This window comes from Portunus trituberculatus, chromosome 19, assembly GCF_017591435.1.
Source record: "Portunus trituberculatus isolate SZX2019 chromosome 19, ASM1759143v1, whole genome shotgun sequence".
In the NCBI taxonomy this organism is placed as follows: Eukaryota; Metazoa; Arthropoda; class Malacostraca; order Decapoda; family Portunidae; genus Portunus; species Portunus trituberculatus.
In genome coordinates this window covers 5,942,625-6,084,833 of record NC_059273.1, presented here as the reverse complement: position 1 = coordinate 6,084,833, position 142,209 = coordinate 5,942,625, and the positions used below count along the sequence as shown (strand labels likewise).

The following is a 142,209-nucleotide window of genomic DNA, read 5'->3' as shown; positions in this document are numbered from 1 at the left end:
AGAAACAGGCAGGAAGTTCCAGAGTTTCCCTAAGAAAAGGGTGATTGATTGAGAATACTGTTAACTCTTGCACTAGAGATGTGGACAAAACAGAGATGAGATTAAAAAAAAAGTTGTGCAGCAAGGCTGCAGGAGGAGAGAAGGTACACACTTATCAAGATCAGGTGAGCACTTCTCATGAAAATAGCAGTAGAAGACAGTAAGAGATGCAACTTTGTGTTCATGTCAAAGAGGCTGAAGGCAGTTAACCAGTGGCCTCTTTGAGCTCTTTCTTGACTATGTAAATGACCTGAATGCACATTACAAGTTGGTTACTATCATCTATTGCTCTAAATATACTATTACTCTTATTATTATTACTGCTGCTGCTACTGTTGTTACTACTACTACTACTACTACTACTACTACTATCCACATTAACACCTACATACAGTGACACTGATTCATCCACACTATCTCCCACTTCCTCCCACAGACGGCTTCAGAGTCTGACCTAGATGGCTTGCCGGAATCTGAGGGTCACCTGAAGCGTGGTGGTGGTGTCAGTGGTGGTGGTGCAGCAGCAATAGCAGCAGCAGCAGTGGCAGCAGCAGCAGGAATGAGAGAAGTGTCAAAATCTTCAGGCAACAAGACCACCACAGAGTCCAATGCAGCCAGCGGAGCCGTGCCCAAGAAGGACCTGAAGCATGTCAACACCGATCATAACGGCCGCAGTAAGAGCCCTACAGAACGGTCCTCATCTTCTGCCATGGTCAACACTGCTGCGGCAGTGTCGGCGGTGGCAGCAGCAGTGACGACACTCTCAGCACTCAGTGACGAGTGGGACACCGCCACTGACATTGAGGAGGAGGAGGAGGAGCGGCAGCCCTGTTCCTCCCCTGAGAGCCGCCCAGCCAAGGTAACATTCTCTTGCCCACTCACTTCAGTATTACTTCCAGTAACATTTCCTGCCCACTCACTAAAGTTGTATATTCAACATCACATAACAAAATAAGGAAAACTGAAGGAATTAAGTCAAACCCACACGTGACATTCTTCATATGAAATGTACATATTTACCGTAACTATTTCTACATGTCATTCTCATTTTAAGTTTGTGTAGTCTCCTTTTAGAGCTCCCTAAAGACTCAACACTACAACCTGATTACCAAGTGTATTACATTAATTTGCCACTCTAGTCAAGAACCAATTCCTTCCTGTCCCTTTTTTATTAAATTAAACTTTTCAAGCTCAAACCCATAATGTCTTGTTGAATAGCATTTTCCTGCCCAGTCACTCCTTATTCCTTACATGGTTGAATACTACAGGTACAATGGACAGAAAGACATGGTTTAAAAAGCACCAGATACACAAACATGGTTCAATAGCACTACAAACAGATGGACATCATTGAAAAGCATTACAGTTAGAAACAACCTGATCTAACACTCTCTCTCTCTCTCTCTCTCTCTCTCTCTCTCTCTCTCTCTCTCTCTCTCTCTCTCTCTCTCTCTCTCTCTCTCTCTCTCTCTCTCTCTCTCTCTCTCTCTCTCTCTCTCTCCCTGCAGCATACTGACGCAGCACCAACCCGTGTGCTGGATAACATTCTGGTGACAACTGCAGACGTGGAGGAAGGACGGCCACACGATGAACTGTGTGTGCCGTCCCCAGACTCTGCCATTGGCCTGTCCAAGAGCAATGAGGAGATGGAGGAGACACACAATACCTCCAACAACACATCCCAAGTGGAGGGATCAGAGACACTTCCCAGAGCGCCGTCAGAAAGCAGCAGTAGCGGAGTGACGTCGTCAGGCTGTGATAGTAGTGATAGCGGTGACATGAGTGCAATAGTGGGTGATGCTGCCAAAGAGAGCAGCACACATAGTGACTGTGAGGGGGAGAAGGAGAACACCGGCTGGGAGGACAGGACTACGGTGGAGGAGGTGGTGGAGAATGTGGAGGCTGCAGAAATAGACAATGCAGAGGAGACAACGGGAGAGGATGTGTGTGACAGTGGTAATTGTGTTGGTGGTGCAGGAGAAGAGGAGGAGAGAGTTGGTTCACCACGTGACTTTGAATTGCACTACAGCGAGCCGGCCGAACCGCTGCGCGATGATAACTGTGCCATTGACAGCGACAGCGACAACGACATCTCCGAGTCCGGCCGCACGAGGGGTCGCCGCGTGGCCTTCTCTGGCATGTCCCCCATGGAGCCGCTGTCTGTGGACGTTGGTGACAGCTGCAGCAGTGCCATGGACACCATACCCCCAAACATCACTCTGGCCCCCTCCAGCCTGCCAGAGCCTCTGCTGCCCAGCGACCGGCACCAGGACGGAGCGCCTAACCCCATCCTGCTCAGCCTGCTGGCCCGGCCCTCCCCTGCTCGTGAACACGACCGAGATAGGGACCGGGACCGTGACCGGGACCGTGACCGTGAGCCAGCCTCCCTCTCCTCGTTCCTACATCCGGACCCAGACCTGGATGTGACCAAGACCTCCACACCTATCGAGCCCTTGGAAGCCCTCACCCCTACCCCATCCCTCACCCGCACTCCCACCCCCACCCCCAGTGAGGCCTCCAGCAACAATGGCACCGTGGCAAGCTCAGGCAGCGGCCGCCGCGTGTCAGCAGGATCCACCAGCAGTGAGGTGAGACTGCTACAGCTATCCTGTGCACACACACACACACACACACACACACCCGGTAGCTCAGTGGTTAGAGCGCTGGCTTCACAAGCCAGAGGACCGGGGTTCGATTCCCCGGCCGGGTGGAGATATTTGGGTGTGTCTCCTTTCACGTGTAGCCTCTGTTCACCTAGCAGTGACTAGGCACAGGATGTAAATTGAGGAGTTGTGACCTTGTTGTCCCGGTGTGTGGTGTGTGCCTGGTCTCAGGCCTATCCAAAGATCGGAAATAATGAGCTCTGAGCTCGTTCCGTAGGGTAACGTCTGGCTGTCTCGTCAGAGACTGCAGCAGATCAAACAGTGAAACACACACACACACACACACACACACACACACACACACACACACACACACACACACACACACACACACACACACACACACACACACACCTTCCTTGATGATCACTATTTCACAAATTTGTGTTATTGTAAAGTAATACTTTATATACATTTGACATTTTAATATATAAAACAAGATTGATAAAAACTCATAAGATCTTAAATTGAATAGCTCCCTAACACTCCTTGCACTTTGTGTACCAGATTCTCACACCATTTTGATTATGTACAGTAAAAATTAATAGAAATACTATAATCAGTTATTGATAAGCACCCCAACACACACTAATCCTAACACACCTCCACACTCCAGTCAGCTAACACATTTACACTCCGCTCCCTCACCACACTCCACCTTCCACACCACACACCAGCCAACTAACTACCACACATTCCACCTTAGGTCAACAAGAAGGATGACAGTGATGACTCCTTTGACCACAGTGATGGCCACACGGTTCCCTCTTCGGACATGTCCACGGCCACTTGCAATGAAACAGGCAAGTACTCTCCCCAGCCATTTACTTCTTTTCCTTTCTGTTTCTCTAGAGTCAGAGGCTATTGCCATATAGGAGTCCTCACACCTTCCTCATTGACTCCAGTCACTCCATCTGTTGAGTTTTGTCAGGCCCAACCCTGCCTGGGATTGTCAGTCTGGTATATAGACATATAAGTATTATTTTATTTCCTAGATTAATTAGTTGCCCATCTGTGCAGGAGAAACAATGGAGTGTCGGACAGACTCAGATGAGCGGTTACAGGAGCTGGAAGATGTGCCAGACCACAGCGACTCAGCCCGGGCCAGCGAGTACGGCGAGGCTGAGGCCAAGGCTGGAGGCAAGGGAGGACTCGGCTCTCTCCTCAACCTGGATGACCTTGGAGAAATTAGCATTCAGCTCATCACTCTGGTAGGACATCAGATGGGATAGCAGGGGCAGGGTGTTGAGTAGAGAATGGGAAGAGCTCCAGGATTGTGGGTAAGGTGACAGAAATAGGAGCTCTAGTGGTAGGATACACAAGAGACGAAAGGATTTAGTAAGTTAATTTTCAATAATGTATATGCAGTCTCCCCAATGGTGCTGCATTACATCTTTTTCCACATTGTATTTTGTGCAGCACGTTTTTCTTTTGAGGCTTGAATCCACTTTGTTCCTTTAAATTAACTTCCCCATCCTTTGTCTATTTCTCTTTGTTCTTGCATGTCATCTGTATACAGTTGCAGTGAAACGTGTAAAGAAAAATGTATAAACTTTATTGTAAACTTAACAGAATTTCTTTCTTGTACACAAACAGAGCATGTTGAGTAACTTGTTAGGAACATGCAGTTTCTTCTTGGAGCTCCAGTACAAAATATACAGTCCTCTTCTGTTTCCCTCCAGGCTGACGTGCTCGGGGTCGTCAACAAAGGTTACAGAAGCATTTCTGACGAGGAGATCAAACGCTACACAGACTTCATGGTGTGGTTCTCTAATGTAGCAAAGTCTGCTTGTCCACACTCTAAGGATGGTAAGTCAGGAAAGTCAGTCATGTTTCTCTGTAGCTAAGTGGCTGTGGGTTTGTGAACATCCTATGGAGAGAGAGAGGGAGAGGGGGAGTGAGTGTGCAGGAGGTCATCAGAAGTCATATTCCTTCATCTCTGTAACCACTTCCCCTTCAGTTCCATCAAACCCCAATCATCCTTCTCACACCTACATACAGGCAACCCCCGTTTAACGAAGGTTCACACAACGAAATTTCGCTACAACGAAGGTTTCATTTTACTACCATCTGCTCGTTTAACGAACACCAAACTTGCTTTAACGAAGTTTTATCCAGGTAATTTTTTTTCAAATTTGAAAGCCCCACCATATCACGCAAGCTGACAGGCTTTTGAATACACCAGGAGCTGCTGGTACTAAGGCCTGCCTCAGGAAAAATCCTGGGCACCTATAGAATAAAGATCAAGATCAAGCCTCTCGTGGACAACACGCGCAACACTCACTCCCCAGTCAAAACATAACAGCGTCAGCAGCAGCTTGTCTTCCCTAGCTCAACTTACCACCAAAATGCCCTGCAATTGGCCTAGTGTTCGTAAGAAGACCAGGAAGTCTCTTACTCTCCAAATGAAGCTAGATATTATTCACAGACACGAGAGAGGCCAGAAAACTATAGCAGTGCTGGCCACTATCTTGACTCCATATTATACTGTCTCTATTTTCAAGTCAGCAGACTCTATTAAGAAGGCTGGTGAGACCGTATCTTCCTTGCAAGCTAAAAGAACCACCTGAACTCGTGACTCTACAATGGATAAAATGGAAAGCCTTGTGGAAATGTGGTACATAAGTTTTGTATGCAGTACAAATGATGCGCACTTTGTTTATATTCCACAAGTTGCCGGTTAGTGTCTTTCCCGTTTCACTCTTCCTCCCTTCATAAAGTTAAGATCATCAACATTATAAAGTTACATACATACATACATTAGTGTACATTATAATGACTTAAATTAAACTACCTAAATGTTTAACTTCATAATTTTTACTTTCATTAAACCTTTTACTACTGTACTATGATGCACTCTCGCTTTGCTTACTCTCAATGGAAGTTCAAATCAGGGGTTAAACTTGTTATAATCGGTTCGCTTAACGAAGTTTCGCTTAATGAAGTGTTTTTTAGGAACGTAACCCCTTCGTTAAACGGGGGTTGCCTGTACTTCGTCACATTTGTCATCCCTGCATCTCTATACTTTGTTCCTTCACCCACAGCAACATGCAAGCCTAGATACATGTAACAGTCTTCCTCCAGCAAGTAACCTTCAAAACTAAACACCCTCCTACCATCTACACTAACACTCGCATCTACTAGCATGCACAGTCATACAGCAGTATTTCTATGCTTACTCTAAACAAAACGTGTAGCAGTGACATCTGAAATGGGAGAATAGTGCAAGGATATGTGAAAGAGGATGAGGTGTGGGCATGCAAGGAAAGAAAGCAAGGATAGGGAAAAAGGAAGACCTATTGGAAGGGATTTCTGATGTTCTAGCCTTTGATAATACTTTACATTCATATTTAATTTCCCTTTTCCTATGTGACTTACTTCCCAATGTAAGTGTCTGTTGCCCACCATTATCATACTTACCTATCAATGATATATTAAGTCTTGATTAAAACAGATAATCCTGCCACTCGTGCTCAATACTATAAAATGTAAATAGCCAAGTTACTCCAGCACATGACGTTGATTAATCCTTTTCACTTATCTGTATTTGCTAGAGACTGAGTACCCCTTCCCTCCCCAGGCTCCCATCGCCCCAATGCACCGCACCTGGATGAGATCAGCCTGGACTCCACAGTATTTGATGTACCAAGCATCGTTAAGAAAAGGAAAGGACCACTAAGAAAACTTGGACGCTTCTTACTGAAGGCACTCATGTTCATATTAGACTGAAAAGTTATTGTAACAATGTTTTTGAGCAGTGGAGACAATATGAGGGCAGACACACATGTGGAAAGGACAAACCTAGGTGGCTAGACAAGATGGGATATGCACATGGTAGTCTGTGTGTGTGTGTGTGTGTGTGAGTATCAGCACCCGATGCATTCCCAGCTCCTATGAATGCAGTGCTGTGAGTTGCTGAGAGTACACACCTACCCTGCCAGAATCAAGTCTGATTGTATTGATGGAAGGTCGCATGACAGTAGGGTCACATCGAACTATATCAATACAATGCGCAGTTACAGTCAACAACATAAGAATGAATAATTCACCACCATGTAAACTTTAAAAATCAACTTAAAACAAGTTAAGAGTTACTTTTCACTGCTGAGATGTATCCACTTGATTGTGATTTAGCCAGCTTGATAATCAAAGACAGTGCATACTGTATTTTAATCCATACTGTTTTACACCTGGTAAAATGTAAGTGAACTGTCAGGGAGAGAGATTATCACCAGATTACTATTACCACACTCCATTGTCTTGCTGGGACATTTATTTTGGGACATGAGAAGCAAGATAATTTTTCAAGTGAAATCTATGCTTTTTTAGATGAAGGCCACAAGTGCTTAGCTACAAGGAGGTAGTGGTTGGGTGTTACTTTCATTTATCTCAAGACCACACTACAGTTTGTGGACCAAACCCTTTATCTCTAGACCACACTACAGTTTGTGGACCAAACCCTTAAATAATTGTGTCAAGAAGTTTCCATGGGGTTTCATTGTGGTAATATTTGAAAAGGATTTCTCATTAGGAACACCCTATCATCTTTAAAAAGTCTGCCATGAAGACCTTTTGCATTTTTGCATGCATAAATTCAGTATGATATGTAAAGTATGAAACTGACTAAAGAATACCATTATTACAACAAAATGCCCTCTTTGAAGCTTTACAGAAACAAATCTTTAAAGGTGGGGATGACACCAGGTAATAACCCCATAAAAGGACTCTTCACTGATACAAATGACCTATCCGACAATTATCACAAAGGTCTAAGTGAATGAATTGACAGACTGTCCTACCACTGTACAGTCACCACCACTACACTCCAGAAATATTGAGACCACGTTACTTGTCCCTCAATAAAGACAATTTGATAAAACTGCACCGGTCTTGCTCATTGATGTAAATACTGCTGTGTTCATTGAGACTGACAAGTTTTTGTGCCTGTTTTGGACATGTTCAGTTTATTTTTTGGTACATGTATTCCTACAAATATACAACTCACTTGACAGGGGATTGTGCTTATAAAACTTTACTTTATAAGGCATGAACTTTGAACTTTTTGGTAATTGTTAAAAGCTGAAAGTTATGTATTATAATTATGATGCATTTATGATTTTTTATCATAGTCTCATACACTGTTAAGTCTGAGTGTATGTATGGATGTTGTAAAAGATTATTTAAATATCACTGTTGTATTATACACAATGATGGGTTATGTGGCAAGATGAAAGCTGGAGACTTCACAGAAATGTAGACAAGACTGGATAGAAACAAATGAGCAGAGTGAAGGAATTAGGCAAGGAAGACAAGTTTGTTAGAAAGTGGAGAAAGGGTTTGTCTACATCTTGCTAACTCCCTGTCCACTCAATTCATTTCTGTAATCAACATTCAAAGCTTAATTGATGAATTTAAATATTCAATATGCAAGAGGTTTTATTTTTAGAAAATTAGAAAATCACCATACTCCACATGAATATTAAGAAATTGGGAATGCATTATTATAATGTTATATATGAATGGAATATGTGGCATTAGATATGGCAGCCAGTACCTAACATAGCCTATGTTATCAAGCACAGGACTCACTGGTACTGCAACACTCATGGTCTGAACAGCAACTAGTGCTGCCACACTACACAACCTGGCAAGTCTGAACAGCAACTAGTGCTGCCACACTACACAACCTGGCAAATCCTCACATACCACCAGTTATGTACAATAAACACTCTATATCAAATATTCATATAGATATTTGCAGGACCCTGGATACACATCACTGTCCATCACATTTTTAACTGAATTTTTATAGAAATCTAAAGCAAAGCATTCTAACAACAATTTATCAAGTCTATGCTTTGCTTCCCAAAACAATGTAAGTGAAAATTTTAAGAACTGTACAGTTGTACAGTAAGATTTCTTGAACACTGATGCAATACAGTATTACCAATATCAACAGAGCCATGGTCATGCAGCAAGTTTTTACATTTCAGTTGTCCAAGATCTTTAGACATTTTAGTTGGACTTCCCTCCACTGATCTGATTACAGAGTGTCTACTGCACAGTGCACATACTTATGACATGAGCATTGCTACTCTAAGTCACAACTTTGACAGTGTCACTACACAAATATTGTGTAGACCAAACCAACCCTATATGTTATACTAAGTACTGACTCAGATCAATGTGATGACAAGCTCCTGTAGGGGATGTCCTGCACAACTCACTCAATAACAATGCAGTGAATGAAGCAATAAAAAACTAGAGAAAAGCAATGAAAACGAAGAAAGCAGTAAAAAAAGTAAACAAAAAATTAAAACCCTAAGAGCAACCTAACTGTCATGTTTCAACTGTGCAAGAACAAGAAAACAAAAACCCCTAAATTTCACAGGAACTGCACCAAGATTTTGCTACACTACAGCTGCTACTGCTAGTGCTACTACTACAGCAACTACACTTGCTAAACTACACCATACCATCCAATCTTGGCTCTTAATGTACTAAAGCTCATCCTTAGCTGTCTTGTCTCCTTTGCTTGAGGACTCTTGGCTGACAAACTCCTGCAACAATGAATATAAATGTTAGAATATTCTGGTGATAATGATACAAAAATATTCCTTCAGTTGTCTTACACACACACACACACACACACACACACACACACACACACACACACACACACACACCCTGCATAGTGTAGTGGTTAGCACGCTCGACTCACAATCGAGAGGGCCGGGTTCGAGTCCTAGAGGCAGCGAGGCAAATGGGCAAGCCTCTTAATGTGTGGCCCCTGTTCACCTAGCAGTAAATAGGTACAGGATGTAACTCAAGGGGTTGTGGCCTTGCTTTCCCGGTGTGTGGAGTGTGTTGTGGTCTCAGTCCTACCCGAAGATCGGTCTATGAGCTCTGAGCTCGCTCCATAATGGGGAAGACTACCTGGGTGACCAGCAGGCGACCAAGGTGAATTACACACACACACACACAATCACTTCCCATAATCCTTAACGCAATCACTTCCCATAATCCTTACCTTAAGAGACTTCAGGGAGCGATCACCACTGAATGCAATGGGGTTATCCTTCTGGTCAGCCTTGACAAAGTAAAGGGTGGGGAAACCATCCACCTTGAAGCTTGGATGAACATCATTGGCTGTGGCATCCATCTTGGCCACTACCACATCTGGGTTGGACTTGGCGAGTTGCTTGGCCAATTTCTTGTACACGGGCTCCAGGCTCTTGCAGTGGCCACACCACGGGGCATAGAACTCCACCAAGACATCTTTCTCCGTCTTCATCACCTCATCCTCAAAGTTCCGAGCAACAAGTACCTTCACTGGGCCGTCCTGTCTCTTAGGCACTGGCTGGGATTTCAGATAGGGCTGCACCTTGCCTGGAAATGTTACGCAGAAGTTAAGAAACTACTTACTTGGATTTGCATTAAAGCTTTGTGGTACAAGTATGTGATGGTAAAAGAGGTGAGATTTAGAAGTTTCTCAAATTGAAGCCATGAGGCAAAAGTGGTTATAAAAGAAGCGAGATTAAGAGTATGGTAAAGTGAAAAATGAAGCTGTAAGTGAGAGTAAACATTTGAAAGCATCCTAAAATCAAGCTATATATGTGAGACCAGAAATTTGAAAGCACTTTGAAATGTAGATATGTGGTGTATTAACATGAAGGTATGTGATTGTGCATGAAGTTACAAGGAGAAATTACGAGTATGGTGAAAAGAAGTTATAATATATGTGTGAAGGTAAAAGAGGAAAGATCAGGAATATTCAAGACCAAAACACAAACTCACCTTTCTTGTACTGCTTAACAAACTCCTCCAACACATCAGTACTGAAGTCCTCCTCAGGTTCCATTGGATACCTGCCATAAACAGACTGAATCACAACAGATGAAGGGGATGCCAGGGTACAAAAGATGGCTTGATAGAGTTACCTCCAAGTTGTAAAGATCTAAAATTCTACACCTATTAGGAAATTTATATGGCCAGCTGTGTCATGCCTAAGCTCTTATGGTGCATTAAAATGGTTGAGTAGGCAAAGACAGTGGTGTTTTGTCTAGTACTGCTGGCCTGGTATGACAGACATGTGGAAAATACAGTCAATCCTCGGCTATCGCGACTTCAGCTATCACGTTTTATTGCTATCAAGCACCCATGAAAAGGTAAAATTTCATTATCGCGACCTCAGATGCCTGCTATCGCACGCCCAGCCATGACGTCACGGGATATATGAGCACTCATTGGCCAAAACCACCTTCTCGCCAAGATCAATTCGGCTATCGCGTTTTCAGCTATTTCAGCCCCAATTGGGCACGATAGCCGAGGGTTAAGTGTATACATATATTTAATAGATGGAGGGGCACTCACTTGAATTTGGCAGAGAAAGCACCCACATTAACATTTTCTCCAGAGTCTTCCAATCCTAAGCTCTTGATTTCATCTTCAAACTGTTCCTCATTGGCAATAGCAAAAGTAATGTCTCTGTACTTGTCTGCCACAGGGAGGATCTTGTTACGGATGAACTGTGTATCTGCAACAAATCACACTTTGAAACTGGTTGTAAAGATCAAGATTATAAGAATCTTCCATCTTATGTTTGCAGCAGCCAGTCTCCTATAGAACCTTAAAGAAATCTGTCTATTTCAAAACCTAGTTAATTTCCTAGTTGGGGGTACAAATTACTATTAGTGACTGATGAATCGGTAAAAAAAAAAAAAAATAAATAAAAACCAACTTAAAAGGGATTAGGAGTAGAGAATCATACCAATACAGCCAAGAAATTGATCTCCTAACATTTCAAAGTGGAGTCAATTTCCATTTTGGGCAAGAAACTACTTTAACAGACTGGCTGTAGCAAAAAAAAAAATAAGTCAGAAGTAGAAGTCTCATGAAACTGCCATTTCTTTAAAACCAAGAAACAGCAAAAAATTAGTCTCCATTCTCGAGAGGAAATCCATATTAGGACAGGCTAACTAAAAAATAAAGGAAAAAAATTCAAGAGTCAAAAACTTAATACGTCTTCAATACTAAAACTGAAAAATTAAGGCAAAAATAGCTAGCCAACCAGTGTTTGTGCACTCTTGTCTACAATATAAAGAACACCTTACCACACCAATAACAATTTGCACTCTTCTATAAAGAACAAAAATACACAAAGATTACATCAATAGCATGCATTCAAGTTTAATCCTCACTGGTATTTGGCTCATCTCAATTATTAACCACTAAGGTACATTCTCTTGTTCTGCAGACATCCCTGAACATTGCACAGCCTAGAATTAATCTTTACTAGTTCTACTGCCACCTCTAAACATTGTACTGGCAAGAAATTACAAAATCTATTATAACCCTTCCTTATGTATACTTTCAAGGATCCCATACACTGATTTTAATGCTCTGAATTATTGTATAGTGAAGTGAAATAATCAATGTTCTAGTTAGCACAGTGCAGTGTAGTCAAAAAGCCTCGTCAAGACCTCGAGTTATGGAGTGGTTTGAAATCTACTATGCACAACAGGGAAATATTTGCCAAACCTGTCTTGAGCAACATCAGCATCCTCCCAACACAATCAAAGCACAACACACCAACCTTTGATGTACTGGTGTGAGAAGTTGACATCATAGTATACAACTATGAGTGGTCTCTTCTCATACTTGAAGGCTTGGTTCTCCTTGGTGAGCTGGCCCACTAGAGGAACACTCTTCTTGGTGATCCAGGGAGCCATCTCTTTGTATGTCCCTGTGGCCTGGTAATGGAACAGAGGAAGGTTAGTATCAATTGAGAGTCATCAGGAAAGATTAAAATAAGATTTCAAGATGCTGACAAAGTAAAGCTGAGTATATCTTCATTGAGTTGTTGTGCTCACCTTAGTATACCTGAAGACCTTTTCCTCATATTTAGAGTGATATATCTCTGGCATAATGACAGTGATAGTGTTCTCCTTCAATTTCAGGTGACTGGCAACACCACTATCAAATGTGTGGAAGAATGGCAGCTTTCCTGAAATAGTAAAGAGATCATCACTTCAAACTCAATAGGATACTTTACAACTTAAACTTTAGAAAAATTATCATGGTGGGAGTAGAAAGTTAATAGTAGTAAGATGAAGTTAAAAATATATACATTTAAAAAAAAATGCGTCAAAAGTCTTGATGAAAAGATAAAAAAAAAAAAAAAAGGTATTGAAAATGAAGCGAGAAAAGTTCATCAAGTAATCCATCAACTTCCCCACCAACAGTATTTTCCTTTATAAACAGATCTTAACCATCATTACTACTAAAAACAACACAACTAGTACAACCAGTCTTTAACATTCATGGTTTCATCAAGAGATTGATCTGATTTTTCATGAACTGATGTGTTGGTGCTGAATGTATAGGCAGAGTATTCAGCTCTCAATGCAATATGCAATAATTCAAAGCTCTAGAAGCATTGTGAAATCTCTTAAGCATCTATAATAAAAAGAAAATAGGTTTTGCAATACCTAGCCAAATTAATGACTGGAGCTAGTTGTAGACTAAGAAGTGTCTCAAGAATGGCCAGTGATTAATGAACGATATGCTTTTTTTTTTTTTATGTATGAAAGAGGGCCAGCCAAGGAAAAAAAAAAAAAAAAAAAAAAAAAAGGGCCCACTTGAGTGCTGGTTCTCTACAAAGAAAAGTGTCAGCCAAAATTAGGGAGCAAATGCCTCGACACCTCCCTCTTAAAAGAAGAGGGAAAGGTGGTCATGCTGCCATGGGAGGACTGTACCACGTGAATGAGATCATCCAATACTTCATGGAGGAATCTAGGAAGTAGTAAGAACTAAGAACACAAACTCAAACTATTGGTGGTTGGACTTTTAAGGGAGCACATATCATCCTAGTAGAGAGGCTAGAAGCTTTTAGGAACACTACCTAATTATGTATTTTTTTTGTTGTTACCAGACAAGGAATGTTGATGTCTGGCTGTACTAGCAATGATCAGCCAAACAAGTCAACACCCTACGGATACAACTTAGTTCTCTGTAAATCACAACCAGGGAAGCATAATTAGGTGAACATAACATACACAACTTCCTCACCTCTCAGCTCATTGGCTGTTGCAACATACTCCTCAAACATATCATTCTTCTCGGGGAAGTATCCAATGATGTTGGCATCAGTCCTGGCAAAATTGTTACTCGTTTCCAGCACTGTGGTGACCTCTCTGGATGGCAGCTTGACCTGCTCCTTCATGTACTCTACAATGCCCTCCTGATCACGTCTACCTTTGTACTCGAACTGTCTCCCTTTGCGGAACACCTGAAAATAGAACACATGATTTGTCAGCCAAATAACACTGCCTTGGCCATCTGAATACAAGCATTCCCATATGCAAATAAAACAAGTGAGACAGGTGCAAAACAAGAAAGTTTGAACCACTCCATCCTTCACCTGTTAATGGGAAACTAACTTTGACAGCAAGGTCATAATACTTGCTGGTTTGAATAGGACTAAACCTTCATTAGCTATTTCTTTATTTTTAAACAGAAGCACCAACTAAGGAAGAAAAAAAAAAAGGCTCACTGAGATGCCAGTCCCAAACCAGACTCAAAAGCAGTGGTGAAATTTTTCAGGATAACTGTCTTGAAACCTCCCTCTTGAAAGACCTCAAACCATAGGAAGGTGAAAACATGGAAGCAGACAGGGAGATCCAGAGTATACCAGAGAAAGGAGTGAATGAATGAGAGTAATGCTTAACTCTTGCATTTGAAATGTAGACAGAAGTGTAGTTGGAGAACAGACCTTGTACGATTCCAAGCAAAAATATAAAGTGCATAAGATTCAGGCTATGTTAAACCAAGGTTTTGGAAGGCTTAAGTCAGGAGAAAGAGTGAGGAATGTATGCCTTCATGTCAGACTATCACCTACGTTATAGGCTCAGCACAGAGATGGATCTCTGACATGGAAGCAGTAGTCATTCCAAGGAAAAACTGCACAATACCTCCTCAGACCCCCAATTAGCAGAGGCAAAACACAAGAGGCACCTCCACTTTTGGAGATCCTAAGGAGGGACTGGAGCAATAAGACAAGATACAGAAAGAATTGCATATTGGTGAACACACGCAACTCAAAGATATTCTGTATAGTGGGAGCTGAATATAGTAAATATGCTGAGAGAGAGAGAGAGAGAGAGAGAGAGAGAGAGAGAGAGAGAGAGAGCCTAATAATGCACACTAGTCTCAAGAGATCAAACAACACTGGACTTTACTTTTCTCTTTCCCTTTGTTGCTCTTGGCCATGAAAAAAAAAAAAAATACAAAATACAATAACAACATAAGAAGAACACGCAGGACTCACTATAAGTGTTGGGTATCCTTTGATGTCATATTCCTTGGAGAGATCGCTCTCCACCTGTGCGTTGACCTTGGCCAGAGTGACGCCCTCCTCCTTCAGGTCCCGCGCCGCTCCTTCAAAGTCTGGCTCAAGCTGTGGAACACACGTCACTCAATGCTGGAACACTACATACACATACTAGAAAAAGAATTCAAAATGTGGAATTTGTTTTTTCATATCACTACATAAATGTGAATTTTTATGATACTTCTCTTTTTAACTTTATACTTCATTTGGTTCTGATTAACTTTGATTTTTTACATCATTGCATAGATTTACATGTGGATTTTAAACTTTTAATGATTAGCTTTTACTATTTTTTATCAACTATTTTTTTTTTACTTCACTACATAGATTTATATATGGACTTTACTGCTTCTCTTTTTTTCTACTTTTTATTGCTACTTAAAAATATACAAATGGATTTCAATGATTTAAACCATTTTCTGCTACCTCTTATATCACTACAAACATTTACAAATGAGCTTTGATCTACATTTTTCTCCCAAGCTCAAAGTTTTTCTCACTAATTAATTATTTCACAATTCACTTTCTCAAGCCAAATAATTTTCTCAATATTTAATAACCTTAACTCAAAAAATTAAACACTAACAGTACAAACATCAGACATGGTGATATCACTTGACCTGAACTAGCCCAAGTTCCTGGCCATGCTCCCACCACTCTAGACACAACCACCACCACCACCACAGTACTCACAGCCTGACAGTGGCGGCAACCTGTCACATAGAAATCAACTAGAACGACTTCCTTCGACTCCAGAACTTTGGAAAAGTTTGCAGCAGAAAGGACCACAACTTCGGAGGGTGGGGGAGTGTAGTTAGGGTCAGCGTGCATGCGCATGTACTCAACAAGAGCTGTGGAAAGGATTAGTGGACTTACTGGCAGTGGAAAATGGACAACTGTACAATTACATTACAACAAACTTAATACATTGAAGGTTTGGGTAGAGCCAATATAAAGCTAAAAATTCTCTATTTGATCTATTCCTACAAACTGACTACAGGGATGACCAAATACATTAGCCAATAGAAAACTATTCTCTTTTCATCCCTACATTTCTCTCCCACAATTCTTAAATTTTCTCTTTTTCATTGTTTTCTCTCCTATGCTTCAATACGTACTGTGATACATTTACTTTCTTGACATGCTCCAATATTTGCATCTCTCTCTCTCTCTCTCTCTCTCTCTCTCTCTCTCTCTCTCTCTCTCTCTCTCTCTCTCTCTCTCTCTCGTGTCACTGTACTAATACAGCACCTTTTTCATACAAAACTGGCAATGAGTAATGTCAACAAAGGCAGAAAAAAAATTCAAGCAGCCACTAACTCTACACTGAAGACTACAGCACCATCACTACATACAACCCCAAGTGCTTACCTCCTGCAGTCCTGGCACCTCTGTAGTCCTCCACAAACTGGCCTTTCTTGAAGAGCTTGAGAGTTGGGTAGCCACTCACGTCATACTTCTTAGCCAGTTCTTCCTCCACTGTGGCATCTACCTTAGCTATCCTGATGTCCTCCTCCTTCAGCTCCTTGGCCGCCGCAGCATACTCTGGCTCCAGCCGCTTGCAGTGCCCACACCTGTATCAGGTCGGATTCGCTTCATCACTCATGCTCGAGAGGGAGAGAGAAGGAAACGGCACAAAAAACAAACACACAAATCCACATACAGACACAGAAGGCATCCTCCTGGGTAACACTCACCATGGTGCATAGAACTCCACCAGAATGGCCGTCTTGGGGCCAACCACATGCAGGAAGTTGTCATTGGTGAGCACCAACACGTCACTCTCTTCCTCAATCTTCACCTCGCCGCCAAACCCTTCCACCACTGGGATGTCTGCCCAACATCAATGCACATCCCCGGAAGGTAAAGAAAAAAGATCACTACATGGGATCACATGAATGTCTTTCCTTATACCTTCAACAATACCCTCAAACAATACATGTCTTTTTAGATTTGCTCTGCCTCTAATGCACCAAATTTCTGTAAAAAGGCCTAAAGAAGGTGCAAGTCCCAATAGCATTCATCAATAAAATTGAAGGGATAAGAAGGAATTAGTTCTCGGATGCAATAGTAGACAAGAAGTATCCAGTAATGAGGTTCATACAAAGTCAACAGGGAACAAAAAAAAAAAAAAAAAAAAAAATTAGACTATTAATGTTTGGGGACGACAGGCAACAACATTTTGTAGACAGACACACTCCATACAGGAGTGTTATGTGCAGGTGGGCGAGATGGAAGCTTCTTGAAGTTTCCCTTTGTGTTTATGTTAAGAAGTGTTCTAGTTATCAAAATGAAATGGTAGTCCAGAACTCGAATAGTATTTGGATACCTCCTATTTCAAAATGTAGCCATAGAGTTTTAGTGATATTATGTGTACTAATGATTGTAAACTTATGAATTAGCCCAGTTCTATTTGGTCACTATGTAATGATAGGATCGTCAGGAAAAGCTCAAAGTACCAGTCCTGGCCAATAAAATGTAAGCAATCAAGCTAACAAAACAAGCAGAAATGTTTTTCAGGCCTACAATATTTCTTTTTGTTTTTCCCCTGCTCTGTAGGCTGGTTCTGGGATAACAATGGTGTATGGGGAAACTTTACTATATATAAGTAACATTCCACCAAAGGTTTTCTGACCCATAAACTATTCTTTTAAATATCCCTCCTTTGTATAGAAGTTGCTCCTGTACAGAACTAACAATTCACTATGAAAAATGCTTAGTATTTCACCTCAAGTCCAGAACACACAAAATGCTCCTTATTAAATGTCTCTTCACAACACCCAATTTTCAATAGTAGACAAATCTTCATAATGCCAATTACCTTTTAACAAGTACACAGGTGTCTTGTTTGACAGCAGATGTGCTGGGTGCGTTGAACACATTTTAACATCTGGATGGGAGGGGGTAGTGAAGTAGGGGGGGGGGGACTAGCATACCTGTCAGCTGTTCATTGGCCCAGGCATCACTACACACACTTGTCCTACACCTCAGCTGCACAACAACAATTGTACACTATCACTTGTGCCTCCCTAACAAGATCGCTATGGTAGGTTCAGTGACATACACTATCATGCACCATAAATTTGTCCCTCAAAAAACAATCAACACTAACAACCTGATCATTGAGCAATCCATTCAGCTCTTTTTTAATTAAGAAGGAAAGCCAGCCAAGGGCAACAGAAAACTTTAGAAAAGGTCCACGGTTGCCAGCCCCCTTAGAGGTCTAATAGTTATGCAAAAGACAGGGACAAATGCCTTGAAACCTCTCTTAAAAAGAAGTCAAGTCACAGGAAGTTGGAAACACAGAAGCAGGCATGCAGTTCCAGAGTTTACCAGAGAAAGGTATGAAAGATAGAGAGTACTGGTTAACTCTTGCATCAGAGTTGGACAGAATAGGGATGAGAGGAAGGAGAAAGCCTTCTGCAGTGAGGCCACAGAAGGAAGGGAGGCATGCAGTTAGCAACATCAGAAGAGCAGTTAGCATGAAAAATAGCAGTAGGAGAGCAAGAGATACAACATTCTGGCAGTGAGAAAGAGGCTGAAGACAGTCAGAAGAGGGGAGTTGATGCGAAAAGCTTTTGATTCCATCCTACCAAACACCCCATAACATGTGAAAAGTACTCCATACAAGGACGGATAAGGCCCTTGTACAGAGTTAGCAGTTGGAGCTCATTATTTCCTATCTGGCTTGAACCCATTATTTCTTGTTTTATCATCCTCATTACTGAGAGAGAGAGAGAGAGAGAGAGAGAGAGAGAGAGAGAGAGAGAGAGAGAGAGAGAGAGAGAGAGAGAGAGAGAGAGAGAGAGAGAGAGAGAGAGAGAGAGAGAGAGAGAGAGAGAGATCCGGTGGTGACGGATCTCCCAGCCCACACCGCTAGATTTCGTGGGCACCTCAGATCATGTGGCTGTGCTCACCAAGCTCCACTTCCGCAAACCACGTGAGGAGTGCCACACTCGCACCCTCTGGAAGTGGGAGGCTGCCAATTGGGGAGCACTTCGAGCCGCTCTGAGGGGGTGGGACTGGCAGAGCGTGCTGCAAGGAGACACCGATTTGCAGGCGAGGCGGTTCACCGAGACTCTCCACTCTCTGCAGGCACGCTGGGTGCCGCACTCACAGTACAAATCCAAGGCTTCTGATCAGCCCTGGTTTGGACCCGAGTGTCGCACTGCCTCTAACGCCAAGTACCGGGCATGGCAAGCCTACAAGAGGCACCCCACGGCGCGAAACAGGCGAAGGCATAGAGAGGCGACCCAGCATATGAGGGACACTCAGGAGTGGGCTACTGGACGGTGGCGAGAGAACCTCAAGGGAAAACTGAAAGGCGGCCAAGTGGGGACAAAAAGGTGGTGGAGCATAGTTAAAGAACAAAAAAGGGGACGAACGAGTCACTACCATCCCCTCTCTCGTGCGGGGGGACGGCAGCATGGCTCATACTGCCCAGGACAAGGCAAACGTATTGGCAAAACACTTTGCCGGAAAAATGTGCATCCCCAACCTTGAAAAAGCTCCTCCCACTCTCCCAGAAATAGTGCAGGACAAAATAGTGACAGTGAAAACAAATGAAATAGAGGTGAGGAAGGTACTGCTGAACCTGGACGAAAAAAAGGCTGTGGGGCCGGACAAAATTAGCCCCCGACTGCTTCGCCAGTGTGCTAGTGAACTGGCCCACCCACTCGCCGCACTGTTCAATCAGTGCTTTCAGACCAGTACGTGGCCACAAATATGGAAAACCAGCAGTGTTGTGCCAGTGCATAAAAAATGTGATAAAAGTGTCCCAAAAAAACTATCGCCCTGTTTCCCTGCTGCCTGTACTGAGTAAGGTGATGGAGACCGTCGTGGGCTCGCGAATCGCTGAGCACCTCGAGCGGCACCACCTTATCTGTACAAGGCAGTTCGGCTTCAGGCAGGGTCGGTCAGCGGCTGACCTGCACCTGCTGCTAACAACAGACCTCAGCGCTGCCCTGGATCAAGGCAAGGCCACTGCCGTCGTGGCGCTGGACATTGAGGGCGCTTTTGACCGGGTGTGGCATGCAGCTCTGGTCAACAAACTACGTGCTGCAGGAGTAAACGGGCCCTCTTGTCACTCCTCAGTGACTACCTGAGTGACAGGTACCTGAGAGTGACTGTTGGAGGACAAGAGTCTGAGGTGCAGCCCGTCAAAGCAGGTGTCCCTCAGGGGAGCTGCCTCGGCCCTCTGCTATGGAACCTGTATATAAATGACCTGCTGCACCTCCTCCCAAACACCAGGGCTTACGCAGACGACATCACGCTGACCCATAGCTTCAGCTCCGGGAAGAAGCCGCTGCGATGTCCCGACTCAGCAACACGATGAGACAAATCACAGCCTGGGGCAGTGCATGGCAAGTGAGATTCGCCCGCAAAGACAAAGCTGCTCGTTGCCTCCAGGTCGAGGCCAGCCCTGCAACTCGACTTCAGTGGGGAAACACTAACGCCGCAGGACGAGGTGGAGGTGCTGGGGGTCACCTACGACCGCGAACTGACCTTCAGGACGCACATTGAGCGGCTTGCCAGAGAGGCATCGGGGAAGCTGGCCTCTCTGAGGAGGATATCGTGGCTCCTGGACAGCGAGGGACTAGAGCTGCTGTATAAAGCTCAAGTTAGATCCTCGCTGGAGTACGCTTGCCTAGCGTGGGGAGGCGCGGCCCGCACGCACCTTGCTCTCTTAGACAAAGTGCAGGAGAGGGCGGCGCGACTCATTAAAGGCAATAACACCGGCCAGGAGCCATGCCTCCACAGTCTTCAACACCGGAGGGACGTGGCGGGAATCACCGTTATGTATAAGGTGCACGTGTGTCACGTGAGCCATCTAGAGGCGCTCCGGCAGCCATCCCGACTGGCTGAAGTGCACACCCGAGCTGTCACCGTCGCCCCCAAGGAACTCCTGCAGCCCCGATGCAGAATGTGGCACCACCAGCGACAGTTTGTGTATACTTACGTAGGATGGTGGAACATTATTCTAGCCACACAACTGGATATAAGTGACTGCTCGTTGCAGGATTTTAAGAAAACTATTAATGACTGGTTTTTGTGTTGGCAGGAGAGTTAGAGTTTTAACTTTTAGATAGGGTACACTAAAAATGGCCCTTTAGTTATTTAAAGTTGCTAAATGTATGTAATGTACGATGTAACTTGCTCTTGTATTTACTGTATTATTGTATAAAAAAAAAGAGAGAGAGAGAGAGAGAGAGAGAGAGAGAGAAGAGAGAGAGAGAGAGAGAAGAGAGAAGAGAGAGAGAGAGAGAGAGAGAGAGAGAGAGAGAGAGAGAGAGAGAGAGAGAGAGAGAGAGAGAGAGAGAGAGAGAGAGAGAGAGAGAGAGAGAGAGAGAGAGAGAGAGAGAGAGAGAGAGAGAGAGAGAGAGAGAGAGAGAGAGAGAGAGAGAGAGAGAGAGAGAGAGAGGAGAGAAGAGAGAGAGAGAGAGGAGAGAGAGGAGAGAATGCTGCATGATTTACAAAACTGTGTTCTGATACATCAAACATTTTGATTTGGTAAACACAGATACAGATATAAAAAATTTACTGCAAGACTAATGTCTTGATAATGCTATGGCCCCGAGACACACTTGAGCACCACAGGTTCTTTTAGCTCCAAGTTGACTTGAAGATTGACTTCAAAGTATTTGAAAAGATTACTCCAATATTAGGTATATAACGAGTTACTTGTGAATGTCAAGAACCGTGATATCTTGATAACCCTTAACTAACCACTCGGAACAACTTATCCAAGAAAGGATCTGACGTTATCAATGTGTACACCGAGGATGATCATTGATCGGCTTACAACTCCATCAACGGTACAACGGTAACCATGGACAGAGGCCCTCATCCCTGCTGCATGGCCAACCCCCTCATGTCCTTACCACCCAACTCTAATCCTTTATCATGTTGATTCTCACTAAAATTTCCAAAATTCAAGATCGACACTAAATAATTAGTACCAGGAGAACTTGTCAAGTATTCAATGTCGTCACACTTACGACATTCCAATGTTTACAATAACAGTAATTCAAAAGCCAACATGCCACAGTCCTATCATGCTGTCACCGTTATTACCTGCCTCCCCATCCGTCTGCTCCACCTCGGCCAGACACACGCCCGCCATCGCCGACACCAGCACAGCCACCAGGAGCCTGTACATGGTAACAGTGCCACAAACAATACCAGCAAGTGTTGAGAGAGACAGTACCGGCACCTCAGATCCCACCGTCACTGTCAGGCTGTCTCCCTCCCACCTGTCACTTGTAAACACTGCCGTCGCCCTGCCCCGCCCCGCGCCACGCTGCCTGACCCTTTGTTCTCGTACTGCACTCCTTCAATATTCCTATATCTACCTATATATTGTCCACACATGTCCTCTTAATTATTTTCTTGACCATAAACAGTATCTTCATCATGGGAATACGTGTGTGTTAATAGTTTCTACAACATGGACTGTTTGGCACCTCTCTCCGTCTCTTGTCTTCAAACCTCAATATAATAGTTTTATATCAACTCATCATAATAATTATATACTCAAATACATCACCTATTTTTTTTCAATACTGGTGCAAACGTGGTCATTTATATTCTATACAATATGGATGGCTCAGTAACTCTCAACCCTGTAACTGATCCTATAATCATCTCTTTACCGGTCCGGTCCTGGTACTGTACGTTTCCTGTTCATTTATTGGTTTGATTTTTTTTCCTTATTAATATTTTTGGTATGAGTATGTGTGATATTGCTTGCATATCACACATATGCATATTTTTCGGGTATCATCTCTCATTTTCTCTCTTTTCCTTGTAAAACTCTTAATGACTACCTATATCTCCAGATTTTCTGCATACATGCATTTCCTATATGAACATAATCTTTAACCAGAAAACTCAATGTACTTCAAATGATTTTCAAACTGACTAGTGTTTAGTATTGCTTAGTTTTAAAAGGCGTACTTCTGAGCAATTCCACAAGGGTCTTGCCAAAATACGGCATGTTGATTTCGTTTACTATACAAAAATACTGAATAAAGAAAATAATTATCATAATTATTGGCATTGGTAGAGGCTGTGGGTGTCAAATCCTATTAACCAATGAGCGCTCGCCAAATGTGCTACACTGCGCTGTCAGACGTACAAGTTTCTGTAACACGTGTACCAATAATGCAATGACAGCCTCACGTGAGACTGCTAAACAGGTGCTCTACAATATGAAAAATATTTTAATAGTGTAACTTAATGCAATAATCCACTACAGACAGCTCTTCTCTACTATTAATCTGAGAACATAATCAATCAATCAATCAATATATATATATATATATATATATATATATATATATATATATATATATATATATATATATATATATATATATATATATATATATATATATATATATATATATATATATATATATATATACTATATGTTTAAGTACGTTATCATTGGATCACCAGACGACAAAAGCATAAACTATGAAGCGACATATACGTATTGCACTTCTTTTCCGTCTAGGTACCACAAAGGAATTCTAAGAATGCTATAGGGAGGGTGCAACAAATCATTAATACTCAGAATGATGCTTATTGGTATAGGAAGATCTCAGGTATGTATAGCGGAAATAGTAACAAAACAAGAAGTGGTGAGTGAGTGATTAGAATAAGGCGCTAACAAGAAGTGGTCAATGGTCATATGTCAATCAATAACGTGGTGGGAGAAATATAATATACACTAAATGTCATATAGTCATATAGTCCGTATAAGATGGTAACACAAAGAGTACCTACACAAATACCGTACAGCGATTATTAGGTACTTAAAGCATGATATGTTTAAGTAGCTAATAATAAGCGTTTAACATTGTATATATAATATACGTACATCAATATAAGTTACAAAGGTTTGGGATTAAGGGATACTTTTTGACAAAATATGAATTTCAATGAATAGATTAATGAGGTAAGTATATTAAAATACAATTTAAGAAATGTATAACTTTTATGAGGAAATACCTAGCTGGACGAAGATTAATTCTGTTCAAACACTGGTCCACGGTTGTGTACATCATTCATAAGCTGGGTCGACTGCTATACCTACGGTAGATTACTGAAACTCAGCAGTTTGGTCAATCGCAGTTTCACCCAACCATGGGATCTCTGATATGGTTTATGCTTTTTTTTTTTTTTCTTCTTTTTTCTTTTCCTGTCGAGAAATGTAGTTAATTGATTTATGGTAGACTATCTGTATATAATTTCCGTCGCAAATGTATATACTTTTCGAGATATGACTTTTCAACTCTAACTTACGCTTTTACGGTCTCTCTTTCCTGTAACGATCTTGGGTGTGCGAAATTTGTGTTTTTGGGTGCCGGGCTCGCCTCTCCCAGCAGCAGGGCCCTCACACACACACCCTCCTGTCATGGATGGCAAGAAGGATTTTGTGCCAGCTCTGTCCCACACACGGTTTTTAGAACACTTTTTTTTTTTTTTATCCATTCTGATGATATCCCCGTTTTTACTGATCGTTCCAAATCCGACGCAGGCGTTGGGTTTAGTGTGGTTTTCCCCTCTTTTTATCGGTGTGGCAGCCTTCCTTCAGTGGCGTCCGTTTTTACTGCGAAGCTGTCTGCCATAGTCCTAGCTTTACAGACAATTTTTACTCTTCCTGTTTCGTCTTTTACAGTTTTAGTGACTATCGCAGTGCTCTTACTGCTCTCTCTTGCACTGTCTCCCTTAACCCTTTGGTTTTATCAGCCCTGGAGTGGCTATATCTTCTTACCAAACGAGGATATCGTGTTGGGTTCTGTTGGGTCCCTGTTTGGTCACGTAGGTGTTCCGGGAATGAACACGCAGATCGCCTCGCTAAAGAGGCAGCAAGTCGCGCTCCATCTCCTGCCCCTGTTCCGTTTCGAGACCTATTTAATTTTATTCGTGTGGTGATTGCAGCAATTTGGCAGAGGAGATGGCTAACGGGGGTCGCAACCTCGAAAATGGGAGAGATCACTACTTCCACTATCCCTCAGTGGACATACTCCCATGTCCGGGATCGCCGTGCACAGACTTTATTGGCGCGACTGCGCATAGGTCACACGTACCTTACACAAAGGTACCTGTTGACCAGGGACCCACAACCTTATTGTGATGACTGCTTGGTGCCGCTCACCGTGCGGCACCTTCAGGTAGAGTGCCCTAGTTTAATCGAGTTACGACACCGCTACCTCTACCGGTGTCGCGGTAGCGATAGCGGTGTCTACCTTCTCTCAAAGGTGCTTGGTCCAGCATGTCTGGCCCCCGGCCATGACGTTTACAGGTACCTGGGAGAAGCTGGGCTTCTCCCCAATGTGTGAATTTTATTTCATTTTATTATATGTATTTTTAATGTTTCATTTAACTATTGTAATTTTAGTTTTTTTAGTTACTTTTTTTTCTAATTGTTTTTAATTGTTTTTAATTTCTTATCAATATTGTCTTAATTAATATATTGTAGAGGCGCTACATGATCTTTGTAGTTGCGGCGCCTAAAATTAAAACCATCCATCCATCACGCACACACACACACACACACACACACACACAGTGTGTGTGTGTGTGCGACTGAATGAATGATCAAGATCTAGGGAGAGGCAGTGAATGAATGGACGCATCACCCATGGACGAACCATAGCACGCCACCCTGGACACAGTGGCGTTCCAAGGTTCTTCAGCTCCCATGCAGTGGCCCCAAGCAAGAAATGTAACTAGGGCTCCAGTCCCTTCAGGATATTTCAGAGACTGCCAAATCCATGAGGTCTACAGGTCACAACACGTGCAGCCAGTGACAAATCGCGCTGGACAGCCGTGCACGATCTCGAGCTCGCTTCGCCCTTTCAATGACCGGCGGGACTACAGAGAGAGAGAGAGAGAGAGAGAGAGAGAGAGAGAGAGAGAGAGAGAGAGAGAGAGAATGTATATCCTAGGGATGCAGTGATTGGATGCAACACATGGGTTTATTAGTTACTAAGGGAATGGCAGATCGAGATTTAGACAGCTAATAGCGAATGCCTGGTTGACTGATGCTGTTAACTATAGTCACTGTTCCTCCACAGTGTCATATATACTTGCCGGGCCACGGTAGCATAGCAGTGAAGTTATTAAGGTGGCAAGACGTGGCCAGCATTGCAGTGTTCACGTGCTGTCACTAATCCACAGTGCATGTGTGTTTACTGATTTATCTTACCTGCAGACATGCACTTAATTGCATCATTGTGTACGTTATTTCACTTAATTGCACCATCATTTCGCAGCTCAAACATACCAGATGTGTACAAACTATCAAGACACACATGTACATTTATCTTCATTTCGTCAAAGCTTCTTGATGATCGAAACACGGAGGAGAGATTTGCAAAATAAGTATTCTCGTTAGTAATTCTGCCTTGATCGGTAGGTAATGCTGGGAAGGGACCTTAATTACTACTTGGGGTGGGGGGATAGGAGTGTAGAGCAAATGGGGAGGAGTCGAAGCAGTAGGGGAGAGGGAGAGGAGGATGGGAGGGGGGAAAGACTATAAATGCTTTTCTTCGCTAGAATTATATCTTTGGCATTGATTTCTTAACGATGCAACTTTGTCTACTTGTGTGTTGCACATAACTTGTGTATTTTTTTTTATTGTGTAGTCAATAATGTCTGTCGGTCCCCGGAAAATTTAGTTTCTGCTTAATAAGTGCTATTTTTTTTTTTTTTTATTGCAAAACTGATATTCTGTTGATTTATTGTTGCGTTAATTTTCGACTGTTTGCATCTTTTTAGTTTTTCAATATACAAAAAAATATGGTCCATGTTAGGAAACTTTTTGTAATATAACAATAGAATGAACAAATAAAAAGACACAGGTCTGCCTAAGATATCTATTGAAAGCTACATTCTATCTAGACGACCTCTGAACGTAATTCTTTGACGAAAAATTAGGATTTTGCAGATTCTCGTAATATTTTAATCCAGTATGGTGTGTTTATACAGATGCCAAGTACTATGCCACTGCAGCATGTACAATGAACTATTTGAAACCCACACATATTGTTTATTGTAATGTTTTGCGTGTAATCTGATCAACTTTTACAACAACAATCACTACAAGTTAATATATGTGAACAGAAATACTTGAGTTGAACGAAGCAATAAGAAAAGATACTATTACGAAAACATTCATTTACTGGTGAGAACAGAAATAGACGACAGAAAATCTATGCTGGTCTAGGAGCATCACCACTATGGTATAAGAAACTTTTAATGTACTGTAATTCCTGATCTTTTAATGTAATGTGATTCCAATTCACAGCAATAAAGTTATCAATCAATCATAATTCCAATGCTTTAGTTGATCGTTTATCCAAGATATTCAAATTTTTACTTTTTTGTTTGTTTTATGGGTGTACTTCTTGCACAATGTATTATGTAATGGTAAATAAAAACAAAATAATTATGTCTTGGCACATACGTGCTATATATCGTGAAGAGGTATATATATATATATATATATATATATATATATATATATATATATATATATATATATATATATATATATATATATATATATATATATATATAGAGAGAGAGAGAGAGAGAGAGAGAGAGAGAGAGAGAGAGAGAGAGAGAGAGAGAGAGAGAGAGAGAGAGAATCTCTGTTACTCAATCAAAAGTATCTCAACCTAGTTTATTGGAGCGTTAAACCATCTCTCTCAAGTCTTTAGATAGCTGTGATTATCTCGTCTTTATGTGCGGTATTTTCTTTATATAGACGAATAAATGCATCAAACCCAACAAAAAACAAAAACAAGAGAAAAAATGACATATGAAAATAAAGAGGAGCATTAGCGCGACAAGATTCCCGCAATTCACAACCCTGGAGGCTGGAATCTGCAGCAGTGGTGATAGTGAGTGCAGGGCCCCGAGACACGCGAGACACGTAACACTACGTACCGTACCGTTGCACAAACGACACGACACGATACAACACAACACCACATCTCACGTCACTCCTCACCTGCACCGCCTCTGCTGTGTCGCCAAGGCAGGATTTAGAGGAAGGAACAAGAGACTAGAGAACCCAGGAGAGTGAGGCCAAGAGCAGCGAACAGGTCCCGTCAGCCGTCAGCTCTTATGATTTCCCTCGCCATCCCGGAGTTTACGACATGGGAGGGAAAAATCTTCGTGGGGGTGCTTGGCTTCTCTTGGGCCACGTACATGTGGGAGGAGTACCTGGCGTACAGACAGGTAGGCTGCCCTGCTAGTGACTCGTTCCCAGTGCTGTGTCACCATGGTGGTGTGCTGGTGGCTGTGGCAAGGTGTTAGGTCAAGGTGCTGTAACTTATGACTCTCTCTCTCTCTCTCTCTCTCTCTCTCTCTCTCTCTCTCTCTCTCTCTCTCTCTCTGTGCTAGACATATGATCACTTAGGCGAGGCAGGCATCGTGTCTCACGATTGGCCATAAGTAAATTATGCTCAACGATGTTCTAACATGTCATTAAAAAGACAACTTATTGGCTGAATGGAAGAAATGTAACTGAACATGTACTATTTCATTTCATACTGGGAGTCAGCACAGGTGCAGAGCTCCCTTGGCTTGGATGTTACTTAAGCTGCACTGCACTTTCAGACAGGTGTATCAGACTCACCCCAAAACAGTTTTTACATAGCCTATGTGGTAAGGCAACAGTGTGTCTTACATAATATTTGGGTTTCATTATTACCTGTTACATAAACTATAATGACAGAATGAGGATCATAATTTTGGATACTACTGCTGAAGTTGCAGTACCTGCAAAATAAACAGGTCTCTTGTTTCAATAGTTATGAAATGGTGATTTTTAATGCCACAGCAGTAAGTAAACTTTTTTTTCATTTTGATAACCTTAGAAATCTAAATTGATATGCTGTTGAGAATAATGTAAGCAAAAGTGAGACAAATATTCCCTCTTCTTCAGTGACACTCAACTGTCCCCCTGTGCTAGAATGAAAATCCTTGGTCTGTCCTTTACTTATAATCTGAACTTGAAACTTCATGTCTCTTCTCTTACTAAAGCTGCTTCCATGAAGTTAGGCCATCTGAGTCTTCTCTGCCAGTTTTTCTTAACTGTTAACTGTCTATAGAGGCCTTATCCACTCATGCATGGGGTATTCTTCACATGTTTGTGGGGTTTCCACTCATAGAGTTCTCTTCTGTAGGATGGAATCAAAAGCTTTTTCTCTTATAAACTCCTCTCCTCTGACTACTGACTGTCTTCAGCCTCTTTCTCACAGCAAGAATGTTTAATTTCTTGCTATCTTCTGCTATTTTCATGCTAACTTCTGTGAGTATTGAGTGGTAGGAAAACACAAGTTGAGACAAGGTACTTTATTTTCTTTCTCTAACGTTTCGGTCACAAGACCATCTTCAGAGAGAGTGTACAGGCAAACAGAAAACTTCAGCTTATATATATACTACATTGGCGAGTCAGCCTGCCGGGTGGCTGGGAATGATGGCCCGTGATTGGCGGAAATCCGAGAGGATAAGTTTAGCCGCCACCCTCGGTATCCACACAGAACCTTCCCTGTGGTTGGTAACATTCCCTGTGCTGATGTATGCAGACTCACAGGGAATGTTACCAACCACAGGGAAGGTTCTGTGCGGATACCGAGGGTGGCGGCTCAGCGTCATTCCCAGCCCTCTCGGCTGACTCGCCAATGTAGTATATTGACGCCTGTACAATCACTGAAGATGGTCATCTCCCAGTTTTCACCACTCAGTACTCACATTTATCTTCATCTCAACAACATGCTAACTTCTCTTTTGATTTTGGTTACTGCATGCCTCCCCTTCTCACGTAGCCTTCATACACAAGGCTTTCTTCTTCCTCTTATCTTTATTCTGTCAAACTCTCTAACACAAGAGTTAATCAGTACTCTTAATCATTCATTCCTTTTTCTGGTAAACTCTGGAACTTGCTGCCTGCTTCTGTATTTCCATCTACCTATGACTTGGTTATTTAAAAGGGAGTTTTCAAGACATTTATCCCATTTTCTTTTTGGCTAACTTTTGACCCTGTATGGGGACTGGCATCTCAATGGGCCTTTTTGTTTGATTGTTTTTGTTGGCCTTGGCCAGTTTTCCCCTCACATAAAAAAAAAAAAAAAATTAACCAAGAGATAAAGTAAACATGCAAAATTCAGGTTTGTCCCCTTCCACTTCCTGCAGCGGCGAGTGTACCGGGAGAAGAAGGAGCCGCCGGTGGAGCTGAAGGACATCATGGAGAAGGACTCTTATGACAAAGCTCGAGCGTACAGCATAGACAAGAGTAACTTTGGCCTCATCTCGGGGGCCTTTGATCAGGTGGTGGGCACAGTGAGTTATGGCCAATTACCTCTTGGTTCTATATTATATCCTGCTGTGTTTACTGATATCCTTCAGGGGATAGATCATATCCACATGCACACACACACATACACACACACAGAATACAGCAGGATTTCTAGCCTTCTGTTCCTACTGGAAAAGTGTAGAAATGTTGAAAGAACAGCAAGAAATAAACTCTTCCCTTCAATGTATTGATGGATGAAATTATTTTTATAAGAACAAACTAAATGCTAAGAGAAGTTCCATGTTTAAAGTTGTTAGATACCAACTAGATGGAACAGAGACAAGATTTTTTAATGTACTCTCATTTTATGTAAATATTAGTCAGGTGAATACAAGTTGGACTACTTACTTTCCAGGGAGTGATGGTGTTTGGAGGGTACTCAGTGCTGTGGGCCATGTCCGGTAAAGTGGTGGAGTGGCTGGGCTTCCCTGCCAGCGGTGAGATTCCCCAGACAGTGATGTTTGTGGGACTGCGTTCTGTGTTGTCTACCATCATCAACCTGCCCTGGTCTGTCTACTTCACCTTCTGGGTGGAGCAGAAACATGGTTTCAACAAACAGGTGCGATAATATAGTGAAGGATAGAGAATAGAGGGATATTTTGTCATTGCCTGTCAAGAGGTTAAGAAAGGATTGCATTCCCAAGTGTTTTGACATTTTGTCAATTGCTTTTCAACAGGTTTACATGGTGAATATTTAGGGTTATCAAGAGTGTTTTCATGATTCTAATAATACTGTAGCAAAAGTCTGTATCTTCAACTGCTTTTAAGAAATTAATGCTGTTTTCAAGTGTTTTTATGATTGTAGTGATAGGTTAACACACATTCTAAACCTTAAACAGGCTATAGTAAAAGTTATTGGGTTTTCATGATTGCACTAATAGTTTAACAAGGATTTTGAAAAATTACCATGAAAATACTAAACACTGTCTGATTGTGTTTATTCCTTTAAAAATAGTCTTAACAGTAAAGTGTTTAAAAAAGTAGATCTCAGACCTCTTCACTGTTCTCTGCTGCAGACTCCTGGATTCTTTATAAAGGACAACCTCAAGAAGTTTATTGTAACCCAAGTCATCTCAGCACCTGTTGTTTCTTCCCTAGTGTACATCATAAAGGTGAGGATGTGATGCATGTGTATTTATTGATGCAGTGTTTTGAAGTGTAACTAAAACATATTTTATTTTCTTCATAGCTTAAACTTGTGATTTTGTAGCCATTTTGTTTGCTTAAGAATTGTACTTTGTCATAGAAGCAATGATCTTTTACTGTAATTTGTGTCATGTTTGTCGTGTGCCTCAGTATTACTCCAGCTCTGATCTAACATTCTTCCCACAAAACCTGACTATTGATAGATTTTTAACAGATCAGAAGAGTAAAGATTGAAGGAAGAACATTTAATACAGTGGATGTAGGTGTGGCATGTGTCAGGGCCACTGCCCTTCACTGTACCATTAAAGCATCCAAGGTTCTATTTATCAGCTCATCCTCTAATACTATTAGTCATGTTTAATTTAAATATAAATTCATCCTAAGGGTTCTTTTTACATAAAAACACTCAAAGACAAGAAAAAAGTAACTTGGAGGCATGAATTCATTCTTATTTATCTATTTTGTTTATTTATGTTTTTTTCAAACTCCTAGGTAGGTGGTGACTACTTCTTCATCTACCTGTGGGGCTTCACAACAGCTGTCATGCTCTTCCTGATGACGATATACCCAAGCTGCATTGCTCCTCTGTTTGACAAGTACACTCCACTTCCTGAGGGCAACCTGAGGACAAAGATAGAAGCACTGGCAAAGCAAATAGACTTCCCTTTGACTAAACTCTATGTGGTGGAAGGCTCCAAGCGTTCTGCTCACAGTAATGCTTATTTCTATGGATTTTTCAAGAATAAGCGCATCGTTCTGTATGACACACTACTAGAGGACTACACGCCACTTAATGAGGACAGTGTGGAGAGTGAGAAAGAAGAAGTGAAGGAGAAGAAGACTGGGTGCAGTACTGAGGAAGTGTTGGCAGTGCTTGGACATGAGTTAGGACACTGGAAGCTGAATCACGTTCTGAAGGGTATCATTATATTCCAGGTAAGAATGGATGTGTCTGGTGAGCTGCGCTATCCATAAGCTCCTATGGTGTAGTAGGATGGTGTGCAAGATGATGTTTTTTCACCAGGGTGCCAGTTGGGCTAATAGTGTGAATGTGTGTGAGTTTCTGGACCAGCTCAGTGGAATTGTTGACTTAGTGTATAGATGAATAGAAAGAATAATTAGTGACTGTAGAAGAAATTGTTGAGGAGAAATTATCTGGAGAGAGAGAATAAATCAAGTGATATAATGTGGAAGGAAATAAACTGGTTGGGAAAATATCCAGTAAGTAAGTGAATCAGTAGAAAAGTGCTTTCATAGAGAATATATTGCTGGGAACATTATCTGGGAGGTAAAACATTTGTAAAATTGTTTGTTTTCAATATGAACCAGACTGGTTAGAAGAGAATGAGTTAACAAAACAGATAACCTGTTGTTAGAATAATTAAGTTTGTTATTGTTTTAATATTGAAACTTTCATAAAAAAATTTTAACAGCTAACAGAAAGGTATACGAGGTAATCTTCATGAACCTTTCCTGCACAGGTCAACTTGTTCCTGGTGTTTAGTGTGTTTGGGTCGCTGTACAAATACTCACCCCTGTACCGAGCATTCAGCTTCACTCAGAGTCAGCCGGCCTTCATTGGACTCATCATTGTCATGCAGTATGTCTTTGCACCGTACAATGAGGTGAGTACCACCTTCATAGAACAACAATGCACCTTAACATGTCTCCACAGTATCTTCTGTAATAAGAATTATGAAAAAATAGATAAAAGAATAAAACTGAGCAATAAAGAGTAAAAGCATGAAGACAGGTAATGATGAATATATGCCATACATGAATAACTCCTCACCTAACATTGCAGATTCTTCAGTTCTTGCTCACAATGTTCAGCCGTCACAACGAGTTTCAGGCTGACAAGTTTGCCAGGGAACTTGGGTTCTCTGAGAAGCTTAAGATGGCCTTGATCAAGCTGAATGAGGACAACCTTGGCTTCCCTGTATATGACCCTCTTTACTCTGCCTGGCACCATTCCCACCCACCTATTCTAGAGCGCATTAGGGCCCTAGAGCCCAAAGCAAAAGAGGATTAAAAGGTGACTGCAGCACAATAGTCCATATTTTCAGACACTTCACCTTCTTAACTATTTTCATCTGGCTCTAGTGGAAGTTATTAGAGCTTTCAAGAGTGTTTTCATGGTAAGGCAACATCCACACTATGGGTCGTGCCACACTACACCGCACACGTCAATCCCCATGATGATCACATTTAGGTGAGAGAGGGGTCATGACACACAGTATGGGTAAATCTGGTCATGGGGCATTTTAGGAGGGCAGTGTAGCACAACAGAACCGGTTTAACCTGGATTTATGGTGTGGTCCAGCTGTCCTGCACTGCTTCGCTCATCAGTCATGCCTAGAAACATTAAATGGACATGGGAGGCCATCTTTTAACTCATTGACATGATACAAGACAGTGTGTTATAAGAAAAAGAGTTGACAATTCAGATGTGACTGGCAATGCAGCAGAACACGGGGTTGTCACCTCTGGCAATGCCACACTTCACAATTCATAGTGTGGATACTCACCCCCCATTCCCCTCCCATGAATCTAGGAATGACTCACAATACAACCTCTAGTGTGGATGCCACTAACAGTGATTGTTTCATGAGTTTTCATACAAGTTATTAGGGTGTCGAGGTTGCTTTCATGATTCAAGTGAAAATTCTTTAGGAGAAGATTCCAGCTATTGGGGATCTCAAGGATGCTTTCATGAGTAGTGATAACTTAAGAATTCTGCTTCATTGGAAGAAAAAAAAATACACCTATGACAACTTAACTAATCTATGTGGCCTGGATAACCAATCTTTTCCAAATAAGGCCCGAGACACACCAAGGAAATCTGCATCTAAATGTGTTGTAGTATGTGTATTTTGCAGTGCAGTGATGTTATGTAGGAGAGACTGAGTGAAAAGTTGTAGAATGTTAGTGAGATTAATCAAGGAGGACAGAGAGAGAGAGGGAGATAAGTAGTGAGGGAAAGGGATGTTAGGAATATTGGGTGATACTTGACCATTGTCTAATTCTTTAAGACTTGATGTGTGCAATAATTCCTTCCTTTTTTCCTATTTCTATAACAAAATACATCCTTCATTATTTCTTTATTTCATCTTCCTCCTCTTCATCAGAGTTTTGTTTTATTTATCTACTTGTTTGTGTATCTTTGTACTTCTACCATTCTGAAAAAAAAAAATCTAATCAATCTCTTAATCATTATCTTGTTCCTTTCCTTCCTCTTCCCCAAGCACTCACTCTTATGTCCTTTCCTGGCAGTCTTCTTTTTCAGTCTTGTAATTATAAGTTTCTTGGCACACACACACACACACACACTCTCTCTCTCTCTCTCTTATGTCCTTTCCTGGCAGTCTTCTTTTTCAGTCTTGTAATTATAAGTTTCTTGGCGCGCACACACACACACACACACACGGCCCGGTAGCTCAGTGGTTAGAGTGCTGGCTTCACAAGCCAGATAACCGGGGTTCGATTCCCCGGCCGGGTGGAGATATTTGGTTGTGTCTCCTTTCACGTGTAGCCCCTGTTCACCTAGCAGTGTTGTCCCGGTGTGTGGTGTGTGCCTGGTCTCAGACCTATCCCAAGATCGGAAATAATGAGCTCTGAGCTCGTTCCGTAGGGTAACGTCTGGCTGTCTTGTCAGAGACTGCAGCAGATCAAACAGTGAATTACACACACACACACACACACACACACACACACACACACACACCTGGTAGCTCAGTGGTTAGAGCGCTGGCTTCACAAGCCAGAGGACCGGGGTTCGATTCCCCGGCCAGGTGGAGATATTTGGGTGTGTCTCCTTTCACGTGTAGCCCCTGTTCACCTAGCAGTGAGTAGGTACGGGATGTAAATCGAGGAGTTGTGACCTTGTTGTCCCGGTGTGTGGTGTATGCCTGGTCTCAGGCCTATCCGAAGATCGGAAATAATGAGCTCTGAGCTCGTTCCGTAGGGTAACGTCTGGCTGTCTCATCAGAGACTGCAGCAGATCAAACAGTGAAACACACACACACACACACACCGGTAGCTCAGTAGTTAGAGCGCTGGCTTCACAAGCCAGAGGACCGGGGTTCGATTCCCCGGCCGGGTGGAGATATTTGGGTGTGTCTCCTTTCACGTGTAGCCCCTGTTCACCTAGCAGTGAGTAGGTACGGGATGTAAATCGAGGAGTTGTGACCTCGTTGTCCCGGTGTGTGTTGTGTGCCTGGTCTCAGGCCTATCCGAAGATCGGAAATAATGAGCTCTGAGCTCATTCCGTAGGGTAACGTCTGGCTGTCTCGTCAGAGACTGCAGCAGATCAAACAGTGAAAACACACACACACTTTAACATACAAGCCCAGGCCCTGTAAAACTACAACTAGGTAAATACACACCAGCCTTTAAGGATTAGCACACATGGCACATTGATTTGTAAACTGATTTGAATATATTCAGTACTTGTAGAGAATCATTTGTGATGTATAGATGGAAAATTATTTTCAATTTTCAGATTTTTTTTATTCCTACAACTTTTAGTGAAGTGATAGTGATTTGTATGTGTTTGTAGTTTTGTACATGTGTGTAAGAGCGAGTTTCTTTTTTCTGCTTACCTATTTTTACTCTACAAGTGAGAGCATCCTACTAGACATTACATTTAGGCGATAGAAGAATTGGCCAGCATGAGAGGATACACACATATCCCAACCTTGGGGATTCTGTGCTCAGGGTTTCTTTATTTTTCTTCAAGGGATCTTTTGTACACTTAATGTTCATGCTGCCTTCTGAGGAAGTGGCTGCTTAGAGGCACATTGAACACAGAGACAGCAGACATGTTATAAAAGCAACACACTTGAGAGGCACATTTTGTTGTAAGGGGCAAGATGAACAACATACTCTCTCTCTCTCTCTCTCTCTCAAGCTTTTTAGTGTCATATCTTGACTACTTTTGATCCCCTCTACTAGAGGTTACTGGGAGCTTTTGAGGGTGTTTTCATGATTTTAATGATCATTAAGAAATATAGAGTGAAAGAAAACACACAAGACAGCAAATTACTACAAGTATTTTGTGCATCTTGCCCAAGAGGATAATGATTAAATCTGCCTCTTGGTGAGTAACTTACACCTGGTCTGCCTCTGTTGTACAAGAGATCTTTTCTGTCACACTTGTACATGCAACAAGACAGGAAGTACAAGACTGACTAACAGCACAAGCCATTTTATATGTGTATCTTTACAAAATGCTGTTATTATGGTCAGTTTAATAAATATTTGTAATCTTCATCTTACTATTACTATTACCCTCAAAGTTATTTTTCATACAACACTTAAAAATTTTCTAATCTATTTTCCATAAGGCATTTACAAATATATATATATTCACAAGCATTCCTGAACATCTCAGCCTATCAGTGTCCAGGTTGATGGGGAGAAATGATGCTCACCATACCACACCAAGTTGTGAGCCCAGCAGTCAAGCTTTGCAATATGTGACATCCAAAGACTAAGGTTTAAATCAATAACAACAGGCAGATGGGATGAAATTCAGCATATCATCTCAAACTACTAATTACACACCATGAAAAATATATGATGTAAAGATTATTATCAGTTTTACTACAGGCAGTAGTAACATTAATACCAGTCCCATCCACACTCACAGGTATCACTGCTAACTCATATCCCCAGAGATACAAAGGAGGTCCTTATATGAAGAGATAAGGTTGTTATCAATATCAGTATTACCTTGGGAAGAAGTATCAGCACTCCCATCTATACATCACACAGGTAACACTGCTCACACAAAGAGCCAGATATAAAGGTCACATAAACTCTCTATCCCAATAATACATTGCTGACTGTGATTTAAAAATATTTATCATAATAACCAACAATTATAATTCTGTTCATTTTCCTAAAAAGAGAAACATATAATGCAAAGAACCTTGTTGAGAAATAGCAATATGTGAGAAAAAAAAATGTAATAAGCGTGAAGAAGGGATGAAAATTTTGGAGAATTTGCCAAAATTTTACAAAGTCAAAAGAAAAAGTATGACCACAGTTGTTTATTATTTCTCAAAAAAATAAATGTTAGAAGGAAAAACTTCTCATGAAAAGTATGAAAATTTAGTTATAGATTTTAATTTCTCAAAATCAAAAGCATATTCAAATTGCATCTCCTTCCACATTTACTAACCAATTATAATTGATAAATGGTAATTATTTTTTTTACCTGATAATTTATAAATCCAAAATTTCAATACTAGTGATACTCATACTGATATTTTAAACAAAAAATTGATAAATCCTAATCTTTACTTTATCTTTATCTAAAAAAGTAAGAAAAAAAAAATACAATTCAATGTTTATCCTATCTCTTCACAAATCCAAAATGCAGTTTTAATGAAATAACTATACATGATTTTGAAAGTTTAAAACTTCAACATACTCATAACCTAAAAGCTAAAATGATCAATTTATGCTAGTTTAGAACCAAAAGTATTGGCGATATTGATGAATTGATAATGCAGGAAAAATAACTATTGGATAACAGATAACTTGATGTTGTTATTGCAAATTACGGTGATAACACTCACCTATGCTCATTGGTAACACTGGTGAAGATAGCAATCTGATAGCTGTTCATTTAGCCAACATACACACCACAACACTTTTCTTCACTCTTACAAGTGTTCCTTATAACAACAACTCGGCACAGGGGCAGCAAAGAGCAACACAGATTCTCATACAGTACACTGTACAAAGATATTACAAGTGTCACTGTATAATACTATTCTTCACTTCACTCATCAACTGCCATCTTTGCATCATCTTCCCCACGGCACTTGGAATTAATAAGTTCTCTTCTTACCTGAAAAATCAAGAATAAAATAACTTGAAGACTAAGAATAATGAGACACAAAGGAAAAAGAAATGTTGAGTTTGTAAAAAATTGGTAAGATTATGTTATGTTGAGGTGCAGGTCTGAACAAGGATAAGAACATACGGGAAGAGGGACAAGTGGCACCTATACAACAACTCTTCAGACCTACATACATACACCTGTTGTCTAAGGCCTGCTAGGTCATTTCCTTTTCTTTATGTAATAGGGGCTATGGCCAAAGCCAACAAAAAAGCAGAAGAAAATAACAAGAACTACAACAACACTGAAGGTACCAATCCCCCAAAGAATATATGCAAAATAATTATCCATAATTAGAAGAGGAGCATCTTGAAGCCTCCTACCTGAAAGAGTTCAACTATCAGAAAAGCAAGGGACTACACATGCATCCAATCTGACATCTCTCAGTCAAGGCCAGCATGCTAACCATGACATTACAGGATACCATAAGTGTAAATTGAAATATCTCAATACTCTTTAACCTCTACATCAAATTTTCAACCCAGCACAATAGAAGGAAAAGAATCCTCACATCACACTGCACTCACATGATACCATAAGTATAAATTGAAATATCTGAACACACTTTAAATACAGCATTGAATTCACTCTCTGATATTACAGAGGGAGCAACATCATCACACCATTCTGCTCTCACCTCAGCCGTGATAGTGTAGTGTGTGTGGAAGCGCACCACATCAAGGAGGGACTGCTTCTGGTCTGGGCTGAGGTCCTCCTTATAACGTTGCACAAACGTCAGCAGTGCCTGATGCCACAACACGGGTAAGTCACGGCGGTCGTGTTCAAACCTGGTCAGGACAAATGTGTTAAGTCATCACCAAAATCCTGTTTAACCCAAATATTGGTATCATCATCCTTCACTAGATTCAAATACTGCCTGTAAAATTTATTGTGTCACAGGAGATTAGGTAATTTTGGGGTGTTGGCCTAGACTAAAAATGTACTTTATTTATCTAAGATTTGAGCGCGCGCACACACACACACACACATATGAACCAAGAAATCACATATAAGAAAATCAGGGAAGCTGCAAGAAGCCATCAGGTCTACTACAGCAATATATAATAACGTTAAACAAGATGACCACAGCATTAAGAATGTTAAGTAAATTGACCATAGCAGTAATAATGTTAGGCAACATGACCATAGCAATATACAATAATAGTAATAGTGTTAGGCAAAATTACTATAGCAATACATAATAGCAATAGTAGTATTAAGCAAGATGACCATATCAATATGTATATAATAGCAGTAATAGTGTTAGGCAAGATGACCATAGTAACATAATACAGTAAACATATTGACCAAAGCAGCAAAAAGGCTATATCACACACAGCACACCACATACTTTAGGAAATGGTACACGCAGGCATCCACTACTCTGTAAGGCAGCGCGTATTTCTTGTCAAAGAATATTCGTAGGAAGATGGAGTTGGGACCCGTGTAGTCCATCTCAGCAATCTTGAGGATGGCTGCAGCAGAGTGAAGGATTGGTATGTGATTCTTGGCAATGACTGAGCCCACAATGATGGCCTCTCTCAGGGTGCACGTGCCAGACTGGGAGTGAAGGAAAAATACACAAAGGGTGTTTTAAGCAGCAATAGGTTTTTTACATTCTTAGAGCTCACACTGATACCTTCTCTGAGGGTACTAGTGCTAGATTGAAGACTGTCTCCTCCAAAAAATTATGGTAGCCAAGACCAGAGATTACCTGACTTATAACCACAAGAGAAAGTCAAGTCATTCTAGCAGGTACTCACCATACAGAGAGGCAGCAGAACACCCTTGAAGAATGCTGCCGGCTTGAACATTGCTTTGTACATGGCCTGGTAGAGGTGGTAGTTGAGCCGCTTGTAGAAGGAGATGTCATCCCTCACACGTGGCAGAAGAACTAGATTGAAGAAGCGCTGGGCCATTGCCTCCTTCAGGTTACTCACAAATATTCTGACGGCTTGGTACATGGCAGCGGCTGACCACTTGTCTGGGTCTGTAGGGAGCACAAGAGGCACAGTTACACAAGAAACTATGCAAGCTGTTTAGATTACTTGTTTGGGTCTGTAAAGAGCATGGAGGCACAGTCAAACAAAAATGCATTACTATTAAAATTATGTAGATGATTTAAACACAATACATAAAGAAATATGAAAAATAAATGGTTTGAGTGAAGTATCAATAGCTGTGATTCATGATATGACATGTGTCACATCCTTCATGGCTCTGACAGCCAGGTTTGCCAGCCACACTCTCACTGCTGTACATTTAGTGAGCTTCAGCACTCAAAGACTAAGGTACTTCACTATATGACTGTACAAGACATATTACAAAGTAAGGTTATCATCATTATAGGTACTACTATCCAGACACAAAACAAGGCAGGCACTGAGTTGTTGCACTGCTGCACCAGATTAAATCATGACACTCGGGTGACTTACACTGATAAGCACTTGATTTGTATGAGAAAATCTATATATTGCATTGTGGATTATAAACTAAACACCTTACCATTCAAAGAGCTCCAAGAAACTATGCTACAGCTTCAAATCATATCAAATTCTAAGTTGTTACATGAAGTACCCAAAAAGAGACAACATTTGAAATGTTTAAAGGATACCACTCTCATAAAGTAGCGGCAATATATAAATAACAATGCCTAATCCAGAGCTTAGGCTTACAGAGAAGGGCAGTCAATTCCTTTCTCTGCCACCTTCAACTTTCCCAATCACTGCAGGCCAAATCAATCAAAGAACAGGCAGTCCTAGCAGATCTGGGACTGCCTGCATTGTAGTCACATATTCTACCACCTGATGTGCCACACTCTCAGCATCATGAAGAAAAATGCATTAAATAAATCAAGAAAGGAGATAAATGATAAAGAAAACAAGAATTAAGTAGCTTTAAATGATCCTCACTTGTTAGATAGACAAGCTCCTCCCAATTGCGCATCTTAGGGATAACTTTGAACATCTTTGGCAAGGGACCACTACGGTACTTGGCCAAGACCTTCCCCACCTGGGCACACATGTCCTGCACCTCTGTGGACACACTCACAGTCTGGACACCTGTGAGAGAAAGAATGGATGTCTGTGAGAGTTGATGGAGGATAGGTGCAAGATGGGGACTGCAGAGAAAGGTGTTTGTGAGAATATATGTAGTTGAGAGAGAGAGAGAGAGAGAGAGAGAGAGAGAGAGAGAGAGAGAGAGAGAGAGAGAGAGAGAGAGAGAGAGAGAGAGAGAGAGAGAGAGAGAGAGAGAGAGAGAGAGAGAGAGAGAGAGAGATTAGATTAGATTTGATTTGATTAACTTAATCTAATACAAATAATGGAATCAATCCTGAGTAGTACAGAGAACAAATACAAATAGCAACTACATACATACATAATAGCATTAAAATATATAACAATAGACAAATGAATTAACTGAAGTTGTAATTAGTAGATAAAATTCAAGAACAGATAAAAGGCCATCAATATCCAGCCATCTAAGGGGGAGTAAGGGGACAATGTGTAGGTTGTCAGCTATCAAGAGACAATGGCACACATCAAGACAGCACCCACTTTAGCTCAGGACAGTGGAGACAGTGGTGTTCCAGTGTTTTGCTATTAGGGCATCACACAGACAGGTATGGTACATCTAGCAATCCCACAAATTACACACACATTGCATAGTGTAATATTTAGCACACTCAGCTGAACCGAGAGGCCCAGGTTTGAGTCCTGGGTGTGGCGAGGTAAATGGGCAAGCCTCTCAATATGTAGCCCCTGTTCACCTAGCAACAAGTAGGTACGGGATGTAACTCAAGGGGTTGTGGCCTCGCTTTCCCGGTATGTGTAATGTGTGATGTGTGGTATGGTCTCAGTCCTACCCAAAGATTGGTCAGTACAAGCTCTGAGGACTTTCTGTAATGAGGAGAGCTGGCTGGGTGACCAGCATGCAACTGTGGTGGTGAATTACACACATACACTTAACACCACAGACTGAGTCATTCCTACACACGCATCCCACACTGAGTCAGCCACCCTACTCACTGCTGGCATCCACTTGTGATTGGATCTCTGTTTGTTTTTCTGTGATCTTATCCCTGAAGAGGTCGGCCAGCTTCCTCTGTGGTGCTGCATCCTTGTTCATGAAGTGGTCCAGGATCTGCTGGTCCTCCTTAGCCAGGTGCTAAAATCAGGGAGGTTAATTAAGTTAGGATAGGCTAAGTGTAAGATATGTGAAGAGAAAAGATCAAGGGAAGAACAAGCAAGAGGAGAGGAGAGGAGAGTAGGAAAATACAAAGAAATACAAAGTAATAAAAAGAAAAGAAATGCATAGAGGAAGAGTGGGAGATATGAAAAATAGAAAAGGTAGAATAAGGAAACAGAGTGGGATGGAAGCAAAGCCTGAATCTAGAAAGCATTGTTTGTATGGGAAGTGAGTCAAGCAACAGTGGCGGCTCATCCATAGGAGCTGCAGAGCTGCAGTCCCCCCAAGCCAAAACACTCACTGCCAGGTGTATGACTCCCTCAGTCTCACACTAGAATAATGCACAACTAGCAAATGTCACAACAAAAAATCCTTATATATTACTTTTTTTTCAAAATATTTATAACAAAATTTTGAAATTTCTGCAATAAAACAAGACAAAAAAAGAAGTTTCAAGCTGTACAATAACTTAGATTTTTTTTGCGTTTCACCTACGACTGTTGAGTTGCAGTTGGTGCAGCTCAGCAGTCTCAGCCAGCTTTAAACACTTGGTCCAAGGCTTATGTTTACATTCCATTATATGGTACAACTGTAAATTTGTAAAATCCTTTGTTAAATTATTTCTTTTTTAAGATGTTTCTTCTAATCATTATTATTATACTGTTGAGTACAGGTCATTTAATTTTTCCACGAGCCGCCACTGTTAAGCACCACACCACCAAGCCACTGGGGCTGAAAGAATGACAGGCAAAACACATCCTAACACAAACTTCACCTCCACCACATACTCACCAATTCCTCCTCAAAATCCTTCACCAGTTTATCAGTGTTTTGAGGTACAGCACTCAGTGTCTCATCCACATCCTCCTCTTCCTCACTGCTCTCCTCACCTTTTCCATCGGTTGTTTTGGCAGTCAGACTCACTGTACCCAACCTGAAGGTATCATTCATGTCAGCACACCACTTAACCTGTATCCTTAAATACTTCATCTTTTCATTGGGATAATTTTTGCTTATAGTATTTTTTTCCTTTATTCTGAAGTATCATTAGAATTGTACAAACACTCTTGAAAACTATAACAGACTGTTTTCTTACTGATTATGCAGATTTATTTTAAATCCATCACTAGAATTGCACAAACATCTTTGACAACTATAGCAGCATGCATAGTTTTGCATTTTTTATTACTATGGCTTGAATCAGGTTAGAGTTTTGTCACTAGCACACCTCACCTCTTGTTGTCCCTGGGTACTGGATGGTCAGGTTTCAGGAATTGTTCTTCCTCCATCTCCTCGTCTGCCTCCTGCTGCACCTCCCTCAGCTGTGCCAAACTCTGCTTCAGGATGTTCCTCCCCAGCTGACCCTCCACAAACTGTAGCACCATATTTTTTCTTTATAAGAACATAAGAAAATAAAAGCTGGTGCAGGAAGCCATCAAGCCTACATGTGGCAGTCCCTGTATGAAATATAGCTATGTACATACTTCCACTAATAATTTTTATCCATCAATCAGTCTCTCATGACTCCACTAACAACCTGATAATTGAGTCTTCCAGTCATCTACCATTCTATTCCTTCCTTTAAGTCTATTCCATCTACCATTATATTTGAGAACCAATTAATTGCTATCTCTTTTTTAATCTAGCTTTATCAAGCTTGAACCTTTTTTTTCTTTTTTTTTTTAGCTGTCATTCTTGTTACACCCCTTCTGCAAGCTTCAAGTAATAGTAAGAGAAAATTCAGCATCCCAGACAGGGCTGTACATCACTGGAATGTTGACAGAAAAATTATTACAATTCTAAAGAAGAGAAAAATTTATCTAATCAGTCACATTAAACAAGTTCACCTATTTACTTAAAACCAGTCACCCACCACATGTCTGGTCAAATTCTCTACTGATCCAAACCACTAGTGAACTTACACAACACTAAAGAACACATGCTCTTGTCAGGTTAGACTGACTGTAGCATAGAATTGCTTACCTATCCAGAGACATCTTAATTTACTCTCCACCTGTATCATACATCTGGATTGCCATTCCCTTATGTCTTGGAAAAGGCAATCTTAGGTAGGGCCCAAGGGCAAGAAACAGAAAATGGCACAAGCCGTCACACCAAATTTCTACTGCATACAATATTGCGCAGGAAAGTACTAAGATTGAATGGAGTTGTGTAGCATGTGCAAGACTTTGAGGATACAGCATTCAGTCAACACACCCATACAGAAGTGGCTAGATGCTGGAAAATATATCATTTTTCTCCCCCTTTAGCCATTGCATTGAGTGGAATAGATTATTACAGTGTTCAGTGAAAGAGCAAGTCAGGGTCAAAGAGCTGAGTCCTTTGTATTTTTGAGTTAACTAGTTCAGTGATCATCCCATAGTAGGCAGTGATGGCACTACACAGGCAATGTTGGGAAATTAATTCTCTCCACATCTCAACTTAATCCTTTTACTGTTAAATGATTCTTCTCATTATCACTTACACAACTATTCAAACACACTTGCACACTACTTACTGAAACTGTTCCGTAATCTAAAACAATGACATACTTGTGAAGGGATTCACATAAAGCAAACACACCAGCCTTCACTTATCATAGGTACATCCAATACAAAGTAAATAGTTTATAAATAGAAGAAAAACAAATAACAAATGAATAAATAGATAAATACACACAAAGCAGCACTGTACAGCTTTGAATGACAAGGGTGTGCCAAGCATTTATCTTTTTTATGCAAGAGGGAAATGAACCAAAGGCAAAAAGATATATATATAAAAAAAAAAAAAAAAAAAAAAAAAAAAAAAAAAAGGCCCACTTAAACTGCAAGTTCCCTAAAAGATTGGTAGAGAGTTATCCAGAAGTGAGAGACAAATGTCTTGAAACCTCCCTCTTAAAAGAAGTCAAGTCGTAGGTAGATGGAAATGCAGAAGCAGGCCCAGGGAGTTCCAGAGTTTACCAGAGAAAAGTATGAATGATTGAGAGTATTGGTTAACTCTTGTATTAGAGAGTTGGATAGAAAAGGAATGAGAGGAAGAAGAAAGCCTTGTGCAGCTAGGGTGCACGAGGAGGGGAAGCATGCAGTTAGTACAATCAGTACAGCAATTAGCATGAAAATAGCGATAAAAGATAGAAAGAGATGCAACATTTCAGCGGTGAGAAAGAGGCTAAAGACAGTCAGTCAGAGGAGGAGTTGTTGATAAGATGAAAAGCTTTGATGAAACAAACAGCATGAATCAATCATGTAAAACCTTCTCTTATTCAACATAAGAAACATAAAAGTAACTCAATAATAAAATACATAATTATAAATAGAGATGAAGAAAATTTTGAATCAATAATCAGTCAATAAACAAAGTAATAATCAAAAGCAGAATATTACAGCTCTAAAGGAGTGGATGTACCAAGCTTGAGTCAATCATATAAACCTCAAATTGCTCATCTCTTCATTCCACCAATAATGGAATCCTTTTACCATTTGTTTCACTCTTGGCCTGTCTCCCTGAGACATAATAACAAACCCATGGAAGGTCAATAGTGCACACCTCATCATCACCATCCTTCCTGGCAGGGCGTGCCTTCCTGCGGCCCGAGGGCTGAGCGACCTCATCCCGGGCCAGCTGCTCCCCAAGAGGCCCTGGCCGAGCCACCTTGGAGCCGAGCTTCTTCATTTTGTTGGCCTTCCCCATGTCTAGTAGTGGTGGTTGTGGTGTGTCTGGGTGGGTGATTACAAGGACAAATGAGAGAGAGAGAGAGAGAGAGAGAGAGAGAGAGAGAGAGAGAGAGAGAGAGAGAGAGAGAGAGTTAGAATTTCCTTTTTTAATATTCTTGGACAGATGGCTGGCAGATCACCACAACTGGATACCTTCTTAATCCCCTACTATCCACTCATAGCTAAGTATATGTTAAAAAAAAAGTGACTAAAAAAACAGAATAACACAACTGCCGAGTTTCAACACCACACCTAACTTTTCCTACAGTTTACCATGAGTGCATGTCTTTTATCACCCTCATAGCACTCACAAATCATTCATTACTTTGATCACTCCTCCCCTCCCCTCAACAAGGTTGGCAACCTATCATTGGAGGCATCCTCATCTATCATAACCTGATCTAGTAATTAAAATAAAAGTTATAGGTCTTTTGTAACAATCTAACCTAACCTAACATGACTTAACTAACAAAAGGTAAGCTACCCTAACCTAAACTGACTTGTGAGAGAGGAGGGAGGAAATAGTAGACAAAATAGAGATTTGCGTGAATAATGAAGGTCATAGTGGAATTGTGCAGAGATGGAAATCAGGACAAAAAAGGTAGGCATGGTGTTTCTGGACTCATTCCAAATAGGGCTGGGGATATTACACATCCCTGCATTACTCCCACACTGCTTTCTATCCATCCATCCTGCGTCATTGTTCCTGCAGTACATTTCATCTTATTGTTTCCATAAAGTCCTCTATTACCTCTACCACTTTCTAGTCCAGTCCAGTCCAATGTATTTGAGGAGACTAATAATAATCTATCTACAGAATCGTATGCCTTTTCTCTGTCCGAAAACACCAAATATAGTTCTCTTCCTATTTTCTTGCATTATTCAGTTATGGCTCCCATCACAAATACATTTTCCATGCCTCACCTCACCTCGCCAGTCTGACACACGTGCTGCTGCTCCTCACCAGCTGGCTACTATCTTGCCGCTGTAAACAGTGAACACTCCTGATCTTGACACTTACTGATTTTCTTGTCTTCTCCACTCAGCATATCTAACAACAATAAGCCCGAAAACAACAACAACAACAATAAATCAGTGAATTATTATTAAAAAAAAAAAAACTAATGATTCATTGAACATTGAAATAACAAATCTGCTAATACCTATTATTCTTTTTACAGCTGAGGCTCGCGCACAGCGCACAGCGTACTGTCACACACACACACACACACACACAAAAAAAAAAAAAAAAAAAAAAAGAGAGAGAGAGAGAGAGAGAGAGAGAGAGAGAGAGAGAGAGAGAGATTTGATTTGATTAATTTATTGCGCAATTGCGCCAGGCAACACAATACATTATACATATTAGCAATGCAGCCAGCATGGAGCACACACACACACACACGGCCCGGTAGCTCAGTGGTTAGAGCGCTGGCTTCACAAGCCAGAGGACTGGGGTTCGATTCCCCGGCCGGGTGGAAATATTTGGGTGTGTCCTTTCACGTGTAGCCCCTGTTCACCTAGCAGTGAGTAGGTACGGGATGTAAATCGAGGAGTTGTGACCTTGTTGTCCCGGTGTGTGGTGTGTGCCTGGTCTCAGGCCTATCCGAAGATCGGAAATAATGAGCTCTGAGCTCGTTCCGTAGGGTAACGTCTGGCTGTCTCGTCAGAGACTGCAGCAGATCAAACAGTGAATTGAAGGCGCGTTTTTGATAGTCCACGCTTAAGGCAGCCTTAAGCCTGGCTTAAGGCTGACGTCATTTTGTGTTCTTTCATGTCCCCAGACTTGAGCCAGAGCGTAGCCCGCCTTAAGGCAGGGCCGGCCAAACTCAAGCCAGCTGCAGAGCAGGCTCGACTTTCCGCTAGCCAGTTGTGACGTCACATGTAAATAAACAAATAAGACATGACGAATGAATGTTCCATTAGCTGCTGTTGATAGTTCTGCACCAAACTGAATGCTGTTTCAGTATCTTCTGGTATCTCTGGCAAGTCTGGAAACATGATGGACTGGACTGTTGATGCAGGGAGGAAAGATAGCAACTAGGATGATACCAGCTTTGAAGCGCCTGGAGTATAGAGATAGATTAAAGGCATTAAACATGTTTTCATTTGAGAGGAGATGTATAAGAGGGGATATTTAAAATGTTCTCAGATACAAACTACATAGATGTGAGATCTTTCTTTACCTTAGAGGAGGGAAGTAGGACTACAAATCATGGCAGGAAGATTAGAAAGCAAGGCTGCAGGTTAGATATAAGAAAATATTTCTTTAGTCATAGGGTGGTAGACTTCTGGAATGCATTGCCAGAGACGGTTGTAAATAGCACTAGTTTGACAATGTTTAAAAACAGATTAGATAAGCACTTAAATTTATTAGATTTATAATTATGTATAGCGCTGCATGATAGTTTTTATAAGAAATTTACTATAGTTAAACAAGACATGATCCCCATGTATGGGGACCACAAATTGTAGAGGATTTCGCTGCAGGACTTACCCTGTTAATGGGCCAAATATTTAGAATTAGTATATAATGTATTGTGTACTTGTAAGTGTAACTTTAAGTACTGATGACGAGGTCGCTGTGCGACTGATACAGGATAACCTAGATGGGCCCTGGTGGCCCTTTGCTATCCTATTATTTATGTTATGTTATGTTATGTAGGAAAGATAAGTTACAAAGCTGCAGCATATCTTGCACTTCCTGTTCGTCTGCCATCTTTATTGTTGTCATCTGTCAGCTGGTGACTGGTCACGTGATCGAAGGTCTAGCAGGCCCGTTTTCCATTGTCCCAGGTTTTGCTTAAGCCTGCCTTAAGGCGAGGTCTAGCCGTAGGGGCATTAAAAAACGCAGCTTAATTACACACACAATGCTACGCAGGGCAAAGAGTTTATATTATCAAAACCTTAATAAATGCCACGCTGGGCAAAGGGTTAATATCCACAAAATCCCGGATGTCTTAATATCATTTCCTCCAGAACGTTATGAGCTAGAAGATAGCGGCAAACAGCATGCAGTGACAGTCCTTGGGGCAGGAGATGGCTGACAGCGGGGCATTCCATGCAGTAGTGCTGAATGGTGCAGAGTATACACTCTGTATTATACTCTGGGTACAATATGACTGCCAATCAAAAATGTAAAAAATATCATACAACGTAACTAGAATTTCAATGGTTTTAATTGTTATATAAGACACTAACAATATTAATTCCTCTTCGCAAAATAACAGTAAAAGGTTCTCCCTAGAGCCGATCCAGATATAACAGACAGAAGGGAAGAAATTAGAGACTGAAGATTGAGGGTGAATGGAGATAAAAATGAAACCGTGGGTAATTGACGGAAGATAAGGAAAAAAAAGTGACGTGAACAAAATTACTTCTCTAAAATGTGACCCCTTGAAAAAAATTCCCACGTTGTTTTAAACGCCGAGAAAGAGAGAGAGTACTACGGCGTGGTGTTGTTGTTTCACCGACTGCCGTCAGAGGTGGTGTCTCCAGAAGCGGGAGATATAGGGTAGGTAAGAAGGGTGTTCATTAATATGTATATAGTACGTTAATCCTCAACAGGTGGAAGTGTGTGTGTGTGTGTGTGTGTGTGTGTGTTTGTGTTTGTGTGTGAGAGAGAGAGAGAGAGAGGGAGGAGTGAGTGGTGGTGATTCAAGGAAAGAGGCGAGAGTAGTGGACTCTATAGTGTTGGTGGTGGTGGTAGTGATAATAGTAGTGGTAGCGGCGGTGGTGATGGTAGTTGTAATAGTAGTGGTAGCGGCGGGGGTGATGGTGGTAGCGCTGGTGTTGGTGGTGAATGGTCCACCTTACAGTCATGGTAATCTGGCGGCACTCTCCCCAAGAAACCGTCCCGCGCGCTCGCCTCGATTTCCGGCTTCCATTTCGCAGCTCCCCCCAGCTGATTTGACGTCACGTATACGTACTATGAAGCCACGCTACTGGTCAACGAGAGAGAGAGAGAGAATATGAAAACGAATAAGGAGAGAGAGAGTATGGTAACGAATAAGGCAGCGTTTCTCAATCTTTTTACCCTTGCATAACACTTAAAATACATGACATGTCTCACGTTACCCCTGCTCTAAAACAAAATTATATACCATATATTTCTCATTTTATGTGATTTCAAATCAGCTGGGTGGAGGAGCTGTGAAGGGGGAGTCCGGAATCGAGGCGAGCATGCGGGACAGTTTCTTGGGGACAGTGCCAATCTGGCCATCCTGGTGTGCCTGTCACTTGGCTGGTTGGCTAGTGGGTGGGTGGGTAGTGCAGTGTCGTGCCACGGTATGGTACCTGCCACCTGGGCGTGTACTGCGGCTGGTGCCTGGTGTGTGCAAAAGGAAAGTATTCGCTTGTGCAGAAGTGTGGTAAGTGTACCTTGTGATTCACACCACACTGCTATCTTTGGTCAAACTAGTGTATGAGTAGGTGTTTAGGGCTGATATCACATCTAGACCAAGCTCGGTGATGAGTTGTTATGAGTGTATGTAACGCCTCATGGTAAACTTATACAGTTACATCAACAGCTCATTTCTAGATTAAACATTTTTTTCCGGTAGATGTTGACCTGCTTTGAATAAATCTGCACTTTATTTCCTTTGCAATTTTTATTTATTTATTTATTTTTTTTTTTTACTATCCCTGCATCTTCCTTTACGAATTGCTGCTCATCGCTGGCTACACCACCCTATTTTAACTTATATATTTAGCCAAAATTAACCTAACCTAGCTAATGTAATGTAGTTGAGGCAACACACACCACTGGTATGTCTTTCTCAGAATAATTTAACCATAACTAACACAATTAAGTGGATCTAGCCAAAGCAAACTAGCCTAACTTGACTAGTAATGCTAAGAAATTAATATAAAGTCATTACCTTATTTCTCTTCGTAAAAACTGGTGATACAAGGAAAATAATTGAGGTGACACCCAGCCCGTTCAGACATCATCCGTAAACTGATTCAAATAGAGTTGCTTCTCTCCACAAACTGCTATGATTGGCTAGATTTATTCTGTATGATTTTTATTGGTTAGTCGCTGCATGCTCAAACAAAAGAACCAATCACTGTGATTAATTTCATGCATTCACAAATACCTAATGTGACAATAAACACACACACACACAAAAAAAAAAGAAACAGGTATGGAAATTGGAGAGACTGCAGAGGATGGCAGTGAGGATAGTACCAGAGCAAAGAGGGATGATACATGAGGAGACACTGAGGACTTTGGATCTACCAACACTAGAACAGAGAAGAGAGAGGGGGGGACCTAATACAGGTCTACAAACTAATGAATGGAATGGATGTAGTAGATAACGAGGAGCTGTTACTAAGAGATGAAGTCACCAGTGGAAGCATAAGATGTCATAGTAAAAAAATTGTGGATGGTAAGATGTTGCAAGGATGTGGAAAAATTCAGCTTTCCACAAAGAAGTCATGGAATAGCCTGAGTGAAGATGTTGTGTTATCAAGGAGTGTGCATAGCTTTAAAGAAAAGTTGGACAAGTGTAGATATGGAGATGGGGCCACACAAGTGTTATGCCCAGGCCCTATAAAACTGCAACTAGGTAAATACATGTAACAGCATTCCTCAGTGCAAAGTGGTAAATTTGAAAACAAATTTTTTTATCAATGTTATAAATAGTTTGCAATGGGTATACTGTATATGGGTTCAAATTACTCAGAATATAAAGTTCTATAGTCTATAAGATGAGAAGGGTAACAAAAGCTATGTTGCTATTGGTGTACAAGTATAATTTAATATCTACCTCATCAATACTTTTATAGTATAGTGTCATTTATCAAATACTTGAAACTTGCGAGAAGTACTTCTGACTTGTAAAGTTCCACATGATAAGGACGTATCATCCTCCTGTATGTACTTTAACTTTTTTATTTATTTATTTTATTTTATTTTTTTTTATTTATAAGTAAATACTGCAAAATTCATGTTTCTTTTGCTAGTGTTACAAAGGAAGTGACTCTCACTGTCTGGTAAAATTTCAGTGAGAAATGTTGGTCAGTTTGCAGTGTCACCCAGCCATGAAATCTCTAATGTGACTCATGTTTCTCTGGTGAGAAATGTAGTGGATTTATTAATTGATGATATAGTATATCATTTCCATTGTAAATTAATATTTTTTGAGTACTGTCTCTTCAATCCCAAATTAGGCTACCTTTCATCCCCAGTAATTGAGTAATGTGCATTGCAAAAGAGGTTGTAAATCAACAAAATTACAAAAAATCTCAGAAAATACTTTGCTGGTGGCAGCAGCAGCGAACAATGCTTTATTGTTGTTCAGATACTGTTCCTGAACAGTAACAGCAATTTTTTTTTTCCTTTCAGGTTCTTGACTGAGAAGGCAACTCTAAGGAGGCAGCAATGTCTTTCAATTTTGGAAGTAAGTGCTGATACATTTTGTTTCTTTGTATTATCTGCAGTTTTCATGTTCATTCTCGCATGCTAGTGCAGTATATATATATATATATATATATATATATATATATATATATATATATATATATATATATATATATATGTAATTCAAGTTGTGTTGTTATTTGTTCATATGGTTGTCTTGAGCAAAGATTCATGCAATATCATTAAAGTTTTTGGAAATGAATATTAGTACAAGTACTATAATTTTTCAAATGCTCTACTTGTACTATGTATTTCCTTTTACTTGTATCCACAGTTTTTTTTTTTTTTTTTTTTTTTTTCCAACACAATTTTGAGAAAATTACTTGTGTCTTTGCTGTGCATTACTTATGAGGATGTGTGCCAGTGTTTCCTATCCATCAAGCTGTGTGAGTGGCAGTGACCTTGATATGACTGTTACAGACACAGCGCCCAAGACCACAGGCAGCGGGTTCAGTTTTCCAACCCTCCCCACCACCACAGCAGGTGGCACCAGTGGCTTCAGCTTCAGCACTGCCCTAGCCACCTCACAGCCTTCTGGCACCTCCACATTTAGCTTTGGCACCATGTCTGCCACACCAGCTACCTCCAGCACTGCTGCCACCACCACAGGAGGTGGACTTTTCTCTGCGGCTCCTATAAACCAGCAGCAGCAGCAGACAGCAGCACCAGGAGCAGGGTTTCTCGCACCTCCTGCCTCCTCTGCTTCTTCATCCTTCAATTTCTCTGCTCCTGCTCCAGCCACCACAAGCACAGGGTTCTCCTCAAGTTTCCAGCTGCCCACCACCATCCCAGCTTCGACAGCAACACCTACTCTGCAGTTTGGAGGGACCACCAAGATTGCAGGAGCAGCCCCTGAGGCAGCCAAACCAGCTGCCCCTGCCTTGCAGACCTTTGCTTTTCCCACTAAACCAACCACAGGTATGCATTCACTTATTGTGCTACGCCTTTCTCAAGAGTTGTGAATATCTTCTCATCTTGATATAAGGAAGCTTTCTGGGTCACATTTTAAGATATAATTATCCTGTATGACCTGTACAAATGTTCATTGAGTCAGTACAAGCATTACTTTCTCTGTCCTCAGGTACTGTTGCACCAGGAGGTTCACTCTTCACACCCGCCACTACCATCAATGCCACTGCTGCTGCCACCAGCACCAGCACCAGCACCACCACTGCTTCTGCTACTTTTCCCATCCTTGCAGCAGGCCAGAGCTCAGTTCCCTCCACCACCTCCACCACCACCATCACCACCACCTCCACCTCACTGGGACTTGGTACACAGCCACACTTAATTTGTTATAATCAGTTGTCCATTAACTAATAGGTCTATTTTTGTATCAGGTAATTGAATGTAATAAGATCAAATTGAATAAAAATAAAATTAAATGCCTACTAAGGTGCCAGTCCTTGAAAGAGTTTAAAGGATTCATAATTGTAAGCAGTCTTGAAGTATTTTGATTGCACAGGTAGGTTGGCAGAGGACAGTGATGCATACACCTTTCACAGGGTGCACTCTTACCAACATCCAGTTATGGCAACATTATCGCTTGGCCTTGAGATCAAGTGTGTTTTTATGGCACTTCAGGGAGACATTTTTAGTAGTTCTGTAATTGTATATTGAAAGCAAAAATGGTGGAGGAAGGAAGTCAGATTAGACTTCACTGTGATAAAGGCAATCACTGGAATCTTGAAATGGAGAGTCACAAATAATTTTGAGTGATTGCTTAAGTACTAGTTGAACAACATGTTAATTGTCTTTATTCCCCCACAGTTGCTGCTGCCACCACCACTGCTGTTGCCACTGCAGTAACAATAATGACACCAGCATCCACCACTACAGCCTTTACTTCACTTACCACAGCCACTACGTACGTTACTTTTCGTGTGTGTGGAGGAAACCAGAGATTTAATCCAATGACAACACAATAAGTAATGCATTTTGTTTCATTGATATCACCTCAACACTTGATATTCATTCTTTCCACTGTGGACAGTACAAGCAGTGCTACTGGAGCCCCAGTGGGTGGCAGCAGTGCAGCAGCTGGTGGCCTTAGTGTGGCTGGTCTGGAAGAGAAGGTTAACAAGTGGATGTCCGAGCTAAAGGAGCAGGAGGAAAGGCTGATGAGGCAGGCAGCTCATGTCAATGCATGGGACCAACTGCTGCAACAGGGGCACGATCAAGTGCAGCAGCTGCGGCTCACACTCAATAATGTCAAGGTAGGAGCGCTAGATACAGCATGGTAGACACAGGCAGATGCAGCAGCAGCCTGGGCTAGTCTGGCTGTGTAGTGAGGATAAAGGAATACAGTACTTCCTTGCTTATTTAGTCCTTTCAGTTCTGTCATGAATGTTTTCATTTCTGTTTCCTCAGTCTTGTCATGAATCTTTCCTACTGTGTGCTGTATTGTAGTCAGACTAATCTGGCTCTCTGGTACAGATGGACCAAAACAGGCTGCAGGCTGAACTGGACTTCATTCAGGGACAGCAGCAAGAATTGGAGCAGCTGATTGAGCCCCTGGAGGCTGCAGCAGCATCCACCACCCCAGCACAGCACCAGGGTGACCGCCAGCGGGAGAACATGCACCTTGTGGCTCAGGTGAGTGGCACCACACTAGCATTGCCATTGCATCTGTTACTTAAGGCAACTTGTATTTATTTCTGTAGTAAAATAAATTGTTATAAGGATTAGTCATCCCTGCAGTGGTGCAATTATGTGTGTGTGTGTGTGTGTGTGTAGCTATTCTTCAGTGTATGATTCACCGTTATATGAGATTTCACTTTTACGACATTAGTTTTTGCTACTATAGTTCTGTTACACGATTAATTGTTTTGCTTTTATGATATCCCGAGTACAACTCATTTGCTCTGCACGCAAATACAGTGAACCCTCATTTTTTCACAGTTCGCTCATAATAAACCCATTCATATTTACAGTTTGCCTTTGGAACCTAACTATTTTTACATGATAAAGTGGGAGATTCCATATTGTCATGGAAATACAGTAAAACCTCGCTTGACGAACGTCTCTAAAGACGAACAATTCGGGAGACGACCAAAAAATTTGTCAATATATCGACCCAGGGGATGAACGATATTTTGGGGGATGAACGCAGTTAAACGGCTCGCCGGCAGGCGAGCCGTTTGTGTGATAGCTAACCCGGCTATCACACAACAACAAAACAAAATATAAGCACAAAAGAAAATAGAAACAGGAACATACGAAAAATATTACATAACATAATCTCCGTGCCACCACGATTTTCTCCTGTTTTTCCTGGGCATGGTGATGTTACCGGCGCGCTCTACTGTAGCTTCCTCGGCGTTATCCTCGCTGCTCTGGTGGCTCTCAGCGTTGCTGTCATCATCATCCTGGCCATGTCCAGGTACTGCAGATTGTGGCACATCCATCGCAGCTGTTTCCTCGCTCGCCTGGCAAGGAACACCGCCCTACTGCCCGCTCCTCTCACACTGAGCATCACCTCCGAGGATCAAAGGAACTTCCTGGCCACGTGCCTTTAACTTCCCTTCTTGAAGTCCAAACTTGCTCCCACATGCGTGAGGAAGTCAATCCCCAGCAGGCAAGGGTCTTCCAAGGCAGAGACGAAGACTGGCAATCTTTCCATGTTTCCCACGCCGATGTTCACTATAACGGGCCCCACATAGCGGCACTGACTTGTGACGCTACACAGCTGTTGTGTAGCTCTGGCACGCTGCGCACATCCAAAGTCCTCTCTCATGACTGTCTTCTCGGATCTTGTCTGTCTTCCTCCCCATCCTCCTCTCCTCCATTCCATCATGCCATCAACGTCCAGTCTCTCAAGTAAATAACCTTTTCTTTTTTATTCATTTTATTATCATTTTGATAGCATTTAGGTAAGTAAAACAATTTAGGCTTTCTATAATTATTTCGTTCATGTCATGCATACATTAAAGGTCTATTTTGAATGGGTTTTATGGACAAAAGTATGATTTTTTTTTTTTTTTTTGGTCTGGAACGGATTAATGGTATTTCAATACATTCTTATGGGAAAAATTGATTCAGGGGACGAACAAATCAGGTGACGAACAGGATTTAGGAACGAATTATGGTTGTGAGCTGAGGTTTTACTGTCTGTCTGTCCACATCTTTATTAAAATTATGAAGTTACTGATAACATACTCACAGAACATGATCACTTTTCAGAACCTGGATTCACAGCTGCGGCAGATTACAGACGACCTGTGCAAGGTTATCGAACACCTCAACTCCAGCAACTCTGGCTCTCGTGCCACAGATCCAGTGAACACTGTAGCTCGGGTGTTATCTGCACACATGGACACGCTAAAGTGGGTAGACCAGAACACTGCACTGCTCAGCCAGAAGATGGACGAACTCTCCCGCACTTCAGACAATAAGCGCAGGGACTAGTGGCGGTGCTAGCTGGCCAGTGGCTTAGGATTGTTCACCCAACAATGAAGGGCATTTCGAAGCTGAAACTATCTGTCTAGCTCACTGATGATCAAGGGAGCCCCATGTTTCTTATCCAAACTCTCCCTTGTTGCTTGTTGAGTGTCTCCTATTCAGTAACACTATTTTCTTACATGTATATCCATCTTCTAAGTGGCTGTCCTCTTCCACTAGTACGTACTTTCCCTTTTACTCACATACGAACTCTTTCTTTGCAATCTCTGATGTTTAATCTGAAGCTATTCCATTAATCTCCTAATCTTGTTTGTGTCATTACACTATAGTAGGAGAATATCACTGTGCAATGATATAAGGAAGCTGAGGAAGATAATGAATAGTGATATATATAGTAATAAAAAAAAGATAAAATAAAAAATAAAAATGGATTTTTTATTTTTTATTTTTTTTTTTTTTGTTCATTTTTAGCATAAAGTTATACAGAAAATATTTTGAGTAAATATTTGTATGTGTAGATATATGCTCAGTGCTTTTCTAATATGGATGAAAAAGAAGTGCCACCAAATATGTAGGTGGGCCACAAAAATCTATAGTTTGTGTCTTGTCTACCTGCATTAGACTTTCTTGTGCTAAACTGGACAACCCAAATTGAAGGTTGGAGCTCAATGCTTGAAAATTCTCTCAATTATCAAATGAATGTGGAAAATAGGGGAAAGTATATAGAAGTTGTGATGATCCAAGGTGGTAAACAGTACTTCATGTATCTAGTTGTATGCAAATTGTATCACAGGGAAAACAATGTTGAGTTGCCACAAGTAATGATGTTATCTACATAATGTTGCACTGTATTTTGTGACATCATGTATTATGGCTGCTGTACACAAAAATAGTTTGAGGTTATATTCTGCTTTGTCATTTGAGGGAAGAAGAAATAATGAAGTTTCTAGGTGGAGGAGATTAGCACAAAACAGTTGTACCATTCAGGGAAAGTTAATGAAAACAGATGCTGAACTCCTTTTCTACTACATATTATCAAAATGGTTTGATTCACGCCTCAGTGTATGTAACTGGGAGGAGATGTAAAGTGAAAACTGTGGACTTGCATGGTGTGATTGTTTTGTAAGTGTTCTCAGCTTATGTATTCATGGAGGTTTTGTTTTTAATGATGAAGCCAATAAAGACAATTCTTACATATGTTTTGTTAAGTGAGTAAGATGAATTGTAGTGATCTGAAGGGTGTGCCTGTTTTCAGTAACTGCCATCATGTCTTATGCAGTGTTATTCATCTGTGTATAATGTCATTTAAGTTGGTAAACTGGTTGCTGTTTTATTATGAAAAGTAATAGTAATGAATAGTAGAATAAGCTGCTTTGATTAGAAGAGGGTAGAACTAGGTTTGTCCTCTAGTGTGGATCATCAGAAAAGTATAATTTTTTTTTCTTTTTAATTACTGCACCGAGATACAATATACCTGAAGAAGAAAATTGGTTTCAACAAGACATTTCTTTGTTTTGAGTGCAATGGAATAAGCCAAATTTTCTAGATTATGTTGACCAACTTTTTTTGGATGTTATCTTGATAGGTGGATCTGGCAGCTCTTCTCTGAGTTTATAAGTCATCTCGTATTGTTAGTAATGCTACTAAAATTCATTTTCCGTGTTTTGAAAGACTTACATTGCACTTCCAAAAAAATTCTGTGCACCAAGTTTATTATGTAGGTAGAGTTTTAGATATGAATTTTACTTTGCATGCCTTATTTTTTCATCTACCTGTTCACTTATTTACTTACATATTTTTATGGCACCATCCCCCTTCACTGTGGTTCCCCACTGTCTCTTCGTCCACACGCGGCAGGGCAGGGGAGGCCGGGACGAGCACGAGTAATTTAACACTTCACCTGCGTGAAAGACATGGAAGCCCGACACAAGATTTATCCAGAGTTCCTCGTAGGCTGCCGGCCAAGAAACACTCCCATCGAAGCGCCTGGGTGACATATCGTGCCCCTTGCTTTACTGTATCCTTACAGCGGGTTGGGCAGGCAGCGTGCAGCGCCTTCTGTTGGTGATGCCACTATTTAATTTCAAAAGGCCACCAAAAAAAAAAAAAAAAAAAAATATATATATATATATATATATATATATATATATATATATATATATATATATATATATATATATATATATATATATATATATATATATATATATATATATATATATATATATATATATATATATATATATATATATATATATATATATATATATGTATATATATATATATATATATATATATATATATATATATATATATATATATATATATATATATATATATATATATATATATATATATATATATATATATATATATATATATATATATATATATATATATATATATATATATTCGTAAGAGTGTTTTTGTTATTGGTAAGGTAGAAATTATGTTAATCTGTCACCCAACCATTAAACTTGCCTTAAAAAACAATGTGACTGAAATAACAAACCTTTAAAAATATTGGTAATGTGGCCACTATTTTAAAAGTCCACAGAGATAATATATATATATATATATATATATATATATATATATATATATATATATATATATATATATATATATATATATATATATATATATATATATATATATATATATATATATATATATATATATATATATATATATATATATATATATATATATATATATATATATATATATATATATATATATTTATTTATTTATTTATTTATTATTTATTTATTTATTCGTAAGAGTGTTTTTGCTATTGGTAACCTAGAAATCATGTTAATCTCACCAGAACCATCAAACCTGCCTTAAAAAAACATTGACAGAAACTAGAGAACATTAAAAATATTGGTAATGTAGCTACTATTTTAAAAGGCCAACGAGATGAAAAATTTTATTCCTAAGTTTTTTTTTTCTTTATTGCTATTGGCAATCTAGAAATTATGTTAATCTATCAATAGAACCGTCAAACTTACCTTAAAAGATACTGTGATTGAAACTAGAGAACATTAAATATAATGGTAATGTGGCCACTATTTAAAAAAAGAAAAATCACAAAAGACCTGTTCCTTCTACTATAAACAATGAACGCATTATCTCATTGTCTCCTTGTGTCTGCCAGTGACTAACATCTCCCATGACCGTCATACTGTATGGATTACGTATCGTGGTTCATGTATTGTTTCTTCAAGGTGTGAGGAATATGCAGGCTGTGATGTCACGGTGGTTTTATGAGGTAAAGTTGGAACGGCGCCGTACTAGATATGCCCGTGCTAAGCGTCAGGGTAGTAGTGAATAAGTGATGCCTCAGGAAGCAGGTTTGGGGCTGGTGACGCCCCACGGGGCGGTTCAGGTGGGTTCGCGGTCTTCGGTGGGCTCCGTCACCCCTCGGGATTGGGTCTCCCAAGCATGCCAGGTTCAGCCCTTGGAGGGTCAACTTGCAGCCATGTTTGCTCACGGCTCTCCATTGCAGTCTATGCTTTCTGATATGATTGCTTCTCAGGCAAATTCATGTCATAATAACCTTGCTAAGCTTCCAGAGTGTCTGGCTAGCTCCCCAACCTCCCCAAAGCCCGCGGCGCCTAGCAGAGTGCAAGAGGCACTCCTAGCCGAGGGGAGACGGGGGAGTGCAGTGCCGGGGATAATAATATTAAGTTTTTAGTTAAGCGTCGTACACGTGGATACCAGACATACAGACGTATAGACGGTCTTGAGACGGCACGAGGGAGAGAGACAGTAGCCAGCTCATGAATTAAAAACATTAAATTCACTCGCAATGTAATCTGAAGTTTTAACACGAATTTTTCACTTCAGTCATTAGAGGGAGAACTGAGCTGTTCGGAAAAATTACTTTCAGTAATGTAATTTCATTAGTAATGTCAATCAAATAACTTTTAATGACTCCACACCAGTCATATTGTGGCGACTGACAATGCTATGGGTGGGGGAGGAAACGAGGCCTGCAGGGAGTTAGGTCGTGGGAAAATCTGAAAAGTAGTTCGCACAGTCTGGTTCCACTCTCCGCCCCCGGCATGTTAGTCGCATAGAAGTCGCTCATTAAATTTTAACGTAACTTTTATATATATATATATATATATATATATATATATATATATATATATATATATATATATATATATATATATATATATAAAACATAGTGCTTATACATATATATCATTAGATTGTTTACAGTCTGGTTCCACCCTCCGCCCCAAGCAGCAGCAGATATGGAGACGGCTACCCTCTGTGTGTGATCCACAGTGTTGCCACGCCTTGGTGACTGTGGCTACCTACATCCACGGGAATTTTCCCTACATTCCCCTACACGGAAAAAAAAAAACTTATGCATCATATATATATATATATATATATATATATATATATATATATATATATATATATATATATATATATATATAGAGAGAGAGAGAGAGAGAGAGAGAGAGAGAGAGAGAGAGAGAGAGAGAGAGAGAGAGAGAGAGAGAGAGAGAGAGAGAGAGAAGTAGAGTCTATAGAATTATATATACAATATAATAAACAAAGGTTTAGGATGATACCAGCTTTGAAGCGCCTGGAGTATAGAGATAGATTAAAGGCATTAAACATGTTTTCATTTGAGAGGAGATGTATAAGAGGGATATGATAGAGTTATTTAAAATGTTCTCAGATACAAACTACATAGATGTGAGATCTTTCTTTACCTTAGAGGAGGGAAGTAGGACTACAAATCATGGCAGGAAGATTAGAAAGCAAGGCTGCAGGTTAGATATAAGAAAATATTTCTTTAGTCATAGGGTGGTAGACTTCTGGAATGCATTGCCAGAGACGGTTGTAAATAGCACTAGTTTGACAATGTTTAAAACAGATTAGATAAGCACTTAAATTTATTAGATTTATAATTATGTATAGCGCTGCATGATAGTTTTATAAGAAATTTACTATAGTTAAACAAGACATGATCCCCATGTATGGGGATTACAGATTGTAGAGGAATTCGATGTAGGACTTAGCCCTGTTAATGGGCCAAATATTTAGAATTAGTATATAATGTATTGTGTACTTGTAAGTGTATCTTTAAGTACTGATGACGAGGTCGCTGTGCGACTGATACAGGATAACCTAGATGGGCCCTGGTGGCCCTTTGTTATCCTATTATTTATGTTATGTTATGTTATGTTAAGGTTATTAAATTATACTTACATTCTCGATACTGCCTCTGGACTTTCTAGAAGGATGGTTTAATTGGCTCTAATCAGCAAGAACGTAATTATTTTCATTTTCAGTGTATTTTGCAAAGTATCTAGACCTTGCACATGAATAGTGCTTAACCAAAGACGATGTCATATCAAAGGTTGAGGGAAAGCTTTCAGAAGTTTTGATAATTGATTCCAATGTCTTTACAGACAGTTTATTTCGCAGCTTTGTTTTATTGTTATTGAGTTTTGAAAATGTTCTCTCAACCTCTGCTGTGCTTTGCGGCAAAGCTGTTAGTTTGAGCATGAAAGTTGCTATTTTCTCATATGAAGGTACATCTCTCATATGCTTCCAGAATTCCACAATAGTTTTGTTTTCCCAAGCACTTTTTCTGACTTCTTCATCAACAAGAATAGATCTCCACTGTCTGTCGATGGTTTGCACGTCAACTTCAGGAAGAAGACGCGGTAACTTCCGATACAACACTGCTGCAGAGCCTACGTCAGCTTTGTCCTTTAGAATTCTTTCATGATTTACATCTTTCAGTCCCACAAGCACTGGATCCGACAGATCAATCCTTTTCAGTATTTGGCAGCATGCAATTTTATACCAGTCTCTGCACCGTGAAAGAAAGCTCTCCTTTTCATGCGGCTTCATTTTTGTTAACGTTTCACTAGCAAGTATACCAGGGTATACTTTATCTACTGGCAGCCATTTTGTTTGATCTTCAATAGCTGGAAGCTTGTAGGTAACAAATTCTCTTTTCATGAAATTCAGAATAAACATTCGAAGAACTCTTTCAGTCTCTGGTAGCAGCATATGTAACTTAAAGCTATTAGACTGAAAAAGTTTGTTCAAGCCAACAAGATCGCCAAGAACAAAGCTTGTGAATTCCAGGGTGGCTTTGACATAGGGATTCTTCAAGGTTCGTAGTATTTTGTCCGCCTGCAAGGTTTTCATGTCATGAGCCTCTGCTGTGAAATACAACTCCAGTGCAGACCACTGTGCAAGGATGCGTTCTACGCATTGTGAGATCGACAGCCACCTTGTCTGACAAGGTTTCAACAGTTTATGTGGATCACACTCAGCGAAGTGTTGAAACTCTTCATAACTCTTTTGACGATTAGGTGATAATTTGAAATAGTTATAGATGTCATGTATGAGCTGCTCTGCCGTTGCTGACAAAGCTTCACAAGCATGGCCAGCAACTAAATGGAATGTGTGACAAAAGCATTTCACAACAAATAAATCTGGCACGACATCTTGTAACTTGGTTAGCAGTGAATTTTATCTCCCTGCATCAGATTTTCTCCATCAGAGGCATAACCAATCACTTTGTCCCACCCAATGCCATCTCCTTCTAAGGTTTCTTTCAGCAGCTCAAACAGGCCTTCTGCACTGCCATCATTTACAGGGAGCAGGCGGTAGAAACGTGTAACTGGTTCATAGGTGTCACTTTTCAAAAATCTCATATTGACACAAAATGTTTTGTTCATTGTGAGATCTGTTGCTTTATCACACAGCACTGAAAATCCACCAGACAAAGCAACTTCCTGCATGAGCTTTTCGTGTGCATATGGTGATAAACATTCTGTCAAAAGATATGTTCCCTTGGTTCTGTTACAAGTCATACTGTTGATTGCTTTTGAGTCATCTGCCACAAAATGGAGTGTACTCACCATGTCATCAAGACAGTTGAAAGACAAATTCTTTCGGGCCACCATTGCCACAACATTTAATTCTGCTTTAATCCTTTTTTCATCTTTAGATTCCACAAACATGGTCATCCGTTCATTTGACTTAATTTGCTTAGCAAGTCTTATATGAGTAGACGATTTTGTGTGACCAGTAAGCTCAGATTTCTCTGCCACAAGCTCCTTATCACACACTTTACAATGAGCTTTTCCACCAGTTTTTCCAGCAGTGAGCCATCCTGAGGCCCAACTCTCTTTTTCCCACTCCGCCCTGTATCTTTGAGAGCGATAATTCTTTTCAACTTTAGGCATGATCAGTGATTATTATTCCTTTTGAGGTCAGTAACACAATATCAATGACACAATTCAAGTGGCCGCGCCGCTGTCTGAAGTCAGCGTTAGTGCTGTATAACTGACTTGCCGCAGGCAACTGGTCAACTGTGTAAGACTGTAAGTTAGGCGGCTGTCGGCCCGGCCAGACAGACTACAAACAGAATTCATACGTGTATGCTACGAAGTTTTCACGTACTATAAAACATCATCACTTAGTCTACGTTGTTAATATGTGTTATTTTAATAAAAATACAAATACGTTTAAATGTTAGACTATTCATGACAAAGTTTTTGTTACGAATCAGTCCCATAATTTGGTAAAAATCAAAGGAATCTATAGTAACGGGGTTAACAAATTCACGTCTCGAACAAGAATGACCAACGTATCCCTCTCCCTCCCACCACCTCTCTCTCTCTCTCTCTCTCTCTCTCTCTCTCAGCAACTTGCACGACATTTCATGTGTGCAATATTATATTTGTAAATTTGTCTGTCTGTCTGTCTCTCTGAATTTTTCCCCTACGTTCCCCTACGAAACAACGATTTTCACCGTAGGTGCCCCCTACTCCCTACAAAGCCCTGAAATCCCCTACCGTAGGGATTTTCCCCTACGCGTGGCAACACTGGTGATCCATGAGTGTGTGCGCTTTGGTTTGTATTTATATATATATTTATTTATTTATTATTATTATTGTTATTATTATTATTATTATTATTTTTTTTTTTATTATTATTATTATTTTTTTTTTTTGTGTGTGTGTGGAGGTACGAACAGTCCGCGTCGTACTTGTTGCCACATACTAATTGGAGTAAGGCTATGTAGTGAATTATACTACGTGATTTTTTTTTCTTAGTGTGTACTTTATTTTGTAATGAATGAGATATCCTCTCTTAGGTGAACTGGACTGTAAACGAACGAACGTCATTGTGGGGAGAGTTGATTTAATATTATTCTCAGTTTATGACAAAGTATGTGGATTTGTTCAATGTTAATCCTTCAAAATTTATAACCAGTGCCTTCAGTAACAGCTACTGCTACCATTAGTTAAAAAAGTAAAGCTTCAAAATGAATTTGAAAATCTTTCATAATTATTTTTCAGTTTTATAAAATCCTCCACATTACAGAGGTAGTCTGGGATAAGAGCCATCGAGTGTTCGTTCGGGTAAGCGTGCCGCAATGGCAGACGCCCCGTCGTTTACGAAAATGGTCCCGGGCTCTCTCTCTCTCTCTCTCTCTCTCTCTCTCTCTCTCTCTCTCTCTCTCTCTCTCTCTCTCTCATTGAAGTTAGAAGGTGTTTTAATTTTTTTTATAGTTTCAGTAAGATAACAAGATTTGTACATTATTACCGGTAGAAACAGTCTTGATAACCCGTCTAATCATCTCTGTGGCCTTAGAAGCTTTTGAAAATAATCGTCGTGAGAGCAAACTTTCTAAGTATAGGGATAGGTTTCGCTTGGCTTGCAGTTTCTCTTGTGTTTATCTGTTTCCCTCGTGGCTACAGCAAATTTCGCATAGTTGACAGTTTTCCTTTATCTATTTCTCTGATCACTTAAGTTATTCTCTTCACTACAATTTGGATGTAAGTCAAAGTAGAACCATTTGGAAAGTGTTTATTTACGAGGCATATACAAGAAGACTAATGTGTATGAGGGTTTTACTGTGGTTTAGGCTGCTCTTCACTAACTGCTTGCTCTACAAATCATAATACGAATATAAAGAATGAATTCAATACGAAACTACCCTTCTCAGACCCTCTTTCCTCGAGGTTACTGCACACACACACACACACACACACACACACACGTGCTTATCATGGCTTAAGTATCAGTCTGTCGAAAGAATCCATATGAATGAAAGGGATTACAAGTGACCTTCTTTCATAACTTTATACTTGTCTTATGAATCCACAATGTGAGTCTTACAAATGTATGTTATGTCAAAAGAGTGAAAATGAGTGAGAGACTGCTTCTGGTACTTTACACACACACACACACACACACACACACACACACACACACACACACACACACACACACACACACACACACACAGAGAGAAAGATAGATAATTAATTGACCACAGTTCATGATTTTACAAGATTCTTATGGCAACATACTATTCTGTAGTCCATTATTGCATCAGTTATTTCGTGTAGTGTGTACACATAATTGCAAGCTTAAAAGGAGATATAATACACCAATTTCATTAAAGGAACAATAAGGAATAGCAAAAAAAATAAATAAAAAAAAAATAAATAAATAAATAAACGTAAAAACAAAAATAAGCCATAAATAAAACAGATAAATTGTACATTAAGACTAAAGCAACATATCAAACGAGAAAAATACAACCAATAAAAAAAAAAAACTATAAAAACTAGTAAACATCAATATAAGAAGCTAAAACAGAACAATACACTTGGATAAAGTGGTGAGCATGGGATTGGGCAGACGTCCACGCGTAGGTTCGTATCTCACTACATACCGCTTTGAAGCTGTGCAATTGTCGAGTTGTTTAAAGTTACCTACATGTCACCATGATACCCAGCTAGGTGGTTACACCAAAGATGCGCTTGGGTGGTGATATATGCCCTAATATGGTTACCACTAATGGGCGGAAGCTTAACAGCGCTTCCCTCATATACTCGTACTCTTCAAGTATGCCTACAGGCACTATAGGCCATATCACAAAAAAATAAAAAATAAATAGAATATAAAATGGAATAAGACAATATACTTCTAAAAGTGATATAACATATGTAAAACTTGAAAGAATTATAAAACCATACAAACGATTGACTACACAATACTTTATTAAACGGAAAAAAATAAATTAGCGAGGCACATTCTGGAAGATACAGCCAAAACAAAAACACAAAATCATATACCTTAAGGATATCATGCAAAATTCTACAGGTTACATTATTATTACATTTATCCGAGAAAAGGTCTTCAATTGAATTAAAATGACTTATTCTGAGTGCATGCGTCATGGGACACTCCTGCACGACATGCCTCTCTGTCTGTGTCTGTAGTACACCGCCACACACAAACAGACGCTCCCCTTGCTGTAGGCGGCCACAGCCTCGTCTGTTCCATCGGCCAGTATAGTGGTTGTAGCAAACCCAACCATAAAATTCCTGTGCCAGCATTTTCCGAGGCACCAACAGGCCTCCGAGAGCCGGCCGTGAACAGTGTGTCTTGTGAGGAAGCCTTGACTTGACCACGGGACGGGAGGACACAAGCTGTCTTGCACCCCTCACATTCTTTTGCACCAAAATTCTGTATTTAATTGTGTATATATATATATATATATATATATATATATATATATATATATATATATATATATATATATATATATATATATATAAAGTTACGTTCACCTTTAATATTCATCTGAAAATCACAGAAACACTCCAAAGTGACTTCACCTACAACAAGGAGGTAAGAACTAATTAATATCATCCCTGGATAATTGATAAATCATAACCCCGTCTAGAACACATAGCGGAAAAAAGAAGAAAAAAAAGAAAAGGAAAATGGCAGGACAAGCTTGAAAAAAAAGGACTAAATGGCCAGTATATACAGAATTATGATATGAATAAAGAATGATATTTGCACTTCGGAGCTTGCTCAGTAATGAAAAAAAAAAAAAAAAGGTGGGAGGTAGCTATGAGTGACGACCAAATTTAACCTGCCTTCATGTTCTGTCCCTATTTCTCCTCCTTCACTTACATGTACCAGCACCAACACCTTCCCTCCTCCCGCCCGTCTCCATGTCCCTCGCCTTCCCTTCCTTTCAGTCACGCCGCGTGTCACTCCTGTCCCGCCTTTGTCCGCCATTCTCATGAATATTCCATGCCGTTCTGTTGCGTCCAGCCGCCAGATCCTCCAAGAAAACTATAATGATTAGTGGACTCAGGTGTGTCTCGCCACCGCCCACACCATCACGCCTCATGCACCTGGGGTGCGCTCTTTATCTGTCTCCGTGTAGCAAATTCACGCCTCTGATCAGGCATACAAATGACGTGTCAGGAGACTCGAGCGATGTAACAGTGGCCTCAGGTGACATGAATGTGTGCTCTATTGGCATTTCAGGGCGTTACGGATATGTATGTGTAGTGAAACACACACACACACACACACACACACACACACACACACACACACACACACGGAACAGCACAGCAAAACACTGCACAGCAAAGCACAGCATAGTTTGAATCGAAGATTGAGAGGACGAGATGCGTGACGGCAGCGGACTATACATGCCCTCGTGGAGCGTCTCGGTACAGTCTGGTAATGTTTTGTTGCTCTTCAGAAACATTTAGTCTTTGTCGTCATGAACTCCTGCACTTGCCTCGGCCGGGGCATGAAAAAGAGAGTTTGTTGAGTGACATAGGAGCACATGGCGGCGAAAACAGGAGTAATGAGGATGTGACATCTTGGCATAAGTTTTATTTCTTTAAGCAAGCTCTGTTTCCTAACTTTTCCTTTTACATTGTCTTTTTGAAGGTATAATATAATGTGTTTCATATTCAGATTTAGAAGTTTATTCCGTTATACAATGGTTATTTTGGGCATAGAGTGAATGATAATGCTAACAACAACAGTAATGAAATAATGATAGTAATAATAAGAATCATAGAGGTGGCATCACCAAGCAACAAAGTGTTGTGTGAGGCTCATCATTTGCCTGGTATTGTCTCAGACCTTCCCCATATTTCATGATGAAGAAAGATAAATAAATTTTAACAATCGTTTAACCTAACATTAAATACTGATATATACACTTGCGGCTCCATATTGCTATTTACTCTAGCGGCGTCACGTGACTCCATTGTTACCACTCAGAAAGAAGGAAGAGGAAACAGAGCAATTCGTGGACACGTTCACATTTTGCTGTCCATGTCGTCGGAGACCAGATTTTTAAGGCGCAGCAGTGCAATCTTCTTCACCTCCTCGATGCCCGTGTGCAGCTCCTCCTCCGGCGAGTTGTGCAGGCGACTTCTGAGGCCGTGCAGGATGTCCTCCTCCTTGTTCAGCCAAGTGCAGATCACGAAGGGGAAGCCGAACTTTAGGCTATAACTATTGAGAGAGAGAGAGAGAGAGAGAGAGAGAGAGAGAGAGAGAGAGAGAGTACCTGATTTCGTTTAGAACATACAGCTGCGTGAAATGCGACAAACTGCTGCGCACGTAAAGTGCTGCTAGGGAATGATGACAGTTATGACAGGAGAGCTGCCCAATCACACAGTCAGTAAGGATTACAATATTTATCTTTGTTTAGATCCTATTGGTGGTTCAAATGTGTTACAGTAATAGTATACGGTCATCTCAGGCTGAGAAGCACAGACAACATAAATATTCTACATACAGACAGACAGACGGACAAAGAGACGTACTCACCTTTTATTAAGATTGTTGAACTCTGTGCCGTGACTTTTAACAAGTTCTGGTACTCCTGCAACCTTGCTTTCTCGACGAGATTCCTCCGTTTGCTGCAAGGATGGAAGTCCGAGCATTGAGAAGCCTCGCAAGATGCCCTCTCGTCCTGCAAACAGTGACAGCACCCTCCTCAGCTCCGCCACAGTGTTACTCTCAGACTAACTCATTAGTTATTTTTATACAAGTTTGATATTCAGGTACATTTTATAACTCAAGAGTTTTATTTCCTTTTTTCTCTCTCTCAGCCAAAATGTCGCTTTTCTTAATACTTTGGTTATCTAGAGAAGAGAATATGGATTTGATTTTTTAAATTTAACTTTTTATTTATTTTTTTTTTCAGCATTAATGTTCACATTGTTGTGATCAAATAGTATTGCATTGCTTCCGAGGGTTACTCAGTCAGTGTAAAGGATACTCTGTCATAGTCCAGTTTTCTTTCTGCGTTCCTTAAGTCCAGCTTTACTCCATGCACCATTGAATTTCAGACCTTTTATGGAAACTTTGAAGACCTTAGGTCTTCCATGTTACCCAGAACCTGCATATTAAGGTTTGAAAATTATCAACAAATTTGATGTTTTTTTTTTTTTTTTCCTCCTCACCTTTAAGTGGAAGCTCGTCGATAAAAGAGCAGATCTCAGCATGCAGATGCATGAGACTGTTAAAAGGGCGGCAGCTGACCACACTGGCGGCCACCAGGGGACAGTTTTCGACTAGATTTCCAAATGTTGTGATGAAATCCTCGTCACTCAAGGAGTTGACGTGTGACATTCTGAGGATGGAAAAAGAAATCCAGTGATATTGGGATACCATGACTGGGTACATTCGCATGAACTATACAATCAAGACGACTCCGTGTAGACTGCTAGCTATTTCATGTCAAAAATAGCATATTTATATGATCGCATCCTTATCCCGCGCACAGCCTCGACGCAGTGCCTCCATAGTCCCGCCCACTCGGTGCAGCACTCATGTAAACACCTTGCTCTCGACCTTCTCTGTCTTTTGCTTCCCATCCTTTAGCAACAATTGCTGCCTGTGGAGAAGTCATCCGCATTCACCCATAAGGATAAAGGACTCTCTAAGGAATAAGGAAATAGGGAGAATACCATAAAAAAATAACCAACGCCAAACTTGCCACTCTTCACAATCACCTTCCTCCTCCCCTTCCCAACATACACACACACTCACAAAAACGGAACAGTACAGCACACCAAAACACAGCACAGTTTGGATCGAAGATTGAGAGGACGAGATGCGTGACAGCAGCTTTCCTCCAAGGACGGCAGCGGACTATACATGCCCTCATGGAGCGTCTCGGTACAGTCCGGTAATGTTTTGTTGCTCTTCAGAAACATTTAGTCTTTGTCGTCATGAACTCCTGCACTTGCCTCGGCCGGGGCATGAAAAAGAGAGTTTGTTGAGTGACATAGGAGCACATGGCGGCGAAAACAGGAGTAATGAGGATGTGACATCTTGGCATAAGTTTTATTTCTTTAAGCAAGCTCTGTTTCCTAACTTTTCCTTTTACATTGTCTTTTTGAAGGTATAATATAATGTGTTTCATATTCAGATTTAGAAGTTTATTCCGTTATACAATGGTTATTTTGGGCATAGAGTGAATGATAATGCTAACAACAACAGTAATGAAATAATGATAGTAATAATAAGAATCATAGAGGTGGCATCACCAAGCAACAAAGTGTTGTGTGAGGCTCATCATTTGCCTGGTATTGTCTCAGACCTTCCCCATATTTCATGATGAAGAAAGATAAATAAATTAAAAAATCATGTATTTTAAGCTCATAACTTGTAGTAGTAATTCATGTAATACTGTGTGTGTGTGTGTGTGTGTGTGTGTGTTCACCTCGGTCGCCCAGCCAGTCTTCCCCATTACGGAGCGAACTCAGAGTTCATAGACCGATCCTCGGGTAGGACTGTGCGTGTGTGTGTGTGTGTGTGTGTGTGTGTGTGTGTGTGTTGTAATGCATGTAAGATCTGAAACTTTGTGAGAAGATTAGTTAAATCCAACATTTACCGTTGTCATGCTAGATAAACAACGTAACATTAAATACTGATATATACACTTGCGGCTCCATATTGCTATTTACTCTAGCGGCGTCACGTGACTCCATTGTTACCACTCAGAAAGAAGGAAGAGGGGGAACAGAGCAATTCGTGGACATGTTCACATTTTGCTGCCCATGTCGTCGGAGACCAGAATTTTAAGGCGCAGCAGTGCAATCTTCTTCACCTCCTCGATGCCCGTGTGCAGCTCCTCCTCCGGCGAGTTGTGCAGGCGACTTCTGAGGCCCAGCAGGATGGCTTCCTTCTTGTTCAGCCGGGCGCATATCACGAAGGGGAAGCCGAACTTTTGGCGGTAACTATTGAGAGAGAGAGAGAGAGAGAGAGAGAGAGAGAGAGAGAGAGAGAGAGAGAGAGAGAGGGGGGGGGTTATGAAATAGTTTTAGTTCTAATTAACCAAAAACATATTTCTCCCTTGCTTTTCAGTTCAAGAAAACTCATTCCTTTGACATCGTCTCAGTAAATGCATTAAGTTAAGACTGTCGGGAGAGGTGACTCGTGTGGAACAAATTACAAAAGGTGCAGTGAAGATGCATAATACAGATAGACGCTTACCTCTTATTCATGGTATTTAAATTCGATCTCTCTTCTTCTGTCAGACTGCCGAGACCTGCGCACTCCTGTTCCTGACGAGACTCCTGCGTCAGCTTTCCCGCCATGGCTGCTCGCCCCGCCAGGTCCGGGTGGCTTCGCAGGATGCCCTCACGACCTGCAGGCAGTCAGTAAGATACGTTCTACATCTACAGCATAATGTAGAAGTGTCTTATATGTAGCTAGGTAGTAGTTATATATTTCTTAAATGTAAGTTTTGATTATTTATTGTTATTGTTGCTTATTAATAGCATTATTGAATTGTTTATTGATTTTTGCGTCATTTCTGCTATAAACAAACCCCACTCGCTATGTGTGCATGTAGCGAAAACATTATTCATCGTACACACACACACACACACACACACACACACACACACACACACACACACATTCTGTACGCATTGTGCAAGATATAATGTATATGTTTTATGTAAGGTCTATTTGGGCCGGTATATGTAAGTATGCATGATCTTTATCTCACACATGACATTTAATGCACATTGAGTACTGTAAAAATGGAAATATGCGTTATCTAAACAGTATGATATACATAATTATGTAAGTCATAAGGTACGTAAGAAATGCAAGGATGATTTTTTTTATGCAAGAGGAGAAAGCTGGCCAAGAGCAACAAAAAAAAAAAAAAAAAAAAAAAAAGGCGTATACTTGCTAGTGCCCTTGCAGGTCCGAAAAAGTTATCCAAATGAAAGAGATATGCATATGTCTTGAAACCTCCCTCTTAGATGAAGTCAAGTCATAGGAAGTTGGAAATACAGAAGCAGGGAGTTCCAGAGTTTATCAGAGAAAGGTATGAATGATTGAGAGTACTGGTTAAATATTGCAATTACAGAGCTGGACAGAATAGGGATGAGAGGAAGAAGACAGCCCAGTGCAGCGAGGCCGCTGGAGGAGGGGAGGCATGTAGTTAGCAAGATCAGAAGAGCAGTTAGCATGAAAATAGCGGTTGAAAATAACAAGAGATGCAACATTCCTGCTGTGAGAAAAAGGCTGAAGGCAGTCTGTCGAGGGAGGGCGAAAAGCTTTTGATTCCACTCTATCTAATAAAACTGTGTTCGTTCTTTATTAGATGTCGGAAAGAGAGGAGATACTCTAAATGTATAGACAAGTAGAGACAAGTGAATTAAGTTATTTTGTTTTAAGTAAGGAAATTAAACGTTAATGCCAACCTATCACTCTCCAGTCAACTGTAATTAAATACTGGAGTCCGTAACTCCTTTATTACTAGGACGCATTTTTTCACCTTGAATTTTGGGTATGATTAGACGATTTTATTTACATTAGGAAGGATCTATGGAGATCATAAGTTTAATGCTCGGAATCCCCACTGTTTTAATCCTCACATAAGTTTCTAAAGCTATGTGAAGACAAATAGTAAGCAGAATGAAAATGAAAACGTGTCATAGCATTGAAGCGGTTAGTTGGGAGGAACCTGAGAAGGCATTTAGGCAAGCATACTCTGATGACTGCCTGACAGGATGACTTCACAAAGGCTATAGTTCATGCCTCACACATTTATTGGAAACTGTAGGGAACTTGATGAGACATCAGGCAGCAGAGATGATTATTATGCGTTGTGAGTGGATGTTAGCAAGATGTGTGGTGAGGTGGTGGTCCACTAAAAGGTTCCTACTCATGATGAGGACGCGTGTAATGACTGGCAAGACTCCTCGTTGTATTATGTGTTGCAGTGATTAACCGAGTGTTTCATGGAGATGTATTAAGGTCACTGTCGTCTGAGTATATATCAATAGTTTGAATAATGGAATTGGGAACATTGTTTCTAAATATTCATACGACATGAAGATACAGTAAGTAATGAACTCCGAAGCAGTCTCCCAGCAAACAGCTTGATGAAATTATTATTATTATTATTATTATTATTATTATTATCATTATTATTATTATTATCTTTTTTAGAGAGAGAGAGAGAGAGAGAGAGAGAGAGAGAGAGAGAGAGAGAGAGAGTCCCTGTTCACCTTGCAGCAAGTAGGGATGTAAGAGGTCATATCTTCGCTGTCCTATTGTGTTGCGTGTGAGTGGTCTTACCCTACCCATAGATTAGTCACTATGAGATCTGAGCATTTTCTGTAGGGTAACGACTGGCTGAGTGACCAGCGGACGACCACAACACCACATAGCTGAATAAGAGAGAGAGAGAGAGAGAGAGAGTCGTAGTTTTACTCTACGCTCCGTCAGTTATATATATATATATATATATATATATATATATATATATATATATATATATATATATATATATGAATAAATATCGTCACAAAAATACATTACAAAACACAATGGATGATGGCCAAACACAAGGAACAAGTACTAGACAACAGAGAGAGAGAGAGAGAGAGAGAGAGAGAGAGATGACTGAAACCAAGGTCATCTCCAAGCCAGGGTGCAGCAGCAGCAGCAGCAGCAGCAGTAGTAGTAGTAGTAGTAGTAGTAGTAGTAGTAGTAGTAGTAGTAGTAGTAGTAGTAGTAGTAGTAGTAGTAGTAGTAGTAGTAAATTTACTGCCACTACTATCACTATCATTGTCACCATCATCATCATCAAGTCTATGATCAGACATCAATGTCAGTTACATATAAACGGCGTAGTAAAACTTTCCCGTAGCGGCAAGGCGTGGTAGGTTGCGGGGCGACTGCAACAGTTGTGACTGGTTTATCAAAAGTAGCTTCTCTTCTGTCTCCCTTCTGCCTAGCTTTCTTGCTCTAGTTTATTACGATTTTCTTGCAAGAACAAATCGATATCGGGAAGAATGTAGCTGCTTTACTTTGTGTTTACTACATATTCTTGTAAATCATATATAAATAATAATTCTTCCGTCGTACGTTTGGAAGCGAGACCTTAGCTTCTCATCACGTCTTCATAAGAACATAGAGAAGGAAACTGTATGACTGATACGCATTAATTAGCAAAAAAAAAAAAAAAGAACTGCATTTTTCACCTCACCTTTAACTGGAAGTTCATCGATGAAAGAACAAATTTCAGCATGCAGGTGTTGGAGACTCTGGAAGGGGCGGCTCTTAGCCACGGCGGCGGCCACCAGGGAGCAGTGTTCGATTACATTGCCAAACTTTATGATGAAATCCTCGTCAGTTAAGGAATTGACTTGAGAAATTTTAATGGTAGTGGGCAAGAGTAGAGACGTTTGGCTGGTCATCTCGCACTGGAGTCTGGCCGCTCTGGGCTTCTGGCGGTCAGCAAGTGTTCGCAGTCGTTCTTTTATTTTTATTTTCATGATTGTGAAAGAAAACGTAAAGTTTTGAGCAGATGCTATGGTATTCATCGAGTTTCAATCGATTACTTAATGTCTGTTGAATCACCTTACGCACCAGCCACAGCTGATGCTACGTGGAATGTAGTGAATACCATGCTCTATAACTGATAGTAGGTACTAGGAACTCCCCTCGTCTTCAACACAATCTGAAAGAACTCAATAAAACCATTTTTATTCAGTAATTTTTGTGTCGCGATACAGATGAAACGCGGTGCTAAACTATACACCCTTCAACTCCGCATTTCTGCCACACTCCGACACTAACACATCGTCTTGAAAGTCCAGGGTAGAGCAGTGCAGGAGGCGTGGCGGTGTGGCTGTTGGCGGGCCTCAGGAAAGCTGAATTGTGACAGTGTGTGCCTTGCGTGGGGATATGGTATCAATATCAGTCGCCCCACTCTATTTGGGTAGCACACACACACACACACACACACACACACACACACACACACACACACACACACACACGTTAAGGTAATCAAAAATCTTTCGTTTTAACTTATTTGTAGTATATTTTAACAGCTGAAATAATAAGCATGTAACGTTTTTACATGTGTGTGGACGAGATTAGAGTAATGCCTCCAGTGAAACATAGACTTTGTTACAATAACTTTTTCACTAGCAGTATTTACAAGTTTTAGAACACGTGTGCATCAGACGCTGGCGAAAATGAGATTTTACTCATAATGACAGACACACGTAACTTTAGCTCGCTTGAGTCTTTGCAGGGATTTAGTACGTTACAGTAGTGACCCCCCTCCACTCCTACCCCCCACACACACACGAACCTGGGTTCGAATCCCGGCTCAGGTGTGAAGTCATTTCAAGTGTGTGGCCCCTGTTCACCTAGCAGTAATTAGGTACCCGGTGTAAGTCGGAAGTTGTGATCCGCTGCCAGGATGCAGAAACAAACACCGAGTAAAAAAAAAAAAAATATATACACACCTGGCCTAATCACTAGGCTTATCTTGCGTTATCTTGCAGCCGCGCATTGGGATGTCAGATGCCACCATGGGGTTGTGTAGACTTAGGATGTATGAATGTTACCATATAAGGAAGATGTATGAATGTTGCCATATAAGGAAGATGTATGAATGTTACCATAAAAGGATTATGTATAAGTATGCTAATGTGTAGAAGTTTCAGCTGACTCTGTAACATACCATTCCAAATAAACCGAAATATTGTTCTTATTATTATTTTACACACACACACACACACACACACACACACACACACACACACACACACACACACACACACACACAGGAAGAAGTAGAAGGATAAGCTAACACCTGTCGTTCTGAAAGGTGAGAGGCATTGTGTTCATCCCAGGGTGCCGCTAACCCAGGTGAACACCTCGGGGGCAAAATAATACAGCAGGATGAGACCACCTATTTTTGCCACGTTGAATATCGTGTCACGTTTGAGTGTGTACATGAAAGCATCCAGCCACGCCTCAAAGGAACCAAACCGTGCTTGCGGGGGCGTCAAGGTGCGGTGCCAATATCGCTTGGCCCCAGCACTCCTTCCGCCACTTGCTTGCCACGAGAGGCGTAGAAACAAACCACCGCTTGTGTTGCCCTGTACAACACCAGCCTCAGGGACGTCTAGCAGCGTCTTAACGTGAGAGGGGGCTGCTGGCGCGCCACCTGTGAAGGATTCCACCGCCAAGTCCCCGGTGACTGCCACACCGCCCCTCACACTGTCAGCTGTAGGGAGTTATGAAAAAAAATTAATCCTTATGTTTTCGTGGTGTTTAGTAAAACTAACTGATTTATAAGATTAATATGCTACTCTGTTGCTTTATTGAATAGACTGTTAGTGTGTGTGTGTGTGTGTGTGTGTGTGTGTGTGCGCGCGCGCGCTCGATATTTAAGTACCTGTTTGTCTTTTTTTAGGTTTAGTTGATAACACAGTCAACACTAGATACACGGCAGCGTGCATGAGGGGACTGATATAGCAATGCTGTACACGGAAGGAGTAAAAGCGTGGCTGGCGGGGAGAAAGTGGCTGAAGCGCTCCTGGAGCCTCACCGCCTCACTGCGCATAGTGGGTTCGCCGCTCCTGGGCTCTCACTTTCCCCTTCATTCTGCCGCCACTCCCTGTTGCCTTGGAAATTTTAACTAAAATCCTACTCCAACGTGATAAGGACACTAATGCACATCAGGCAGAAGAGGGAGAATCCCATTGTCCCCGCGGCACATCCCAGCCCCACTAGCGGTACTGTCATGACACTTACCGGATAACAGCAGCAAAAACACCAATAGGAACAGCAGGAGCAGCAGAAGTGCGGCAGATGCCATGGCTGGGTGGTGACTGTTGTTTGAGAAACCTAGCAGCCTGCCCCTCCCCTCCCCACCCTGCACACTACTGACACAGCGGATGTAACAGTACTTAAGTATACGCCCCGTAACCCTTCCACCCCATAAATGTCGCCTGTGTGTGTGTGTGTGTGTGTGTGTGTGTGTGTTATAGAACACGAATAGGAGCGGGCCTACTTCTAAGGATCAGACGAGAAATGAAAGTTAGATGTCATTCCACTAAGAGGCCTTCAGAGGGCTCTCATGCGGGATTCGTTGCTTACAATACCCCACACGACTTTATATATAACAAGCAACCCAAGCCGAGCAGTGCTTGGTGACACCCATGGTCCGTTCCCTTCTTATAAGCAGTGAAAGACCTACACACACACACACACACACACACACACACACCAATAGACGAGTTGAAGAGGGTGTACCTCACCTTCATCCTCCCCAAACTCATGAATGCCCCCACCCCCAGCTTGGTCCTCTCTCAGCTCCACTCAACAGCAGCAGCTACAGAATGTGCAAAAGAGGGAGTGCATGGTTATCCTCGGCCCTCTCTACACAAATTACGACGAAGTCCTAACCACCTTGAGTCTGCCCAAATAGTCTGCCGGACAGAGAGTGACCCTAGAGAAACGTAGAGACCTTCCGCGTCACCCACCTATACGCCACCTGCTCCCCTCTGACGCACCACGCTCGGTGCGTGCCACAAGGCAGCAGAACAAGATAATGGTCCTAAGGGCACCACGCACGGACCGATACCACCTCAGTGCGATCCCCACAATGGTGAGAGCAATAAACCATTAGGCTAGTGTACCAATCTTAAGCCTTCCCTATCCCCTATATAAATTTTCAGTATGTATATACTGCAATTTTAATCAACCGTTTATTACTGTATTATTATTATTATCACACACACACACACACACACACACACACACACACACACACACACACACACACACACACACTGCTGCCGGGATAAGCTATAAGAAACCGAAATCGCAATGATAATAAGTAAGAAACTAAACATTGATTGAGATATGATGGATTATGGGACATTAGAACTAGAATACAGAAATAATCTCCCAAGAAAGATCATAAGCATTCAGTGTCAAAAATCATAAGAAAGGGTGCGAGACGAAGAAAAAAACAAGTTGTGGTACTTACAAGACGAGGCTCTTTGCGGCAGCCAGTAAAACCTGACAACGAAAACTAAAGCTGAAATATGCATCCCTCCATTCCTTCCGTCCATAAAGAATAGGCATCATGCAATACAAGATACGCCCTCCACAGACTAAGAGAGAAACCGTGGAGGAACATTAATCACTATGGCCTATATACAAATGACTTCTTACCTTGCTCTCGGTTGATGGTGGTGGGTTGTCCTTATGCTCTGTTTATTTGCTTGATAACTTTGCTGATTTTTAGTTAGATATTAGCTATATATAGTAGGGCTTTATTTAGTCTGCAGCTGTTTATCTCTTACTTCATCCAATTTTTTTTTTTTTTTTTTTTATATTTTGTAAATGATATGTTTGTTATTCGAATGTTGGTCAGGGAAGGATAATCGAATTCAGCTTGGCAAGCAGATTATACACACACACACACACACACACACACACACACACACACACACACACACACACACACACATATATATATATATATATATATATATATATATATATATATATATATATATATATATATATATATATATATATATATATATATATATATATATATATATATATATATATATATATATATATATATATATATATATATATATATATATTCTTTCTCACAGAAGAGAAAGAAGAAATAAGAAAGAATGGAATATCTCGAAACATCGCAAGATTGCTAGAGAAATCACAGTATGTATTACAAGCTAAACAACGCTGTCACCGCTGTAGACTTCAACAAAACACACGCACTGCAGCAGATCAAAACAGTGAAACACACACACACACACACACACACACACACACACACACACCGCGTAGTGTAGTGGTTAGCACGCTCGAATCACAATCGAGAGGGTCCGGGTTCGAGTCCCGTAAAGCGGCGAAGCAAATGGGCAAGCCTCTTAATGTGTAGCCCTTGTTCACCTAACAGTAAATAGGTACGGGATGTAACTCGAGGGGTTGTGGCCTCGCTTTCCCGGTGTGTGGAGTGTGTTGTGGTCTGAGTCCTACCCGAAGATCGGTCTATGAGCTCTGAGCTCGCTCCGTAATGGGGAAGACTGGCTGGATGACCAGCAGACGACCGAGGTGAATTACACACACACACACACACACACACACACACACACATATATATATATATATATATATATATATATATATATATATATATATATATATATATATATATATATATATATATATATATATGTATACCATTTTCATTCCATATATTCTCATACGCACGCACCCTTCCACTTGGGTTCATGACTTAGAAATTTGCCAGCTATATTATCATTTAGTACTGTGAATGATGTGCAGGCCTGCAGAGGCTGGTGTCCCACTGTTACAAGTAAATAGCCGTCACCAAATCCCAGAGGCAATGAAAGCCCAATGCCACTGCCGAGGCTATGCGGTGCGGTTAGTGTTCTGGGCCTGTACTCTGCCTGCAGGTCATTACGATGGTTTCCCTCAGTTTCTCGTAAGCTTTACCTGCTTAGTGTAGTTTTGTGATTATTCATTGTTGTTAGTATGGTTACAGGGATGAAAACACGGGTTCTTTTCATGGGAGTCATATTTTCATTGTTTTATTTATCTACTTGTTTAGTTTTATTATGCAATTCTTTATTCTGGAGAATATTTTCAAAACACATAAATGTGATTTGAAATCTCATTTTTTAAAATTATTATTATTGTTTTCGTTGATGAAGTAGATTACATGTCACGGTATCTCCAGAATAAACGCGTTCTTGAAAACCCTCCAGCATCTTCTGGTAGAACTAGCAAGCTACCGCTATTTATTCTTATATTTTTGATACTCCTTAAATCTTTGTCCAGGGGTGGGTGGCAAGGTCCATCTTCCTCCTTTGTTGTATTTCATAATTAATGCAACAATAAATGTATCAATCAATCAATCTATCACTGCGATGGGCAAGATTGAGATACTGAAAATAATGGATTGTTTGATTATTAACAGAAACAGTGCGGCACTGATGGGATAATAGGATGGGACGCTGAAATATTGTGGAAAATTGAGATCATATTATATCTTATATTCGTAGATTGTTTAGATTCTTTAGAAGCTAAATGACACTTGAGGAATACGTAGATGCTGGAGAAAGATACTGGGGCGTGAACATGTTACTCAGTTACTGGGACGCTGGTGAGATACCGGGATACGTTGGAATATTGAATGCTGGCGGGTTGGTAACTTGGTAACGGGACCTTGACAGCAGCGGGGCAGAAGTGCACGCCCCTGATGAAACTGCAACCTTGCAACCTTCTATCATGACCGCGAAAATTTCTTGACTTCCCTAGAAACACAGTGATTCCATTCATCTCACCTGTTTTATTCATACAATATTTTTAGAAGTACAGTGTTTCATAAACGTGTTTTTTTTTATTATTATAAATATTATTATTATTATTTTTTAGTGTTTGCATTATTATAAACAGTACGACCGTCAATTTTCAAAGACATTATGCGATACCAGTAAAGTACATAGATTGAATAAACTTACCTGAAACTGTATACTGAACATGAATACATATTAATGCAGACTTTGGTGCTTTGTTTATGAGTGATTAGGTGAAGTTAAGTTGGTACAATATTCAGGAAAATTAAAGAAGTACTGCTATCGTCTCCATTAACTTCAAACCGAATGGAGATAAATAATAGTAAAGCCTCTTATATATTATAACTGAGTGGTTAGTTTAGGTTTAGTTAATATAAAATGTAGGAAAAAAAAAAAAAAGAAAAGAAAAGGAAATACCACTACCGTCCCAGGAGAAAGACCAGCTATGACAGATCCACTTGTAGCCCCTCATAGGACCCTTAATTATTAGCGGTGTTATTTCACGGTCTTGCTCTTCACCAGGTAGGAATTGAGCCCTGCTCTTGGTGCATCTACTCACTACTTTCCATTGACTAGCATTGTAAGTTGAGCAATATCCGGTTGGAGTTTAGTAAGGGAAGTTCTAAAGAAAATACGTGGTGCCCCTGCCGGCGAGGGGGTGAGAATACATTATCTCGCCTGCACTTAAATCCTGGGACGGCTTTCTCAGTACTGGAGGATCTTATCTTAGACACTGGTAACCCTCAGACTGATGGAGTTTTGGGGATCGTTACAATAACCTTAGCTCACAAATTTTCAGAGTGACTTCCAAGATATGAATATTTCCTTTCCTTCAAGTTGTGTTCGGTAGAGTGAAGAAGAAAAAAAAAAAATTTAGTAAATGAACTGAATTCATTTAGTGTTAATCCAGCCACAACTAATCTTAATCATATCAAATCAGACTTTAGGACGAAAATTCTTATGTTAATGTTGTCCTTAGTATTTCCTCAAGTTTTGATGGAAATGGTTTGATGAAGGTTGGGTACATCACTTCAAAGTTAGTGATTGATTGTTTTAAACTTGAATGTATCATGAATCATCAATTTGCACTGTGGGGTCATTAATTTTTAGTCATTCCTTTCTTCAGGGTTTTACAGGTTCTAATGTAAAATATTAAGGTTTTTGCAATTCTTGATCATGTTTAACAAGGATTGTGCATTAAGAACCTGATGATAGAGATAAGCTTTTCAAAATCAAGACCTAGAAGGCATTATCTTTGGATGGTCTTCTAAGTAATACTGGATTGTGCCTAAGTTAAGTGAAGTGTCAGAATACATGACTGTTTGTTATTATGTTGTAAATCTAAACTCCCATTTGTCACAGAGTTTATTAGCTGAAATATCTTGGAATGTCAATCATCCTCCAGCTGAAACAGAAAATGGTCAAACAGAATCATATATTATTGCACAAAATTCCTTAACTTCTTCCTTTAAAGTCACAATTCTTTAGTATTCCACAGTAATCTGGTATCTCAGTTTGTACCTTTTCATGCAATACGATCAATGTATTTGTAACTCATTCTGTGATTTTTTTAATGCTGTGTGTGCATCCGACAGTATAATTTTGCAATCCATGTAAAGTTTCACTAATAGTTTGCTTCCCTGACAGCTGGTGAGCATAGTGTGTGCTGTGCCAGGATGGGGAGTCCTAAGCTACAGTTCCGAGGGTCCTTGAGCACCGTAGACCCCAGGAAGTCTCCGGTGCTGATTGTAGGGCAGCTGGGGCACCTGACTGGCTTGTCATTCTCTGATGTGGCTCCAAGACTCCAGCCCAGGGTGGATGAGGAAGTAAGTCTTGATCTTCACCTAGGAGGATTGCAGAGGAGCTTGTGTTATCTTGAGCTTTTACTATGTGAAATGTTCTGAGGATGCTGACATGTTGATGTTTTATTCATGTATTTTTTTTTTATGAGTAGTGATGAAAATGTATTGCAAGAGCTGTCATGCTTTACTAAATACGAATAAGCTTAATGTAGGATTATGTAGGTGTTCTTTCTATGTATCCACAAACATATTTTATCTAGCATGCATCGATTCCAAATATGTTTAAATAGTTTGTTATTTCTGCTTAGGTATTGAAATTTTCACCTATTCATTGGCTTTAGATTTATGATTTTCCATATGACTTTCAATCATTTATTATTAGACATTTATTATTAGAATTATTCCCCATCAGACATGCATTTTCTCCATATTTGTTCATTTCCTTGTAACTTTCCCATATCACTACCACATGACATATCAAAACTTTTCTTTATCAGGCCTGGAATCTTGCCGTCAACAGTCTGCAGCCTTCCCCGACAGATTATTGCTCACTCTACCTGAATCTGGCCACAGTGGCTGCTCTGCCCATCAAGTGTTCCCGTCACAACACCCCGTCCAGGACCCATGCTGTTACCAAGCTTGTCAAGACCCACTCAACTGGCGGTGACGAGTGCATTGTGGTGAGTAAGAAGTTATTGGTATATGAATGCATCTTAGTGACTTGGAGGTTACTATTGTATTGACTGATGTTTATATTTATCACATCCAGAACATGATGTGAGAGTAGATTGTGTTATATCTCTCTCTCTCTCTCTCTCTCTCTCTCTCTCTCTCTCTCTCTCTCTCTCTCTCTCTCTCTCTCTCTCTCTCTCTCTCTCTCTCTCTCTCTGTTGGAAGTCATCACTGTTAGAATATAATGTGAATGAAAACATTGGATGTTTCGTCTCTGATTACTGTAACATTATTTATTGAAATCAGAGAATGCAGTGTATTAATGTTTTGCCCTGTAACAGCTGGTGTGTGAGAGAAATGATGTGTATGCCAGTGCCTGTGGGGTGGCACGCGCCTACCCCACCTACTCCCGAAAAACAGCCTCTGGAGGTTCTTCCACAGAGCACACAGTGACGGTAGAAGTGCTGCTGGTCGGGAAGGGAGATGCTCCTCTCACGCAGGAAGACATCAAGGTAAGAAAATGGTAATGGTCACGAACCTGAACTATCACATGTCCCTTAGATGTCATTGCTTTGGGATTATATATATCTGAAATATTGAAATTCACAAACTGTAAACTTTGAACTGAAGAAGTCTTATGCATAAGTAGCTGAACTATAATACACACATGCTTCCTATCAGTTTCAATGACAACTGTATCAGGGAGCACAAGAGAGATGCCAGTAAAAAAAAATTGTCATTACAAGCAGAAGCCTTCACAAATATAAAAGGTGTCATCTTTTTTTAATTTTTTTTTTTTATTTATACCATGTGGATTTTTCACAGAAGTTTCTGGGCTAAAGGGGATATTTTTTGGGGTACCTCCTATCTCAAAGCCCACCCACTAGGAAACCATTGCCCCGAATGAGGAAGCCCAACCTACACTTGGACTGTGGACAGGATTTGAACCCGTGCGCTTGGAGATCCCTCGGGCCCCAAAGCACGCATGGTTCCACTGTACCACGGCAATCCTAAGCAATTAAAAACAAATAATGAATATATTTGCCCACTGGTACTATAGGCCAAGACCATAAGAAATTGATAAATAAACAGGAGACCTTTAGCAACATATGATCATTTTTCTGTTTCAGTTGCTTGAGGATGCTGTGTTTAGTGTCCGCCTTGCTGCCAGGATTGTTGACACTCCTGCCAATGAGATGCACACTGATGCTTTCATTGAGGTGAGGCCAGTGCAGTACTAACTTTTGTACTCTTGTGAGAGCTCCTCTGTGGTAAGGGCACAGCTTGATTTACTGTTGAGGTAGAACAATACTACAATATACGTATTTCATCTGCTTTGTAAAAATCCAAAGTGGTTGCAACTGTTCAGGCAACCTTTCTTTATGGTGGATCTCATCCTTGTCAGTAAGTGTATATAAATGCTGTAATTTTTGTTTTTTTATGTTATTATCTTTACTCTCGTAAATTGGATGTTCTGTGCACTGCCCAAGCTTTCTATTGCATTAAGGCTATTTGAGAAATTTTGTTAATTTTCCAGACACCTCAAGTAAGGTTGGTTAGTATTGCAGTTTCTAGACAACCTACCTATGCTTTTGTGCAGCATACCTAGTTGACTGTATTTTTGTTATACAGGAGTGTTTTATTTACAGGAAGTGCACAAAGTTGCCCAAATGTTAGACATAAAGCCAATGATCATACGGGGAGAGGATCTGGCAGCCAAGGGTTTTGGTGGCATCTATGGTGTTGGTAAAGCAGCCATCCACCCTCCAGCTCTGGTGGTGCTCTCCCACATGCCATCTGGAGCCACTGACAGCATAGCCTGGGTTGGCAAGGGCATTGTGTATGACACTGGTGGACTCAGCATCAAAACTAAGGTAAGTACACTTCAAGTATGGTGCTTGGAGGTTATGTGAACTGTATAGTTTCAAGTATGCAAGAATAATTGAGAAAATGTGTAATAAGGTGAAAATTTAGACAACAGAATTAGTGACTGTGGATTTAGATAAGTAAAGAAAACTACTGCCAGCTGAACAGCGCTTCTTACACAATCTTCAAGTGAGCCTACAGGTGCTATAGGCCTTCGCGTATAAAAAAAAAAAAAATAAATAAAAAATAAATAAAATAAATAAATAAATAAACGTCGCCTTGATGTAGCTTTACTCATACTGAGTCTTTCTCTCCTTCCTATAGACCAGCATGCCAGGGATGAAGAGAGATTGTGGAGGTGCAGCTGGCATACTTGGGGCATTCTGTGTGGCTGTGCAGTCTGGATTCATCCAAAACTTACATGCCATATTCTGTTTAGCTGAAAATGCTGTTGGGCCAACTGCTACGAAGCCTGATGACATTCACACACTCTACTCAGGAAGGTGATTTAGTCTTTTCTGATACTATGTTGTAGTGATTTATTGTTCTGAGCTTTTATCTGTCTAGTGAGCAAAGAAGATACTAAAGTGACATAAATATACATTTTATTTCTCTTTTTATATTTCTTCAAATTATTTATTCATTTGTTATTGTAGTCAAGTGTCACATTAACAGTGGAAATGATTTTGCTTTATTAATTGCTGATCTCTCTCTCTCTCTCTCTCTCTCTCTCTCTCTCTCTCTCTCTCTCTCTTCTTCTTCTTCTTCTTCTTCTTCTTCTCTCTCTCTTCTCTCTCTCTCTTCTTCTTCTTCTTCTTCTTCTTCTTCTTCTTCTTCTTCTTCTTCTTCTTCTTCTTCTTCTTCTTCTTCTTCTTCTTCTTCTTCTTCTTCTTCTTCTTCTTCTTCTTCTTCTTCTTCTTCTTCTTCTTCTTCTTCTTCTTCTTCTTCTTCTTCTTCTTCTTCTTCTTCTTCTTCTTCTTCTTCTTCTTCTTCTTCTTCTTCTTCTTCTTCTTCTTCTTCTTCTTCTTCTTCTTCTTCTTCTTCTTCTTCTTCTTCTTCTTCTTCTTCTTCTTCTTCTTCTTCTTCTTCTTCTTCTTCTTCTTCTTCTTCCTTTTTTAATAGGACTGTGGAAATTAACAACACTGATGCTGAGGGTCGCTTGGTGCTGAGTGATGGCGTTGCTTACGCTGCCAAAGAGCTGCACTGCTCCACAGTTCTGGACATGGCAACCCTCACAGGGGCTCAGGGCACAGCCACAGGTAAGCTTTTGTTATGCAGTCATTGAGATCATCCTCTAAACATATGCATGAGAAGAGGATATGTTTTGTTTATTGTCTTTTACCTATTACTTACATGAAGGAATACAAATAGTCATCTTAAATACCTTCCTTGACCTCTTCATTCCGGGCAATACATGTAGATAATAGCCCCAGTGCTGTGTGTTGTGATGGGAGATACCGGACCTAGAGGCAGCTCTCTCTCTCTCTCTCTCTCTCTCTCTCTCTCTCTCTCTCTCTCTCTCTCTCTCTCTCTCTCTCTCTCTCTCTCTCTCTCTCTCTCTCTCTCTCTCTCTCTCTCTCTCTCTCTCTCTCTCTCTCTCTCTCTCTCTCTCTCTCTCTCTCTCTCTCTCTCTCTCTCTCTCTCTCTCTCTCTCTCTCTCTCTCTATATATATATATATATATATATATATATAAAATTCTGTGGAAATGAGAATGATAATTGTAAGTGATTTTTCCTACTAGGTACGTATATTGTGAAGTAAACCAAGGCAAATTTTAGAGGAAAAAAAAATTATAGTTTGGCAGCTCTCAGCAATTTTCTGAAGATGGCAAACAGCAGAAAATGGCTGAAAGTAGCTCTATTTATGATAACCACATCATGATAAGTCCTATATTGTCATACTCATGCATATGAGAAACATATGCATAAAATGAGGATATGTGTTTTATATTATCCTTTATCAGTACATACAATATTAATGAAGGAATATCATCATCATCTTAAGTACCTTCATTGACTGCTTCATTCCAGGCAATAGATAACAGCTGTATCTGGGTTGGGGGTTGATGGGGAGGATACCAGACTCAGTGACCCTTCTCTCTCTCTCTCTCTCTCTCTCTCTCTCTCTCTCTCTCTCTCTCTCTCTCTCTCTCTCTCTCTCTCTCTCTCTCTCTCTCTCTCTCTCTCTCTCTCTCTCTCTCTCTCTCTCTCTCTCTCTCTCTCTCTCTCTCTCTCTCTCTGGATCATGTTAGTAAAGTGATGGTTCACATGAGTATGTATATTTTATGGAATAAACCCCAGGCAAATTTTAGAGAAAAAAATTGTATAGTTTGGCTGCTCTTGTCAATTTTCTGAAGGTAACAAATGTACTGGTTTTACTGATTGCTGCCACCCCTGTACTGGTCCTTGGTGCCAGTGTACTGGTTCCAAGTACCAGGTACAGATTGTTTACCCTTTTTATCTTCCCTGGGACAAGTCAAAACTAACGGGGTAATGAAAAATATAAATTTTAAGGATGAAAAGTAACAAAAATGCTTTCACTCTCTCTCTCTAGCGTTGGCAGTGCCCTTACAACCAAAGAAAACAGGCACACAATGAGCACCAGTTCTCATTCGAGCACTTCTATCACTACCCTATCTAACCTAACACACAGCCTACGTGGGGGCTAGGGGAACCTTATGTGCTCAACAGACAACCTGCGGGGAGCCTCCACCTGGCGTCTCCCTCATCACTCGTCTCTCTCTCCTTCTCTGTTTCTCCTCCTGGGTGTCTCCAGACAGCCACGCACAGACAAGGGGAGACAAGACAAACTCAGGCTGTTCTACCTCCGTGCGAGTCCAAGCTGGCAATAGAGACCAAAACCATGCCTACGCCCTTATTCATACCCTTCATGACATCACTACTACTATATGTATTTCCTATTTGTGTTTCTCATTACCCCCACAACAAATATTCCATACTCTAAAAATAACAATACAATTATTAGGCATTCGAAAGTGCAGAGTATAAGGATTTTTATGGTGGCTCCTTAAATAAGGATCTTAAGGCTTCCCACTCTCTACCGGAATCAGTACACAAACAACAGAAAAAGGCTGAAAGTAGTTAACTTTTATGGTAAACAAATCATAATATTGGTTCCATAAAAAAATTTGCAGGGTTTATTGGTACCTATCCTAGTATAAGCGAATCATGCATCCTTGTGTTGAAGAGGTTAAGTGTGTTTTCTGTCTAAAGTTGTATGACATATGTAGAACAGGATTTGTGATCAAGTGCAATGTTGCAGATATATTTAAAGAAACTCCGCAGTATATTAATGAGTTTATATTTGTACCCGAAGGCCATGTTAGAATATGATGTCAGATTAAGCAGATAGTGTGGCCCTGTATGTGCAGATAACTAACCAGTTAAATTGAATAACTTTTAGGAAAGTTCCATGGTGCTGTGCTAACTAACAGCCAAGATTGGGAAGATGCAGCAGTGTCAGCTGGAGTAGTTTCAGGGGATTTGCTTCATCCACTCCCATTCACCCCTGAGCTTCACTTTGCTGAATTTGCTTCTGCTGTGGCTGATATGAAGAACTCTGTTGCTGTAAGTTTGAGTGTGTGTGTGTGTGTGTGTGTGTGTGTGTGTGTGTGTGTGTGTGCGTGTGTGCGTGCGTGCGCGCGCGCGTGTATACGTGCGTGTGTGCGTGCATGTGTGTATCCACAGTTGCCTGCTGGTCACCCAGCCAGCCTTTCCCATTATGGAGCGAGCTCAAAGCTTATAGACCGATCTTCAGGTAGGATTGAGACCACACCTCACTCCACATACTGGGACAATGAAGCCACAACTCCTCAAATTGCATCCCGTAGCTGCTTGCTGGTAGGTGAACAGGGGCTACACATTAAGAGGCTCACACACATGCCTTTGTCGTGCCTGGGACTTCTTGGTTGTGAGCTGAGTGTGCTAACCACTACACTACACAGTGTGTATTTACCTAGTTGTATTGTACAGGGTTTGAACAGGGCTCATAGTGTTCTGTTTCCATGCTTCCATTTATCCAGTTAATATCTCCACCCGGCCGGGGAATCGAACCCCGATCCTCTGGCGTGTGAAGCCAGCGCTCTAAGCACACGTGTGTGTGTGTGTGTGTCTTTGTGTATTACAGGGCTCGAGCTAAGCTCTCTGTGTCCTGTCTCCTTGTCCATTCCTGTCATATCTCTCTTTCATCTGATTGACACACACCACGTTAACGACATCAGTGCTCAGTTTATTCCACTTATCAATGCTACGGTGTGGGAAACTGTATTTTCTCACGTCATTTAGACAGATGTCTTTTATTAGCTTTTTTCCATGTCCTCGGAGATGATTACTTGTGGTCACCTTTATCAACTCTCTGTCCAGTATGTCAATCTTGTTCACCAATTTATACATAGTTATCATGTCTCCTCTTGTTCTTCTCTCTTCTAATGTGGTCAGCCCCAGCTTCCTCAGTCTTTCCTCATAGTCTAACTCCCTGAGTCCTGGTACCATCCTTGTTGCCAGCCTCTGTACCCTTTCTACCTTCTTCACATTTTTCTTCATATGCGTGACCAGACACAAGCTGCATATTCTAACTGGGGTCTTATTAAGGTACATAATATCTTCTTCATCATTCCTTCATCTAGGTAGTGGAATGCAAGGCCAATATTTTGAAGCATGTTATATGTTTTCCAAAAAATCTTGTTAATGTGTTTCTCCGGTGACAAAGTGTTTTGCACGGTTACTCCTAAGTCTTTCTCCTCATTGGTCTCTTTAATTTTCTCATCACCCAGCCTGTAATCCCAGTTTGGTCTGTATCTACTTCTTCCCATTTTCATAACATGGGTCTTGTCTATATTAAATTCCATCTGCCACTCCTTACTCCACTCATATATTTTATCAAGATCTTCCTGTAACTTGTTACAATCTTCCACATTCTTTACTCTCCTCATAATTTTAGTATCGTCCGCAAACATGTTCATGTAACTGTCAATTCCTACTGGCATATCATTAACATAAATCAAAAACATGATGGGACCAAGCACTGACCCTTGTGGAACTCCACTGGTTACCTTCTTCCACTCGGACTTCCTTCCTCTCACCACTGTTCTCATTTCTCTTCCCACTAAGTAATTTTCCATCCATTTTGCTAGTTTATCATTTACTCATGTGTGTGTGTGTGTGTGTGTGTGTGTGTGTGTGTGTGTGTGTGTGTGTGTGTGTGTGTGTGTGTGTGTGTGTGTGTGTGTATTTACCTAGTTGTATTTACCTAGTTGTAGTTTTACAGGGCCTGGGCTTTATGCTCGTGTGGCCCCGTCTCCATATCTACACTTATCCAATTTTACTTTAAAAGTGTGTGTGTGTGTGTGTGTGTATTTACCTAATTGTAGTTTTACAGGGCCTGGGCTTTATGCTCGTGTGGTCCCGTCTCCATATCTACACTTATCCAATTTTTCTTTAAAACTATGTACACTCTTTGCTGATACCACTTCCTCACTCAAACTGTTCCAAGTCTCAACACATCTTTGCGGGAAACTAAATTTTTTAACATCTCTCAGACATCGTCCCTTCCTTAGTTTCTTACTATGCGATCTTGTGCTTCTAAAGTCATATTCTTCTCTCAGGATCAGTTTCTCATTATCCACTTCATCCATTCCGTTAATCAATTTATAAACTTGTATCAGATCCCCTCTCTCTCTTCTCTGCTCCAAGGTTGGTGTGTGTGTGTGTGTGTGTGTGTGTGTGTGTGTGTGTGTGTGTGTGTGTGTGTGTGTGTGTGTGTGTGTGTGTGTGTGTGTGTGTGTCTGTCTGTCTGTCTGTCTGTCTGTCTGTCTGCTCACACTTGAGATGCTCTTGTGTCGGCTACTTCTGTTTATGGAGCTTTGGTTAATTACAAGGGTGGGCTGAAAAGTTCTTAGGCTCACAATGATGCATTGGTTGCAAAAAACCATAAGTTGTTTATTATTCAGCATAGTCTTCCTCTTCGGTCCACACACTTCTCCCGCCAGTGTTGCAGCGTTTGGATTGCTGTGGTATAGAAGCTCTCATCCTGATCACCAAAGCAGTCCTCGAAAGCAGATGTGACCTCATTATTAGTGTAGTATTGCTTCTCAGCCAAGCATTTTTCATATTTTGGAATAGAAAATAGTCAGATGGTGTTAAATTGCAGGAAAATGGGAGGTGATCAATGATCTCAAAGCTACAGTCATGCACAGCAGCCATTACAGCCACCGATTTGTGAGATGGTACATTTTCCTGGTGAAACAGGACCCTCTTCATCTGTTTTCCCGACTGTTTTGACATGATATTCTTTTACAGTTCCCTCAGCAAGTTTGTGTAGTATTCTCTGTTGATAGTTAGTCCTTTCTGAGGATAATCAATGAGCACAATGCCCTTTGCATCCCTGAAGACAGTGGCCATTACCTCCCCTGCCGACAACACCACCTTTGCCCTCTTTAGAGAGGGAGAAGAGGGGTGTTTCCACCGCATTGACCGCTGTTTGGTCTCTGGTTCAAAGTAGTGGACCCAGCACTCATGTTGGGTGAGGAAATTTTCAAGGATACTGGCTGGATCTGCTTAAAAAAAGTGCCAAGTTTTTCTGACATGACCAACTTGGTGTTCTTTTGATAAGATATCAAATAGCATGACACCCACCAAGCGGAAACCTTGACATGTGAAGTTCTTTGTGCAGAATATCCTCTACTCATTCATGGGAGATGGTTAAGATATTAACTATCTGATTAACAGTTAAATGTCTGTCATGTATCACCATGTGGTGAACATGATTGATGTTTTCTAGAGTGATTGATGTGGCAGGATGTCTGGAGCTTAGGTAATCTTCAAGGCTCTCTGTATCCCTCTTAAATTCAGCTGCCCACTTTTGCACAACTGATAAAGCTGGAGCATCATTCCCTAATGTAGCAACCATGTCGACATGAATATTCCATGGAGTTAACCCCTTTTCTGCTGATATTTGATAACACCATTGTGTCAAATTTTATCCATATTCACAAAATGTATCTGGTTTTACTTTTCAAAGTCTTGAATCATTCAGTCAATGTCAGTTGATTTGAGAAGAAACAATGCTGTTAGTATAAAAAAATGTTGAATTTAATGCATACCAAGTTTCATTGGTGTGGCATAACTCCTGAATCAGCCTGTGAACTTTTCAGCCTATCCTCTTGTTTTAGAGCTTAACTGATTTATTAATTCCTTTAATTGTTCCTCTTTTTTTAGGTAGTGATTAAACAGTTGCTTCCTTTCAGGATCGTTTAAATGCTACTGCTTCCTGTGCTGGTCTTTTTATTGCTGCCCACCTTGGCTTTGACTTCCCTGGAAGTTGGATTCACGTTGACATGGCTTACCCAGTACACTGTGTGAGTTGTAGAAGTGTGTTGAAAGTTTCCACTTGCTCACTATAAAATATATTCAAGGAAATTAATGAAAAGCCATTTCTCACTCTCATCCTCACAAATATGTAAATTTAAATGTGGTTGAAATGATTTCTCATGTTTAGCTAATGCTCCTTGTTTTCTCTGCCAGGGTGAGCGAGCAACAGGGTATGGTGTTGGTCTCCTGCCAGTATTGTTTGGACATCATTCAAAAAACAGGCTGCTGAAGAACTTGGCTCCTATTTTGTCAGAGAATGGTGGATGTGAAGAGAATTGTAAGGCCTCCAAGAAGATGAGATTATCATAATTCAGCATTGCTTTCTAATGTTTGCTCATATCCTTTAATATTCTCTAATATTTGGTGACAATAATCTTAACTTAGCATCCATTTACTTTTTTTTAACCATCAATTACTTTAAACAGGGTCACAGTTATGTAATTCATCAGAATCAAAACTGTACACAAGGATCCTTCCATTCTAGCATTAGACATGATAAAAGGTCTGCTACTTAAATGTTTGAAGGAATGTTAGTCCCTTACTCATTGTGCTGGACATCACTAGATAAGACTGTCAGAATTGTCAGGAATGTTTGGCAGCTTCCTTTCATTACAAGATACAGGGTTGTAATTTCTTTCCTTTATTTATTTTTATTAATTAGTTTATTTTTCTTAGAAGATTTTTGCAGATTATTCATTATGAAGAGATCACAGTAGTTTGAAATAAAGATAAAAAAAAAAAAAAATAGGAATATCAGTGTGAACTGTTCCTACCTGGGTTGGTTTTCTCCACTCACCTGCTGGTTTTAGTATTTCTCTTTGTGTGATGATGTTTGTGTACTTTCCTATATTTGAATGAAGTGTGGTGACAAAGGGTTCTTCAAAATAGTTTCTTGAGAAATGATGATTAATGTTTTAATAGTAATCTGGATTCCGAACAAGTTAATATTAGTGCCAAGAATTCACAAGTTGATGAATTAGGTATCATGAGTGTTGAGAGCTGCCAGAGTGGTGGTGCAGTATTTGAAGGTACTGTTCAAGATATTGTTGATGTCTATGTATTCCTTGCAAAGTGAGTATGGGTTGCAGAGTGAAAGAGGACAGTCCAAATTCTGTCCATCTGGTCAAGGGTTCAAAACTGGAACCTCTGGGGTCTTGAGCCAAGTCATGAAGTGATGCAAATAAGTGGTGGTTACACTACTCATGTTAGGGCATTTATCTTGCTTATCTCATGAATGATAAGCTGATGCACTTATGGATTCCTGTCAGTACTTAGTTTGCCAAAATATCCTTTGACCTAATACAGGAAGAGTTCAGGGATGGCTAGAGCACAACAGAAGATATCGGAATATGTATCAACGAAAACTTTTAGTTTCCAAGGCAGAAGGAGTTTCACTGTTTGATCTACTGCAGTCTCTACCGAGACAGCCAGACGTTACCCTACGGAATGAGCTCAGAGCTCATTATTTCCGATCTTCGGATAGGCCTGAGACCAGGCACACACCACACACCGGGACAACAAGGTCACAACTCCTCGATTTACATCCCGTACCTACTCACTGCTAGGTGAATAGGGGCTACACGTGAAAGGAGACACACCCAAATATCTCCACCCGGCCAGGGAATCGAACCACGGTCCTCTGGCTTGTGAAGCCAGCACTCTAACCACTGAGCTACTGGGCTGTGTTTCAGTATTCATGTATATTATCAAACAGTACAACCTTGAATACGTATTTACTGTGCCATTTTACAAAGATTGGAGGAAAGCTGCTACAAAGTTTAATACTTATGTATACTACCAGAGACTGGAAAAGAGATAATGTGTAATATTTCATACACATGTGTACTTCAGGAACTTGTTTGCCATTCCTTTGTGTAGTCAGTTGCAGTATTATGTGAAGAATGCTGGGATGTTCATCTCGGTAATAAGGATGTGCATCATCCATGAAATGACATATCAATCATTATACAGTTCATGTCATAGTAATGTACCTCATCCAACAGGTGCCTTTAGTACTGTTAACAGCAAAGTAACATTCAGTTACTTTAATGACCATTTTTATGAACAAAACTGGAAAATTTCCATATGCTCTGGTTAATTTTGATGTATGTTTTATGTAGATTACTCATGTACTCATTTTAATCATTTTAATTATATATATATATATATATATATATATATATATATATATATATATATATATATATATATATATGACATGTATTTTATTGATTACTTAACAAGTTGACATGTTATCAGTGATTTACCGTATTGATGTCCAGGCATTCATAAAAATCAATTGAGTTCTTTTTTCTTTTATTAATGTCCAGATATATATATGAAAGTCCATTTAGTCAGTTTAACCTCGGATTAAATCCTGGAAAGATATGGCATTGTCACAGAGATCGATATTATATTGTCATGTGATGCAACACAGTTTGAAGTGATCTGTTAAGATATTGAATGAATTAAGGGAAATACTCTACAATATAAGGAAATGCTTTCTATTTTGGAAATATATACCATGCTCTACATCTGACTCCCAGGATTTCTTTTTAATTTGTTCTTATTTTCAAATGAATTTTGTAGTTTAATAGCAGCCATATTTGCCAGTTTTTGCTTCTGCTGTGATGCATTGATTATATGACATTATTTACCGCTCAAACTGTGCCTATGAATCTTTACTTAAATGTTGTGTTGTTACTCTGTTGCTGCCAATCTGCAGTGCATCAAATAATCAGTGCTGGCTGACGGATGCTCCACTGCCTTTTGGAACACTCCTTTTATCTGTGTATCGGCAGCATGCCAATATGCAACTGTTTGCACTGAATAAGTAAAATTAACAGATTTGAAAATGTAAGATATTTAAAGTATCAAGTGTATCCTGCAACTGTGGAGTAATTATGTTGTGAAAACACTAAGATAATGTAACAGAATTCTTGTGCTAGACAATTAACATCTCACTTTTATATCTCTGCTGGGATTATGAGAGGGGACTGCTCCTCTCCCTAAGAAATAACTGAGTCAATTAAATTCATTCTCTTCAGGAGGGCCTGGTATTGTACCAGAGTCACTCACCTGAGATACAGAGAGTATTAGTAATTTGCAATGTCAGGTAAATAATACATATGCTTCAAAACAACTGTCACCCAACACATTTTTTTAATATTTCAACAAATTGGTTTATAAAAAAAACTTAACACTATCTGTACAATTTTTTTTCCATTTCTTCCTCCGACATGCACAAACAAATTTATTTTAAGTCAGTCACACAACATGAGGATAACAAACATACCACAAGGAGCACTAGTGAAGTATGCAAAAAGTGCTCATAGTTTTATATTTATGTGCAAAAGGAAAAACTTCATATGTGGCTTTTATATTTCACAACCAAATTTCAATGGTAAAACATGTTTTTTCCAGAGATAGTGAGTCAAATGTACTAAAGTTTTTGGCCACGAGCTTAAGATTATAGCCTTTAAAAGAAATTCTCATATTCTTCAATTTTCTTAACAACTAAAATATGTACAAACTTTTCACATGTCCCAGCATTACTCAGATTTTGCATGGATTTCTTTCTTGCCTTTCTTTGATTCCAGAATTTTATTGCACTCCATATGAATGTTGTTCATGTCAAATGCTGCCTTAATGTTGTCTTCTGTAAAGTAGAACTTTCTGAATTTAGCTTGTGCATCCAAACAAGGGCGTCTCTCCACCTCCTTGCCTTCCCTGAACAGTGATATGGTGGGAAGCTGGAGGGAGAAGGTGGTGTCATTGATGTGGTAATGTTTGGCCGCATCTGGGTAACGTCCAACATCAATCTTGCCAAACTTGAGATTATCAAGACTGTACCTGTTAGTGGGAAAAGCAATAGCTTTATCTTTGTGTCTGAGGCATTAGGAAGCAGCAAAAACAGAGAACGGATCCCTAGTCCCCTTGGTATGTTCCTCTTTAACTTTTAACAAAACATGAAATGTGACAGCAGTACGCATACTTGGCAATCAGTCAGATATCTCCCATTGGAAGGAATTATTTTTCACCATTTATTTTATGTCACAAAATCATTGGTGAAACTGATATAATGGGACATAATGCCTCTCTATGCAGTACACTAATTTTCTTCTGAAAATTATGCATACTATTCAAAATAGATTACTTTTGATCTGATTTGGAAAAAGTAAAAGATGCTGATTCAATATGAAATAAGCAACTTACTCAGCAGAAAGTTTTGCAAAGATTGGTGCAAGGCTGGAGCATGCTGGGCTCCAGGCAGTGAAGAAAGTGATAAACCACACAGTCTGGGGGTCATTGGCCATCTCATCATCAAATGCCTTGCCTTGGAAATAGATAACCTTCTCTGGCCCACTGTACACTGGTTCACCCACCACCAAGAAGTGAACTGAAACAAGAAAATGCATCTTTAGTATCTGCAAGGTGGCCATGTGATGCAAGTTCATCTTAAAAGTTCTAAGAGTAATAATCTTACCAATAGCAATGATGATGTAAATGATGCCATACACAGCATCACTGCTGAACCACAGCACCACATTGCACAGCTTGGCATACATGTTGAACACGGAGATGTACGCTATCATGGTGCGGCTCCCACTTTTGCGTGTGCGAAACATGATGATCACCAGCATGAAGAACAGCACCTCAGACTCCCACTGAAGAAATAATTGTCATATTAGTAATTTCCTTTGACTTTTAACATAATAACACTGGTCACAGCCTCCCTATGGAATGTCATCCTGAAATGGGAAGGCTTCTAGACTAGAGTACAATGATGTCATTTTCAATTCCTATGATTACAACTACAGTGGTCAGTTTTTAGATATAGTAGTGATTTTGGAGACGCAAGTTTGAGGCCCTGCCGATACTTTCCTAAAATTTTCCTAAAAAAATCTTATTAACCATGCTGTGTAATCTGGTTTGGTCATTAGTAAGGTCAGAACCAAGCATCTTTAAATAAAAAGTTTCTGACTAGATGTAACTCCTTGTATGGAGTACTCTTTATATGTTTAGGGGGATTCCACTGACACATTTATTAGATAGGGTGGAATCAATAGCTTTTCATCTCAACTCCCCTCCTCTGACTGACTGTCTTCAGCCTCTTTCTCACTGCTGAAATGCTGCATCTCTTTCTATCTTTTATCGCTATTTTCATGCTAATTGCTCTATTGATCATACTAACTGCATGCCTCCCCTCCTGCAGCCTTGCTGCACAAGGCTTTCTTCTTCCTCTCATCCCTATTCTGTCCAACCCTCTAATGCAAGAGTTAACCAGTACTCTGAATCATTCATACCTTTCATTGGTAAACTTTGGAACTCCCTGCCTCCTGTATTTCTACCTTCCTACGACTTGTCTTCTTTTAAGAGGGAGGTATCAAGACATTTGTTCCCTAATTTTAGACAAAGCTTTTTTTCTTCTAGAGAACCAGCAGCCAAGTAGGCTTTTTTTTTTTTTATATATATATAATTTTTGCCCTTGGCTGGCCCTCTCTCCTACATAGAAAAAAAAAAAACATAAATAAATAAAAAAATAAAAATTTGATGCACTCAAGCTTAGGGATAGGAATGCAAGTTATGATCATTCTTATATCACTTATGCTATATTTTAGTCACATTGCCTATAGTATAAGCCAATACAAGCTTAAAGTAACAAAAACAGTGATACTAACATGTACACATCCTGGCTTATTAATGACAAATTTTGGATTTTGTTGAATTTGATGTGGTTATGGAAAGAAGCATTAATCCACTGACTTCCAGACACAAATCATTAGTTTGCAAAATATGACAATTTCCATTCAAACTGAGGCGCACAATAGACGAAACATCAATGAATTAAAGAATAATAATAATAATAAAAAAACCCTAACCTAACCTAATCCTCAAATAAAAACGTTAGTATCACTTAAGTATTATACTATATTTCCCTTTTTTCTCAAACAATATATGGTAATCTTCATACTTTCACTGCTTTCCCCAAGAAGCAGACACGCTCACCATACTCAGCTCCCCGCACTGGGCAGGGGCGAAGATCAGCTCACAGAGGCCGGGCACATATCTCGCCATCAGGAAGCTCAAGCTCATCACCAAATTAATAGAGTGATAAGGGTGGATGAGCATCTTTATGTCCTCGAAGACCTTCATGGTGGAGGCGAGGGTGGAGAGGAGCAGAAGAGTGGAGAGAGAAAGGGGTGACAGTCACTTGGTATTCAGGCTGTCACTTGGCGGATGTTGTCCCAGCCTCTCTCTTCCCAGCAGACGATATTCGGTTTCCTCTAATGAGTGAATGGAGAAAATGACACAACCCAGTGGAAGAAAAACAATGTAGATGGCTTGCTAAAGCAGATAAGTGCTAATAAATCGCGAGGATGTTAGTTAAAGAGGAGCAACATTAAAAAGACGCCGTTACAAAAGTTCTATGCCCAAGTTATTTTAGTGTTCCGTGCCGTTATTTTATTACTGATGAATTAATTTCGTTGTGGTTCTAGTATTATAACTTCTAGCTTCATATTTTTTTTTTTTGCAAGCAGAACCATGGTTAAATAGTTTTAATCATTATTTTCGTATGAATGCTAATTCATTCATTTACACGAACACGAAATTCACACCATCCATCACCCTACAATGTTATTATAAAACCATTAAACTTTTAAGCTAGCTATCCATTTTTCCACAAGCAGGAACGACCTTAGGTACCGTAGTAGTAATAATTATTTATCTTTATATACAGAACCGAACTTTGACCTATAATATAATATCAGCTGCGCATCTTGCTACCACTAATTATTATCTGCAGCTGCAACGTGAGTAAATTTCAAAGCTATATATCCACTTCTCCACATGCAGGACCGAGTTGAGGTGGCGAAATGGAGGGCGGCCGAAGTTCCCCAGCGGCGGCAGCACTTGTCATCATGGCGGACAAGGAGGAGAAGGTGGCGCAATTCTCGGCTGTTGCTGGCGTCGATGCTGAGAGGGCGACCTTTTTCCTGGAATCCGCCGCATGGAATCTCGAGGTAAGGGACTAATGCATCCCTCCACAGGGTCAGAGGTGCTGGACACAGAGTATTTACAGAGAATCCAGGTGTTAGTCTTGAATGCTACGTGTATTTGGTGATTCGCTCGTATTACTCTTTACTTATTTATTTTTTATTTTGCTTCATCAACCGGCACTTCACTGATATTTTCATATTTTGGTATTCTTATATAGTAAGAGGTTTATTTTCAACAACATTCTTTGAAAGTTTAAATATATAAAGATTTTATTTAAGTAGTAATAACTTTTTTTAATACGTAATGGTAGTTAAGTTTAGCAGCAGAATGTCTTATTCTACTTTTTGTTGAAATCTCAATTTATTATATATGTTAGATTCTGACAATTATTTCTTAAATTGGTTGTACGTACCTACGGCACTTGTTTATTTATTTATTTTTTAATAATTGTTTACCTTTTTGTCGCTTGATAGTTAAGTGTTATTTCGTCTTATACGTATTTCATATTGGTGTGGTGGTGTGGACGCAGGAATGGGCGTGTCAGCAAAGGACACATGGGAAAGATGTTCATATGTTATTTCTGCTATAACTGCCTTGGTGTTGTGGCCATAATGACTTGCTGAATGTCGGTTGTTAGTGTCACTGTGTGGGGTTGTTAAATGGTTAGGGTCCATGTTCGTCAAAGATCGTCAGAGGCCCCGCGGAGCCACATTCTGCTGATGCACCGGTTCATCAGTTGTATTTATTAACTTGTAAATTATTAAAATAACGAAAGCTTGATGGTGCATCATTAGCAGCAAGATAAAAAGTAAATAAATAAAGCAAGCAAGCAGTGACTTGAGAAAGTTGGAAAAGAATATCAGGATTAGACATATTAAGAGTTTGTCACTTAAGTATTTACAAAGATTTGTTTTAAACAAAGAAAGAGATTGTATGACAACCATTCACCAGGAAGAACATTTCACAAAGCAGTTAGTGACTTCAATCTGCCTGATATTGATTAATCAGGCTTAGTACCACTGGCACACTCTTCTCTTTCCAGTTTATTTCTTGATACATTTACTTACTTGTTTGGGATCTGAGACTATGTCAGATGGTGCAATGTTCCTTTGTCTTTAATCCTTTCTCCTTTATTTTTTTTATTTTTTTTTTTACAGTCTGCATTGAGTAGCTTTTATGAGCAAGGGGAAGAAGAGGAAGCAGCTGCAAGAGAAGGCAGTGGAGAAAACCTGGGTGAGAGGCCAGAGGCAGACGGTGCTGCTGGGTCACCACAGAAACTGCCATCCCAGGCAGCCATCCAGAGGTCAGACATATTTCTGTGTTGAAGACACTGCTATATAGTAGAAAATATCTGAAGTTTATTTATTTATTTATTTTTTATGCAAGAGGGATTGCTGCCAAGGGCAACAAAATGTTAAAAAAAAAAAAAAGGCCCACTGGAACTGCAGGTTCCCTAAAATGTCTAAAAGCAAGGGACAAATGTCTTGACGCCTCTCTCTTAAAAGAAGTCAAGTTGTAGGAAGATGGAAATACAGAAGCAGGGAGGGAGTTCCAGAGTTTACCAGTGAAAGGTATGAATGATTTGAGAATACTGGTTAACTCTTGTATTAAAGAGTTGGACAGAATAGGGATGAGAGGAAGAAGAGAGCCTTGTGCAGCAAGGCCACAGGAGGAGGGAAGGCATGCAGTTAGCAAGATCATTAGGGCAGTTAGCATGAAAATAGTGATAAAAGATAGAAAGATATGCAGCATTTTGGCAGTGAGAAAGAGGCTGAAGACAGTCAGTCAGAGGAGGGGAATTGATGAGATGAAAAGCTTTATGAGTGGAACCCTCAAACATGCGAAGAGTACTCCATACAAGGATGGATAAGGCCCTTGTATAGAGTTTGCAGTTGGAGGGGTGAGAAAAACTGGCAGAAATGCTGCAGAATGCCTAACTTCATAGAAGCTGTTTTAGCAAGAGATGAGATTTGAAGTTTCCAGTTAAGATTATGAGTAAAGGACAGACTGAGGGTATTCAGTATGGAAGAGAGAGACAGTTGAGTGTCATTGAAGAAGAGAGGATAGTTGTCTGGAAGGTTGTGTCGAGCTGATAGATGGAGAAATTGAGTTTTTGAGGCAGTGAAAACTACTAAGTTTTCTCTGCCACAATCAGAAATCTTAGAAAGATCAGAAGTCAGGCGTTCTGTGGTGTCCCTGCATGATCTGTTGACTTTCTGAAGGGTTGGACGTCTGAAAGGGGTTTACTTTGCTTGTTTCTTATATGATCCTTTATAAGCCAAATATTACGCTAGGTAGTTTTTCATGGCATTGAATTGTCTTTTCTCTACACTGCTGCTTCTAAACACTTGATATTTGCGTGTTTCTTCAGGGCTTTGGTGAACATTATGGACCAGGACAGTGACAGCGGTGGCAGTGGAGAGGAGGATGGCCAGGCCTTCTATGCTGGTGGCTCAGAGCACTCCGGCCAGCAGGTGCTTGGGCCACCCCGGAAAAAGTCAGACATGGTCACCAAACTTTTCAAGTCAGCCAAAGAGTAAGTGATTAAGTGTCACATGGCTCAAATGTCTGCTTAAATCATGCCTAGTAATTGATTTTCACTGTTGTTGTTCAGAAAGTTGGTTAGAGGTCTTATGTACATAGCAATATTTTACCAGGCATGGAGCAGAGGTGTTGGACAGTGAAGGTCAGGGGAAGAAGTCCAAGAAATTGACCTTTGGAGGCACAGGGTACCGTCTTGGCCTGACTTCTGATGATACAGAAGGTAAATAAACCTGTCCTTGCTTTTCTGTATGTGGATTATGGGTCATTCATTGTGAGTTTGTGTTTGTATGTATGCATATTTATTTTACTGTTAACAAGAGGCTATAAAGGCTATTGCTAGTGACATCATTAACTTGGTTCATGGATATTCTAACAAATTTCTCAATTTTTCTGTTCTGGTGTTCTTACCTCATAATGTCCAGTCTTTTCAAAGTTCATCTGCCACATGTATCTTTCAAACTGTGTCCATGTGTGTGTGTGTGTGTGTGTATTTACCTAGTTGTAGTTTTACAGGGCCTGGGCTTTACGCTCGTGTGGTCCCGTCTCCATATCTACACTTATCCAATTTTTCTTTAAAGCTATGCACACTCTTTGCTGACACGACTTTCTCACTCAAACTGTTCCAAGTCTCAACACATCTTTGTGGGAAACTATATTTTTTAACATCTCTCAGACATCTTCCCTTCCTCAGTTTTTTACTATGCGATCTTGTGTTTCTAATGTCATATTCTTCTCTCAGAATCAGTTCTCATTATCCACTTGATCCATTCTGTTAATCAATTTATAAACTTGTATCAGATCCCCTCTCTCCCTTCTCTGTTCCAGGGTTGGTAGATCCATAGCCTTTAGTCTCTCCTCTGGAACCATTCTTATAGCCATTTTTTGTAGTCCCTTCAACTTCCTTGTGTTTCTTTTTATGGGGGGTCCACACAACTTCTGCATATTCCAATCTAGGTCTTATTATAGTACTTATCAATTTCTTCATAATTTCTTTGTCCATGTAGTGAAATGCTAATCCAATATTCCTTAGCAAATTATATGTCTCTCTGAAAATTCTATCAATATGGCTTACCAGTTAATTGTTTTCTTCCATCATCACTCCAAAGTCCTTTTCCTTTTTTACTTTTTCTAGTTCTACTCCATCTCCCATCTTATAGATTCCCATTGGTCGTCTCTTTCACTCTTCCATTTCCATGACATGGCTTTTGTCCACATTGAAATCCATCTCCCATTTTTTACTCCATTTCCAGATCTTGTTTAAGTCTTCGTTCAGTGTGTGTGTGTGTGTGTGTTTCACTGTTTGATCTGCTGCAGTCTCTGACGAGACAGCTAGATGTTACCCTACGGAACGAGCTCAGAGCTCATTATTTCCGATCTTCGGATAGGCCTGAGACCAGGCACACACCACACACCAGGACAACAAGGTCACAACTCCTTGATTTACATCCCTTACCTACTCACTGCTAGGTGAACAGGGACTACACGTGTAAGGAGAGACACCCAAATATCTCCACCCAGCCGGGGAATCGAACCTCGGTCCTCTGGCTTGTGAAGCCAGCGCTCTAACCACTGAGAGTAGTGCTGTGTGTGTGTGTGTGTGTGTGTGTGTGTGTGTGTGTGTGTGTGTGTGTGTGTGTGTGTGTGTGTGTGTGTGTATTTACTTAGTTGTATTTACCTAGTTGTAGTTTTACAGGGTCTGGGCTTTATGCTCGTGTGGCCCCGTCTCCATATCTACACTTATCCAATCTTACTTTAAAAGTGTGCACACTCGTTGCAGACACTACTTCTTCATCTAAACTGTTCCACGTCTCAATACATCTCTGCGGGAAACTATATTTTTTAATATCTCTCAGACATCTTCCCTTTCTCAGCTTTTTACTATGCGATCTTGTGCTTGGTGTCATATTCTTCTCTCAGGATCAGTTTCTCATTATCCACTTGGTCCATTCCGTTGATCAATTTATAGACTTGTATCAGGTCTCCTCTCTCCTTCTTTGTTCCAAGGTTGGTAGATCCATAGCCTTTAGTCTCTCCTCATATGTCATCCCTTCAAGTTCTGGGACCATTCTTGTAGCCATTTTTGTAGCCTCTCCAATTTTCTTATGTGTTTCTTTTTATGAGGGGTCCACACTACTCCTGCATATTCCAATCTGGGTCTTATTATAGTATTTATCAATTTCTTCATCATTTCTTTGTCCATGTAGTGAAATGCTACTCCAATATTCCTTAGCAAATTATATGTTTCTCTAAAAATTCTATCAATATGGCTTACTGGTTGATTGTTTTCTTCCATCGTCACTCCTAAGTCCTTTTCCTTTTGACTTTCTCCAGTTCTACTCCATCTCCCATCTTATAGATTCCCACAGGTCGTCTTTCACTCTTTCCCATTTCCATGACATGGCTTTTGTTCACATTGAATTCCATTTCCCACTTCTTACTCCATTCCCAGATCTTATTTAGGTCTTCTTGCAGTATTTCACAATCCTCCTTTTGCTTTATAACTCTGCACAGTTTCGTATCATCCGCAAACAAATTTATGTAGCTGTGTGTGTGTGTGTGTGTGTGTGTGTGTGTGTGTGTGTGTGTGTGTGTGTGTGTGTGTGCGTGCATGCAAGTTTAAGTTCAAGAAGTTTATTCCATATAAAAAAACATACAATAAAGCATATATAAAATTAGAATCAATAACATGGATAAGGTCTGCAGAGATTAATCTCGTTAGCAGACCAGTGATAATGTAAATGTATAATTACAATGACCTTAATTAGCAGAAACAGAAAACAAACATGAATTATATTTTAGATATAAGTATATGTACATGAAAATGAAAATATAAATACATAAATCAATATAGATCAAACTTGTATTTCTATACATCATTTCTACCTATACTACATTGTACGCTATATAAATGCTTTTTTAATTTGTACTTGTAACTGTTTACTGAAACAGAAAGTAAATCAGATTTAATAAACATTGGAAGAGAGTTCCATACCTCAGGACCAAGATACATGATAGAATTTTTAAAAAGTGTAGTTCTAAATGGTTGACATATTAAGTTCACATAATTACCCCTGGTGACATGCGGATGTTCCTGAATATTGAAAATTCTATTATTATTTTTTAGCGATTTGAAAATGTCCAACAGTAGGAAATACTTATGCAAATAATGTAACTTTAACAATTTCAAATCTGAAAATGCCCTCAGTAGACTCAATTTTTTTTTTTTTAAATGTCATTACTCTTAAAATACGTTTTTGTGTTATAAATAATTTGTCAATAATGTGTGTGTGTGCGCGTGTGCGTGCGTGTGCATGTGTGTAATACACCGTGGCTGTTTACTGGTCACCCAGCCAGCCTTCCCCATTATGGAGCAAGCTCAGAGCTCATAGACTGATCTTAAGGTAGGACTGAGACCACAACACTGCACACACTAAGAAAGCGAGGCCACAATCCCTCGAGTTACATCCCGTACCAACTTGCTGCTAGGTAAACAGGGACTACACATTGAGGCTTGCCCATTTGCCTCGCCGCTCCTGGGATTCGAACTCGGGCCTTTTCAGTTGTAAGCCGAGCGTGCTAACCACTACACTACGCAGTGTGTGAGTGTGTGTGATTTAAACCTCATCTTTAGAGGATGTTGTCTGCCCTCTACATACTTGATCAATCTTTGTATTTCTTCAACTCCTTGTCCTCTTGTATTGTCTTGACCAGTTTTTCCACACACCTCTTCCTTTCCTCTTTCAGTCCTTTGTACACTACATACTCCTACAGTCTAAATACTACAACTTTTTTTCCCCCCCCTCTTCTAGTCCACTGCATCTCTCACTAAGTTTTCCTTCTGCTTTATCACTTTGACAACCTTTTCAGTTAAAAGGCTATCATTCACTTTCATTTGCTCTTCCTCATCTTTTTGAAATCATCCTTTTTATCCTCATGTTCCTTCTTCTAAGTTTCTTGCTTTTACACTTAGTTCCTCTACTTTCTCCTCGCACTCTAGCTTTCTGCTGGTATAATGTCAGTTTCTTATGAAGACCATCGTACGCACTCTTCCACACTTTTTTCTCTGTTGTTAGAGCTTCAATTTTTTCTCCAACTTTTCCATTCACTCTCTCATATCCCTTCTAACCAATTTTGGGGCAGGTCTCATTGCTGGAGCGGTAAACAGAGCCAAATTCAACACTGTCTCGTCTGATCTGCTCATTTTAGTGGATACTAAGCTTTGTTCACAATTAGTCTTATGACAGGACAGCACTAAACCTAGTGTGAACCCTCCATCCAGTTACCCACAAACCAGGGTAAGCTATCTATGATGAAAAGTATAACACTCGGCAGCAGCGATCTAGATGTCTGCTGTCTGCTTGTATGTGTGTGTGTGTTACTATTGCATTGTTGCCATTGCTGCATTCTTCCCTGTCCTGCTGCAGTGATCCCCGACACCTCTAAGAAGGAAGAGAGGCCAAGGGACGTGTCACTTAAGATGTGGAGGACTGGTTTCACGGTAGATGACGGGCCACTCAGGGCATATGAAGACCCAGCCAATGCAGAGTTCCTTAATGCCATCCGACGTAGGTGAGAAAACATGCTTTGTGAAGAAATGGGAAGTTGTAACTAGTAACTGTGTTTGCTGTTGCTTGTATGTGTTTCTTCAGTCTTAATAGATGGTTTTTGAAGTTTAGTAGCATATAGAAGTGTGAAGAATGAAAATTAAACCAGGGTTGGAATGTTTGTTGGAATCTACATATACATTAGTCTTAATAATAGATGAAATCACTTGAAAAAAGGAAAAATGAGAAATATGGTAGCACTCGACAGTATGAGCAGCTCATATAAATAGATTGGAGGGATTGTTTTTTGTGGCAGTGGATTTGAAGTGTTGCCTTAAAGAATCAGTAGTGTGAATTGGATGAATTGCTCTTAAGAATTGATATGGTTAATTTTCTGAGTATGGATTCATTTACTTGTTTTTGATATAATGAATACACGAAGCATTGGTGTTTATGGTAGAGGGTGTCGGGAGGGAACAGTTTTGAGGCACAGTGTTACATTCTTTGTCTCCCCACAGTGAGGTACCCCTGGAGCTGATCCGAGAGGCACGAGGAGGTGAGGTTTATATCAGCATGGCTGACCACCGCCATGAAGACTATGTGCCGCCCAAAGCAAGCTTAAAGGCTTTCTCAGGTGCTGGTCACACTCTTGGCAGGTGAGTTCATCCATGCAGTCCTTAAGGTGTGTGTTCACAATTATATTAAGCTGCAATGTGTATTAATTAATTAATTTATTTATTTTCAGGTTTGTAGTGTGTGTTTGGAGGAGCTTTTCATTTATTTTTCCTGGGATATGACTAAAAACCTGCTCCCAAATTTATGTGTATAGGTATCCAGTGATTTACTCCTCATTGTTAGTGTGATTGCTATGGGATATAAATTTGAAGTAAATAGGTTTAGAATGCTATTTACCTTTATGTACTATATATGTATATTCATATTTAAGAAAAAAAATTTAAATTCTGTAATTGCATATTCAAGAGAATTTCAGTGATTTGATGAACTTGTACTATCATCATTGGCATCATGTCAAGGCAGGAGTTTTGCTCAACTAACTAAAATGAAGAGTACTTTACTGTAGGTGCTGAATAGATACAGGGTGTAACACAAGTTTCTGCAAAACTGTTTGAGCTAAAAAGTATGTTATTCTAAATAGAAAATGTTCTATACACATGCATTTTGGAGCTTTGTTTAGCTGTTGAGGGTAATTAAAGTGTGGCTGGGTGACATATACAATGGCTGTGCAGGGCACTGAACTGTTTAATGTTGTAGTGGAGTTAAGGTATATACTTTGGGAGTCAGTAGTTCAAGTAATTCTAAGTAAAAATACTCCATATACAGGCAACCCCTGCTTAACGAAGGGATTACGTTCCTAAAAGACCCTCCGTTAAGCGAACCAGTTATAACAAGTTCAATCCCTGACTTGAGCTTCCTTTGAGAGTAAACAAAGCGAGAGCGCATCATAGTACAGTGAAAGGTTTAATGAAAGTAAAAATTATGAAGATAAACATTTAAGCAGTTTAATTTAAGACTAAGTCATTATAATGTACACTAATGTATGTATAGAAGTAACTTATAATGTTGATCTTAAATTTATGAAGGGAGGGAGAGTGGAGCGGGAAAAACGCTAGCTGGCAACCTGTGGAATGTAAACAAAGGATGCATCATTGTACCGCATACAAAACTTATGTACCACAAGGCTTTCCAGTTTATTCATTGCAGTCACGAGTTCAGGTGGTTCTTTTAGCTTTCAAGAAAGATATGATCTCACCAGCTTTCTTAATAGAGTCTGCTGACTTGAAAATGGTAGACAGTAGACAGAATCAAGCCATGGTGGGAAGCAGTGCTATTAGTTTTCTTGCCTTGTGTCTGTGAATAATATCCAGCTTCACTTCAAGAGTAAGAGGCTTCTTAGCAACGCTAGGCGACATTGCAGGGCGTTTTGGTAGCATGTAGAGTGAGGGAAGACGAGCTGCTGCTGACGCTGTTGTTGTTTTGCACTAGGTGCGCGTTTTTTGTATTCAAAAGCCTGTCGGCTTGCGTGATACGGCGGGCTTTCAAACTTGGAAAAAAATTACCTGGATAAAATTTCGTTAAAGCGAGTTTGGTGTTCGTTAAACAAGCAGATTGCAGTTAAAGGAAACCTTCGTTGTAGTGAAATTTCATTGTGTGAACCTTCGTTAAGTGGGGGTTGCCTGTACACATATTGTATTTTGTGAGAAATTAACATGTCTAGATGTTTTATGTAATGGGTTTTACTCTTGGTGGACCTCTGTGTCAACCCCACCATCCCCAGTTCTAGCTCCCTGGCATGCTGTATAATGAAGTATTGCCTTGCGACATTAAGATATCATCGTTTTGTACAATGTACACAGTCAGCCTTACAGGAAAATTTATTGAAGAGGCAAAGTTTACAGAACAAAACACAGTTTGACATCACTCAAGGAATATCATGTTTTATCTAAAGGAACATTTACAGGAGTGGTGCGAACACCAGGCAGTTGTTGTGAAGTATGAGTTGCCATGTATGTTTAAAAAGCAACACTTAACCATTATACATTATATTAATTTCTTAATTGTACATTTTCACTGATGTAACAAAAATTTTTCTCACTAACTGTTTCCTGTAAGACCCTGACTGTACATTACACAAAACAATGATGAATATTATTCGCCATTTTAATGTTGCAAGGCAATGTTCAATCAAGCAGATAGTGTGCCAGGGAGGTGGGAGTGGGACTGACGGAGGACCACCAGGGGGTAGCAAAACCCGCAGTGCAAAACTACGGTAATTTCTCTATTTTAAATAAAGTTAAATGCAGCGTATGTGTGTATAGAGTATTTTTTACAATCTTATCTCATGGGGACATCCTGTATGTGTAGATGGATAGGGAACTTTGATATAAACAAGAGATATGGTAGATATCTTATTTATAGTAACATACAATTAGATGGGATGTTCATATGGAGTCTTTCAACAGCTTGGTGCCAACAGTTGTTGGCCAGAGTGACAAGGGAGCTGCTAGCGGAGGTGCCAGCAGTCAGGCAGGACCAACCCAGGATTCCAAGACACTGCAGAAAAATGCCCAGGAGGGTCTCAAGGTAGATGAGAGCCAACCAGTCACATCCATCCAGGTGAGCTTGTGGGGTGATTTGAGTGGTAGTGTTCCTGTTCAAAAGAATAACTTTAAATACTAAACACATTTGTGATTATGCGTGTTTTCTCCAATTTTACATAATCTTATTTTCGTTCATAGTGTGACTTGAATTGGTCCCTTGCTCATTTTTGCTGGATAGATAGATACACAGCTCTTCTTACTGTTGGCAATGCCTGGAACAAGCCATGATGGTATGCATAGTACAGTTACTTAAGAATCAATCACACATGAGGGAGCTTATGCTGTCCCATACTATACACTCTGACTAGTACAATATTTTTCAAATTAAGACGAGATTAGTTTCTTTAAACTTGTGGGACAGCACATGTGTGTGATTCTTAAACCAACTGCACTAAAAAAACTATCTTACAAGGCATCACTAGCAATAATAGATCTGTTTATCTAGAGGAAACAACTGCTCTTGAGATTAAACCATACACTACTAGTCAATGAGATATCTACTGTAAGGTCATGCTTCTAGAAGCTACTATTAACAAGCATTGTCCAGCAAAAATGGGAGAGGCAATTCATACAGATAACATGTATGTATTGCAAGGGTGAGGCAGTTTCTTCTATTTTGATTCCTTCCTCCTTCCTTGATCTGAATAGGAAGTTGCTTGTCTGGAAACATCACTCGTGTGAATACAAGCAACTTGTGTATGTTTAAGCTGTCATATGGCTTGTACTGGAGTGTGGCATGTTCTTCATTACTAGATTATCACAGGGACTGGCAGAGTCTGTCTCTTCTTTCTTGGTAATGGGCTAACTGGCTGCCATGTAGATTGCAAGGAAACTACAAATGTATAATTTATGTACTCAAGACAGCTCCTTTCATCCCCCACCAGTGAGCTAATAATTGGCTCTTGAACTAATGAAAAATTGCTCGTTTTAAATTCGGCATTAAGCAAATTAAAGTAAAACTATGTACAAGAAACAAGAGAAGCTTAGATTATATCTAACTTGAATTTTTTTTTTATTTATTAAATTGCTGAAGAAGGAACCAGTTGTGAGCCATATGTACATTGGAAAGCCATAGCATGTAGAATTGAGGCTTCTGGAAGATGTTAGGTCAGGTGGAGATATTGCCAAGGTCACATTCCCCCATATGCCATGTTTAGGATGGAGGGAGACCTCATTACAGAAAAATGCCTTGATTTTTACCTCAACAGTTTGTTCAACAAAATTACAATATTTCGAAATAATTTTTGAATACACCAACTTTTGTTCCACATAAAAAAAATCAAAGGCATGTTTTGGTTTCTGTGTAAAGTACAGTCTCCCCTCATTATATTAGTATGGCATGAGTGGCGGAGTGACTTGGCCAATACCTCCACCCAATCTGAAGTCTTCCAGACATCACTTCTATATACTACAGGTCACAATTGGTTCCTTCTTCAGTAATTTAATTAATCTTTGAAGATTCTTTCAAGCTCTATATATAATCTAAGCTTCTCTTTTGTTTCTTAATGTATAGTTTTACTTTTTGCTTAATGCTGAATTTAAAAATGAACAATTTTCCACTAGTTCAAGAATTAATTATTTACCACTGATGGGGGTGTAAGGAGCTGTCTTGAGTACATACACATAAATGAGCTGCCTTGAATATATGGATATGTGTTCATAGTTTCCTTCCAGTCTACATGGCAGCCAGTTGTCCTAGACCCCTTCTTTCTTTGCTATCCTTTGGGACTGGAGTGACGCCTTCCTTATCTGATGTCCTGGCTTCCATATTAGATAACCACAGGCACTGGCTTTTCTTTCTTTGCTTTTGATATCTCATGTCTTTGCGCTTTTCTTGGGGTTCTGGATGTGGGGACCTGAAGGGACAAGGTGCTAGCTATTAAAACCACAGCAAGCATATGTCCTTCTTTGAGAGTGAGCAGTTCGTCACATCGTTGAAACTGGAGACAAGTCAAGTCAGCAGTGCTGCTTCTGCTCGAAAACATTGACTGTTGCAATAGTTTCTTCTCTTGTGCTGGAGATTAGAGATTTCTACCTCCTCCTACCATGCAAGCTCCTCTTGGTCCTGTGGTTGAAAGACTCCTGCACTGCAGTCTGCCTGGCCTCCTGTAGGCTCTGATTTCCTTAAGCAGTTCACATTTTGTTTGTATCCAATTTAAACACCATAGCCTTGGAAATGCTGTGAGTTCTTCCTATAAATGCTTTTTATCCTTTTCTTCCTCTGATGCATGGTTTACCTTGGCATCCAGGGATTGAATCTTTAAGCCGTGGTTTGCTTCTCCTGCAAGTTACAGTTTGTTTTGAGTTGATCTTTGGGCAGCCGCAATTCTGATCAACATTATTTTATCCTTCCTTATGATGTTGTGGAATAGTGTTTTTCTTTCAGTTTGTGCTGTGCTTTTTGATGACTGGATGCCTGAAAGTTTATTTGATTAAATAAAGTTTCTTTCCCATCTTACACAGCTCTAAAATATTTCCACTTCAAAGATTGTTCTTCCATCATAACTTGAGTTCAGACACTTCCTTAACTACATCATCTAGCCTCACTTTCATCATGAGTTTGTCAGTCTTGGCACTAAGCTTCTCGTACAAGGCAGAGTTCTTGCCTGCCTCTGCTTTCATTTTTCACCTTCAGTCTGTCTGGTTCTGGATTTCCTTTCTTAAGGCTTTAGAAGACAGTCTTGTGCCAATCAACTGCCTCCGATAAAGAATGGCTTGAAATGGTGATGGCTCTGTTACTTACCCATCTAGTGAAATGGGAGAAAATGTTTTTAATCTGTCATTCTTGCACTCACAAATATTCATTATCCCATATAATTTATCCATTCTATCTGTGGCCTTCTCTCACCCTAGCATATTCTTCTCCCAAATCTTTCAGCATTACCCTTTGTGCTTTAATTTAATTTTTAAATTCAACCTGTCATTAAAATACATTCTGTTTACAGCTTCGTATGCCTGATGGTTCCCGTCTCGTGGCGAGGATGAACCACACTCACACTGTTGGGGACATCAGACATTTTGTACAGACAGCACAGCCAGCCTACATTACCATCGACTTTGGCCTCATGACCACCTTCCCTTATGCTGAGCTTACCAATTTGGCACAGACGGTGTCTGAGGCAAAATTATTAAATTCTGCCATTGTTATTAAGACCAAGTAATGTAACAATGTCCTCAACAATAGGAAGCTTCAATTTGTTGACTGCATGTGATATGTGTTTGTGGAGGCGCAAATTCATATTTATTTGAATATTCTCAGCTCAGCTCTGCTATGTTCTAGTATACTTGAACAATAAACTTATTTTGGAATTGTATTCCATATGCATATTTTACCTGTATACCCTGTCCTACTGAATAGTTATTCTCTAATTATCAATACCCACTACTACTACTCCAGTATACTACCAACTTGCTACCTCTAAAATTCCAGTTCAATCTGCTTATCAGCCTGACATTCTCACAAAGGATCACCCAATAAATGAGGAAATGCTTGCAAACACATGTACACACAAACACACACACAGACCAATTGTACCTGAGTGAGTGACATGAAAGACACGAGAGGAGAGCCAGCAGGGGCTAGTGTCTCCTGAACTGCTTCTTGAACTTCTCATAGTGAAAGTCATCAGTTGCCTTCTCCCCGTGTGGCCTTTTAGGTGCTATGGTGGAGATCTTGACACCACCACCCACCACTGGCTCCACAATCTCTTGCACTCTTTTTTCTTTCTTCTTGGCGGGTCCAGATTCCTCCAAGTTGACTGTCAAATAGAATAAAAAGAAAAGAGCACCAAGGTTAAAAATAGAAAGGAGAGACAGGAAATGAACTTGTAACATGATTCAAAGAAGGCATTGTAGCTGATATAAGCATGAAAATTACAATAAAGACAAGAGTATCATCATTAGTTTCATCATTACTGCCTACTTCAGACTTCAAGCATACTGCAAATTGATGTGTCAGCTGATTATAAGGACAAAGATAAGACCAGTCAACAAGAGCTGATAAAATCATATAGTTAAAATGATATCAAACATCAATGAATAAGAAGATATGTGCAATAGTACCTCATGGACTTTGCAGTAACAGATTTTGCTCAATAAGGAACTGGTCAGAATGTAACCAATTTTGGGGGACCACAATGGCAACTTTTTCCAGAATCTATAGTTCCCGAGTGGCCGTGTGGACGAAAACACACACGACATTAAATGCTTATTAAGGATGCTACTGGACCACATAGAAATCAGCCATTACACCAGATAGGAAGCTATATCTTTAATTAATCTATTCTTAGTAAGACAAATTTTTATTACTACACTTCTTAAATATTAATGAACTTTTAATTCAGCATTGTGTGTAAAATAAGGTGGTTTAAATGTTCAAAATATTTTTTCTGTTATTAAGAGAAAAAAGGAAAGGAGGGGTAAGGATCTCGCAGACCAACCGCTCTCAGTAACAGATACCCCTCGCCCCTGAAGTGTCCATTATTGAGGTACCATTGAACTAGTAAAATGAGAGAAATATTATTGACTAGATAGAAATTTGAGTGAACCTATCCAGTGGCCTCAGGCACCATCCACACTCACATCTGTTGTGCTGAACAAAGTTCACTGCCATGTTCTTTGGCACAAACTCCGATGGCCGCTCTTTCTTCATCATGCTCTCTCGGAGGAGCCGCTGCTTTGCTTCTTCTGTTGCTTCAATGTTGCGAATCTTTGCCTCCAGTCCAAGGTCCACCTCAGGGATTCCACTCAGCATCTGTGGGACACACAGCAGTTACCTGACTGTGGCTTTACATGTTCAAGCTGTAGAGTGACTGGAGGAGACTGGTAAAAGTGGTGGTGATGGTAACAGCAATCAACCAAGTATTAACTTAGTTTATTTTGATAACTTATTCAAAGTATTCACCGTCAAATCTTTGAAGGTCCTAACAAATACTTTATTTACAAATTCATTATTTTTAAATATATGAAAAATTATGAGGAAGCCTGAAAATACAGTTCATAGATGTTTAATGATAATAATTTGTTTGATTGATCTGATCAGCACTTATTCAAAACATTAAAATCTGTAGACCAACAAAGACTATCAGTATCATCTACAAAACACGAACATGAGGGAAGTCACCAGAATCCACAAGCTTACACATGACAGTCCTTTCACGAAGCTTAGACACAAAAGAATAATTCCCTCAACCCAGTCCCTAAACTGCACTAGCCTGGCAATCCTGTCTACCTGGTTGCTAAGCATCTCCTCGCTGCGCTTGGAGGTGGACTCTCGCAGCATGGAGGGTACAGCGTGCAGGGCCACCTCATCCAGTGTTTGGTACCGGCTCTGCTCCTCCTGCATATCCTCAGATTCAATGCCCTTCCGCTTTGCGAGGTTTTCTTCTATGTATTTCTGCCTGGAGAATGAACATTGTTACCAAAAAAGCTCTTACATTGAAGCCACGTTCACAGAGTTAAATCGTGACACCTTTCATATCAATGTCCAAACAAAACAAAAATATTATAAGAACAAAAGCAGAACCATTTTTTTTACACAACTTATTAGGTAAGAATATACAACTCTACATATCAAACAATGTCCAATGAAAACATTAAAATATCATCACAGTAAAATGTTACTTTCAACAGAACAACTCTGCACAGCTCAGGGCCTCACATTTCAGCATCTTCATCACGCCTATTAGTCTCAACAGAGAAGGCTGTGCCAATGCCAGTGTCATAAGCATCATCAGAAGTCTTCTTTGCATTCTTGACCTGGTTGAGATCCACCATGCCTCCACACTTGGTTTTGAATGGATCATCCTGTTGGAAGGGAAAGATTTGCATATAAATGTTTTTTTTCCTATAATCTACTCAGATGTACAGTAAACCCTTGCTAAGTTGGATTAATTGGGAGGAAGTCCAATCTGGCTTCAGTGAAAATCCAACTATTTGAACCCAGCCCTGCATTTAAATTTATTGTCCACAAGGTGTTCAGCAAGTCTTCCTCTGATGTGCTGGAAGTTCAAGCTGCATATTATTTACCCCTTCAGTTCTTTCTTGCATGTACAATTTGCAGACATATTCATCAAGGTTTTCATGCTGTCCTTTCTTCACTCTATACAGGTCCTTCCCTTTTTCTTAAGGGTCTGACTTAACTGATATCTAACTTTGTGAGGTTTTACTGCATTTTGGGATATATTCTACATCAAAATATACATCACTTTACTTGCAATTGTGCTCCTTGTCATAATTTAACGTGTTACATTTGAAAAATGCATACCAGTCACATTTCTGCATGTAATGAGTGTTGAAATAAATTCTAAAATACAAGACTGGCAAAAGATATGAACATTTCAAGCAAAACCACCAATTCATGATTGACATAACATCACTTTCATGAAACAAACAGACACCACACTCACATCCACACCCTCCTTCTTGGCAGTTGTCTCTCCCACCAGCAGACCCTCGGCACTCACTCCTGCCTGCCGTCGCCGGTACTTACGTAGCTCCTTGCTCTCCTCCAGTTTGGCACTGGAAAAACAATTAATCCCCAGCATTAGTCTTCACTGGGCGGCATGCAGTGTGGGGAATGCAAAATTAAAGAAGTCCATAATATATATATGCAGAGTCCTTTGCTGGTAAAGCAAGCTGCAGCACTACCATGACAATCAGACTGATGAGTATTTGCACTGAATATAATATAAAGTATAAAGCCTGAATGGGCATACTCTACAACCTTCATGCATGCAAAATTGAACATTTACCTACATAAGTGACTCGTCTCCATTGCCTGAATCATCTTCATCCGAGTCATCTTTGCGGCGGCGACAATAATTCTTGTTTTTCACCTTCTTGAACACAACCTTGGGTGTAGCAGCAGCTGGCTCACCATCTTTTTCATCAGACATGACTAAAAATATGGAAAAATAATATATCTTATCAACAAGATCAAGAAATATCTTAATTCCCAAAGAGAGGTATAGATCACAGTAGTCCCCACATTTAATTTACAGTACATACTGATAATTCCTAAGTTTGGTTCCAAGGAAAAGCAAACCAAATCTAATATTACAACAATAGCTTGGATTATCGGTGCAAGCTTATTTGGCCAATTCGTGTTAATAATACATTACATGTATTATTCACCACGGTCGCCTACTGGTCACCTAGCCAGCCTTTGCTCTACAGAAAGAGTTCAGAGCTCATACTGACCAATCTTCAGGTAGGAAAGAGACCACATCACACACCACACATACCAGAAAAGCGAGGCCACAACCCTTTGAGTTACATCCCGTACCTATTTACTGCTAGGTGAACAAGGATTATACATTAAGAGCCTTGCCCATTTGCCTCGCCGCACCCAAGATTCGAGCCCAGGCCCTCTCGGTTGTGAGCCGAGTATGCTAACAACTACATTATACGTGTCTGTTCATGCTGGAGTGTACTTGCAGGGGTAAGAGTTACTCCTATGTTATAAGATATATCACTGCAGCACAACTTATCATGCATATATCTAGATAAACCTATAAAGCTGATAGCAAGAAATTAGAATAAATGCACATTTTGACTAATGTATTTTACAATTGTAAAAGATTATTTCTGCCTAACACAAGCGTGATACCATACTTTGGCACCATTATTTTGTTAGATTTAAAGAGCAAAATAATTATTGCCTGTGTTTCCACACTGTGTGTTGCCAGCCACCACAGGAGTCACATTCAATGGCCTTGTGGTGCTCTGTTGGTCTTTTTTGCAGTCTACCTATGCACATGTCGCTCATCTCAACCTGGCAACTGATCATCTACACTAAAGAAATATTTTCTTATGAAATACGAAAAAAAGTCAGAATGAGCCATAACACAGGTCCAAATCAGTCACGAATCTGGTCTGAATGAGCCAAGATGCGAATAAGCCTGCATCCAGCTTTGTGATAAATCATTGCAATGACTATCATGTTAATCAGTTATTCAATAATTATACTTCCTGTTATCAGTATTACCAATACTTTTGGTTCTAAATTAGCAATAAAGTTTAAGGTAAATACTATTTCAATAAGGGTAGTTATTCTGTTTTTATGAGACATACTATATTGTAATGATCCAAATAGTAGAGAATGCTACATGAAGTGCTCTGAATCCCTTTCAGATTTCCAATTTTTGCATTTATTCATTTTTATGATTTCATACAAGAGCCCTAGGTAATCATGCTCTTGACATTAAAAACCCTAGCCTACCAATCCGTGTCACTTCAGAACCATAAGGAGAAATCAGTTAACCAGTCATACTACCTGAGGGTGAATGTTGGATGTGTGTTGTTCTTTAATTTTTGTATTGTTTTTGGTAGAATGTTAAGAATACAAGGCTGCAGATGTACTCTGTGAATGAAATCCCTTAAAGAGAGTGATGTCTACCTCAGTTAGGTGTGCATTGTCAGACTGCCAGTAACAGAATGGTAGGATAAGGTTATTCATGTTAAGAGAGAGAGAGAGAGAGAGAGAGAGAGAGAGAGAGAGAGAGAGAGAGAGAGAGAGAGAGAGAGAGAGAGAGAGTTTTTAGTGTTCATATCAGTTAAACATATATCAAATAATTATGTTTTATGCTTGTATTAGGAAATAAAAAAATAATGGATGAGTTGTATAAAACAGCACTCGAATTAAAAATTTGGAAAGGAGAAAATATCGATAAATCAGTTTCCAGTGAGCGCCTAATGAAGATCCAGCACATTGAAAGGGATCTACTAATGTATCGAGATGCTGACCAGCGCTTTCGAAATCTTTAGGTGATGATGCGACTATAATAACGGAATAGTCATTATTATTACCATCATAAGGTGGTCTACGCTCCGAGGGGCAAACATCTGTAGGGCCACACTCCCTCCTAACACAAAGGACTCACTCACCTCAACCTCCCCTCCTATCCTTGCTGTGTGATTTAGGGTCAGGCGCTTCCCTTTCTTATTCTGGCGTGCGGGTGATGCTTCTCACTGGCTGTCCTGCTACACTGGAGTGGTTTTCTTCCAGGAGCTACTACTACCCAGCCGCCACCTGCCACCCTCGCTGGTGTATGACTTGTTTACATCCTGAGGCCTTGCCAGAGAACACGCTGTGAAGAGGAAAGTAGGAGAAAGAGAAAACAAAAATCTAAAAGGAGGGTCCAGCGTAAGAGGTGTCTTGACACCTCTTTTGAAAGAGTTTAAGTCATAGGCAGGTGGAAATACAGACACAGGTAGAGAGTTCCAGAGTTTACCAGTGTAGGGAATGAAGGAGTGAAGATACTGGTTAACTCTTGCATTAGGAAGATGGACAGAATAGGGACTTCAAGTTCTTAACCCCTCAGTGCTGGAACGCGTTTTTGTTTTACCATGAGTTTTGGGTTTGACTGGACGATTTTATTTATATCAGGAAGGGTCTATGAAAGTCACAAGATTAATGGCCAGATCTTCACTATTTTAATCATAACGTGAAGCTGTATAAAATCACCAAATACTAAGCATAATGAATATGGAAATGCGTCATGGTACTGAAGAGGAGGTTATTCCCCTTTCGTCGTTTCCTGAATTCAGGCGGGTCTCCTCCAGTTTTTAGTTCTGTAACTAACATTCTTTGTAGTGCTGTCACAATCCCATCCCTTAACACAATTTTTTTCCCCTCTATCTATGGATCAATAATTTTTACTAAACTGCTTTTCTGTAGACTATTTCATATCCTCTCATTCCTAAAACGAGTATCCATTTTTCATTGTGGCATTTCTCGATAATAAAGTATTAAAATTAAAAACACTACACCGGCCGTTATGTCTTACCTATGAGGTGAAGAGATTCTCAAGCCAATGAAGGTGGGTACAGTTTTGCGGCTTTGTTAATAAACACGTGAAACCTCTTCTTTACATCCGTTTATCTGGTATCCCCACTAATTTTTTTCTTGCCTTATAATGGCGCCTATCCCGCTGTACTAAAAATAAAGTGAAGCCAGTGGGAGGAGCTTATGAGGCGGTGGGCGGAACTTACGACCGCAACTTACACCCAAAACATTGGCCTCTATTATGTTAAGCGATGGAAAAATGCCACTTTCTTTTCATTACTAGAGGAAAACAAAGAAAGAACTGATGGTTTAACTTACGTAAACCACATTATAGTTTTTCGTCTCATGTCCATGTTTCAAGGCTGCCTACCATATAATATTATGTGACCTAAAAAGGCTTGCAATAGTCGTGGCATACAGTGGCACGAAGATTTAGAAGATAAAACATACGTAAAAATTAGATAATACAGTATTTTCCAGTTTTGGGGACTTGGGTGAGAGGTGGAAAGCCGTCTTTGGGGCAAACATATGACTGAACAAGGTCGTGTACAGGTGTGAAAATACATGTGCATGTAGATGTAAACATGTACATATACATGTGAATTTAAATGAAGGATGAATAAACTGTATATCAAGTGAAAGTTGTTCTTTCTTGGTAAAGAAATTACTTACCACATGTCAATTTCTCTCTCTCTCTCTCTCTCTCTCTCTCTCTCTCTCTCTCCAGGTTTTATTTAGAATGATGTATGATTTCACGTCACTGGGCATTGGAAATAGCATAAATCACTGAAATTTTACTTCTGTTTCTTGCCATGTAATAAACACAAGATTATTTAATTCAAGTATGTATAATTTACCGTCTAAATCTTAGTGCCACAGTGTGCCACGACTATTACGAGTCTTTTAAGGTCACATATAAGGAAGGCAGCCTCGAAACATGGATACAAGACTTCACTTTTGCGACATCATACCGCCTTCTGTTATTCAGCCTCCTTGTTGGCGGCCTCCCGAATGGCAACACGTGATTGGCGGGTTCAATTCTATAGATACCGTGAAATCCTAAACATGTTCATCCCGCTTTCCCAGATCAGGTAGTAGATCCACAACCTATAACAAGTTCCATGAATTGGGAGTTTAACCCCCTAAAAAGTGCCGCCGGCCCATGGAATAAACAAGATGTTGGAAGTGTTCACCTTAAGGCGGGTCCACACCTGTCAATTTGTGACTGAAATTGGAAATCGGTAGAATTTCCTAGCCTTGCGACTGGAAAAACCAGGAGTGTTCTACCTTAAGGCGGGTCCACACCTGTGAATTTGTGAATGAAATTGCAAGTCGGTAGAATTTCCTAGCATAGCGACTGGGAAAACCAGTTGCAAAACAAAACAAGTCAGCCTTAATTGGTCAGTCGATTTGCGATTTTGTTTACGTCGTGACGTCACGGAGAAAGGTTTGAAAATGTGGTGTCCAGATGTAGAGATGTTAAAGTTGGTGAGGGAAAAAGAACAAACCAGGGACCCCTGAAAATTAATTATGCGAAAAAAAAAAAAAAAAAAACGCAAATCGACGTTCGATGAGACAGCTGCCACTCTCCAAGAACTATTTCCCTCTATGCAGGATGTTGTTGGTGAGGATTGAAGACTTGATTTAATTTGATCGCAATCGTCATCGTCACCAGAGGAAGACATCTTGTTGGGTAGCTATTTGTTTACGTTCACTTCCAGCCACCCAGCTGATACTTCCCAGTCGCTATGTGTGAACATGTTCCGACTAGAAGGGCTCAGTCGATACTTCTTGCGACTTGCAATTTCAGTTGGATATTGACACCGTGTGAACCCGCTTTAGAACACGAGATTCGTGAAATGCAGGGAAAAAAACAGTGAATGGGCTATGCGATAAATAAACTAGTAATGAATATTCAAGTTACAATAACATATATTGATCCTTTCTAACAGTGAAACATTCAAGTCTCAAAAAATACCGAATAAATTTGAAAGGAGAATGAAAAAAGTCTGATGTCACTTAGGGGAAAGAAAATTGCATAATTCATTGATAACCCTTATGCGGCAGTTCGAAGTCACAGGAGAGATGATAGGCGGTTTAGATTCCCCTTCAGCTCAACGTTGCTGACCGGGGATAATTTTAGAAGGAAATAGAAGCAGTTGTGAAGGTCTGGCCGGACAGTCTGGTGGCCGGGTCAGTGACGGTCACGCTGCCTTCCTTGGCCTTGCGACTGATTATAAAGTATTATAATGTACTTCTGAGCCAACCATCCACTCTACACTCGATAGGATCTAGTCCAGGTGTGGGCAAACTAGGGCCCGCCAAAGGAATTCATGCTGCCCAACAAAATTTTAGTAAATTTGTAAGGGAAAGTTAATAAACATCGCCAAATAATTCTGTGAGCATTTCGTTTTCTTCCAGCAGGTGTACATATGCGTGGGAGTTTTTTTTCTACTTTAAAAACCTTTTATCTTATATTTCAAATATAAATCAATTTGGGTTATAATATGTGGCCCTATAAGATTTTTTTTTTTTTTTTTATGTGGCCGTAGCACTGAAAAGTTAGCCCACCCCAGATCGTCTAATGTTACTTTTTTTTTTTTTTGATCTGGTGACATACTAACAAAACTTTTGCATTCAACTAAAAATCTGGCCCTTGAAAACTGTTGTCGTGAATTAGCAAAGCCTCAGTCTGGCGGCTTGTTGCAGCGTCCTCCCTTCCATCCCGGGTCATGTTGCTCTTTCCTCTCCCCTCCTCAGCAACCAACCATTCCTCTCTTCTTTCCTATCCCCAACTAGCATTCAGTCATCTCTCCTTCATTTTCACAGTCCTCTTTTAGATTCCTTTTACCTCTCTCACCTCCTCAGTTTCTTGCACCCCTTCCTTTCATCTCGTCTCTTTCCTTCTCTATACACATTTCACTTTGTTACCTCGTATTTTACCCTCTTTTCTTTTTAACTTAACATCTCTTCATTAATTTCTCCCCTTCTATCGTTTGTGTGTAACTTATCATCTCACTTGTCACACAAATTTACAACGCGCCAATCCCCGCACCAGACGAGAGAACAGAAAACTCGAGTGGAACTTGGTTTTACATGACCGGCTGACTGAACGCTGGCTGCCTTGCCGTACCTCCCGCACGTGAGAGTTTTCCTGTAACTAACCATTATAATCCTATAGTGGTAATTCTGCGCTTAGTCTTATTCTTAGTCAGGTTAAACTGCATTTAGTAACATTTTCTATCCTACTTGTACTTCTTCACTATAGCACAATTTTACTCATACTACATATTACGCTATTTTTTTTTTCGCGAGTATTTCAGTTTCTTCCATTATATCATGTTTATCTTGTTTATTTGTATAATGTGTATCAGATTATTAGGTATGTATAATTGATATGTATGAGGATATATTCTCATTGCCAGGAGAGAGAGAGAGAGAGAGAGAGAGAGAGAGAGAGAGAGAGAGAGAGAGAGAGAGAGAGAGAGAGAGAGAGAGAGAGAGAGAGAGATACCTACGTCACTCATCAAATTCTGTCGTTTTACTTTTTTATCTTGTTCTTTTTTTGCTTCTGTTCTCTTTCTACATTGTGTACTATATACTCAGCGTTGTAAGTAGAAGCTTCTATTTTCAAAACACCAATAATATCCTCAAGCCCCTATTTAAGATCTCAAAACTCCCAGTAACATCTAAACCAAGCATTAAAAAACCCGTCCAGCTACATAAAGACTTGTATATTCATTTATAACCTATCAACTCACACTTGCTCTTATGCTCATCTGCAGCTCCTTAGAAACAGGCACTGACATCACAATATGTTCACCCGTGCCATCTGGAAAGTCTTGCCGTCCTGCAGCACACATGACACCACCACTTTCGTTGGGATTGTGCCGTTGCCAATCGTCCTCAGTGAACTTGCAGCCGGCACCCTCTTCCCCATGCAACGCTCGGCATGTCAAGGACTGTGGAGATTACCAAATAGAAGCTTTCACACCACAAAACCCTGGATCCTAAATAAACAAGACAAAATAGAGAGATTTGCGTTCATAAGGCTTTTACACCGCTATCTGAGCATTGTCTGAGGTGTGGCAGACCCTTAATTGTGGATGTAATGAAGCTGATAAGGTCACGGTATTTGTTTTATAGTAAGGTGAGATGAGGTTGGAGTGTTTTAAATTACGATATTGACAGGCATGTGGACAAAATACCTTAAAACACACAAAAACCCCAAAATACCAACAGAAGACACTAACACAGCCAAAACAAGCTTAATATAACCAAAAACACATTCAAAACACGCTTGATACAACCAAAACACACCCAAACCCACCCAAAATACACTACCTCGCCCAAAACATGTCCGAACCTACCCAAAACATTTAAAACACGTTACACTTAACGCACTCAAAACACCCCCACAACACCTCAAAATACGTCCAGAATACACCTAAACCACACCCAATCTTATCCTACGCTAATTCAGTTTTTTTTTATACTTTTAAATGTTGTATTAACATATTTAACACTTAATATCCGAGTTTGCTGCAACGTTATACTAGTTGGTGGTGGTTCTTACGCAGCCTTCACACTCGAGGCACATTCAACCAGTCCCCACCAATTGAACACGACAGCTTGACACATCAGGCACATTTTAAATTCAACGTGCTAAAACAACAAACTGAACGAATGACCCCGAGAGAGAGAGAGAGAGAGAGAGAGAGAGAGAGAGAGAGAGAGAGAGAGAGAGAATCACTTTAAAGCATGTATATAAATCTCTCAGGCCGTTTAAAGAGCTCAGTCAATGCCACGACTTTCTTTTTGCATTGTTTTATTTCACTGCTGAAAATTATTACGAGACAACGATGAAAAATATTAGTCTAACTACTAACAAAGAAAGAAAATGGGAAACGGAGAAAGCTAAAAAAAAAAAAAAAAAAAAAAAAGAAAAAGAAAACGGGCAACGAAACGGAGTCCAGATCCGCAACAATTAAAAAAACGCGCAACACGAATCTCACAATATTGATCGAAATGCCAGACAATCTTCAAATTTCCAATCTTCTTTCTAGTGGAAGCGTCACAAGGAAAAAAAAAAGTATCAAATGAAACGAACATGGTGTACAAGATTACCAGAGAGAGAGAGAGAGAGAGAGAGAGAGAGAGAGAGAGAGAGAGAGAGAGAGAGAGAGACAGAGAATATAATGATTTCACGTTTGATCTGCTCTTCCATCTAAGCAACCGCCATCACTTGAACCTAAGTCCTCTGACGTGTATTTAACCTAATAACACACGGCTTTCATATCAGTATATATCAACTATCTGTCAATATGTCTGTCAATCTGCCTTCCTGTGTTAAATAAATACTCTTCTTTCTTCCATTGTTTTTGCATTGCTTTGCTGCGTCTGTCTGTCTATCCGTCTTATCAGTCTTCCTTCATTAAACTCTGTTGACCAAGGACTCTCAGCCTTACCGTGAAGACTGCCTGGTGCCGCTCACCGTGCGGCACCTGCTGGTAGAGTGCCCTAGTTTGATCGAGTTACGACACCGCTACCTCTACCGGTGTCGCGGTAGAGATAGGGGTGTCTACCATCTCTCAAAGGTGCTTGGTCCAACATGTCTGGCCCCCGGCCATGACGTTTACAAGTACCTGGGAGAAGCTGGGCTTCTCCCCAATGTGTGAATTTTATTTCCTTTTATTATATGTATTTTTAATGTTTTTCATTTTATTGTAGTTTTAGTATTTCTAGTGATCTTTGATTTTATTGTTTTTAATTGCTTTTAGTTCTAAATAAAATATCGTAGCGGCGTCACATGACCGTTGATGTTGCGGCGCCTAAAATTAAGATCCATCCATCCTTCATTAAACTAGTATATCAGTCATTCCGTCCGTCTGTCTTTGTCCATAAGCTTTCCTCTATTAAGTAGTTGTTCCGTTTATCCACCTATCTGTCTGCCAGTCTACCTACCTACCTTCATGTGCTAACTACCCCTATTAACTATCTAAATACGCATTGAATAAAAGAAAAACATTAATTACTGCGTGTTTATTAATCTCTGTCTTTTTATGTAACTATTTTGTCTATATATCTGTCCCTCCGTCTGCCTTCGTCTTCCAATAACCCGCTATTCTATAACTAACTACTTAGCAACGGATTACTTTTACATTCACTAGAGAACTAACTACAATCGGTCCATTTCTCTACCTGTCCCCGTATGAGCCTCTCTATATAGCTATTCAATTTATTCATGTGCTTGTTCCAATATCCGTTTATCTGTCTTCCTATACACCGTAACTACTCACCTACCAATCATCTTTACATGTACTAATAGAAAAACATACATCAAATCATTAAAAAAAAGTACACATACATTTTTAATCTTACTCTAATAACATTAAATCATACATTAATTTTCTAATATCCTACAACTGAATAATAACAAAGGAAAAAAAAAAAAATCCACTCACCTGCAGTACCATATCGCCTGAAGTCTCCCCGGCTAGTGACGAAAAGTTCCAGGTTTGCCACTTGAACACTGCGATCTGAAACGCTTCGCTCTCTCAACACGACTATTACCAAAAGCCACACAGATACTAGTTACCTGGATTGTCGAGACTGTTTCTTCAGTTAATAACGTTGAAATCTTATTAATCTGTCACTAGAACCGTAAAAACATTCTTAAGGGCCAGTGTAGCTTCAATGAAGGTGCAGCGAAGTACTTCAGAATAACATGGTCCTATTCCGAACCTCCCGTGTCTTGGTTCGAAGGAGAGTCGCAGTAGTAATAGGTAGAGTCGAATGTTTTATTTTTATATAAGAGGGGAAAGCTGGCCAAGGGCAACATAAAGAATAATCAAGGAAAAAAGGGTAATTTATTGCAGGTCTGAGTACTAATTATCCTCTTTTCTAGCGACAAAATAGTCCGATAGACCTGGATAAAGTGGGCAGTAAATTAGTGGTAAAGTGGTCGGGTCGTGGTCGTGGTGGCGCGAGTTTGATCCAGACCCATGGTAGTTACTTGATGAGATTCATGGTGCTTTCTCTTCAACCCCAGCTAAGGACAGACCACAAGCTGACACATCTGCCTGAATGACCCCTTGTGTAATCGATAAGCATTAAGCTCAAGCCTTCCCGTACGTATATTAGTAAAGGGTGGCTTAGATGTATTTTAGAGGAGTCTATATTATATCATGATAAGGAGTCAGTGAAGCGAAGATTTGAATGACACGAAACTATAATTGAGACAAAGCTTTAAATGAAGGTTGTTTTAATTTGGTTTGATAAATTCACTGTGCAAATAGCATCAGACAACATAACACAGAAACATGAGTGATCTGCGAGGACAAAACTGTATAAGGGAAGCTCACATACTCACCCACTCGCGCACCCCCCATCCCACACACACACACACACACACACACACGAGGAATGAAATACGCAACAGATGCCACGCAGGACACCGTGTATTAGGAGAATTCACCAAAGCGAGGGTAGCGCATGAGAATCTCGTCTAGAATATTAGGCATTCGGCGGCTGTCGGTAGGTGGTGAACGGGCCATAGTGCTCGATGGTGTTGGCACAGGGACTCATTTTTGGTTCTATTTCATTTTGTTTTATATTATTATTATCATTATTATTATTACTATTATATCTTTTCACTCTAAAGCTGCTAAATGCGTTATGGCCACTTAGCCCCGAGCGACAAATAATTAATTGCTGCTAATGAGCCAAAAAATAGCGAACGGTTAATGTAGCACGGAAGGGAAGCAACATTTTATGATTTCCCATTAATAAAATGACGCTTCCGTACCCTTTTTAAAACTCAAATATATAATGAAGCTGACGTATCTTGACGGGCAGCACGATAGAGATTCAGGCGAGCTTGCTATTGGCTGGACACGGAGACTGACGACCAATAGGAGAGCAACGTTGCATTCTCCCCGTGACTTCGTAGTGATTGAATTCCTTTCCAGCCCCGAGAGAGAAAAGAAAGTTTGCTTCAATTTGCTCTTTCATTTTTGGGAAGAAATCAAGAGAGACGAGGAAGATGTGGGAAAGAAAGCAGGAGATGGACTTAACTTGACGGATGGAAGCAGTAAGTTATGAATTAAAACGTGCTTGTTGAGACTGAGGTGGTTTGGACGTGTCAGGAAAAGAAATGAAGAGTAGATAGAGGATGAAGGCCGCAGATGGAACCTTTCCCTTCCCCCTTCCATCGCCCGGCAGGAGAAAGAGAAGAGCTAAGGGAAAGTTCATGGATGCAGTGGAAGAAAATATGCTTGTAATGGGTGAAATTAAGGAAGGCGCAGAAGACCGGTGTTGGAAAAGGTTGATCCGCTCTGGTGACTCCTGACAACAGTAACCGAAAGAACATCATGGGAAAAAAAAAAAATGTATTAGTTAATTTCTCTGACCCATTATACGACAACTTACACCCCCGCCCCCCCGAAAAAAAAGATTGATCCAATAGTGTCAAAGTCGTAATTTCTTAAACTTTGACAGTGACGTAGAAAATTATTTATTATTTATTATATTCGTTAATTTTTCTGACCTTTATACGTCAACAGAAAAATAAGTGATTATTCTTTTAAAGGTAAGTAAATATTTCTTAACCTAATTAACAGCGACGTATAGAGAATTATTTGTAAAGCCCCAAAATAAAGAAGTAAGACAAGATCAATTCTGTCCATTCATAAGACTGTAGCACAAAAAGCATCTAAACACTCGCAAGGGATGATGGGAGAGATTGGCTGGCTGTGAAGGGTTAAGGTACCCCCAATAATGCGAGGAACACGGGGCCAATATTTACCCAGCAGGTCATGGTTTTCCCCTCGCCTCGTAATTGCCACCATGACCCCACAGCCCCCAGTGACCTGACCTAATTAAATTGCGCTACATGAAGTTAAAATTGATCACGAACTTTTACTGACTCGAGCTAATTAACATACAAACACGGACAATTAGACCGAAGCGTAGGTACCAGTGATCGCGAAGCCGGGTCAATGAGAGAGTGAAGCAGCGAGACGACGAATCATTAGAGTGAGTGAACCGTTATGGTCTTGATGAGTTAATATACTCGAGTGTGGTTTTATTTTCTTCTTATTTTTTGACAGACATTATAGTCTATCAAAAAATATATATGGCAGAGTGAATGAATAGATAGTCTTAATAATATGGCTTTGATAACGTGATGGACTTGATAAGTTAACATATTATGGTGTTATTCTTTTTTTTTTGATAAGAGATATAGCCGATTAAAAAAAAAAAAAACATGGCAGAGTATCAATACAAATAATTATATGTGATGAACAGAAGAAAAAAAAAACAATAATAGGGAATAAAATAAAGAAAAAGATAAATCAAAATAAACATAATAATGGAGAAAAAAAGGAAGAAAACAAAAAAAGTCAACGAGTAAAAATCAAGAAAGAAAAATAGACTAAACTTGCGACTGACAGAATTGACCTGAGATTTGGTGGCGCTGACGGGCGTTATGGCGGGCCGGGCCGTTAATCAGGGGGTCATTTCCGGCTTCGGGACATCAGCCCGAAGCCTCATTGATCAGCTTCACAAGGCTCGACCAGCTCCCCATCCCCTCACGAGGACAATTTTCGCCTAACACAAACCCATATGTTTCGCTCTGGGTGGCAAATATTTTCGTCCCGAAGTCTGACATAGAACACAACTGAGATCGCCTGAAGGACACGGAACACGCAGAAAAGCCTTAAAGGAACTCAGGAAGCCGTAGAGAGATGCAGAACACACTGAACTGCCGCTCTTAGTGTATAAATAGAAGCACTGGAGTTGATGTAAAGGGGATGTTATTTGAGGAGACGCTTCGTTCTGAGTGGTAACCTAATTAGGCCGTTTTATTTCCTTGACTTATTCTCCCCACGCGATTCGCTCCTACAAAGGTCATTACGGAATAAAGGTGAAGGAAAACACGAGTAAGGGATGCTAAAAATAACGGGGAAAAAATACAGGTAAAAGGAAAAAAAAAAAAAAAAAGGCGTACAGGGACTCGAGCAAAATGATAATGTGTTTCGTCAGGGGTATAAAAAATAGGGAATAAAAAGAAATGATAGGAAATAAGGAGGTGAAAACAGAGAAAAAATATAGAAATGATATAATGAAATAGGTAAAATAATCATGAAATATAGAATTATTAAAGAGAGAGAGAGAGAGAGAGAGAGAGAGAGAGAGAGAGAGAGAGAGAGAGAGCTTTACCATATATAGAAATTTCCCCCATGCTATTGGAAGTATGATATATGGGTGTTTATAATTAATTCTCTCTCTCTCTCTCTCTCTCTCTCTCTCTCTCTCTCTCTCTCTCTCTCTCTCTCTCTCTCTCTCCCACACACACAACACGTTTTCTCCTAAGTGTTTATCCTTCTTGTATATAATCTTCCTTGGGTCTCCAGGCACGTGTGCGTGAGTGTGTGCGTGCGAGCGTGCGTGTGTAATGTTAATAAATGTAGGAATGTGTTACAGTACGCGAATGGATATGAGAGAAAATGGAGAGCGGTAGACAGAAGTAGGATAGAAAAAAACAAACAAACATATGAAAGAAAAAGACGGAAAGAAAGGGGAAGATAAATGCAGAGAGGGATGAAAAATTAGTGTGAAGAAAGGAAATGAGAGAAGGAGATACAGGGAAAGAGGGAGAAAGGGAAAAAAAGGCAGAGAACAGTGTGAATAAGTGAGGCTGGTAATTTTTTTCTTCGTTTTTTGGTGGTGAGGAGGCGGGAATGTTGATGAGGTGAGACTGAGCGAGGCGAAGTGTGAAAGGAAGGGAGGAGGGGCGGAGGGAAGTGAAGGAGGAAATGAAGGTGTCATTAGCGGGAGGATATGAGAGAGAGAGAGAGAGAGAGAGAGAGAGAGAGAGAGAGAGAGAGAGAGAGAGAGAGAGAGAGAGAGAGAGAGAGAGAGAGAGAGAGAGAGAGAGAGAGAGAGAGAGAGAGAGAGAGAGAGAGAGAGAGAACAAAAAAGACTATGATAAGAATGAGGACAACGAAAAAAAGAGACCTTGATAATTCAAAACACTGTTAACGAAATAATGCATTAACTACACCACCACCACCACCACCATCACCACCACCACCACCACCACCACCACCACCACCACCACCACCGTCCAAAATGCACCAATTACATAAGACAAAAAAGAAAGATAGACCTTGATAATTTAGAACACTGATAAACGAAATAATGCATAAACTACACAAAACCACCACCATCACCACCACCACCACCACCTACCACCACCACTGTCCCTCCAAAATGTACCAATTACATAAGGCAAAAAGAGAGAGACCATCATTTAAAATATTGATAAACAAAATAATGCAAACACAACACACCGCCACCACCACCACCACCACCACCGCCACCGCCACCACCACCACCACCACCACTCAAAAATGCACCAATTACGTCAGACAAAAAAATGAGAAAAAAAGACAGACCTTGATAATTTAGAATACTGTTAAACTATACACTGTCACCACCACCACCACCAACAACACCACCACCACCACCACCACTCCAAAATGCACCAATTAGGTATGTCAGACAAAAAAAAAAAAAAAAGATAGGAAAAAAAAAGAGACCTTGATAATTTAGAATACTGCTAAACTATACACTGTCACCACCACCACCACCACCACCACCACCACCACTACATCAGACATGAATTACGGAAGACAATATTTTCCTACTACTCTGGCGAACACATCCAAGGACAGGTACGCTCGACATATCCGCGAAACAGACAAGAATCCTGCGCTATTTATTTTTTCTCTCCCCAAAGACTGCAATTGATCTGGAAAGCCGTGGAGGTTAATTAAAATTCCTCGAGTTGTTAAAAAAAGTAAATAATAATAATAATACTAACGTGAGGTGTGGATGGAAATAATAAGTCGAAAAATGATGTTGATTAATGTCAAGGGAATCAAACAACCATGTATTTTATTTCTAATCTTATTTTCATGTTTGTTACTGAGTTTTTTTTTTTATTTCTTTGCTTTTTATTTTTGCTTTTTAAATTTTTCGAATAAATCTTTTCTTTTTCTCTTTTTCCAAAGTGCTGAATGGAGTTTTATATATTTCTTTCTTTGCTTTTCTTTTTTTTTTTTTATTTTTCTACTTTTTTATATATATATTTTTTCTATTTCTTCTGGTTTGACTTTTTTGTTTTCCTTTTCTATTTTCTTTGTGTGAGTTTGCAGTGGTTTTATATTTCCTTTGACAGCTACTCTCTCTCTCTCTCTCTCTCTCTCTCTCTCTCTCTCTCTCTCTCTCTTAATATAAATACCTTCCCGTCGCAATCACTGTCACTCCTTCCACATCACCACCACCACCACACCACGACCACCACATACTACATCAAATTTCCATCACCACCACATTAATAATTCACCACCACCACCGCCACCACCACCAACAACAACAACTTCCTCTCCCAACTTGTAACTATTCTAAAACTCGTCTGTGCTTCCATTCGTCCTTGACCAAGAGAGAGAGAGAGAGAGAGAGAGAGAGAGAGAGAGAGAGAGAGAGAGAGAGAGAGAGAGAGAGAGAGAGAGTAATGCTCCTCTTCACTGCGTTTACTCCCCAATGATCCAGCGTCCTTCCACTAACATGCTGTCTTCGTAATTATTCACTCATTCATTCCACCCAAACCTCCCTTTTTATCCACCCAGTCAGTCCACCCACTCGCTCAGTTGTCCGTCTGTCTGTCTGTCTGTCTGTCCGTTCGTCCGTTCGTCCGTGTAGTTGCCCGCCTCGTCCATCTCGCCTACATAAAAGCCTTGGTCTGCTCATAAAAACAAACTCACCACGAAGATAAAGTGTAACAAAAAAAATGCTTGCCTGTCTGCCTGGCTGGTCTCTTTAACTGCCCTCCTGACGTTGCTCTCTCTCTCTCTCTCTCTCTCTCTCTCTCTCTCTCTCTCTCTCATCACACTCTGCCTCTCAGTTTTTCCTCATTGACGTTTTGTTCTCTGGGGAGTGTGTGTGTGTGTGTGTGTGTGTGTGTGTGTGTTTGAGAGAGAGAGAGAGAGAGAGAGAGAGAGAGAGAGAGAGAGAGAGAGAGAGAGAGAGAGAGAGAGAGAGAGATCATTAGGTGAAGTCAGAAAATAGTTATCGTTGAGTTTTTGATGAGTACTCCAATAAAAATTGTGCCTGTGTGTGTGTGTGTGTTTGTGTGTGTGTGTGTGTGTGTGTCGGGGCGCACGAGGGGAGAAACCAACTGCTCGCCAAATAAAAAAGAGAAAAATAATAAACATGCTCTCTTGACAGGAAACACAACATTGGTCAGCGTTTTACCTCCCTCCCCCCTTCACACACTAAGCCAACACACGTGCACCCTTCCACCTCACCTCACCTTTTCACAGCGATTCGTTTGCTCACCTGCCGCGCGTTCTGATTCACCGCTAAGACCCTTATTTTCCTGACAGCACCACAGCCACTTCCTCGTTCCTCGCCTCGCCTCGCCTTGCCTGGCTGCAGTGTGCCCCGCGACAACATGTTATGCCACTGTTTGGTTACAGCCACTCACCTTTATTCCCTTGTTCCCTTCCTCTCTTTCCTTCTCCTTTCCGTACAGCTATGATACAAGTTTTTAGGGTGTTTGTTGTTGTTGTTGTTGTTGTTGTTGTTGTTGTTGTTGTTGTTGTTGTTGTTGTTGTTGTAGGTGGTGGTGGTGGTATTGTTGTTGTTGTTGTTGTTGTTGTGGAGGTGGTGGTGGTGTTGCCCTTTGTAGTATTTTTCGTATTTGTGTTGTGTATGCAAAATCTCTCTCTCTCTCTCTCTCTCTCTCTCTCATGATAAGAAACAATTATCATAGTGAAGGAAAGAATATCACTGGAGGAACAAGTGCAAAAAAAAGTTTCCATGTTCTCTCTTTCATTCTCGTCACCACCACCATCACCACCACCACCACCACCATCACCACCACCATCACCACCACTAGCATAACACTTTTTACTCCGCCATCACCATAACTTTTCCTCATCACCATCAGTAACAGTCATTCTTTCCATCACCACTGTCATTATCACCACCATCACAACACTCTCCTCTCCGTCACCACCTTTATCTTTCCTGCCTTGTCACCACCCTTACCAAACTTTTTCTCTTTTATCACCACAACCGTCATCACCATAGCACTCTTTTTTTCCTTCATAATCTCTCCTGTCTAGACGCATCACCATCATTAGTAAACATTCTTTCCATCATCACTACCACCAGCCATCACCATTATCAATCAATTTTTCATCATTTTCCCTATTATCACCACCACCATCACCACCATCTCTCATTACCACAACTAAAGCATCATCACACATCATATACGATAATTAACTTCCACCACCACCACCACCACCACCACCACCACCACTTCATCATGACAGGAAATATCTGGAAACATGGAAAATTTATTACTCCTTTGCTTAATAAATCACGAAATACTTAATGTTACCCTCGTTTCATTTTTCTCCCTCACTGCAAAGAACTGGAGATGAAAAAGTGTAAAATGTGAAGCTATTTAAGAAGGTGATGCCCGACTACTTCAAAATGTATTCTTGTTGTAGATGAAAGGAGAAATAACCTAAGAAAGAAAGAAAGGAGGAAATAAAGAAAGATAAAAGAAAAAAGAAAAGAAAGAAAGACTATTACCTCAAGAAAATAAATAAAAGTGGATATCATAACCTGAAATGGAGAGAGAGAGAGAGAGAGAGAGAGAGAGAGAGAGAGAGAGAGAGAGAGAGAGAGAGAGAAGGGAGGAGAGCAGACTCGAATACGCGAATGGAATCTAATTTTATAAAATGAAAAATAAAAAAAAAATACAGAAAACTTTTGGTTCAAGAAGAAAAATGCGAGAATGTTTCAAGGACAAAGGAATATTTTAAACTTATCATCTTCATTACCATCGTAGAGGAAGAGGAATAAGAAGTAGTAGTAGTGGCAGTAGTAGCAGTGGTGGTAGTAGTAGTAGGAGTAGTAAGCCTTTGAAATCCCTTTTAGTAGGTTTTAAGTCTTTATTTTCAACCAAAAAAGCTCTTCTCGTAATTTCCAACTGCTTTTTTTTTTTTTCTGAATTCTTAATATTTTCTTCATGTAAAAGCTATTTTCTGATTTTGAACTGTAAAACACATCTACATTCTCTCTCTCTCTCTCTCTCTCTCTCTCTCTCTCTCTCTCTCTCTCATAAACCTAGCCTTATATTGCTTCTCTCCCAAACTCCTCCCCCCCACCAACTTCCCTCATAAGACTACAGAGAAACTTTGCTTCTATCCATTTCAGCTCCATACAAAGTCACACACAAACGCCTCCTCCTCCTCCTCCTCCTCCTCCTTCCCTCCACTTCCCACCAGCCACAGTCACCCACACACTTCCACACGCCTCGTCGTCTCATCCCCAACCGCCGCATCACAAAAGAATAATCTAGTCCATATTCAGATTAGCTCAGTCTTGTCTCGGCATCTTTCCTTCATGGCTTTGTTGGAAATTTTGTCACTTGTGTCGTTTTCTGTCACATCTCATCCTCTAAAATGTTTCGCTCGCACCCTATTAACGATTGGCAGTGTTCCCATGTGTTTCTCCGGTTTATAGAGTTAATTTGTTACTAGAACTATAAAAATGTGCTTAGAAACAGGTGCAATTTCAACTGGAGTCTTGAATGTAGCGGAGGTGCGGATAGAAGTGTTTCAGGATATGGTTCTCACTCCCGCCAGCCGTGCAGTCTTATAGGTAAAAATTCGGTGCCTTCCCTTGTCTGTTCGCGCCTCTTACGCCTACACTTGTTCAGACGATATCCAATAAAACGTTTTATGACACACAAGCACACAGACACACACACACACACACACACACACACACACACACACACACACACACACACACACACACACACACACACACACACACATACACGACTTCTTTCTCCATTCTCTCCCCCCATCCTCTCTCTCCTTCTCCTCCTCCTCCTCCTCCTCGTATGTCCCTCTCAATCAGTTTTCCTCTTCCTTCAATTCCCCATATCAATATTTTCATTCACAGTCATACTAGATTACATCCTTGCCTTTCCTTCACTCGTCCCTCTTGTCCCTTTCCTTCCCTCCCTTCCCTCTCCCTGTTCACTCACATTACCCTCCCTCCACCCCCCCCCTTTTCCCTCCCTGGGAGTGACCTGAAGATCTAAACTTTCCCTGCAAACAATGAAAGCCAGACTACATAGACTCTCTCTCTCTCTCTCTCTCTCTCTGTTTGTCTCCTCATCTCTCTCTGTGTGTGTGTGTGTGTGTGTGTGTGTGTGTGTGTCTGCGTCCTTATTTCTGTCTGCTTGTCATGTTTGTGTCTGTCTATTGGAGAGAGTGTGTGTGGAAAGTTAGTGGATGCATGGTTCCTCTGATCTTAACTCTATCTGTTTGTCTGGCTGTCTGTATCTCTCTCTCTCTCTCTCTCTCTCTCTCTCTCTCTCTCTCTCTCTTTGATGCTTTGATGCTACTTCTATTACTACTACTTCTGCTACTACTACTACTACTACTACTACTACTACTACTACTACTACTACTATTACTACTACTACTACTACTATAACAACAACAACTACTACTACTACTACTACTACTATAACAACAACAACAACAACAACTACTACTACTACTACTACTACTACTACTACTACTACTACTACTACTACAACAACTACTACTACAACAACAACAACAACTACTACTACTACTACTACTACTACTACTACTACTACTACTACTACAACAACTACTACTACAACAACTACTACTACTACTACTACTACTACTACTACTACTGGGACCGAATAGATAGATCACAATACATGATACACACAACAACAACAAGCAAACAAACAAAAAAAGACCAAATAACATATATAAAGAAATAAAAATAAGAAAAAAAAAAAAAAAAAAGACACGAACAGAACAACTACCACCACCACCACCACCACCACCACCACAAGCACCACCACCATCACGATCCAAGCACCAATACCTGTCTCACTGCTCACCTTAATATAAGTATTTTCTCCACCACATACACAACCAACTTGCCTGAAACCAATATTCTGAATCACTAAACACAACCACCATTACCACCACCACCACCACCACCACTGCCCTCGTTCGGAAGTATGTGTGTGTTCGCCTCTTGACTTCGGCTTCGTCTTCGTCTGTTTATAAGAAGCCAGGCCGAAGTGTATGGAGGAGGATGAAGGAAGAGGAAAGAAGCGGTAGGAAGGTTAGGAGGCGTGAGACACAAAAGGATACTGAGGATGTTGGTAGGATGGATAGGAGGGGTGAAGGATATTAGGAGGGAAAAGGTTATTTTGGCAGGGAGAAGGAGCAGGAGGAGGAAGAAGAAGATGATGAAGGAGGGAAAGGAGATAAAATATAAAAGGGATGAAAAGTAAATAGGTTAAAGAAGAGGAGACATGAAGGAAGAATATGGAGGAATATGATGAAGGAAAGGTTGAAGGAAGGAAGGAAGCAAAGAAGAGAGGAAGGAAAGAAGGAACGAAAGAAAGAAAAAAATGTTATTGGGGTTTTTTCTTTATCTTCTTTGCTTGACATTCTTTCTCTCGCATCGATCTATTTTCTTCAAGAACTCTCTTAAATATTTACTACACACCTACACACTTGAGAGAGAGAGAGAGAGAGAGAGAGAGAGAGAGAGAGAGAGAGAGAGAGAGAGAGAGAGAGAGAGAGAGAGAGAGAGAGAGGTGGGGGGCACTGTACCACTCAATCATAATAACAATTTCTCCGCCATAGACTTTTCTTTCTTCCCCCTCCTTTCTTTTCCCATTTTATATACTTCCTTTTCTTCTTCCTTCTATCTTTCTTCTTCTCCTCCTTCTCCTCCTCTTCGCTCTCTTTTGGCACCTCATTATTCTATTTCTTATTTTGTACTTTCTATTTTCTTTTTATAGTTCCTTCTTCTATTCCTCGTTCTCTCTTCCTCTCTTTCCTTCTTCTTCGCCTTCTTTTATTTTTTTCTCTTCCTCTGGAATTTCCACTTAATCCCCTTCCTCTTCTTCCTTTTCTTCATGTAACCTTACTACCACCACCGCCACCGCCCAGCTGATGGTCCTGTCCTGAGATAAGGACGGTCACCAATGATTACTCGTTTCTGGGACAATCTTGAACCGCGTGTTTGCTCGCTTCATCAGGTTACTGTCCCCTAACGAGACTGTCCCCAAACCAGACCAGCCTTTCGCCTTACCAACTTCTCTCCTCTGACTGACTGTCTTCAACCTCATTCTCTTCCTGCAATATCGCATCTCTTCCCATCTTCAATCACTATTTTTTCGTTAACTGTTCTGATATTCCGTTCTCCCATGCTCTCTCTGCAAAAGACTTTCAATTACCGCTAGTCGCTATTCTATTAATCTCTCTCATGCAAAACCTAACCAGTGTTCTCAATCCTTCCTCTCTTTTTTATGGTAAACTCTGGAACTCCCAACCTACTTTTGTATTTTTCCCTTTCTATGACCTGAATTCTCTCAAGACGGATGTTTCAAGACACTTCTCTAACATGGATGAAACTTTTTGGTTCGTTCTTTAAATTTACATATATTCTTTTGCCCCTGACCAGTGCCACTCCTGTATGAAGAAAGAGAGGCTCCTTTCACCCTTACTTCTCTACAACATCTAACTTTGGTTCTTCACTAGCTACCCCCTCTCTCTCTCTCTCTCTCTCTCTCTCTTTAAGACGGTCCCAGGAGAGCAGAGGAGGCCATGTTTTGTTACAATCAACGGTATTTACTTCTTTCCTTTGATGTCGAGGGGGAAAATGTGTCATTCAGTGTATTTTCTCCCTGTGATGTCTAATTGGCGATGGGGAAACAAATCAGCAAGGAAGGGAAAGAAATAAGAAAAAGTTAGACGGATTATTTGACGAAGGGGAGAAAATAGGGACAAGGAGAGGTTTACGAGGAAAGAAAATTGGTAAGAGAGGAATAAGTAGGTAAATTGAGGACAAATGATGGAGGAGATGAGAAAAGGTTGCGTGAGGGATTAGAAAAGTAGGGAATAGAGGAGAGAAGAATGGAACAGGTAGAAAAGGATGTAAGTAAAGAAGGGAATAGAGGAAAAACAGGAGGAAATAGAAAAAAATGGTATATAAAAGGAAAATAATACAGAAAAGAGGGAAAATAAAAGGAAATAAGAAAGAGAACATGGAGTAGAGAGGAATGCGACGGAAAGGAAAGAGCGTAGCAAAATATTGATAATTGAAAAAAGAGAGAAAAGACAGAAAAAGGCAATGAGGAAAGGAAGGGAAAGGAGGAAAGAACTGGGGTAAGGAGGGAACAGAAGGAAAAAAAAAGGAAAGAGGGTTGGAGCAACGAGGAAAATATTCAGAAAAGAAAGGGAAGAGAAGAAAGAAAAGGGGAGAAGGAATGAATGAGACGAAAAGAGCAGAAAACTTTAAGAAAAGTTTAAAAGATAGATAAAAGAAACACTTTCAAATTTACTGTAGTCTGTCCATTCTAAACTGGCTCCTGGATCTGGCTTTGAGTGGTGTCCCAGGGAAGACGTGGTTGTCAGATCTTGAGGAAAACCGTGAGCTGTCCTTGTAATAAGTGCGTCGATCAACAGAAAACAAGCATTATTCACATCAAATCAATTACGTTATCAATAAGCTACATTATGTTTGGAATCTAGGAGCCATTTTAGAATAGACAGACTATAAACAATGGATATATAAATTGAAGTATCTCTCTCTCTCTCTCTCTCTCTCTCTCTCTCTCTAATGATGCAATGAAGTGGCCATGTATTGCTTATCTTCAGGCTATTACTCTTATTTTATGCTCACGAGTATAAAAAAGAGGAAAAGATTAATTAGAAAAGTTTGCTGCTCATAACAAACGCGCTTCAGGGTTGCTAATCTTTAAGCCAGCTTATCTTTGGCAAATCTGTTTTTCTTGGCGTTAATTAAGCTTTTTTTTCCTTTAATTTCCTGCAGGTGTGAATGACTTACACACTCACACACACACACACACACACACACACACACACACACACACACACACACACACACACACACACACATGAGTTTAGTTACTTTATTGACAAAATGACAATTTACGTACTGCAAAATACACAAATAACTGAATACTATATAGAAGTGAATGATAGAGAAAATAACACCAAAGCAAAATGCGTCTGTTTGTCAATTGCCTAAATAAAACTGCAATGACATTTTTTTCTCAGGTACAAAATGATACTTGAGCTGAGAAGAAGAAGAAGAAGAAGAAGAAGAAGAAGAAGAAGAAGAAGAAAAGAAGAAAGAAAAGAAGAAGAAGAAAGAAAAGAAGAAGAAGAAGAAGAAGAAGAAGAAGAAGAAGAAGAAGAAGAAGAAGAAGAAGAAGAAGAAGAAGAAGAAGAAGAAAAGAAAAAGAAAGAAAGAAAGAAAGAAAGAAAGAAGAAGAAGAAGAAGAAGAAGAAGAAGAAGAAGAAGAAGAAGATGAAGAAGAAGAAGAACAACAACAACAACAACAACAACAACAACAAAAAGAAGGAGAACAACAAGAAGAACAACAAGAACAAGAAGAATAAGAAAAAAGAGAACAAGAACAAGATAGAAAGAAAGAAAAAAAGAAAGAAAGGAGAGGAGGAAGAAGAAAGCCATCAATTCTTTTCTATGTGACTGAATTTTCCAAGAACGACAAACGACAGACTTATTCAACACTCAACGTCAACCTTAAGTGTGTGCGTGTGTGTGTGTGTGTGTGTGTGTGTGTGTGTGTGTGTGTGTGTGTGTGTGTGTGTGTGTGTGTGTGTGTGTGTGTGTGTGTATGAAAGGCGACAATCATCCATCATTTTCACGCTTCAGACAAACGGATGACTTGACAAGCCTTTCTGATTGGGAGGGCGAGGGCCAGAGCCAGGGAAGTGAGGAAATATAATGACAGACGACCAGGAGGAGGAGGAGGAGGAGGAAGAGGAGGAGGAGGAGGAGGAAGAGGAGGAGAAGAGATGAAAAAATAGTAGTTTTCTCAAAATTTTCAGTGACGCTTTACAATTGCTCCTTCAAGTCCTCCTTCCTCTCCTCTCCTCCTCCTCCTCCTCCTCCTCCTCCTTCTCTTCTTCGTAACTAGCTGCCATTTTAACCACTAAAAGAGAGAGAAAAAAAAATCTTCAACACAAAGCCTTTCACTGATCTATTCTTTTCTTCCTCCTCCACTTTCTCCTCCTCCTCCTCCTCCTCCTCGTCCTCCTTCTCCTCTTCCTCTTCCTCTTCCCCGTGTTGTTCAAGAGCCTTGCAGACAGACACTCAATAAGATAAGAAAAGGATGCCTTGTGTTTTTTCTTCTCGAATCTTTTTTTCTAAACCTTCTGTGTGTCCTTCTCTGTCTCTCTTTCTTTCTCTCTGTCTATCTGTTCGGCTGGTGGGTTATATTGCGAGAAGAATGAGGAGGAGGAGGAGGAGGAGGAGGAGGAGGAGGAGGAAGAGAACGACCACGACGAATGCAAAGGAATACAAAGAAAGTCCACACAGCAACAAAGCTCCTTACTAAGTTGTTTATGTATCTATTCTATACAGGGTAGTAGAGAAGAAGGCTCCTCCCCACCTCCCTATCCGTCTAGCCAAAAGTAGCAGGAAAAATAGAAACGATACTATATTGTACACGAAAAAAAACAA

The 142,209-nt window shown here is 40.3% G+C and overlaps 11 protein-coding genes and 1 long non-coding RNA gene across 23 annotated transcripts in view; 5 read left to right on the top strand and 7 right to left on the bottom strand.

Moving 5' to 3' along the window:
• Positions 1-7,892, top strand: part of LOC123506312 (dentin sialophosphoprotein-like) — a 50,577-nt gene extending 42,685 nt beyond the window's left edge. The window contains exons 6-11 of the mRNA XM_045258277.1: positions 476-898; positions 1,548-2,627; positions 3,409-3,505; positions 3,723-3,913; positions 4,385-4,511; positions 6,283-7,892. Of these exons, the coding sequence (XP_045114212.1) occupies positions 476-898; positions 1,548-2,627; positions 3,409-3,505; positions 3,723-3,913; positions 4,385-4,511; positions 6,283-6,431 (2,067 nt within the window). The 3' untranslated portion in view covers positions 6,432-7,892. The remainder of the gene's footprint in view (positions 1-475; positions 899-1,547; positions 2,628-3,408; positions 3,506-3,722; positions 3,914-4,384; positions 4,512-6,282) is intronic.
• On the bottom strand, positions 3,005-35,206 carry LOC123506316. The gene is made up of 2 exons (XR_006675403.1): positions 34,931-35,206; positions 3,005-3,056 (listed from the first exon to the last, which is right to left on the bottom strand). It is a non-coding gene; the product is annotated as an uncharacterized LOC123506316 (long non-coding RNA).
• On the bottom strand, positions 4,241-22,375 carry LOC123506313 (protein disulfide-isomerase A4-like). Of its 3 annotated transcripts, none has more exons than XM_045258280.1 (13): positions 22,168-22,375; positions 16,791-16,926; positions 16,465-16,667; positions 15,787-15,944; positions 15,031-15,159; positions 13,773-13,992; positions 12,575-12,708; positions 12,298-12,454; positions 11,076-11,238; positions 10,500-10,570; positions 9,733-10,091; positions 9,179-9,262; positions 4,241-4,572 (listed from the first exon to the last, which is right to left on the bottom strand). In XM_045258280.1, exons 1-12 carry the CDS (start codon positions 22,250-22,252, stop codon positions 9,203-9,205), a joined length of 1,875 nt encoding a protein of 624 aa, XP_045114215.1. In that variant the 5' UTR covers positions 22,253-22,375; the 3' UTR covers positions 4,241-4,572; positions 9,179-9,202. The 3 variants fall into 3 exon arrangements, with proteins under 3 accessions (XP_045114215.1, XP_045114216.1, XP_045114213.1); XM_045258281.1 differs by having other exon boundaries at positions 4,241-4,427; XM_045258278.1 differs by lacking the exon at positions 4,241-4,572 and having other exon boundaries at positions 8,126-9,262.
• On the top strand, positions 27,746-34,560 carry LOC123506314 (CAAX prenyl protease 1 homolog). Its single transcript, XM_045258282.1, has 7 exons — positions 27,746-28,350; positions 30,310-30,456; positions 30,828-31,031; positions 31,489-31,584; positions 32,111-32,554; positions 33,100-33,243; positions 33,423-34,560. The coding sequence occupies exons 1-7, from the start codon at positions 28,237-28,239 to the stop codon at positions 33,648-33,650; spliced, it is 1,377 nt and encodes a 458-aa protein (XP_045114217.1). The 5' UTR covers positions 27,746-28,236; the 3' UTR covers positions 33,651-34,560.
• A 1,121-nt stretch (positions 35,207-36,327) lies between the features above and the next one.
• On the bottom strand, positions 36,328-47,485 carry LOC123506315 (bystin-like). Of its 2 annotated transcripts, none has more exons than XM_045258284.1 (10): positions 47,359-47,485; positions 46,263-46,432; positions 43,950-44,089; positions 43,509-43,650; positions 42,557-42,695; positions 41,441-41,590; positions 40,292-40,518; positions 39,880-40,088; positions 39,166-39,316; positions 36,328-38,477 (listed from the first exon to the last, which is right to left on the bottom strand). In XM_045258284.1, the coding sequence occupies exons 2-10, from the start codon at positions 46,404-46,406 to the stop codon at positions 38,409-38,411; spliced, it is 1,371 nt and encodes a 456-aa protein (XP_045114219.1). In that variant the 5' UTR covers positions 46,407-46,432; positions 47,359-47,485; the 3' UTR covers positions 36,328-38,408. The 2 variants fall into 2 exon arrangements, with proteins under 2 accessions (XP_045114219.1, XP_045114218.1); XM_045258283.1 differs by having other exon boundaries at positions 47,354-47,458.
• Positions 47,486-49,692: 2,207 nt separating this feature from the next.
• Positions 49,693-58,449, top strand: LOC123506201 (nuclear pore glycoprotein p62-like). Of its 2 annotated transcripts, none has more exons than XM_045258126.1 (8): positions 49,693-49,940; positions 52,779-52,833; positions 53,274-53,771; positions 53,935-54,126; positions 54,624-54,720; positions 54,847-55,069; positions 55,290-55,448; positions 57,036-58,449. In XM_045258126.1, exons 2-8 carry the CDS (start codon positions 52,815-52,817, stop codon positions 57,258-57,260), a joined length of 1,413 nt encoding a protein of 470 aa, XP_045114061.1. In that variant the 5' UTR covers positions 49,693-49,940; positions 52,779-52,814; the 3' UTR covers positions 57,261-58,449. The 2 variants fall into 2 exon arrangements, with proteins under 2 accessions (XP_045114061.1, XP_045114062.1); XM_045258127.1 differs by having other exon boundaries at positions 49,847-49,944.
• A 12,984-nt stretch (positions 58,450-71,433) lies between these two features.
• LOC123506378 (2-oxo-4-hydroxy-4-carboxy-5-ureidoimidazoline decarboxylase-like) lies at positions 71,434-75,922 on the bottom strand. The gene is made up of 3 exons (XM_045258456.1): positions 75,619-75,922; positions 72,600-72,753; positions 71,434-72,343 (listed from the first exon to the last, which is right to left on the bottom strand). Exons 1-3 carry the CDS (start codon positions 75,905-75,907, stop codon positions 72,148-72,150), a joined length of 639 nt encoding a protein of 212 aa, XP_045114391.1. The 5' UTR covers positions 75,908-75,922; the 3' UTR covers positions 71,434-72,147.
• A 1,235-nt stretch (positions 75,923-77,157) lies between these two features.
• Positions 77,158-78,329, bottom strand: LOC123506379. Its single transcript, XM_045258457.1, has 2 exons — positions 78,189-78,329; positions 77,158-77,658 (listed from the first exon to the last, which is right to left on the bottom strand). Exons 1-2 carry the CDS (start codon positions 78,250-78,252, stop codon positions 77,273-77,275), a joined length of 450 nt encoding a protein of 149 aa, XP_045114392.1. The 5' UTR covers positions 78,253-78,329; the 3' UTR covers positions 77,158-77,272.
• Positions 78,330-82,220: 3,891 nt separating this feature from the next.
• On the top strand, positions 82,221-94,277 carry LOC123506373 (probable aminopeptidase NPEPL1). Of its 3 annotated transcripts, none has more exons than XM_045258446.1 (11): positions 82,221-82,324; positions 83,450-83,628; positions 84,102-84,284; positions 84,618-84,788; positions 85,407-85,496; positions 85,926-86,150; positions 86,467-86,645; positions 87,265-87,401; positions 89,568-89,731; positions 93,409-93,519; positions 93,686-94,277. In XM_045258446.1, exons 2-11 carry the CDS (start codon positions 83,479-83,481, stop codon positions 93,839-93,841), a joined length of 1,566 nt encoding a protein of 521 aa, XP_045114381.1. In that variant the 5' UTR covers positions 82,221-82,324; positions 83,450-83,478; the 3' UTR covers positions 93,842-94,277. The 3 variants fall into 3 exon arrangements, with proteins under 3 accessions (XP_045114381.1, XP_045114379.1, XP_045114382.1); XM_045258444.1 differs by lacking the exon at positions 82,221-82,324 and adding an exon at positions 82,367-82,382; XM_045258447.1 differs by lacking the exon at positions 82,221-82,324 and adding an exon at positions 82,517-82,538.
• Positions 94,278-96,664: 2,387 nt separating this feature from the next.
• LOC123506377 (thioredoxin-related transmembrane protein 2 homolog) lies at positions 96,665-99,980 on the bottom strand. Its single transcript, XM_045258455.1, has 4 exons — positions 99,542-99,980; positions 98,019-98,199; positions 97,748-97,931; positions 96,665-97,384 (listed from the first exon to the last, which is right to left on the bottom strand). The coding sequence occupies exons 1-4, from the start codon at positions 99,686-99,688 to the stop codon at positions 97,084-97,086; spliced, it is 813 nt and encodes a 270-aa protein (XP_045114390.1). The 5' UTR covers positions 99,689-99,980; the 3' UTR covers positions 96,665-97,083.
• Positions 99,981-100,395: 415 nt separating this feature from the next.
• Positions 100,396-114,055, top strand: LOC123506374 (NSFL1 cofactor p47-like). The gene is made up of 8 exons (XM_045258448.1): positions 100,396-100,557; positions 101,692-101,837; positions 102,906-103,070; positions 103,192-103,298; positions 107,503-107,647; positions 108,141-108,278; positions 110,604-110,757; positions 113,687-114,055. Exons 1-8 carry the CDS (start codon positions 100,411-100,413, stop codon positions 113,900-113,902), a joined length of 1,218 nt encoding a protein of 405 aa, XP_045114383.1. The 5' UTR covers positions 100,396-100,410; the 3' UTR covers positions 113,903-114,055.
• LOC123506375 (telomere length and silencing protein 1 homolog) lies at positions 110,537-127,147 on the bottom strand. 6 transcript variants are annotated; one of them, XM_045258453.1, is made up of 8 exons: positions 126,993-127,147; positions 117,494-117,639; positions 117,149-117,260; positions 116,401-116,546; positions 115,972-116,140; positions 115,323-115,494; positions 114,277-114,499; positions 110,537-110,791 (listed from the first exon to the last, which is right to left on the bottom strand). In XM_045258453.1, exons 2-7 carry the CDS (start codon positions 117,541-117,543, stop codon positions 114,321-114,323), a joined length of 828 nt encoding a protein of 275 aa, XP_045114388.1. In that variant the 5' UTR covers positions 117,544-117,639; positions 126,993-127,147; the 3' UTR covers positions 110,537-110,791; positions 114,277-114,320. The 6 variants fall into 6 exon arrangements, with proteins under 6 accessions (XP_045114388.1, XP_045114385.1, XP_045114389.1 ...); XM_045258450.1 differs by having other exon boundaries at positions 117,498-117,639; positions 126,993-127,146; XM_045258454.1 differs by lacking the exon at positions 126,993-127,147 and adding an exon at positions 124,290-124,437.
• Positions 127,148-142,209: the final 15,062 nt, after the last annotated feature.

Bases quoted from the DNA above. Each gene is read 5' to 3' on its own strand.
- LOC123506313 (XM_045258280.1), bottom strand. From the start codon at position 22,252: ATGTACAGGCTCCTGGTGGCTGTGCTGGTGTCGGCGATGGCGGGCGTG. The intron at 12,455-12,574 runs GTGAGCACAACA...TTCCATTACCAG, and splicing joins AGGTCTTCAGGTATACTAAG to GCCACAGGGACATACAAAGA. The intron at 10,092-10,499 runs GTGAGTTTGTGT...TAACATTTCCAG, and splicing joins TGTTAAGCAGTACAAGAAAG to GCAAGGTGCAGCCCTATCTG.
- LOC123506314 (XM_045258282.1), top strand. From the start codon at position 28,237: ATGATTTCCCTCGCCATCCCGGAGTTTACGACATGGGAGGGAAAAATC. The intron at 32,555-33,099 runs GTAAGAATGGAT...TTTCCTGCACAG, and splicing joins AGGGTATCATTATATTCCAG to GTCAACTTGTTCCTGGTGTT. The intron at 33,244-33,422 runs GTGAGTACCACC...CTAACATTGCAG, and splicing joins TCTTTGCACCGTACAATGAG to ATTCTTCAGTTCTTGCTCAC.
- LOC123506315 (XM_045258284.1), bottom strand. From the start codon at position 46,406: ATGGGGAAGGCCAACAAAATGAAGAAGCTCGGCTCCAAGGTGGCTCGG. The intron at 40,089-40,291 runs GTGAGTACCTGC...CTTCACTCCCAG, and splicing joins TTCTGCTGCCTCTCTGTATG to TCTGGCACGTGCACCCTGAG. The intron at 38,478-39,165 runs GTGAGAGCAGAA...TTGATTTTTCAG, and splicing joins ACTACACTATCACGGCTGAG to GTAAGAAGAGAACTTATTAA.
- LOC123506201 (XM_045258126.1), top strand. The intron at 53,772-53,934 runs GTATGCATTCAC...CTCTGTCCTCAG, and splicing joins TCCCACTAAACCAACCACAG to GTACTGTTGCACCAGGAGGT. The intron at 55,070-55,289 runs GTAGGAGCGCTA...TCTCTGGTACAG, and splicing joins TCACACTCAATAATGTCAAG to ATGGACCAAAACAGGCTGCA.
- LOC123506378 (XM_045258456.1), bottom strand. From the start codon at position 75,907: ATGAAAATAAAAATAAAAGAACGACTGCGAACACTTGCTGACCGCCAG. The intron at 72,754-75,618 runs GTGAGGTGAAAA...GACTGCCTGCAG, and splicing joins CGATGAACTTCCAGTTAAAG to GTCGTGAGGGCATCCTGCGA. The intron at 72,344-72,599 runs GTAAGCGTCTAT...CTCTCTCAATAG, and splicing joins TTAAATACCATGAATAAGAG to TTACCGCCAAAAGTTCGGCT.
- LOC123506379 (XM_045258457.1), bottom strand. From the start codon at position 78,252: ATGGCATCTGCCGCACTTCTGCTGCTCCTGCTGTTCCTATTGGTGTTT. The intron at 77,659-78,188 runs GTAAGTGTCATG...AACTCCCTACAG, and splicing joins GTTTTTGCTGCTGTTATCCG to CTGACAGTGTGAGGGGCGGT.
- LOC123506373 (XM_045258446.1), top strand. From the start codon at position 83,479: ATGGGGAGTCCTAAGCTACAGTTCCGAGGGTCCTTGAGCACCGTAGAC. The intron at 87,402-89,567 runs GTAAGCTTTTGT...AATAACTTTTAG, and splicing joins GGCTCAGGGCACAGCCACAG to GAAAGTTCCATGGTGCTGTG. The intron at 89,732-93,408 runs GTAAGTTTGAGT...GCTTCCTTTCAG, and splicing joins ATATGAAGAACTCTGTTGCT to GATCGTTTAAATGCTACTGC.
- LOC123506377 (XM_045258455.1), bottom strand. From the start codon at position 99,688: ATGAAGGTCTTCGAGGACATAAAGATGCTCATCCACCCTTATCACTCT. The intron at 98,200-99,541 runs GTGAGCGTGTCT...TTATTTCTTCAG, and splicing joins AGTGCGGGGAGCTGAGTATG to TGGGAGTCTGAGGTGCTGTT. The intron at 97,385-97,747 runs GTAAGTTGCTTA...TCCCACTAACAG, and splicing joins TTTGCAAAACTTTCTGCTGA to GTACAGTCTTGATAATCTCA.
- LOC123506374 (XM_045258448.1), top strand. From the start codon at position 100,411: ATGGAGGGCGGCCGAAGTTCCCCAGCGGCGGCAGCACTTGTCATCATG. The intron at 100,558-101,691 runs GTAAGGGACTAA...TTTTTTTTACAG, and splicing joins CCGCCGCATGGAATCTCGAG to TCTGCATTGAGTAGCTTTTA. The intron at 110,758-113,686 runs GTGAGCTTGTGG...TTCTGTTTACAG, and splicing joins AACCAGTCACATCCATCCAG to CTTCGTATGCCTGATGGTTC.
- LOC123506375 (XM_045258450.1), bottom strand. From the start codon at position 117,637: ATGTCTGATGAAAAAGATGGTGAGCCAGCTGCTGCTACACCCAAGGTT. The intron at 116,547-117,148 runs GTGAGTGTGGTG...CCCTTCCAACAG, and splicing joins CCAAGAAGGAGGGTGTGGAT to GATGATCCATTCAAAACCAA. The intron at 116,141-116,400 runs GTGAGGCCCTGA...TTCATTCTCCAG, and splicing joins CGTGATGAAGATGCTGAAAT to GCAGAAATACATAGAAGAAA.